At 38.2% G+C, this 144,179-nt stretch overlaps 1 protein-coding gene across 1 annotated transcript; it reads right to left on the bottom strand.

Annotated features, from left to right (window-relative positions):
- Nucleotides 1-59,510: 59,510 nt before the first annotated feature.
- Nucleotides 59,511-128,899, bottom strand: klhl4 (kelch-like family member 4). Its single transcript, XM_035410490.1, has 11 exons — nt 128,475-128,899; nt 90,697-90,864; nt 89,176-89,312; nt 86,947-87,143; nt 83,772-83,984; nt 82,338-82,524; nt 76,701-76,925; nt 71,488-71,650; nt 68,465-68,677; nt 64,501-64,672; nt 59,511-61,317 (listed from the first exon to the last, which is right to left on the bottom strand). Exons 1-11 carry the CDS (start codon nt 128,897-128,899, stop codon nt 61,258-61,260), a joined length of 2,160 nt encoding a protein of 719 aa, XP_035266381.1. The 3' UTR covers nt 59,511-61,257.
- Nucleotides 128,900-144,179: the final 15,280 nt, after the last annotated feature.

The following is a 144,179-nucleotide window of genomic DNA, read 5'->3' as shown; positions in this document are numbered from 1 at the left end:
AATTGGAATCCAGAATTTGACTTCCTAGCTAAATAGCTGGTTTACTTTAATACCCTTGATTTTGTAATGAGATGTTCAACAAGTACATACGGGCGTGATGTTCAGGTGTCCACATACTTTCGGAAATGTAGTATATCTCAATATAGCTTTTATCACCAGGGAGTAGAGAAGCTAAATTCAACCAAGGCACACATCTGGGAAGAAACAGGCCCTCCTTCCAATCCCCAGCAGGTGTTTCAAATCCCAGGGCCAGCTAACATTCATGAATTCAGTGCATATGTTATTTTTTACTTCCCTTTCTAAATATAATAATAGCGTTACTATGCTGTTCTACTTTAGATGCTCAGCTTTACATTTACAAACCTTCAAAAGACCCTCAGTTTGACATTGCCAGTTCCAGCAGGTGAAGCAAAGTACTGCTATTATTAAAATTGTTATTAATAAAAAATACTAAAATTGCTATTCTGAACAGCAGTATCCAACTACTGTCATCCCTAAAGTGTTTCCCCAGTGGGGGTGCTACTTTATGTCTGGTTAGGAGGTCACCCATTAGACATTTTGTATCAAACCATGCCATATCTAGCCAATGCCATTGCAAATGGAAAAATACTGTTGCAAGCGATGATCTGGTGAAGCTTCAACACAGGACTCCCAGGTAAGTGGAAGCCGCACTAACAACTATGCTAAAGATGCATTCACCTTTAGCACTGGGAGTCCCACTAGCAGATCATTACACTATGCCTTCTCTTCCCCAGAGCGTACGCTCATGAGGCACCACCCTTCCCATCAAAGCCACGCCTACTCAAATCCAACTCTGAGACCAGTGGAGCAATTTCAGTGAAGGACAGACCATTTGGATCATTTATTTGAGCCACTGCGATTGTTTATTAACAGAGTAAAACACAGCTTTGGAACAGGCACAGGATTAAGATTACTGGCGGGAGCACAAGCTCTGCTCTTTTTATACACTAATTGCGAATCATATTCATATCTGCCATACACATTACAGCCAAAGCCTAACTGGCTATCTCATGGTCCAATCCCAGAATAACTGCAAAAACAGGAAGTATTACACATACACACAGACTATATACAAGACAAGCCACCTCTATAACATATTGAGAGATATCAAACAACAGATTTTGGATAAAACTTTAACCGCGCACAACAGTTTTCTTGGGCGTAGAAAATGAACTGCATATAATAACAAGAATTATGGCACACAGGTGTTATAATCAAAGGTGGGAAGTACCTGTTGGGTGGACAACATGAATGGAATGTGAAGAAATGGAAATCTCATTAAAACACACAGTGAATATAAAGCAGTTATATTTTGGGTTAATAGTAGTGAATATCATCACCAGCCCTGTTTTCTCCCTGGAAAAAGTGAATAATTCATTGCCACTTCATATCCATTCTCCCAAAATATTGTGACATTGATCTAAGCGTGTTGATTCATTGTGGTAAATATCTAATTTTTTTTTTCACACTACATCCACATTATTAACATGTTCTGATCCAAGCCATAGTGTTGTCTCACTTTTAACTGTCCTGTTGAAAGCCACTAACCAACCAAATACATAGTCAAACTGGTGTGTCTCCACCTGCTCTGAAGCCACACATTAACTCAGGTCTCTCCACTGTCTGTATCTCACAGTTTAAAGTACATTATCCTCAAATTCCTAGCACAGGCGCATTGGAACCTCAACCATAATATACCAGTCTCATTTTGTTTGATGGATGAATGCCAGAGTAGTAGGAGGTTCAGATCTGGAGCATACAAGGTTAGATTCCACACTCTCCATTCTGGATGTATCATATTTTTCTGCAACTTCCCCTTTAATATGTGCAATTCCAACACAGACAGACACAGACGCATGCACGCTCACATACAAGCTATGTGCTATTGAATGTTTTCTTCCGAGACAGAATGTCCTGCTCTTCTGCTGCAATGGTCAAGCATAATTTGCCCCCCTTTTATAATTGTGTTTTCAAATGGATGTGGAATGCCACATACAATTTGATCATTCTTATGGCTTTTCCAAAAGCTTTAAGAATATTAAACAATATTAAGCAACAACACCCAAATTTTTTGGAATTCTCTATTTTTACCTGACCCATAAAGAGATTTACTTGTTTGCAAACCTACATGTACAAATAATATACATGAGGTAGGTGTGATCTTTTAAATGTCTGCCTTTCTCTTGTAAGGCATTCAGTACAGAACTTTAATCTCTGAGGTTTAGCTGCCAAAAATATACTTCAACACTGCACTGTTGACTCTCTCAGGACTGAAGATGTGTCAAAGACTCAGGAGTCCAAAAACAGGATTTAAATAACAAATTTGACACACTCACATCGAATGTGAGAATTCATAAAAACCTGTTAGTTGTTTTGTCAGAGTATTGTTGGTCCTATGCAATACTTAATCTATTTTGATCACGCTTCTTTCATGTTTTAGTTCTCTCATTTGGTCTTCCTCATGAATTCTTTAATATAAACAAGAAAAATTACAATTTCTGTGGCTGAATTTATTTAAATATATAGCTTCCAAATTTCATGTCCTGAAATGAAGCATGAGCACATGGACATGCAGGCAATAGTGCTGTTAGTTCTACTTTTAGTTAGTTCTACTTTTAATATCACAGCCACTATTGATTAAAAGTACAAGTAAAAAACACGTTGAAATTAACGGAAAACATAATATAATATAGGAAATCATTCTGGAAAAACTGAGTACTGACTTTGGCAAACAAATGTTAAACAATACATTAGAAATTAGTAAAATTAAAGTTTTCCTAATTACAAACAGGCTCAGTTTTATAAAACACATTCCTTATTTGTTTTGGCATCATCACAGTGAATAGAATGTGCTGTGGATTTTGTGAAAATCACAAATTTGCTTTCTTTGGACAGTGTCATATTAAGGTACTAAAACAATAAATAAAAACTATCTGAAGAAAAAAATATGTATTAGTATATTTATATAGTATTTAATCAACTAATTCTAATGAACAGCACCAAGGTTACCGCATATATTAAAATTTCTCCACATACGGCTGTGTGAAGAGTGCACCGGTATATTTATATATTTGAATCAGTTTATTAAAAATTAAAATAAATAATTACAGCAAATGGAATGTAGTTGAGTGTATGAATCATGTTCCTCTAAGGAATTCTTCACACAGACTGTAATGGGGGCAATGGCTTCAGAGATAGCAGAATCAATCATTGGACTACCAACCCACAAAGTGAAGATAAAAATTAACACCTAAACAAGGCCCCCAGACTGTCCAGCTTTTAGTTCATAATTAAATAAAATAAATAAATAATACATTACACAAAATCCTGCAATAGTAAAAAAATTTTAAAAGTTGGACACCTGTGTCAGCATGAACCCTGATGGACATCTAACAGCTACTTAGGAATGTGAATCTCTATTTTTTAGCTTTAGGGTAGGCTTTATTTGGAATCTGAAACATAGCTGATTGCTCTGTTATCTGCCTTTGCGGTAATGAAAAGCATGTCCTGAATCTGCCAAGGGAGATTAGGTGAATGTGATTACTGTCCTATTGCAAATGTAGATTTATGCCCACAGGGATTCCCGTGTAACAATCCAGATGTGCATTTCTTTTTAATCGACTGGGGGTGGGGGGGGGTGTAACATTCATTTTTACAAAAGTGTAATTATCACACTAAAGACACAGAACCACCAATCAGTTGCTTTGTTTTTGTGCATACATGAATGACTGCTAGTAAACTATTTATTTTATAATACTTAAGCCTGGGTCAGGTTACTGGTGTTCTATTTATTTTAATACTTATTTATCCATTATTTGCCCAAGGAAAATTTAAGTGATTTTTTATTTTAAATTTACAGTGAAAGAAAATTACATTGAAATTATGTTCCTATTTTTTATTTAATACTTTATTCTTTCATATTTTTTTTGGTTTGATCTCTGATGTATGAATCTGCTATCTAAGCATTTGTGGAAAAAAATCAAATTTCATTTGAAATGAGTAAATCTGACAACAGTTTCTGAATTCACTAAAGGTGTAAATTTCATTGTTGAAGTGTACATTATTTAGTACATATGTGTAGTCATTGATTGGCACAGTCTATGCTCCATGCAAAGTTTACTGTAGAAAAGTACTGCTCCGGCTCTGTATTCCAATTTTGTAATTAACAATAGTTTTGTATGGCAACAGTCCCATGATACTATGCTCCTCCACACTGACAAAAATATAGTTTCTTTAAATAGACTTTATTAGTCTTTATTAGTATTATTAGTCATTATAATTCTTTGGTCATCAGCTGTAGAGGTCTTCCTTAGCCCTATGCGATTACTGAGCTCACCCGTGATCTACGACAGATTTGGCCTATGTCTCTGATTGTTTTTTCTTCTTATTTCTCAGACTCAAAATGGCTTCCTTGACTTTCATTGTCACAACTCTGGTCCTTATACTGACCAACGCCAATAACTGACTCCAGAGGCAATCAAAAGTCAAGACTGGAAAGAATCTAGAAAGAAGATTAGATACTGAAAGCTCTCTTGCCGTAAATAAGCAATTCACCAGACTAATCACAAAACCACTTGTGAAGCCATTTGACCCAAACATTATGGCTCCCTGAAATGGGGTGCTATGTATGAAAAGTGCTGTTATTTCGAAATGGTGAAACCAAAATGTACAAAAATAACACTTAATGAAAGTTTAATAAAATTATAGGCCAGCACTGTGGCAAGCCTAGTTGCTAGCTAGGCTACTTGTGCATTTGCATGTTAGCCTACGCTGATTTACCCCCAAAGTTCATTGCAATGTGGAACACAAATTAAGTTAATGCTTAAGCAGCTGTTTAATAATTAGATGTTTCACATTCATTTATATTGATGAGAAAAATATGTATGGCGAGGAAAATAAATACCTATATATGATGCTATTGAATTATGAGTGGTTGTGCAGACTATAAATAGCCTAAACAAGAGAAAACCTTACCTTTAACACCAACCCTAGTGACGCCACTGATATTTACGATTACAGATAAGAAGGATATATAAATGTTTCGACCCCCCTGACTTGTTATTTTTTACCTCTTTTGGGGGGGGGGGGTCCAGGTCTTAATTAGGGGGGTCAGACCCCGCCAATTCCCCCTGTAATTCGAACCCTGCATTGGATTTGAAATGGAACAGTTAATATGAGGTTAAAGTGTAGACTGTCAGCTTTAATGTGAGAGTATTTACAAGCATGTGGGAATTACAGCCCTTTTTATACATAGTCCCCCCCCCTCCCCCATTTTAGGGGAACTAAAGTCATTTGTTCATTGTAATTGACGGTGAAGTTTGAATATTTGAAGCTTCTACCCATTTCTTAATAAAAATAATTAACTATTTCTTCAGCAACAGTAAACAAGAAGTGGTATTTACTAAATCAAAGGGACATATGAAGTGGGTCTAAATAGAATAGATAGATACAAAATAAAATATAGAAATAAAAATAAAATGAAATAAGGAAGGATCACATTAATGTGTAAAAAAGAACTGAATGATCAGCTGGATCAAAGGCTTTTCTAAGATCGATGAACATTGCGACGAAAGTTTATATATTATTTACACCAAAATATTTAATCAGGGATGCGTGCTGAGATGAATCATGTGGCTTAAAAATGTGAGCCAGGTGGAGCCATTTGATGAATAACCTGATGAAATATTCATACAAAACACTCATTAAAGCCATATTCAGTGCATAAAATTGACGGCTTGGCGGGAAAGGGAGAAAGTCAAAGGGGTCCTTTGTTCGAGCCAAGGAAGGTGTCACGTGTTCTTAGGCCCTGGTCTGCCGTGAAGGTAGTCTGGGAGTGACTCTGCAAATGTCAGTGTTTGGTGGAGAGGGGTAAAGTATGTTTACTTAATTAGATGCATCTGAATAATTATTGAGCTGTAACAGAATCGTGTGATTCATCTCTTCCCCCAGCATCTGCTCCTGTAGAAGTGCTCCTCTGGTGCTGATTGCTGTCCCTGGTTCTGTGTCGTGTTAATAGGCTGTTCAAACGCTTGCCGTTACATCTACAGCTGCACGGAGGAGGGGCAGGGGCAGCTGTGGCTTTGTCTGCCACCTGCTGCCTGTCAAGGCGTCCCACACACTGCAGAGGTGTGTGCTGACTCTCCAGTGATTTATGCAGGTACACCGAAATCATAGCAACTGCCATTGGTAATGATCGTAGTGCCTAGAGGAAAATGGCTAGGGACAATAGGTCAGATTAGTGACCCTTGTGAAGCTAGTCATGCCATACCAAAGTGATAGAAATGCAAATGATTTGGAGGTCAGAGTGCCCTCATTTTATCACAATGCAGTAAAATTAGTAATAACACTTTATTTTATCCTCATGTGAATATACTGTAATATTAAGCTCTTTCAAGAAAATTGATGCACATGAGTAATGAAATAATAGATTTAAATTTATGTAATGCACATGTGTCAGTTTAGTGCAGTGGGTAAATACACCGAACAGCCATAACATTAAAACCACCTACCTAATATTGTGTAGGTCCCCCTCGTGCCACCAAAACAGCTCTGACCCATCGAGGCATGTACTCCACCTCTGAAGGTGTCCTCTGGTGTATTTGGATTTCTGTATATATTTGTATCTACTGTATAATTGTATCTGATATTTTGTATCTACTGTAAATTTGTATCTGATTGTTTTACTTTGTTGTCTTTGATGCTGCAACAGTGCAAATTCCCCCCGGGGATCAATAAAGTACACTACTACTACTACTACTACTACTACTACTACTATACTACCATTATTGGTTTTTATTACATAAAAAATTTGAAATGGATTACATTATTTGGAGTTATTACACTGTTCTTAGTTTATTAGATTATTAGTTGCTACAGGGCTATAAAAAGCTAAGATATTATTAGAGGGTGAATTATTTTCACATGATTTTAAAAACTCTCGACGAGTCAGAGCTGTTTTGGTGGCACGAGGGGGACCTACACATTATTAGGCAGGTGGTTTTAATGTTATGGCTGATCGGTGTTTAGCGATTCAGCCTCATGGACCTTGTATGTGATCCTCTGAAATAAAAAATCAATCACTACCCTGAATACTTGAAGACACATTCACATGTAGGCCTTGTGATATGTATATACATATATACAGTATATGTGTGTGTGTGTGTGTGTGTGTGTGTGGGTGAAAACTGAGACCATTATTTCAAATCAGATTGGTTTTGCATATAATAATTGACAGTGTTGTCATAAAGTCAGACCATGAAACTCCATCTAGCATAATCCACAGACCATTGTTCTTAATGTCTATTCCCCGAAACCTTTCATAACACGAAGCCGGGATATAGAAGTGTCAATTTATCAGACCTCAGAATAATTACGGACACAGAACATCAGTAGGGTGGCGATGCATGGCTGTGGCCTTCTCCCTCTTTGACATTAAATCTCAAATTTTCCAAATTACATGACGTGCGGTTCTGGAGGGAAAACAAATTAGCCAGAACCATATTCTTTTCCCTTAAACTCCTGATGCATGGAGTACATTGCCCTCTGATTTCAATTCAAGAGTCCCAATTAAAATTGCACGGGGCTTGCACTTCATTACCTGAGCCCCAGGCAATTTGCAGGCCATTAAGCTGCTACCTGTATCGGCGGACACATTTTAAAGGTGAGCATCTGGAGGTTATGAGGCAGAGCGTGAGATGAAATGCCCCTAGTTCTGGTCACAGCCCTATACCTAGAGACCCTGCAGTGCAGAAATGCTATATTATATTTTGAGATAAAGCTACTGGAGAGTCCAGGCTATCTAATATGAGTGCAGTGCACTACCCTGTCTTAAGCAGCAATAACCTATAGGTTTGGGCAGGGGTGTGAACCTCAATAAGAAGAGGTTACACGGTATAGTCTAACAATGTATAGACAACAGTTAGTACCAATTTTCCTATCAGATAAATAATTATTTTGAGCTCTCTATTCAATTAACTGGTTTCATTATAGTTGCATAATGGAGGTTCAATAGGATACTACAAAACAAACTGTAAAATAAATTATTGTTGTTGTTTTGCTGTTGTTGTTGTTGTTGTTGTTGTCTATCAGTCACCGGCAGGATCAGGTTCAAATTCCTGACCATAGCCTACCCTGCCGCCAACAAGACAGCCCACGCCTAACTACAGGACATAATTAAATCCTACGCTCTGCTGCAGCAGGGCAACTTGCACTTCTTGCCATCCGGGTGAATGGTTATCGCCCAACCCAACCACAAACTTTCTCCATCTTTGCTCCCCAGTGGTGGAATGAACTCCCCATTCCTCTATGGACCACTCGGTCACTGCCCATTTTCTGCCATTCAGTCTAAAGATGCATCTCTTCAGACTGTACCTTGACAAACTCTAACACTACTCCTCTGCAGGGTTACTCCCAAACTCGGGTCACTCTTATATTAGAGATGGTGCCGAATACAAATTCTGCACCACTGGAATAATTTGTTCTCTCCAAATGGTTTCTCCTCTCGAATTTGGCCAATATTATTCAGATTCTGATCTTTTTTTCCCACCTCTTTGATGTGATTCGCTCAGAAGTGAGCAATTACACACACACACTCACACATACACCTGCGGAGAGACAGTGAGTGAGAGTTTCCCTTAACACTAGATGGACCGAAGCGAGCCATGGGGCTTTGAGGACTTTAAAATTAAAATAGCTTCAACAACGTAAATGCCACATCTTTTTCCTCCCACATCTTTCCTAAATATTTGGGCATAAAATATTTAAAATTAAAACATTTAAAATCGACTCAGTACAGAAATACAGGCAGTTGTACCATTTTCACTATCCCATCGACCAAAGCACCAGCACCACCCAGTGCTCTCTCTAGCAGTGCCGAAGGTGCAAGCTGACACAGCACAATTTCACATTGCACATGGACCTACACCCAGATGCGCAAAGAACAAAATGTAGTGGACCTTGTTTCTTCCGAGATATTTTCAGGGAGATATGAATGATAGTCACACAAGCACTGTTTCCTGGGGATGGGGGGAGCAGGAGTGGGATTGTGGAAGGAACAGCCTGGCTGCTCCTTTTGACATGAGCTGGAAAAACACACTTCTAAGGGCATTTACAACCACTAATTAGTACATTTTACTTTAACTTACTCTTCAGATTTTTCACCATAGCTTGAAGGGCAGCATAAGCTGGATTCACTAATTCATCATTGTATGAATTATTTAGGTTATATATCTATGTTATACTGTATGTCCCCTTTAGCAGGAACCTCCCAGCCTGGCTGAGAGTCAGCCTTGGGCTTGTTAGTAGTCTGGCCTAATCAATATTTTTAAAAGGTCCAAGCTAAATATTTTATGAATTATTAACCTAGAATTTAAAAATATCCCATCAGCACAACTGGCAGCTACAAATGCACGATTAATTAATATTTAATTAAACCAGAGTTTTAAAAATTGTTGCAGGGTGATGCTCCCTGTTCCTAATAGGCAATTTAGTCCTTGAAAACAAGACAAGTGCAATGTGTGTAAACAAATATTGCTGCATACTTTCGATGGGGTTTCCTCTTAATATTCTTCCCTCATAATCACCCTCTCCTATCGTTTAGCTGACACACATTAACAAATTCCCTGCACTATTGTTACAGAATATTAGCCAGTTATTCCAATGAACTGTATGCATTTGCACAGTGCCATTCATCATGTAGATGGCCTCCACACAAGCATTCATGCTGTGATGTTTACCACACAGCATGATACGGACAGCGAAACATGGTTGTCATAATAATGCCTACTTTGTGTATCGATGCTTGATTGGGATTAGTTGATTATAGAAATTCAAGATTTCACAGGTGAAGCCAAAACTCACACCCTTACACCACTTAGCCCTTGGTTTTCCTTTGTTTTTGTTTCATTGTTTTACAGATTCCCACCAAGCCTGCAAAGCCCCAGGACATGTACATTAATGCAATACATTTAGACCATTCACAATATGCATTATACATGGTCACCCAGTGGTCTGCTTAAGTCCACAACTGCCGGAGTGGATTATCCCACATGGATCACAGAGTGGCCTTGAAAGAAAGCATACACCCAAACACCCACAGTAGTTAACACAAGTAAAATAGCGCGAAGATGGCATAAAACCCACATGCAAACATACACCCACCTAATTAGTTAAGTTCTCCCCTTCATACCCAAGATTCACTAAATCTAGCTGAAGGAAAAGGAAAGCTGGACACTGGCGATGCACATTTAACCATCCACCGCACCCGCCACACCCACTCCTTTAGCCAGACCAACTCCATCTGTGAGCCAAGAGCTTCAAAAGGTTGGAATTCTTTATTTATGTAAGCCTACATATTGAACTATTCCGCTTTATTGCTTTATTGAATTTTATTTTATTTAAAAAGGACCAAGGATTTTGAGCATATGTAAATGCACTAGTTATGCACTATTTTTTTTTTTACCTCAAAAGATGTAGCCTATTTTTTTATTCAAATGTGCCCAAGATATTGATCCTGTGTTAATGCACTTGTTCTTCCCTATTGGATTTTTCTATCTCATTGTGTTTTGCACTGTAGAAAATTACTTTTGTTATATTTTTGCACTTGAGAATAAACATTGATGTTTTAAACGTTACACTGTTTACATATTCATGTATATATTATAGAAGAAAATGACAGCCGGTAATTTCAAAATGTATTTTTTTAATGCTGTAAAGGTAGTAATAGTTAAATTATGAACATGAAGAATTAAAAAAAATGAAGAGAATGATCTCAATGCAGATCCATCAGTATAGATCATGCAGTATATTGTGATCCAGTTTCCACAATCATGGTAGAACACTTCTATCGTCATAAACAGACACAACCTAATTTCAAAAATTTCACAAGGAAAAAACACACTCTGAACTGCCCATTTATTTTACAATGCATTAACAATATGAATTAATGTCAATACATTGCATAAATTGGATTAGATCGTTGCCTTTGAATCAATGTATTGATCCAAATCCATGTATTGCTACACCCCAACAGAGCTATGAGCACTACTATTACTACTAGTATTTTTCTCTCTTGTATCTTTGCATACTGTGACTTGGAACCTTTTCACTGCCCAACCCTAAGCCTAAAGTCATTCGCGTGGTTCCACTGTGTTGCATGCTCCTCACCTCCACCCTGACAAGTCTCTCCAACCCATCCAAAAACAGCATTTCCATCATAAAAATATTCATTGTGTAGCTCACAAAAATTATGAAGCACACAACAGGCCTTTATTTTTCTGTTGACAAAAGTGATTAGGGTCTCATTTCTTTTGAGGAAGCTCCTCAATCAACCATTGAGCCTCCTAAATGGCCTCTCCACTGTTATCTGTGCCTGCCTGAGTTAGTGGTTGAACTGCACTTATTCTTCTGTAATGCTTCTTCCTTCAGGAAAGGATTTCACGAGCCATGGGATGAGAGGGTATCCAGACTGCCCCCAGGAGAAGTAGAGGCACATCCACTCCCGTCAAATGTCTCTGTCCATCCAGGCAACAGGGTTCCATCTTGGTCTCGGCAGTAAAATGAGGAGTCATGGATCTTACTCGAGTAGCTGATGTTATTTGTGAAAACATCATGTGGTGATCCACCACACCTTGTTGCAGCACAGAGAAGAAGCCACTGAAGTAGTCAATAGCGGTATCACTTGGGGCCTGGATCCCAATGTGAGTACCATCGATTGCTCCAGCAACCTGTGGGAAGAGCCATTCATCCCAGTAGGCGTGCGCGATGGCTCTCAGCTCAGCTGCAGATGGAGGCCTGATGTACTTCAGCTCGATGGTGTTATTAATGGGAGTGACTGCCTCTAGGGTAATCATGCAGGCTGTTGGCAATCCTACCCCAAATAGGTGGGAGAGGTGCCGGAACTCCAGGTTGATGGCCAGCCTCCACGCACAAATGGCAACCCGCAGCTCCACAGGGACAGGTTGGCAGTACTGGCTGTTGTTCCTGATGAGAACTGGCTGCAAGAGGACACATAAGCGCAGGAAGGCGCCCCTTTTCATGCAGAAATTTTGCAGCCATTGCCTGTCAGTCCAGGTCTCCCACAGGCTCCTGTGGCAAGGGGAGAACGATAACATTTTTATGTGTTTTATATTTATATTTATTAAATAAAATTATAATTGTCTGTCTTAATATCTGATTACTAAAAACAACAAAATAACGTTTGGATAGATGTTGATCAAGCAGTATGCAAGGATATTTCTACATGAGACCTTCCATTCCTCAATACTACAATAAAACTGCTTTGCAAACACAATAATTTCCACAATTCTGACAGCCTGGTGGAAAATAATCAAATTCAAAACTGCTCTCTGACATGAGAGAAGACTGACACGACTATATCACGTCCAACAGCAAGATGGGAACAAGATCTGCAAAATTCTTCCACCACCAACTTTTGGACTCAGATATGCAGGACAACTTTCATCATGACTAACAACACCAACTTACAACTAATTCATCATAGAGCAAATATTATACAGCACAGGATGTATAAAATTGGATTAACAGATTCGGACACATGCACGCACTACACCCGAGACAACTATTTTCACGCCATCTGGCTCTGCCCTCCCACCCAACGTTTCTGGCACACTGAAACAATATCCCTCTCTTTGGGCTGCAGCATTCCACTATCTCCCTCTCTCTGCCTACTTGGAGACCTCACACCAATCGAGCCAAAAATTCAGAGCACCAAGGCCATACTCATCACATTAACTATAGCCAAAAAAATATTCTTCTCAACTGGACAATTAAAACACTTTAAATATTTAATTGGATCAACCTTCTCATAGAACAAATATCATTGGAAAAAATAACTTCCTCTATCAACAGTCAAATCCTACAATTTAAAAAAACTGAGAACTACATATTAAGACTTTAAATCAGAATAAATCGGTGAGCTAGTTTTACCTTTAAAATGGGTCTGTCTTGAAGTAGATCTAATGATTTTGTCATTGTTAGTAGTAAACTTGATAATGTGTTTTGTGAAGAACACTGATAACACTAGGCTGGTAAATGTTCAATGGCGATGGCTGGATAGCTGGCTGCCTGCCAAAGAGAAAATCTCATTACATCCAGAGCCAATTGTGTACAAAGGAGATAAATTATTAAGTTAAGAAATGATAAAAAAGAAACACATGAAATTCATATATAATTTTAAAGACCAGAGAGATATTTTATGCAAGTGACTTGCTGTAATATGCAGCCACAATATTAGAGCCTTTGACAATAAAACATTTAAAAAAGTTAGTGTTTAACATTTCAGAAAACATTTCAGAAGAATTTAAATTGTTATTATTTTATGGTGAATTCATATTTCCCAAAAAAACAAGAAAAATCTAAATTGAAAACTGTGATTATTTTCCAAAACCAAAATTAAACCAAACTCAAAAACACTAAACACTATTGGAGACCCTTTTCTGCAATTTATATATTTTTTACCCATTCCAGAAAACAACACCATCCTTTATTGATTAACTAGCGGATAATCTTCTGTTGCACTACCTCTCTCGTCACTGTTCATTTTGCTTGCACAAGAAGGGGATGTATATATTCACACATGCTCTGCACAGTTGCCAAGTCCACTTTCATTGTGTGACTTCGGGCTTGTTTTTTCAGAGGTCACTTGAAAAAAAGGTTAATATAGTTCAGGAACACTAGTTAGCTTTTTGATTTAGCTCAGCTATTAATTTAGCTAATTTACCTATTAATTTTCCTTTGTGGTTGGAGTTGTGAAGTATTACAATATGAAATTAAGGAAATATAGAAAACAGTAAATATGTATTAAAGATGACACATAGACTATTTGGTATTTGTCATGTTTAATATATGTAAAATATTTAATATATAGATTTTCATTTTATTTTAGTTTATTATAAAATATGTGATAGCGCATTTTTATGCTGATGGGTCAGAGACTGCATTCATTTTTTTGTTTACAAAGAACAAAACAAATGCTGTTGTGCGCTACCTGCTATACATTTAACTAGGTTAGTTGTCCTCATTCATCTGTACACAGATTTTCCAGAGATTGTGCCCTCAAGAAGCATGGTGTGAAATGATTATTGATGGATATTCTGTTTTTTGGGGGAATGATGAAAATAAGAATTATGCTTTTTTTTAAGAGGCTGGTTCTGTGCTTGCATTAGGGAAAAACATTTCAGCATTTTTCACGTTTATAGTAGTCATTTAACCCACCCGGCACCACACCATGCATGGTTCATTGACAACTGCTCTGACTTTAGTTCTTATGCCACCAACTATCACTTTAATTGAGCAGTGTAACATTCAGGAAGTTACTGGAAAGTTATCCCAGAAAAAATGTAAATGAGCACAGATAATCACCTCGATAATGAGCTGCAATTTTCCTTGTTATGACTTTGAAAGCGTTGCCAGTAAGTTTGAGTAAGTGTTCCTTGCATATGCTTCAATAACAAAGAAAACTGTGGTCAGAGGTAGGAATGCATGATATGGAAATTCTGTGGCAAAAATCAATAAGGAATATTTGTCTGGCCATATTGATTTATTCTGACAACACCCTGTTTTACATTACTTCAAAAATGCAAGCCACAAGTTCCCACATTCGTGGAACTAATCGATGAGTATAGATATCAAGCCTGGTGGTCTGGGGCCACATCTATGGGTTGAGTTGTCACACACACCTGGGTTGCACAGGTGTATCAGCCCAGGGTGTCCACTCTCCACAGTGGGAGCTTTCTACGGTTGACTCAACTGGAAGTCATTAATTTCAAAGGAGAGTACTGTAGCAACGCAGCCTGTTGGCAAATGGTACTTGATAATTTATTTCAACATTGTTATTGTTTTGGGATTGTGATGGAATGAAATTTATTAGTTTTTTTATGTAAATGCTATGTGGATAGTTTTTATGGGTCTAAGTAAATTTTAATCTAATGAAACAAAAATTGCTTTCTGTGTTTATTACTGCATTAAAATTTGATTAGTGATTGAATAGCCCATTTAAAAAACATATTGGCATACTGAAATTTCTCTCCAGAATTTTGGCGGCCTATGGAGTTCTATAGAAGGAAACTTGACATTACTATCTACTCTCTCCACACTGACACACTTGAGTCATGCTGCTTTATAGGAGTCATAAAAAGAGCCAGTAGAAGATAGAGATGTGTGTGGGTTCAGGAGTACTGCCAAGGTGTCTCTGGGGGCTGGTTTGATGTCATCCCCCTCATTTTACATTACATTTATTTGGCAGATGCTTTTATCCAAAGCTACATACAATATAATTAGTTAGAAAATTGGAAGATCAGAGAATAATTTTCAGGAGTTCATTACTACACATACTCAGTGTCATACAGTTTCAGTTTCTCCCCACCTGTGTAGAATGACTGAATGAGGGATACTTTTGACATACTATTCCACACCTAATAAAAAAAGAGATTTTAGCAGAGGGTTTAAATGGGGAGCAACTGCAAATCAATTGACTGCTAATTTCAATCCTGTGCACTAGCAAGCAATGATTCACAGTGATCTCCCATTTTTTGCCATTTCTTTCCTGCTGGGAGAAGTGTCTTACAAGATGACAATGCCCATATCCGCAGAGCATGTGCAGTCGCCCAGTGGTGTGACATGCAGGACAAAGATGTTGTACATATGCCTTGACTCCTCAGTCACCAGATCTGAACTCAAATGTGCATGGGCGGGTCTAGGCTTAGATGACAATGGGGAGTGAGCTCACCAAAAATAAAATGAAACAATGGAGAATTGCAATCGCTACTTGCAATACAACCCCCCCCCCCCCCCCCCCCCCTTTGTGTCCACACTATCTCTCCAAGGACGACACAAAAGCCCTGCAAATGAGCATTTATGGAAGATTCTGGAAAGACACCTGAGACAGCATTTTCCTCCTACAGTAAGGCATGAGTTGACTTCCTCTTGGAAGAATGATGAAGCTGCATCCCTCCTACAAAATTTGAGAAGCTGGTAGATTTGTGAAGCTGTGCCTGAGTGAAAGGACCGGTGGTAATTGGTACTGTGCAAGGAATGGGAGCTAGTATAAACTCATAATTTTCACCTAAACTGAAGCAGAAAAAATTATTACTGGCCATATGAAGTGAATGCGTGGAGCTTTTTTTCTTTCTGTTTAAGACTGTCGCAATAAATTTCACTGTTAAAATATAATTTGCATGTCAAAAAACGAATTCAGGTGGAAAAATTATTAAATGTAAACAGTGCTGCCTTCTCCTTTACTCTGCCATTATTGAACCCGTCCTGTTCTGTGGCTCAATCTGTTATTTTTTTCTTATTACTCCTTGTCACCAACAAGAACACCTTCCTCAATATCTCTCACACAGCTTTAAAAATAATCTGACTCCCCAAACTCAACATCCCCCTTTCGTACAACAGCAGTCAAATGAAAGACCACCATCATCTCCTCTGACCTGTTCCACCACTACTTTGCCCTGCTGCCCTATGGTCAGAGATACTGCAGTGAGAAGGGCACACTTTGGTAATAGCTTTGTGCAGTATGCTGTCAAAACTCTCTGTAGATCCTGCACCTAATTATTGATTATTCCTCCATTTTGCCCTCACACTGACTGGACACTAATTGTACCACATACCATTTACCTTGACTCTTTATACTGTGGGCATGTGCCCTGTTGAAGTATTGTACTATCTACAGTTCTATTGTGATATATGAGGTCCAGTATTTCTTGTGTGTCTACTAATATATGTCTGTTGACTTGTCTTCATAATGATGGACCAGCTGGGGAAACAAATTTCCACATTGAGGTTTTTAAATCTCTATTCCCTTTCTCTGTTTATTTATACAGCATGTCCCTAATTGCTATTTTTGCCTAATTCTTAGTTGTATTTGAACATCTAAGTCTTTTTCTTTTACTTTTCTTTTCTACTCTGCCAGTAATATGACAGTAACATATGCATCTCGTTCATAGCTTGATAATGATTTTTTAATATATATATATATATATATATATTTGTAGTTAATATTTATTTGGGATAAATTGCCATGGTTCGTGTTGTCACTAAGGAAATTCCAGGAGACCCCAACCAGTCTGGTTAATTTGTCCAATGACTTTTGGTCCCCTAAATTGGGGAGAACTAAGTATAAAAAGGATTGTAATTACTACACAAATTACCTGATATGGATGTGTTTATCCTCAAATTAACAGTCTGGACTTTAACCTCATATTCAATGTTTCAAATCAAATCCAATGGGCTGGAGTGCAGAGAAAGAAAAAAAAACATTCAGTCACTCACTTAGGGTTTTAAGTCGCAGCTACCACAGTTCTAGTGACTTCAGGAAAGCTTGAATTGTTTGCAGTGTCTGAAAAGATTGCTGTCCCTTCCCTGTAGCTTTAGATTCGGTTTGTATAGAATATAAAAAGTGTCTGCAAGATAAGACAGTTAAAAGCCATTTCTCTTACCTAAATGAATTTGCGAGAGGTGACTGTTTCTCATTGAAGAAAGCATGTATTTCATCCCTCATTCATATACTCAGCTGACCACACTACCCTTTGACAACCATCTCTACATCTGCAGTAAATTTGAGTGCTTGGCTCCCACTTCAGAACACAGGGCCTAAAAAAGTCAGCTATTAAGAGCACTGCCTTTAATGAAGTTGATAACTTTAACAATGTCTTTCACCACCACTACAAGCTGTGGTGGGAATCCTTCTAATTCCAGTGCTTCACAATGAATAAAACAATGATTCCAAGCAATGTTCTGTCCTGCTGTGTCCTTTATCATTCTGGCAACTCCACAGTTTTTTCCAGTGATGTTAGCTGAGCCCGTACCTGGTAATGCCGTTGCAATTAGCACAGTTCAGTTCATACTTTATTATGCAGGTATGAAACTTATGACTTTAACGTTAACATTTTCAGCAGCTTCATTTTGAGGGGTCGCTGTCTCAGGCCCTCTTTTTCATGTAATGAACTGATTGATGATACCACTTGTCTTTGGCCTGTTCTTTTTTTTCATTTTAAAGGCATGCAATGTAGAATTTTTTTAGCTTTGCTGTGGTCCTGTTTACAATCATAGAAGTCTCCTCCTCCATTTTTAAACCCGCCCACTCATCCTAGAGTTCCCGACCGAGTCACAGGCATGCAAATTATCAGTAAATTTCTCCCAGCAATTACTCAGCCTGGACATTACATTGTCCGTTTGGGACCACAAACTAGACTAATGTACTAATAATCTGAAAACTGAACATTCCAGTCTAATAACTGGCAACCTTAACTGGATAGCTACAGGTAATGTTACTCACAGGTCGAACAGAAAATAAGCGACCTACGCGTTGCTTTTTATCCCCTTGACGAACTTCAGCTGACGCCAACAAGAAAAAGCAATTCCAAGGTTAGCTCCAGTTTGTGAACGAGCCCTGTTGGCTAAAAGAAACTCATTGTCGCCTCATTATCAGATTTGAATTTGGCGTCCTGAGACTTGTCAGCTGATGCTTCTGCCCCTTCTCTTTTCCTGCCTTTGTTGCCTTAGTTCGTAAGTCACTCAAGATCATATTCAGGCGTTGACTGTTGGAACTGCTGGATTCAGAAAGCACAGACACATAACCTCCTGGTTCATAAACTATACCAGTTACCAGGGAAACCATATCCCAAGGCAACACATATAGCAGGACAAACATTTGAAGAATATGCACTAACTGTGTGTGCTCCAATTCCTATAGGGGAGAGCAAGGAAATAAGTAATTATTCTTGTATTTGGCTTAATTCTGAAAATATTATGAGAGCTATATTAATAACTTTTTTAATACAAACAACCTACATCCCTTGGCTATGATTACACACCACACTGAAATTTGTGGGACATATCATATATTAGCAATCCGAACTAAAGTACTGAGAGTGAAATGTTACATTTAACTTGAAGTTGGGGTAAAAACTAACACAGCGCGGGGTATACCTAACAATTTTAAAAGCTCTTACATTTAACACAAAGTAAGGCAATTCAATACAATTCCATGTCACATGGTACAAACAGTCTTTAATTAATTTTTTTATTACATGTATGTGTTTTTCGTGGCCTATCTATATCAATGAATATCTACCACAAGACTGTACATTATTCTCCGGTTCCCATCTAATATCTAATATCTAATGTTCTCGGATTACTTTTGAAGAGAAAAGGATTATTATTGCAAGAGGACATCCAACTCCCGAACGTGGCATCATAAAAACAACAAAGAATTTCCTCCGTCATGGGCAGTCATTCGTTCGTGCATGTGTGCCGGGGAGGGGGGGACGGGGACGAGGTAGCATGCCCAGCTTCAAAGGTCACCACTCGCCACTGTCTCCCACCATTCGTTGGAGACACAGAGATGGTAATTCTGTGTGTTTAACCTGAAATACGTTGTTAATGCTCAATGCATCTACCTAAAAATTCTGTGTTACATTTTGACCTATGTTGGACTTGTGATTTTTGTGGCTCTGCCATTGTACCAGTTAAACAAAATACAGGATACAGGGTCTGAACCTGTCAACTTTCCAATCCACTGTTTTTTGTTTTTTTTACTCTGAAGGTGATAGACATGGCCTTGATGGGATTTAATAGGTTACATCAAAGTTCAAGCTAGGGGGCTATAGGTATTTTTTAAAGGTGTGTGTGTGCGTGTGTGTCTGTGTGTTTCTGTGTGTATTTGTGAGCGCTGAATTGAGTTTCCATCTGAAATGCAGGCCTTTCTGTGAATATCAACTTGTCTTTCTCACATCTCCTGGATGCCTGCCCATCTTCTGGCTTGACCTGTCCATGTCAGACATGCTGCATATCTTGGCTCAGCCTTCTTTGATCCAGGACAATATCACTGTTTTAAAGCATCAGCACATATTGCAAAGTGACCTACACTGCGGTATTGCACTGCAAGGCTTACCTATGGTTACCCCAGAGAAAGACAGGGATATTAACTAGACAATCCTTGCAAAAATTGTGAAGTGTGGTTGCCGCCAATGAAAAGTTGACTTTGTGCTAAACAGAGTGAACAGAGTCTATAGTATGAGCAGAAACAGAGTATTGTATATGTGCTATAATATCACGGCAACGAGTTGATTTGCAGCACATATATACAGAGCTAAATTAACTCTTCATCAAAATTAGATGTGTGCTATGGTGTTCAAGGTGGTTGCAAGGGTGTTGCTAGGTGGTTGCTATGGTGTTGTATGCAGTTGCTAGGGTGTTCTAGGTGGTTGCTAGGGTGTTGCTATGTAGTTGCTAAGGTATTTTACGTGGTTGTTAGGGTGTTGCTAGGTACTTGCTATGGAGTTGTAGGCGGTTGCTATGGAGTTCTAGACAGTTGCTAGGGTGTTGCTAGGTGGTTGCTATGGAGTTTTAGGTGGTTGCTAGGGTGTTGCTAGGTGGTTGCTATGGAGTTCTAGACGGTTGCTAAAGTGTTGCTAGGTCATTGACATGGAGATCTAGGCGGTTGCTAGGGTGTTGCTAGGTAGTTGATATGGAAATCTAGGCGTTTGCTAGGGTGTTGCTAGGTGGTTGCTGGAGTGTTGTATGCAGCTGCTAATGTGTTCTAGGAGGTTAGGGTAATGGTTACAGCTAGGCTTAGGGTAAAGGTTAGGGTTACAACTAGGGTTAGGGTTTGGGTTATGGCTGGGGTTAGGGTTAGGTTTACAGCTAGGCTTAGAGTTATGGTTTCAGCTAGGCTTACGGTTCGGGTTAGGGTTAGGGTTAGGGTTAGGGTAACAACTAGGGTTAGGGTTACAGCAAGGGTTAGGGTTAGTGTTAGGGTTACAGCTATGGTTAGTGTTAGGATGAGGGTTACAGCAAGGGTTAGTGTTAGAGTTAGGGTTACAGCTAGGGTTAGATTTATGATTACTGCTAGTGTTAGTGTTAGGATTAGGGCTTGGCTTAGGGTTACAGCTAGGGTTAGGGTTATGGTTACAGCTAGGGTTAGGGTAAGGGTTACAGCTAGGGTTAAGGTAAGTGTTAGGGGTACAGCTAGGGTGAGTGTTTTGGTTACAGCTAGGGTTAGGTTTAGGGTTAAAGCTAGGGTTAGGATTATGGTTACAGCTAGGTTTAGGTTTAGGGTTACAGCTAGGGTTAGGGTTACAGCAAGGGATAGGGTTAGAGTTAGGGTTACAGCTAAAGTTAGGGTTACAGCTAGGGTCAAGGCTAGATTTACAGCTAGGGTTAGAGTTGTGGATACAGACAGGGTTAGGGTAAGGGTTTCAGCTAGGGTTAGGGTTACAGCTAAGGTCAGGGTTAGGGTTAGGGTTACAGCTAGGGTTAGGGTTATGGCTAGTGTTAGGGTTACGGCTAGCATTAGGATTACGGCTAGGGTTAGGGTTAAGGTTACAGCTATGGCTAGGTTTAGGGTTACAGCTAGGGTTAGGGTTAGAGTTAGGGTTAGGGTTACAACTAGGGTTAGGGTTAGGTTTACAGCTAGGGTTATTGTTACAGCTAGGGTTAGGGTTAGGGTTACAGCTAAAGTTAGGGTTACAGCTAGGGTTAGGGCTAGGTTTACAGCTAGGGTTAGAGTTATGGTTGTAGATAGGGTTAGGGTTACAGCTAGGGTTAGGGTTACGGTTACAGCTAGGGTTAGGGTTACAACTAGGGTTAGGTTTAGGCTTACAGCTAGGGTTAGTGTTAGGTCTAGGATTACGGTTAGGGTTACAGCTAGGGTTAGGGTTACAGCTAGGGTTAGGGTTATGGCTAGCTTTAGGGTTACAGCTAGCGTTAGGGTTGCAGCTAGGGTTAGGGCTAGGGTTAGGGTTCAGCTAAGGAAAATAAACAATGTTTTTTAGGGTGCTTTCATATTCAATGTATTGTTTGTTCCTTCCAAACTTTTTGCAAAATTCAAATATTTTTGACTGGTGTGAACACACTATATGGAGACTTGTCCAGACCAAAAATTGCAAAAGTTTCACAAAAAATAGGTGGTTTTGGTCCTCTTCATTTGAACCGAGGTGAGGATAATTTCTGGTGTGAAAACAATTTATATAAAGTCCTAACCAAATGGAGGAATATGAAGATATGTGTGCAGTGTATTATTTGTTCACAGCGGGTTGTTTTGAACGTTTTAGCCAAATAACAGCAAGAGCAAAGTTTACAGCTTGCTAGCTACAAATTAGTTTCTTTTTTTTCGTCATGACAATCTGCCCAAAAGGTCTGCTTCACATTGGTTATGTGAAATTAACTGTACTATTACAACATAACAATTGAGCAAACTCTGACTTTAAAAGCACTATTATATGTCAAAACACCCCTATTGTTTTTTTGTTTTTTTGGAATATTAGTAAAAGAGTTTTCTGAAATATCAATGTGGAATTTCTGGATAGGCAGAAAAAGATAGTTTAGTGAAAAGCCTCTTGAAATTTTTATCAGAAGCAATGATGTCCATAGTCAAAGAGGACAGAGAGTGAGAGAACAAGACTGACAGTAGAGCATAACCACTCAGAACTCAGAATACATCATGCAACACAACACAGTCTTAATGAATGCTGAGGGAAATCTGCTTGTATTATATAGACCATTAAACATATTTAAGTTGGACAATAAAACAGTTAAGTGAACAAACAAACAGACAGATGGAAAAAATTGAGATTATGTAAAACACCCTGAAAAAAATCTAAATGTAATGTGAGCAATCATATCATTTGGAATTAAAATGAGTTTGCTTTGAAGTGGCATGGAGATTACTTGGAATGTATTCTCATAGTGACCTGTTAGACACTACGTTTACAGCAAAACTGTCAATGTTTTTTTTTTGTTTGTTTTTTTTTTCATTTTACATTTATATTTACAGAGTAACATTTTGGCTGAAGTCACTGCTGAGGCTTGACTAGGGAATGTTATATTTTTAATCACCAAAATTCTTTATTTTACCAATTTTGTTCCAATACAATATGATCATTGTTCTTTATTTTTGAAAATCACTTTTTTTCATATTTTGAACACGAAAGATATGCGAAACAATGGATCATCTTCAGTTTGAGGGCACAGCATGCAAGATGGCCAGTGTGTTTTCTAGGCTGATGTACTCTTATGGAAAGACTGAACCCCTTTCCTGTTTTTGTGGAAATAAATTATGCCTGAAACTGAGAGTTCTCCACAGAATTGTGTGAGTTGTCTGCTCATCAGGGTCTGCTTGCAGCACTGGTGGTCACCCTGATCCATTTTAACAGTTAGACTCATGAGGACGCTGCGCTATGCCACGCGCTTTGCTCTCCATCCTGAAAAGCTCATTGCACCCAAACTAAGACCAATGGCTTGCCGCGGCCTATTGCTACGGCAACGGTGGTTATTAGCGGACTCTTGCCCTGCGGTTCGGCCCTGCCATAAATGGGATTGGACAGATTACTGTGTGCCAGCGTGATGCTACTTCATTTAAGGCAGCTCCCTCGTCAAACCCAGGAAGTTTTCCCACCATTTTCAGACCGTTCGGATGAGCAGGGCTCTTGTTTTGGGGAGAGCCAAGTAAACCTCCGGAGGGACATGCGCAAGGCAGCCAGACCACATGAGCTGAGACCAAAGAATGGACAATATATTGTATATGCATGAAGCCAATGTTGTCAAGTCAATCTAAATTGGAAGGGGAATACATTTATTGATTTTTTTTCCTGCCCTGATAATACAATTACAGATGCTGTGGAAACCACGTTGGGATGCAGACCAGCCCTTATTCCAACCTACGGTCACCCCTCCTCTTGGCTTTGAGCTAGGCTGTAAAAATGGAGGAGGGCTTCTCTCTCAATCTGTCTCAGCCTGCTACCTCTGCAGTGACCTTGACTGATTACAGGAGGCCTGTTGTGGAGCCTTGGCTCGAGAATGAAAGAGATGTAGATTCCTGGAAGGTGGTCAGAGAGAAGAGTTCTTTGGACTGTGAAAGAGGGGGAGGTAGGGACTATATTTCCCAAGACTGCAGAAACAAAAAAAACTGTTGTCACTCCCTCTATTCCTCTATTCTTGTGTCTATATCAAAACAGTGTCATAAGATGTATTATTTCTTGTGCTTGCCAACTCGAGAACTGTTAAATAAGAAAAGTAGCCATAGTATGTATTCTTTTACAGTTTAGATGTGGTCTATCACAGTTGCTTTTGAAGTCAACATTTTACCATGTAGGTCAGGTTGTCAGAAATCTTGTTCCTGCCACTTTTATTTCTTAATTTTTAAACTTCCAAAGCCAGTTATTAGACATTTTACTTCCTCCCTCTCCAGGTAAATACACAATGGCTTTTCAGTAATAATGAAAATTCAGTGCTGAATTAACTAAAAGACTCTTTCTGAAAAATATTGTTAACTGTACATGGCTGCATGGCTGAAAGACAGAAACAAGAGTTTGATATCGGGGCGACATTCAGTGGTCAAAGTAACAAACAGCCTCTCAGATTTCTTTTTCTCACCAACACAGAATCCTGTGAATAAAAGTGAGAGGAGAAATGGAGGGTATGTACCCGAGGGAGCTTGATACATCAACAAACTGTTTGCATCAGAATATAAGAGGTTCTTTGGGTCAAAAAGGCACATAGGCAATCCAGAAATGCTGTCTTGGGGAGTCTGTGCTTGTTTCATGCACACAACAATGTATGTTTTCAATCCCACTTTCTTCAATTCCATTGCTTTTGACACAGTTGTAAATGTGAACCTGAGGAAGTAATTAATGACCCAAAAACATCTATTATATTGTCACAGGCCGCATAAAGAAACACCTGACATGTATTTCGCTTTGTCTGACGGGATGCCTGCAGTTGGGAACAAACATTGTTAGTGAGGTAGAGAATAAAATCGAGACAAAGCCCGGAGTGTGGAAATGAGACTAACACTCCTTCCATTTTAAATATCAATAATTAAATAACAAGGAGACACATTCCCTCTGAAGTAATAGACACATTGTTATATGATGCTGGAGAAACACAATTTAAAAGAATGAAGTCCTGAGACAAGTAAATCAATCTCAGAACAAACAGTACATGTTTAGAGATCCAATTATGGCACTGTAACAGAACTGTCTAGCATGCATTCATCAGAATGCGAATAAAAATGAGTGAGGCTCTGCACTGTCATTTCTCACACTTCTTAAACATTGTATCAGAAATTTTTCTGAAGGCTCAGCTTTATAGTATCACACACTTAAACCTAAGAAATGTGTAAAAATAGGAGCCCAGTCGATAACATGTGCCTGTGATGATTCACTCCATGTAATTTATCAAACTTGAATATATTATGAGTAAAGCATGTCGCATCCATTCAAAGGTTTTTGAACAAGCTGTTTGCATTGATTAACATTTACCCGTACATTGCTCTAATTGAAGATTATGCTCTTGACGGATGTTGCAGACTGCTTGGAGAAAAGCAATTTCACAAAAGGAAAGGAATAAGACACAAATCAAGAGTGGCAGGAACTCAGAGGGCAATGAAGAGAACACAGTCTAGTACATAGCAAATGTGTCTATATTTAGTACCTTGACATTCCTCCTTTTTTTCCTTGAGATTGTGAATCATCACATCTCCACCACTCAAAGAATATTGTAGTTCACCTAACCAGTTTTCTTTCATAGACCATTATTAAAACCTGATTTTCTAAATTTAGTGAGGGAGAAAGAAACATGGCTAGAATCTACCACTTCTTTCCCTTGTATTTAAGATGAGAGATGAATGTAGTGACAAAAACTTTTCAAAAAAGAGACTAACAAAATTTGATTCAATGTTGCCATCTTGTGGTCAATAAAAATGAAATATATAAATAACTGGAAGCTCAGGACATTTCCATGGGGGGTATTGGTGCCAGGTAAGAGGTTGAATCTGAGAAAACTGCTGTAATAGATGGAATAGCAGCTATGCAATATGCATGCTTACATCACAACTCCCTAAACACTTCACGCTCAGTTCAGTATTGAATGGTAATAGAGAACCATTAGCTGAGGGAAACGTAATCTACCACCACCAGTCTGTTCTTAAATGAAGATCAGCAGATACTATTTTGTTCTTAACTATGGAGCACTGAGGGACCTTACTTTGATTAATGAAAGTAGAGGGGGTTGTTCTAATTTAGCACTGAGATCATTACAGTTCCTATTCCATATGGCAAAAGTACTTAAGGTACATCAGAGTGCTCTCTGAGTAAGTCAGCAAGAAGCCAGAACCAATGTGGCCAACTAAGTCTACCTCTCCAAAAGGATTGTGATTTACTTTATCATGGAGTAGAATACATTCCTTTCAAAATAATCTCATTTATGTTTTTTTGCCTCATCAATTTCTCAGACCATGTCAAGAGTGCATAGTTTAAATGAAAAGCTATTCTTAATTTGGAGGTTTTGTGAGACCCATGACCCTCGTGTAGGTGTCTGCGCCATGTCATGTTTCTGTAACGCACAAAATCATTATTTTCAGCAGTAAGTGCAATGGGTTACTGCCCAAGGACACGATTTGATGTTTTGCTTTTGTTTTTTGTTTTGTTTCGTTGCCCACCCCAGCCCACATTGTCAGCCCTTCTCAGAATTTGCTCTCCTTCTTTTTAATAAGTGGAGAGTTGCTGCCTTGAGCCGGCATAGAAATTCCACTATCACTTTGTTGCTTTTGTGAGCACAACTGTGCTGGGAGTCTATAAACCTCTTCTCGCTTCTGTTATCATAGTCAAACAGGATTTGGAATCTCACCGGAGAATTGGGTGGTACATGTTGTATTCTGGATGATATGCAGTAATCGGCCTCTTTGAGTGCCTCCTTTTAAGCTGCCGCATAACTTGATGTGTCTTTATGTTACATCATTCTCCACACAGCACATTATTAAGCTTTGAGGATCTGGCTGGAAGAAAGCCGCATCTTCAGATTTGTCATTTGCATAGAGCTGAAGTTGTTACAAAAACAGATTAGTCATTTGTCTACCACTGTAGTGCATGCAGGAATAAAAATTATTTATGTTGAGTTTTGGATCGCAAGGCACGTTCTTCACTTTTTCATAGCACACAAATGGTTCTGGTAGCTACTCTTTGGGTATTTCATTAAACACAAATGAAATGTTCTTTGTTTTATGCATCAAAAAAAGGTGATATGGTCAGTGAACTGGGTAAAATGGGGAGGCTTGGTGTTTTCTATTGTTTTTTGTTTCATTTTTTGTTTTATTTCCCGGCCTTTACAAGTCTTACGTGATGGCCATTGGAAATTCATTGCGATGATGCTCGGGAGTACAGCACCACTGATTATCTGCACTGCAGCAGATCGCCATTGTTTGACACATGCTTGAGGCTCCCTGCCCGGCTGTCTTTTGTACCGGTGAATCAGTAATTCTGGTCGCGTTTGATCCAAGGGGTCAGCCCCTGTTAAACCTGCTTACCAGACAAACAGTGTGAAGGGCAGGGTGGGGGAGGGCTTTACAGCTTTAAAAACAATGACAGGGACTGTCACTCTGCTCAGCCAGTCGAAACAGCCTTTGCAGAGGCTATGCACCATGTGTGACAGATGTACAGCAGTAAGGCATGTACTGTGTTGAATTATGAAGAACATGCTAACAAATCTTAAAGGGCAACCCTTTCAGTTAACATTTCCTTTTACACGGCCTTTCATTCCATTGATGAAACCCTTGCTAAGAGCTGTTATTCCATTTTATTTTGAGATTGTACCATGTCGATGTTTTTCTTTTCTTTCCATTTTCTTTATTTTTTTTTCCGCAATAATTTTTGGTTTAAACTAATGCTATTAAAAGTACTAAGAAACACAAAGATAGAGGAAGTAAGTAAATAATAAAATTGAATTTGTTGACTGCATGGATTATAAGCGGGTGTGTGGCACTTGTTTCATTATGTGATTATGATTATTGATGTTTGCTTTTTTCTGAAAATTAAACACACAAGGCATACATTAATTAGATTTGTAAATGATTTTCAGCAAGTGCCGGCTGTCCTGATATTAAGATTATAGACTTTTATATGGCCCTTTACATGCCGAATATATCTGACATCACCTTAGGACAAACTCTTCTAATCAATGTTTATCACACCTAGATTCACTTAAAGTGGATTTTCAGCAGTTACATGTCATTTTATTAGATGTATTTCAAAATTTTTCATCATTAACTAAATTATTGGTGCATAAAATGTATTTATTAAAGTGGAAAGTGTTTAATTGGATATTTCAAGGACATATTAGACTGATTTTTTTTTAATGATCTGGATGTCCAAGCAAACACTCTTCTGATTTATATCTGTATATACTGTAGGCATTGCTGGCATTCACATGCTGACATGCTCTGGGGTATTTGTCCTTGAGCATTTTATTATTTGCAGATTTCCCCCAAAAGCTAAAAAGGTCGCTTGGGATACAAGTGCTTTTTTTTTTTTTTTTTTTGCAAATCAAGAAGATACAACTTACTCAAAATTATTGGAAATGGAAATGTTGAATCACCAAAATCTGTTGGTCATTTGTACAATTGGTTAAAAAAAAAAAAAAAAATACATTTTAAAAAAGCAGTAAAGGAAAAAAAAATAACACCTGAAGAAAAAATATGCAATATCAGTTTTCAAAGTGACAGTTTAATCCCAGTGTGTGTATATATCAGCAGCTTTTCATTAATAGCGTATGTTCGCTCGCTGACTACCAATGATTCAGACCTACAGCAGGGTCAGGGTACAATTTCACCTGGAGCAATGCTGCATACCGCTGTATCCACTCTGTGTCTCCAGCTCTGCTCACGATGTCACATCCCTTAGGCTCTTGTTTATCCACAAACTCCAAACCTGGCTTCATGTCTTTTCTGAAATGAAGGATTAAATCAGCAAGCGCTAGTCATTACATGGGCATTCAGCATCTTTTCCCCCTGAAAACAAAAGGCCAGTTCCTGTCGGTGCACACAAGGCTGCCACTTACTGTCCCCTTCAGAATGACAACATCATGTTGTTTCCTGCTTTAACTGACGCCTGGAGCCTCTCAAGCAAATTGGCAATTATTTCCATTTACCTGCCGTCCTGGGCCATTTTACAAAATACTCTTCCAGGTCAGTTGAGACAGACTGTATTTGTCACTCTCCAGGCAAATCTCCAGATACATTATTGTAATTCCAATGGGCCTCTCATGATGTTTTTCTTTCTTTATTTTTCTATCTTTCTTTCTTTCTTTCTTTTGCTTTTTCTCTCTTAATTTTTAAAGTTGGACACGTTTGGCATATTGATTATGTAGGACTACATACCAAACTGATACAGAGAGTAACTAATCCTACAATGAAACAGTGACACTTTTTACTGTATAAGTTCATTCTTATTTAAGTGCACTTGAAAGGAAACAACTGAACAAAAGAACTGTTACAGAAGAGTTTTGACTGAAAGGACAGTAAAGTCAACTCCTGTGAAATTACTGGCCAATTAAGAACAAAAAGTCTTCACTTGTTCTCCCTGCATGGTACCCTGTCTTTATTAGCATATTTAACTTTGCCCAAAAAAATCCTTGGCTGTAATGCAGGCAATTGTCTTTTGTTGTTAAATGATGTGGAGCTTGTTAAAGCGAAAAAAGGGGCCGAGTGGTGAACTTTAAGGCTACATTTAAGGAGAGAAATGCCAAGCAAAGCCAAAGGCAAAGCAGGGCGTCGGCCTCCGCCGGGCAGCCGGACTTGCTTGTAAAATGTAAAGTGAGATCAAATTAATCCTTCAAGTTGTTAGCCAGAATAGGGCGGACTGCCAGGATGAGAGAGGTTCAGCCTCTGCAGCCGTGGGCAGGCCTCTGGGCATGGCTTGTCTGTGACTGGGTTCATCTTTGTGTGTGTGTGTGGGGGGGGGGGGCATGCATATTGTGACTGTGTGTGTATGTGTGCTATGCACCAATGGATATGTGTGTGATATTTTGTGTGCTCTTGTGTGAACATTTACATGTAGTTTCAAGGTCAAAGACATCACTGATTTTAAATATTTGGGTGCCCTTGGTTATATGTTCAGCCACAGTTTCAAATAAAGAATTAAAATGTGTGTGTGCGTGCGTGCGTGTGTTCATGCATGCGTGTGTGTGTGAGAGAAAGAAAGAGAGAGAGAGAGAGAGAGAGAGAGAGAGAGGGAGAGAGGGAGAGAGAGAGAGAGATGTGCAGCCCAAGAAAAAATGAACAAACAAATTTATTTATTAAATAAATAAAATGTCCTAATATTGATAACATCAGCTTTGTGCACTGACTGGATTCAAATCTGTAAGCTATTTAAAGCCATATCCTGAGGCTGGAGAACCATCACTTTCCTTTCCAAATATATATATATATATATATATATATATATATATATATATATATATAGTATTACAGATACTTCCTGTCAGACAGCAGTACAAAAAATCATGGAAAACATCCTAGAATTAATTCACAATAACTGTCTGTGCCCCATAGCTGCAGGAATGCTGCTCCAAAACCCCATTGTGTGACCAGTGTTCACCCTCCATATTATACAGGGTCAAATGGGGCTCCCGTTTATTGGCAAACATGATTACAACTTTTTTTCTTATTGTCCATTTGTATAGGTGTTAATGTTCATGGATTTCAGATGGCATTAATAATTCACCAAGTTACTCCATCTTAAGGATGTCAATGTTGACCAGGCATAAATGATGGCAGCTGCTTATAGTAGCTTGTTGGTGGTTTTTTTTTTTTTTTCCGCTTTTTCAGTTTGTTCATTTTTTGCCACTGATCTCCATACCTGTGAGATTAATGTGGCAAAATTCCCTGAGAAGTAGTAAAAAAAAAAAAAAAAGGGAATACATAATTCAAGAGACTGAAACAACAGGCTTTAAATTACATTACAGAGACACGATCTTGATCTGAGTGAGAAGACTGTCACACCAAAGTAAGATTATGCGCACCCTGTGCCTGTTCTCTTGTTTTCAATTATTAATTAGGTGAGGGCAACAGAGGCAATTTGCGCTTGTGTTCTATCTCTCTAAGGTCAGATCTAAGGCGTTCTCCCAGGGCATAGTTCCTGAGATGTTCTGCACCGTGTGGTATTTATGAGGATACAATGAGTCACACTGACCGCTTCTTCAGGGACCATCGTTTTATTGAGTGATTTTTACGATGCACCGGTGTGCATGGCGTTATCAACTCTGATTTTAAAGCACCACATTAATCCTGGCAGTTGGCTGTATTTTCTCTTGTGTTGTAAAAGGCTTCTTCTTTTGGATCTGTCTCCGCTTCAGCAAAGAAGCAACAAAAGAAGCAGCAAAAAAACCTTCATGTACCATGTTTTACTGCTGCGCAGTTTGATCTGCCCACATCTACTTTGTGCCAAGATGGAAGTAGAACACAAGATCCTAGAACACAAACCTGTGGTATACAGATATATTACTGATTTGCTAACATGACATAACCCAGGAATGAGCATCCAGAAGGACAGACTTATCAGACATAATGCATGCAACTTTTTAATTGTTTCTGACCTCTTGTGGCAGCTCCCCCTTTGAGGTATAGTAGTTGACATTTTACATTTGTGCAAGTTTTAATTTCATGTGGAGCCCAAAGACAATTACACGAATATACGAGTGCAAATTGAATACTTTATAGGTCAATTGTCCCATTAATGATCCCCAGGGAATCTCTTCACAAAATAAGCATCAGATTCAATTTCCTTAATAGCCTCTCTGGGTTTACAGATCCAATGCTGTAATACTTGTTATTATTATTATTATTATTATTATTATTATTATTATTATTATTATTATTATTATTATTATCAGTATTATTATTCATATTATTATTATTATTATTCCCTTACATGGGGGAAGGAGGTGCATTTATTTCAGATACCCCTTCCCTCTAACGTGACAAATGCTTTGTTAACACGTAAAAAAACACACTTGAGATAAAGCTGTCTGAAAGCCCAATCCCATTTACTCACTTGCCCAGTAAGCCATTGTTTCAGTGGACAGAGTAAATCTCATTAATATTCCTTTGTGCAGATGATACAATGGTTTGTAAGGTGCCTGGCCTTTGTTCAATTAGCAATATTCATTTTGGAAAACTGCAGGATGTATGAATATACCTGTACCCAAGTCTTATTTTATCCAGAGTCTGTCCTGTTGAAGGCATTTCTGCTAAGAGTGCACAAGATTGCTAATGTTGTAAAGACGGCAAACACAGAAAGAGTTCTCCCTTTGACAATTTAGCATGGAAAGTAGCCTTCCTTTCAAGGCAAGGTAATGACCTGGAACTCTAACTGTCACAGGTAGTTCCTCTTTAGTAACAATACCTGTCAAGACTAACCTCTCCTAACAAAGCATAGCTTTTCTTCAATATAACAGTGATTAAGCTCTCTTGGAGGTGTGAGGAAGAAAGCACTACTGTTGTGGAAACTGAAGAGAGAACGAATACTTTTATTTGGTTAGAATGGCAAATGCAAAACACTATGTGCGTCTTTTATATTGTTAGTGGCGGAAACAGAGTAATGTGGTCCAATCCAGACATTGGACTGCAGTCAGTACAAGCCTTTTATTTAGCATAAACTGTTTGATTTTGTTGTCTTTAGTTCCTGTGCATCCTGTTTCATTGCAACTTACAAAGTATATTGTACGAATGAATATGAATACAGCTGCAGAAACGGCGACCCTAAAAATTTAGTTTCCCACTCACACAATGCACTCTTTTCATTTACAAATATTGCATGGAACAGGAAACTATGAACATTTAAACATGCTCCATCAGCGACAATATAGTGCCTCATAAAAGTATTCAAACCCTTTTGGTGTCCACGTGTTGATTCAGCTAGAAATAAATAAGAATGCATATTTTTGGTTTGAAAATAAAGTAGAATTTCAGAGTCATTGTATTAATTTTCTAATTATTGCAATGAAATGGAACATCACAGGAGAGCCAGTAGTTTTATCTACTAGGAAGTCATTAAAAATTGAAGCTTGACTGAGCGGATGTTTGTAGAAAACACAATAATAATACTGACATGCTTCCTTGTTCAGTGAAAAACTTCACTTACAATATCGCAGACACAGGAATTTCTGCCATTTCTGATTTTTCTTTTTTTTCACAGTGTCAAGATGATCATGATTGTCACCACTTCAATAGAAATTCTAGCGTTTTCCCAGTATTTTTGAATCACTTGACAGTATCAAATATTTGAGGCTGAATTTAACCGCTGGAAGCTCAATCTAGCACCTATTTACCTTTTACAAATGAACCCCAGTAAGGCCTAACTGGGAAAAATCGCTAACACACCCAAGGTTGGTTGATTTACCAGCTGTGTCATTTCCTGCTTGAATTAAATTGCTCCCACTGGGTACTCCAGCTTTTCCAACATGAAAATATGTATAATATACATAAATAATATACATATTATACATAGGTATAATATACATAAATAATTCATTAACTTCTTAATTTTACTTAATATTTTTAATATTTCAGAGTTGCACTGATGAAACCAAGGGGGCGTCAAACCACTCCAGGTTCTGACTATGGACCTCACCACCCACCAGCAGCATCACTGAATAATAGTCAATGCCAGTAACGGCTTCTGGGTGAGTGATTCTGGGGTTCTTTTCAAAATGTAACCACAGGGCCTCCATGTCCTGCCAGGCTTTTTCTCGCTCATGATTTTAAACACAGTAGCCCTACCAAGTCAATGCCCATGCATCTCTCATTAGTCTCATATGAACTGGTAGGTGAAAAAGAGAGGACGATTATTCTGGTAGGTCTGTTGAGCTGTGATACTCAAGTGCTTTCACAAAATGTGTGTCATGCCAGTTCAAAGAATATTGAATTGAGTCGAACTGATCTTACAGAGAGATAAGATTGTGGTACTGTGCTGACTGTGCTGGACTAATCGACCAGAATACAGACAAAGTGAGCGAGACTATTTATCTTTGATTATCCGGATTATAAATTAAATAGACACAATCAACTTTAATACTAATTTCCAACAAGAAGTATGCTTCGGTAGAACAGGATGCTTCTCTTCTAATAACCCATGTCATGTACACATATCAACAAAGGAAGCCAGCTGTACTTGATTTATTTAGCAGAATCAAACATGGTAAGCCTCTTCCCTCTTGCAGGAGAGATAACCTATGCTGCCTAAACTGGGAGTTGGAGGAGATAGCATTCATCAATGTACACAACAAAAACAGAGAGAGAGAGAGAGAGCTTCAATCCAAGTTGTGCTTTGACCAAGGAAGCTGAAATGCTATTTGAACAGAGAAAAGAGAAGAGTGCCCCTCCAGATGGATCAAAGTCAGAATCTGAACCATCTGTCCCACACCTAGACATTATTGCCAAAAATGATTTCACCCAACTTGAATTCAAACTCTGCTTTTAATACCATATTTGGGAACAGCCAATGAAAAACACTCTTATTCAGTATCATGTGAAAGATACAATCAGACAATGAAAACTTTAAAGAAATACTCAAAAACATTAATAACACTTACAAATCAAATAATATTAAATATCAACCACAGAAACCAGGAGAGCTGAAGAGCTATTGTATTTGTTAGGCTCTTATATTTTTAACTGAAAATATAATATCCTTGGGTGTACACTTTTAAAATTTTCTTTTAGATGTATGTTCACTGTACACAGTTTATAACTGGACAATTTAAGTAAAAGGTTTAACCAGAACCCAGCATACATGTCACATAGCCTTTCAGGATTTCTTATTTATATAGATTAATTTAAAAACATTGATCCATGTTTCTTTCCCAGTATATTGTGTGTGTATGTGTGTTTGTATATGTGTGTGCGTGCACCTACGGGTGTGCATGTGTGTGTGCCTTTGTATGTGCATATATGTACAGCATATGTGTGTTGTGTGTGTGTGTGTGTGTGTGTGTGTGCATTTTAAACTGCACTTGTGCACATTTCTATTTATTCTATTGTATTTTTTTTTTTTTCCTTTTTCAGCTTTAAGCAATTATAATAAAGGTATGTCTTATCTTTAAATTGTCATCCAGGCAAATAAATTCCTGACACAGTACAATGTCTAATTATCAAATCACAAATGCGGGATAAAATATGCAAAGAAACATTAGGAATATCTCCCTGAGGCATTCCCAGTTTCTTGAAAAATAGGCAAGGTGGTGCACTGCATAAATTCCACTGGCTCCACACAATTATGGCAAAATTGAGACAAACAATAAGAAGCCATCTGTGGTGATGCCCTGAGTCAGGTCTCCAGCGCAACTTCTCAGGTCATACAGAGGTCACCTGCAGCCTGTATAGTGTCTTCTTTCGATAAACCAAAACAAAGATATAAATATAGTTTACCCTATGGTGAAATACAGATTGATCGAGAAAGTAGTTCACCAAATATTTTAAGGAAATATTTTTATTTTTACATTCAGTCTAACCTGATGAACTTACAAGGTTTATGTCCTTGACAAAAAAATATTTACTTTCAGTCCAGATAAAACAAAGTACAAGTAGCCAGCAAAAAAAAGACTAGTCCTGTTTCTTTGTTCAGTTTTACTGAGGGAAGTGAAGAGTCTGGTAACCTATATCCTATCAAGAACCTGCCAAAAATTGATGAACAAACATCTCAGGGCAGTCTAGCAAACGTCATGCTGTATGGAAAAGGATTGGACCAAGGGATGACTAGAGGTTGTTTGAAATGGAAGCCCTGGCTTCTCCTTCACAGATGTCCATTACTGCTCATCAGACTTGGGTTTCTCTGGGATAGGAACCTCATGAGAACTCCCATCACAAGTGCAATTATCTTCTTTTCTATGGCAGGCTATTATTTCTTTTCGCTATGTGCTTGTCTAATAACTGACTCAGTTTCTGGGATTTCATTTATTTCATCATGTTTCACAAGCTGAATACCATTTCATAGGTTTTAAATGTCCTGACACCTACACCCAATACTTCTAAATTGTAGAGGTAAATACATGCTGAATACACCTTCTGAATACAGAAAAAGGTATAAAGACCTTTTTTAATAACTAAAAGGAATTTTTCTATCCAAAAAGCAGCTTGTTATTTGAAGTTACTGTTCTCCCATACTTCAAAGATTAAGTTAAAAGCATTTTAAATGCCCTGAGATAAATTGACTACAGAATGGGTAGATTGCGGAAATGACAATGCATAATTACAAAAGAAATTCAAACGTCAGAAAAGGTATTTACATGTTTTTCCTGTTTGTGCAACATTTACCTCCAACTGCAAGTTCCCAAATGGAATCAATTGTTTGGTGGTAAAACAATGCTCCAAAACCTTTTTGTACTATGCTATTATGCTATGTTTCGACAACAATATGGTTAAATAAAACTTCTTAAAAGATTTGTATGCACTGTACTATATGACTGTCAACCATTGAATTAAGTTGTGAAAAGGTCCAGCTTCAATGAATTGAATGCAGTCGATTGAAAGGTAACCTTTGTCGTACTCCAAAAGAAAGAATGTGCCAAGGCCGAACAATAAAGGTAAAAGCAAAGCACAGAAATTGTAGGTAAGTCTACACTTTTCCGTTTAGCTCTTTGTGTTTCCATAGAAGCCCTTTTAAGCCCTGTTCTGATCCCACTGGAAGAGCTGCATTAGTGGTAAGCCATTACACAGGAGTAGATCATCCAACACATAGCATCCTTTATTGACGTAACTCACAATTAACTTTCACATCACATTGAAGCTCTCAGACCACAATGAATATTCTTTGTGAGTCTTTGTGCATTGTGAGTTTTAAAAATGTCAAATTCTGTACAAAGTTTAATACAAAGTCAGATAAACAAGTCTATTTAACTGCAGAATCAGACCACCATATTTGTAGTGATAATAAACATTGATGATTGGATTATAACCCTGAATACTTCTTCTACTATAATACTACTTCTTAAAATTTCTCTGTTTGACATTGTGCTGATACTTTCAAACGGTCCTGAATCAGTTGAGTTGTAACAGTCACACAGTAATTGGTAAAATGGATAACAATAGAGCAATGTTGTGTGATATACACTCAAAAATCTTTGACTTACTTAAATAAATAGGACGTTTTTGAGTAGTTAACTTAAAATTGGTGCCTTGACTAAATAAATAAGGAAACTGTTTATTCACTATTTGAGTTAGTTAACTTGATTTGTTTAAGTGAACTGTTTACTACCCAATCCCTCAATATTCTACAACATCATTGCAGCAGTTAAATGTGATTCAGACCAGAATTGGTCAACTGAGAATCTGCAACCACATGAGAATTGTTGGATACAAATGTAAAATTGTGGAATACAAAGCTAAATCAAGAGAAAAATGTGTCTTTGTCCCAGATATTCTGGAGCTCACTGTATATTATGTATATCAAGTTAGTTTTGCTAAAATAAATCAATGTAAACCCCCGAAAGACATTGATAAATGTAAACCAAAAAAGTTGCATTTCTAGGGGCATATATCATGAAATGTACACATGCCAATGCTTTGCAGTGGCTGTAGCCTAGCTATTTCTCTGCTCCATTTAATGAGGGCAGATTAAAGGGGAATTACACTTTATAACACTTCTGCTTCTCATGACTGATATCGTCCTTCTAATTAATGTGCCGCCCTTCATTTTTTGATTAGTTATTTCATTTTAACTGTCTAATGTTAGAAACAAAGACATAATTTTTTTTTTTTTTTTTTTTTTTAAGCGCAAGTCCACATAGTAGTACAGTTTCCGGTTTTTTCTTCTTCTTCGTTTTCGTTTCCCGGCAAAATTGAGAAGAAGCGAAGCAAAACATTCCGTTAACTTAGGGTTTAAATCGAACAAACTAATGTCTGCTAGCTTTTGTTTGATGCAATATCAGTGTAATAATGAGGTGCATTGTACCTGGTTGTTATAATGCCCCCGTTAAACTTGCCTTGAAAGCACATTTTCATAGTTTTCCACGCAATGTAACTTCGTGCCAGACATGGCTGGATTTAATCAGACACCCCAACATAATAGCCGAAGAAGTTCGCAAACGAGGACTTAGGGTATGCAGCGACTACTTTGAAGGCACCGACTACCAAGGCAACCATCTGAAACTTGGAGCTGTACTCACCGTTTTCCCATCGTTGGTCGAACCACTTGAGGTAGGTACTATGCGGGCTGGCCAACGCTATCGCGTCTGTCTGTGATACATAGGATGTCTACCACCAGTTGCCATTTGTCCTGGGAATAGCCTGTGGTTCCTCAATCTCGGCCCGCTCCTGACTCGCTCTCGCTCTCGCACGATCAACTTGCAAATTAGCCAGCTCTTCTTCCGTGTATTCCGGCTCGAATCGATAGGACACAACAATCCCTTGATCAAAAACAAAATCTCCTTCATCCTCAGACATTTTCAGTTACAACACTATTTGTACGATCAACCTAATGTTATTGTCTGCAGGTACGCCCACATCAGAAGTCGCACAATGATATGCATCCTCGAGTTTGACACTAAACTGCCTGTGTCTACTTCCTGCATTTGTAAAGGAAAACAAGAAAACAGCGTAAAATATTAATATCATGAAGTAACTAATCGAAAAATGAAGAGCGACACATTCATTAGAAGGACAATATCAGTCGTGAGAAGCAGAAGTGAATAGAGCAAATTCTGCTCAATTCGGCAATTTGTTAAGCAATTCAATTATTTTTATTTGCATTGCAACTTTTTATTCAATGTTTAAAGTATACTTATTAATTAAAAATTATTTTTCTAAATTGAATTCATTGTCTAATCCCCCTAACATTGTGAAGAACTAAGCAGCCATTTCTGTGGTAGTCCTCTTTAGCTACATGCTCGGTAAAGAAGGATTATTAGATAATTAGACAGGCTAGCTGATATCTGGTTACCTAGCATTGCTGCCACAATGCTAAGTCAGGCTGTGGTAGCCTCAAACTGCAATTTACAATTCAGTGACTATGGAGTGGTTCATCTTCTGAGTCGTCCTCCCATTCAGGGTCTGACTCCAGCTCGTACATGTATGGCCATGGGCCATAGTTCAGTTGAAATTGGCTAGCCAGCATTGCAGTGGGAAAGACATCGGCATGTTTACATTGTGAGCATCTGCGCGGGCTGCTCTGCCATCAGTTGCCCATAGCCAATCAGGTAAGTCTCTCAGCTATGAAGTAGTGAGTTCATGAATATTAATATATGTGACTTAAATGGCCTATTCTCTATGAGCAGTGAGAGAAGGGATGGGAAGGTTCAAATAACCTTCACACTTTTTATCTAAAAATTAAATTAAAATAAAATAAAAATAAAAAATAAAAAATAAAAAACTTCAACTACAAACAATTTACCAAAATTGATTAAGTCACATATGGTCTACACTTTGAAGGCAACAACAGCCTCAAGAGAATTTGAGTGAGAAATGGCACATGATAATATGATTACATACTCTTACACCCTAAAATTAATCCCCATCTTAGCATTAGACCAGTGGTTCTCTCACCATAACACCTAATACTTTCTGGTTTACCCTCCCCAAAGGTCAGGTGAGAACAGTGTGACCCAGGAATAGGTGTTTTCATGCTCAGGAAAATGTCAGAAGATCTGGGGGAAAATACAGGAGAAGGAACCAACTCAAAACATTCAAGCTTTAAAGGCCTAAAAAGAATAGCACCACATAAATCCACCTTGACGATGCCATGTGCTTCCACAGAAATAATACACAAAGATCTTCAGGAAATTTCCAATTAAATATGAAAACTGGATGCCATGATTTCATATAGTTCAGCTGAGTTGGCTTTTTTTTTCTTCATTTTTCCATATTAGAATATTTGCACATTTGTTTTTGTGTGCCTTTTAAAATGCCAGTGTTCCAAATATTAAAGGATGGATTGATTAACTGGGTAATTGATAATCTTGGTTGGATGGATAACCTGGTTTCAATAACTGTAGAAATTTATTCAAGATTGAAATTTGTGAGGTTCTGCAGATTTTTTGTAACATTCATTGGTTTGTTTAGCAAATGTGCTGTCTTGATTTAGTTTTCATTGAATGGCTTTAGCAAGTTTCAAATCAGTGTGTTTTCCTTCACTGATTTCACCTTCCTCTATATACAGAAGGAGCACCGACCATCCACTGAGTAAAAGGCCCCTTGTGATGAGTTAAAATCAATCAATCAGACAAGTGTGCAGTGAATGTGAAGAGAGAAGTGCCATCACCATTGAACTGGCCTGTTTATGCCGACATTCATAAACAAACTAGAATTAAAGGGAAGTCTCAATTGGGTAATTGCCCGACCTATTTCATTTTCAGCGCACTTATTGCTGTGCCATTATAGAATCTTTATTCAGTGGTCCACAAAGAATAAAGGAGAACCAAGATATTATGGGCAAGAAGCGTGAATTGGAATGGCATTGCAGTAAAAGCTATTAGATATCAGCTCCTCCACAAAAGATGATAAAACCTGATATTATAAAATTCATTTTAAATAGACTGAAATGAAAATGACATTGGCAGTATGATACAAAACGGTCATATCCTAAGAAATAAATAACAGGGACCCAGGTGGTTACAGCTTTTAAAACAAGGGGAGCTGATTTTGGGCTCAAATTAGCTTATCTCATTTGATGTGACATTGGCATTGTGTGATGGTTTAGCATGAGACCCAAACCAGGAAAAATCATCAGCTGATTTATATATTATACTGTGCCCTTCTGGAATTGTTGGCATCCTTGGTCTTTTCTCCACTATTGTATGTTATTCTGGATAAGTCTGCCAAGTGATTTTAATGCAATGTATGTAATGATAAAGATAAACAAAAAAAGCTGAGAAAAATGCCATTGTTGTTTATCAGCTTGATCTTGCATTCAGTATGAAAGAAGCCTAACCTTTAATTGAGGTAAAATTTTGTAAAGCAATGGCCTCAGATCTCTTGCTATACGTATGTCTTTCCATCAAACATTATAGTAGAAGTGCAGTTTTACTGGCAAAGGGAGGGTATACAAAGGACTAAATGCAGGGTGCCAATAATTGTGCCACACATCTCTTTCAGTAAAAAAATCCTTGTGTTAATTTTTTTTTAAAAATTGTCTTAAGCAATGATATTGCAATAATATTGTATAATACTTCTCATTTTTCTGAGCTTTTACGAGCAACATTTGATAAACAATAAAGTAGATTTAATCTAGCATTTATTGCTCATGCTAATTGAGAGTGCCAGTAATTCCACAGAGCACAGTGCACAGTGTGTGTGTGTGTGTGTGTGCGTGCGTGCACGCATGAATGTGTCTGTGTGTAACAAATTCATTAGATTTTATGTCTGGCAGTGATGACAGATTTGAAATGTGTGGAGTATGCAGCATCTGACATATTTAAAAGAGCCCAGACACAAAGAAGCTTTTAAGGAGAGTGTGACAGAGTTCTAGCCCATGGTGTGCTGACAGGAGAATGATATTAGCCAGTAAATGATTTTGAAAGGGACATAGGGTTATGGAAATGTGCAACTGACTGAGTAAGCCGTGACTGTCTGACTGTGGAGTGTGGGAGGAGGGTGCTCTTTAATTAACAATACAATTTCATGACCAGCAGCGTGACACACATTTAAATGATGATCATGTTGTTAAAATGTATTCATTTTTAAAGGAATATTGAGTCTGTTACAGCAGAAAAATACCAAGTATGATTTTTCTAAAAATTAAGTTGGTATGTTTGCTAACCTGGCCCATATTCAGATTGTTTGTATTAAATATGGCCCATTTTAATTATGTTCAGATTGCCTTTGTTTAATATGGTCTGGTCATGCATCATGATTTTTTTCTTGCATACATCTTGGGGTGATATCATTTCAGCATGCACTGGCACTTGACATTCATTTGAGGTAGAACTGCAGGGACTGCAGTAATGATCAAGGTCAAACAACAGATGTCTAGCCCGTTACAGGTGTTGTACCGCCAAAAACCTCCATACCTTTCATTTTCCTACAGTTATCCATTCCACAAATGGTCACAATGGAAGCTATTTCTCCCTCGGGGTCTTTTGAAAAAGGTGAAAAAAGAAAAGACAAGGGACCAATAATGCTATAGTGTAACCCGCACCTATTCAGAATAGTAAAGAAGAGGATTTGTCTTCATTAACAGACAAATGGCCTTTTTAATTAAACTCAACATTGATGTATCACAAACTCTGCCTCTCATTAAAATAGTCTTTACATGGAAAGAAAGATGAATTACTTGCACTAACATCAATATGGACATGCCACCTCTCCTTTCTATCTTTTTCTTTATGTCTTCTGTGATCTCTCAGAGCCCGGGGTGGGGGGGGGGGGGGTGTATGTGTGTGCGTGTCTGTACAACATCCAAAGACAGATAAGGTAGTTCGATAAGCAAATGGTAGTGTTATAAGTATGCTCTTGCACATTTTTGAAGGGAACCAAAAGCTTATGTAGGTGTTGATAACACAAAAAACACAACACATACAAACAATCATTCAGCGCCAATTTCCTTTGCAGCCTACCTGGTTACAGCACAGACACATTGCCTTAGCAAGTGATATTTTTATTGTCATTGTTTCTATATAAATTTTAAAAAGAACTTTTGTTATTATTATTATTATTATTATTATTATTGTTGTTGTTATTGTTATTGTTATTGTTATTGTTATTATTATTATTATTATTATTATTATTATTATTATTATATGCAGAAAGTCCAGAAAATTTAACTAAATGTTGCAATGCATTTTTATCCATTTTTTTTTTTGGGGGGGGGGGGGGGGGGGGACTTCATAAGAAATGCACTGAATTTCTCCATTTCCCCATTTTCATTCCCTTAAGAATACTTAGGAATACTACCCTTGTTTTTGTTAGAAAGGGAGTGCAGCCAAACTATGACTGCAATACAACTGAATGGGTTTTCCCTGCAGCCTTTGCTTCAATCGCTGACCTGTGATTGGATCACATCAGCTTGGTTGTGTTTCAGTCACAGTTGTTCCAGGAAATCCCATAGACACACTGAGCATGAAATCATATTATTTTTCAGAAGGCCCCTTGTGATACACAGTGTGGCAGTTTATAGGGGTAATTTTACATTAGAACTCTGGTCAGAGTAAACCTGGTGCCTTAATGACTTGGCTCCCGAGTGCACTGTTATACATTATGACTTGGCTGTCAGATTAAACTTTGCCTGGCTTACTATCCCAGAATTTTATCACAGCTATGTATAATATCCCAGTGATATCTATTGTTTGTTACAATATTAAGATACCTGATATGCAACTTTCTTTTAACTAGGAAAAGAATTATGCAAGCAAGCAGTGATGAAATTCTTAGCTAAAACAATTATGAAAAATCAATTAAAACTTATTGTATTGTTGACACCATTATGGGTATTGATTGTTCTTGTTCTTCAACTAATTTAATAGTACTATAAAGCTACTTTATGAACAGGGTTGAAAACAAATGAAAACTAATTAGGTAGAAATAATCAATACAACAGTCATAATATGACTCTAGGGGGAAGGTGTTTTTTGGCAAATTATGCAATAGACAAATGATATCAGTCTCTTTATAGTCCTGAATTGGCCATTAAGGACACATTGGGTTTGAATGTTGTACAATTTACCCCTTTAATGCTGATAATGGAAAGAAGAAGGCTTGTCCTCATGAGAAATTAAGGCTAATTAACTAAAAACATTAATTTATTCATGGGTCAGCTGTCTTTGCTCAGAAAAGTGTTTTTCTTTGAATTCATCAATCTGGGCATTTATTTGTTCTGTTTAGCCCCCTCCCCCTCCCCCTCCCCCTCCCCCCGCCCCCCAGTCTTCTTGGAATGGAACATTTACTGAGACATTTTGTTTGCAAGAGCAGCACAGATAGGACAGATTATAATTTGACTTTGACAGATAAAATAGAACGTAAATACGGGCAATGAATTAAAGACTCTCAGAGGGTAGCTGGGCCCATTAAAATGATAGATTGAGCAGCGTCATGGTTTATGCAGAGGGAGACTTTGCACGCACAAAGCAGTCTAATTGTATTCATGCCTCAGACAGGTCCACAAATGTTGCGTTTTGGCTCTCAGGCGAGTTGTCGGCTTGCCGCTTGACAGCAGCTGACAGGCTTTGAAGGAATAGAAAGGAAAATATACATTTCGATGAATGAAAAAGCAAGTGTCCAAATCAACTGTCGGCTTGACAGGCCTGCCATGCATCATTTCAAAGCCAGGGAAAGCAAGCAATGGGCATGCTCCTCTTCATCCAACAGTCCTTTTGTTGATCCCTCCTTTCATCTCATCATATCTTGTTTAAAATGTTTGGCAATCAGTTCACAGTTTGAGTTGTCCAGATTCAATCAACTGCCAGCGCATTTGCTAGTCAAATGCACATCAGAGGCTGTTTGAATACACTCTGCCTCAGATACTCTGTTGTAGGGTCATGTTTGCGGATATAATAACTAATTTGATATTATAAATTTATTTCAAAATGTTGAATATGGACCTATATGAATATATAGGGACTATGGGTGTCCAATATTGCCACTATTTGTATCTGTAGCTGCATTTATTCAACTGATAAGTGTATTTGTATTCATATTTGTATTTGGATACAAACCAGAAGTAAGCATGGTTTAAACCAGAAGTAACACAAAAGTAAGGGCTACATATTTTTTGCTTTATATCCACAGAACAGTTCTGTCTTTATATTCACTGTGATTGATATTCATCATATACTAAGATATTAAATACTGTACAACTTCTTGCAACAAATTATGGCAATTATATATAGCTTGCTTGTCTGCTAACGGGGAGTGACTTTTACAGTTATGTCCCAAGTAGGCTATTACTGAATAGTGCACATACAGTACATGAAGGATATTTAATATTTCAAAAATAGTATTGTATCTCTATCTTCATGGTACTCTTAGCAGGTTTGTTTAGATTTTGGTGATGAAGTAGAGAGGCGTGTGAACGCTACATGCGCTATCCTACACTGTCTCTGGGTCACCTACAGGCCATTTAGGTGACAGCTAGCAGAGGAGGGGCTGCTTGAAACCTTCATGCTGACTTGCTAACTCCCCCATCGATAAAGAAATGCATGACTTCTGTTGTTGGACAAATGTTTGAATAACAATCTGCTTGCATTAACTTGATCTTGTTAATCAGGCTAAAGCTTAAATGACAGGAGTTATATACAGTATAACAACCATTTGGGCTATAACAACATGTGCAAAGGGGCTCCAGCCAAAACTGCATTATTGAAACCATTTTAACAATATCCCATTGCATGTTTTTTTTTTTTGGGGGGGGGGGGGGGTTGCCAGACCCTGAGGGCGGGCCAAGAACGGTGAATGGTCTCTTACTCGGGGACTTGCTGAGTTGCTGACTCCCCATTTTTGAAATGTGTGTGAGAGTCAGTGTCAGTGGTGCGCAGTCAATGGTGGTATTAATCTTAAATGACTAGCAACAGCAGGTGAGTACAATAACTTTGAAGGCTAGTTACAAGTGGCTAACATTTAATGGTGTGCTGAATGCTTACTGATGGCAAACTAGCTCCTTAGCTAACGCCCATTTAATAGTGAACCTAGCTTAGTTGAAGCCAGAGACATTGTTTCGGTATGGCAAGGTTTTGCGCTCACCATACTTGGGATCCATAGACTTTTTTATTATTTATTTAAAATAATGAATAAAAAGTGATATAACTCTTTTACTTGAAATAAAAAGAAGTATCATCTGAAACTTATGTGAAAAGAGGGGATGCATTTTACAATATTTTGAGTTACTAATGCTGGTTGCATTAATAATGATAATGATTAAAGACGGTTTTTGTCATCAGTTCCTCAGTTTTTAGAAATATTTTTAGATGTGCAACATTAACATATTCCTAATCATGAAACAGTGGTGTGTAATGTGACTTCAAAGGTGAATGTATATGCATGCTAATTAATTCTATTAATTTATAGCACTGCATTTGTTACTCATGTCATGAAACTGGTGAATTTTCTAGGATGGATATAATAAAGACTGACTCATGTCATGACGTCTAGCACCAAAAAAAGTGGAGAGTTCTATATCAATATAGTGGAGAAATCCATTACCATTGTTTGAAATATCATCACAGCAAATCAAAGGTTTTCAAAGAAAGTAACACTGGTTAGCATTCCTGGAGTTTCTTTAAATACATTTTTGAAGGCTGAATTCTGTGGTTTACATGAAAAGGTGTATCATGGCTGAAATTGTACCAGTATAAGACTATTGTCCACCCTTAATGAGCTCTTTAGGCTATTTTTCATTTGTGCTGTTGTATTGCTTGCAGTAACCAGTAATCAGGTTATGTTACTGTCATCCTTTTAAACTGCATTCCCTTTAACTAATATAACTGCTTTAACTGCTGCATGATTTCCCATTTCTTAATATCCATAGACCAGAGTCAGAGACAATGTGTTGCCACATTTGGTTTTGCCTTGTAACATATCCAATTGTGTTATTTTGTGTATCTGATCAGAATGGAAATTAAGTAATTCATAAAAAAGGGTTTAACTATTCGTAATTTAACTAGCACTGCTATTCATTCACTTGTGAGTTTTCCCAATGAATTTGCCAGGAATTGTTTTGTTTTTTTGTTTTTTGGGGCGGGGGGGGGGGGGAATTCAAAATTGAACCAATAAAAACTTTGGACAGCTGCGTCTGTGCATTGACTTGTCATTTCTTTCTCAGCATCATGTCATTCCATATATGGTACATAAAGTATCTGACAGTGTTCCATCATTACAATGGTGGGTTTTGGGGCAGTACATTTCAGATAACTTCAAAGTCGCCTGTACAGTGATGCTATGCCTCCAGATATTGTACAGTATGTGTGTGTATTATTCTTCAAATTTCTATTTCTTATTTTCCATTGGAAATTTCCATTGGAATTTCCTATAGGACATAAATACTGAGACTGCAACACTCAAAGAAAATGTACCACCAAATTAAAAACAGATATTTATGTTTATAATTGTGAATAAACACAATTACTTTTGTCTGTTTGTTGCCTCTGGACACATAATTTTGCTATACACACTGCTTTGGAATTTCTTAAATTTCATTTCCTTGCACACTTCAGAGCATTTATACGCATGTTGTATGTTTGTCTGATTTTTTTTAAATTATATATATATATATATATATATATATACATATATATATATATATATATATATATATGGACCTGTGAACTGCCGCAGTACTTAATGCACATCTTTGCATTTTACCGTAGGTATCTCTGTTGTTGAAAAAAATCTCAATTGCCTGACCCTTCTTGTGACTAATTCAGCCATTTCGCAGCCTCGTGACACTCAGAAATTGCAGATGTGCAAACAACAGGTACAAATAAAGAAATAATCTTTATTTCATGTTGAATAGAGTCACAAAATAGCACAATTCCTTATTTTGAAATTTCACAATTAACAGTTCATGATGAACACTCCTCTGACTACAATGACAAAGTATATCAACAAAAGGAATTGCAGTCATTGTTGAGCATTACATATTGACTAAATCTATTTATGTATTGATTAAATCACAAAAGAAGACAATGCAATTAGAGGTATTTATTTAAGGGAACTACAGGCTCTCTTTATTCTTTTTTTTTAAGCCAGACCTTTTACTCTGCTGAACAATGGCTATTTCAATGTGAATTCATGCCCAATTGCTTCCTTGATTGTCCACAAGACTTTTCAATGGCCAATTTCAAAGGGCTTAGACTTCAAAGGCTGCATATCACAAAAATAGAGGAGAAAAAGCAAATTCCCTAGAGAAAAGACAAAAACAAATTGATCAGTTCCACATCCAGTAAGTTACGAATGAAAAAAACAGCATTCAAGAACCTGCCCTGGTCATATTTCAGATTTCCCAATACTACTGCCAGGTTTATCAAGTGCACAAGGTTTATATTGACTTAATCAGGCTAGCAAATGTTGCCAGTAATGCATTATGATATATATGTCAAATGCGTTAATACTTCCAGAAAACCAAATGGTATTGAGTGCATCTCTAATTTATTTAGGCTTTTCTTATATATTTCTTTTTCTTCTTCTTATATTTATAGTCATTGTTTCTACAGTGTATAAATCTTGACTAGAGATTTATGCACTGTAACGTCAGTACAGGTAAATTGATCCCTCTGATCTCCTTCATCTGTGACTGCATCTATCATCTCTTCAGCTTGGATTTTGGGTCACAGGCAGGAGTATGTTGGGGTCCATCTGCTGTGCAGTCTGGACTCCAGATGTTTGCGCATAATACCCCTCTCTCACTTTGATTTCTCTTCTTCACCTTCCTTCCTTCTTACTTTGATTCTTAATCCATTCCCTTATCGTCTGTTGTTATCTGCCCACTGTCAGTAGCATCCCAAGCATCAGCCCAGACGTTTTTTTTTATTTTAATTTATTTTTATTCTGCCTGGTCATCCGAATTCAGCAACTCTACAGACTTCAGAAATATCTGCGCTCTTTTTCTCTTACTCCAGCAGTGTCATAAACAGGAGGACTGCCTGGGGATGAAGCAATTTACCTGCATTTTAAACATGAGTTGGAGCCATGTTGGCTCTGGAACCTGTCTTGAGCCAAGATTCCTTTCCCATGCAAGCTGAAGCCTTAAACTAGAAAAGGATTTATACAGTGAATGTATTACCCTGTAACAGCCAGCTGGAGAGAACTCCACTAAGGGATCCATTTGATAGCATCGTTCTTGTTGTGTCCTAGAGCTATAAATGTAAAAGTGAATCTCCATGACGTACACCAGGCTATTTGGTCCATAATGGGGTGTGTAAAAATCCCCTGGGAAAATAATCGTGCCTCCACAATGCCAGTGTTTCTTGATGCTGAACACCTTAAAGGTAATTCAATCTTAATCTTCTGTGACGGTCTTTAAACACAAACATTATACATTTATGGTCTCTGCCATCTTAGTGCTGGGAATTCAGCAATTTTTCCTCCCATTTACAAGCTTGTCATTTTTATTTTATTTCAGGAGCTAGTTTTACATTTCTGTTTTTACATGTTCACTATGCATTAAAAGCAGAATTTACATTCAGGGATTGCATCTTTTCTTTATGGCTGTCAGGCACTGTAACCAAGCTGTTGAATCATTGTATCTCAAGCAAATATAATGTAACCTAGATGAGGAAACTTGACATTTATTTAGTATATATTTAACCACTTTTTTTGATGATGACGCAGGAACATTATCACAATTAATTGTCCTTGACCTCTAAATGAAACTCTAAATGAACAAGGTGTTCCTCCTTTACAACATATATTGTCATCTACTCGCTTAGTCTTCCTACACATGTTGTGCGTGGGTGGTGTGTTATACAATGTAACAGTGCCATCTGCAGGATACATTGGTTATTATCAGAATCCACCGAAAACGAGAAAAGGGAAGGTCCGTGAAGTTTAAAAGACGGCAATTGTGATATTATAATAATATCATTGAGTATAATGGGCATAAGCTCATAAAACATCATATGTAAAATCATAAAATCAGGCATGTATTTTATACAGGAGTCTTTCTCCTGTCTAATTTGCAGAAATAACTTTTAAAATACAATTTATTTAATTTGGGCTGTTTTGTAACAGGTTTGTTGTTATCATTCTGTGATGTGTATTGAATGAATGATACTATTTTCACTTTGTATGCCGCTCTGGGTGGGATAATTTGTTATTTCTATACTCAAAATATGAAAAAGAATACAAAGATGTCTCACACATAAAATTGGCATCATTACATTTATTTAGCAGATGCTTTCATCCAAAGCAATGTACAATAAAATCATAAAATACAATATGTGCCATGGGTTCAAATGCAGATGCGTCAGCCAGACACTACCCTTGTAAGGGAATGTTAATCCATGCACAGTTAGTTGATAATAATTGGAAAACACTTTCTTAGTCATTGTTACAGAATGTGAATGCTTGATTGTATTCAGATCTGGTGACTGTTGGGTGACTACTGACGTTCCATGAACTTTCATATTGAAAGGCGCCCTTCTCTGCAGGGAAAATGCTCAACATGGGGCTAGTTTCGCTACATAATGACAATAATGATAATAACTGACAATAATCTTGCCGTCTAAGGGCATGCATACTCAAACCATGCCAGGAACATGCATCGCGTGCCATTATGGAACTACCTGATCTCTCCACTGTTATAGCACTGCTGCACTTCCATTTTATGTTCATTATCAATACTGACCTCAGTCTAATATGCATTTCTGTCTCATGTAAAGTCAATGGCACAAAAAACAACAAAGAATGCATTTAAACTCATGTGATTACTGTACATTCATTGGCATAATTGTTATCCCAATATGGATATAATTTGAGATTCCTTCAGGTTTAAATCTTAAATATATCATAATCTAGTCAGATGTTTGGTCTGCATGTTTTTGTTTGTTTTTTGTTCAGATCATACTTTGTTAGGCAAGCATTATTCAGTTGATTGTGATTTTCAAAGTGCAATGCCTTGCACTGGTCAGATGTGCTCATTCTCAATGTGTGACATAAAACATTTTTTGAGTGGCCAGGTTTAGGTTTCTTCATTAGTGTTGTGTGTGGTAGGCTTTGGGTACTTGGTATTGTCTCTGGTTCAGGGTTGATTTGAAAGGAATACTGGTGTACTGAATAGCTGACTGAATGCAGACTTTCATACAAGTGTGTGGACAAATGTTTTGTAATGTGCTGCCATATATCAGCCTGATTTGTATCAGAGCCTATCAGAATTTCTTTTTTTTGCCTCTCATGTTTAATGTTTAAATGTTCTGTGGAATGAGAGGCAGTTATTATATATAAATTGGTCGCAATTGATATTCCCAATAGGACAATAGTCACCTATCAGTGATGAAAGAGATGAATTTGTTCTTTTTTTATGCTCAGAAATAGTTTTTAGGTTGAAGACTCTGGTACATTTAATCAGGCCATACAGAATTACTTTAAGGTTTTTAATAGAACAATACATTATTCTTATTTGGTAATTAAATAAATTCATTAACAATTAATTAATTAATTAATCCACTAAGTATTAATTAATTATTTTTGTCCAGAAACCAACATTGCAGCTACTGAGTCGCCAGTCAGCTGTAACAGAAATGATCGGGTAGTCAGATTTAAAAAACCTTGGGAGGGCAAGGATTTGCCCATGAGGATGGAACTCATCTTTCTATATGTGCCACGTTAACATCAAGATGAGGTAAAGGCTTTGGTTTAATGGCTTATCCAAAGACAGCACTTCTAATCTATAGTACAATGCTTTGCGCACCGCAGTAGTGCATTACGTTTCACAATCATTGCAGGAATGGTCTCAGCTATCCCGCATGAATGGGTGACACAGCTGAAGGCTTTACATACCATATAGAGGACCTTTTTAAGAAAACTGGATTTATCCCTCCCAGGTTGAGAACATACAACCGCCTGTTATCCATTTGTCCCCCAAAATGCTGCCAGATATTAATTTCAGTTGACCCCATGTTGCATGCTTGTGTGTTTTCAGTGCTTGATCATGTGTTGATTAATGTGTTGTGGGATTCACTGCTTCAATAAATTATGAGATTTTGGAAAAACCCATGTGTGTGTTTTTTTTTTTCTAAACAAACTTATGCTTATTTGAAACTGGTCTAGTCCTCCATCGAGGGCTCATGTTGAATGCATCTTATGTTTGGGATTTTGCATATTGTTGCAGAAACAGTGCCAGATGTACCTTTGAATATAACCTGATTTTGTTTGTATTGGGATGAATGTTCCATTGACTCCAAATACAAAAGCAAAACATAGATTCCTTAGATAACAAAGAAAAAAACTTGAATGCATTGATATGAAGTGTTGTTACAGTTTTTCACAGATTTTATAAATGTATGCTTATCATGGGGGCAGGATGGAAACAGATTATATATACCAAGAAGTGATGCATAAACAATGAATTATAGCAGTATTTTTTTAAGCAGTAAGCTTTTCTTTCTTCCCCTTGTTTTTCAAATGTCAGTAAGCAATAATGCTTTTACAGATAGTTCCAAGTGTAGTTCAAATGGATGTAATTCACCACTTATATTCAAAGTGAGTAAATAATTTCATGTTAATTCATTTAATTATAGGTAATCACCTTTATGTCACACATTAGCATTAATGTTCCTACATACTCTGCTGTCAAGGGTTAGCTTCTCATCTCACCACAGCTGTCTATATCGTTGGAGCTCATGATAATAATTCTTTGCAATGGTGTCACAATGCTAAATAAATATATAAAAATTTGTGAATATCTGGTTCAGTTTACCTATAATTAAGTAGGCCTAATAATGAAATATTCTACATAGCTACATTTCTTTGTGTTCAAATACATCCACATAATTTTCTTTTAAAAAAAAAGAAAGAATAATTCTATTAATGTCTGTTTTGTTTTTTCATCGTAATTTGAATTCTAAAGATACGCAGCACTGAGTTCGTCTGACAAATAAACAAACCAACTTGTTTTTATCTTCAAGGTGAATATCCTTAGGGTTTACAGTTGTATGAGGAATAAACATGGAAGTCCAGGCAGGAAAGAGGTGGAGAAACAACTATCAAAAGTGACTATATCTGGTTAATATTCTGGGCTCCTCTGCATTCACTGAGCAGTGTTTACCCTGTGCTTTGTGTGTCTTGGGCGCCCGAGGCCAGACTGGAGGAGACATCAGGCTCCCATGTGGGGTTCATTAATTGCACCACAGTAAAACAGGCATAAATTCACATAAAGGTGTCCTCTAACAAGAAAAAGCAGGGCGCATTTCTTCTGGTAATGTTTAAGGGTGCTTACTGCAGGAAGCTTACCATTGGCCATCAAAAACACAGGAGAAATTATCTGTGAAAAATAAGCATTTTGTGCGCATCTATGCCCATGTGTATAGTGATGTGGGCGTGTGAGTAAAGGGATGTGTGTAGCCCCATAACTTAAATATTAACGTAAAAATAATGCCGTCATCACATTTCCCTCCTCCACTTAATCTTGAAGCTTAAACCCGCTTACGGCACATTTCAGAGGCATTGATTAAACTTCTTTGTTAACACATGCATTTATAATATAATAACTCTTTTTGAGGTGTTTCTCTAAGTTCAGGTCACACTAAACATTCCACATTTTATCATATTGTACTGGAAATTATCACCTTTGAACAAAATGCAAAGATCTGTGAACTGATTTAGCCCTTTTTTTCACTGTGAATGCATATTGCTAATTTGAAATCCCAGTCTCAAAAATACCAAAATAGAAAAGGGTGTACAGCATGCAGTATGCGATATTGCATGTGGAAAGCAATGAACAGAGCTTTTCACCATCCTTTGTGTGTTTACAGGGCTGGCTGAAGGCATTATCAGAATTTCTGGCTGCTTAAGGCATTGCCATTGGAAATTCCTCCCCCACCCCCATCCCCCCAAAAGACTCCAATGATCTCTTCATTTATATTCAGTCCTATTCACCATACTCACATTCTGATTGGTTAGAGATTAGAATTAAGCCTTGCTGCACATGGCCCCCTTGTGGTCTTTTCATCTAAATCATTGAACTTTATCATTACAGTATGTAGTCAATATTATTTGTTCTTCGCATTCATATTATTCAGCCTACAGATTGTTTTCAAAACAGGGTCAAAAAAGTGCCTTTGGGGCACAACCTGTTTAAACCATTGATATGCATCATAGTTTTGTTCCCCAGTTGGCTAATATAGCCAAATATCTACAATAATCTGCAAAACAGAAGTAGGTCAGAGTTACAAAAACTGATCTTATTATCTATCCTTCATGGGTGTAAAAGAGAATGCAAAAGCTATTACATTAGATTATGTAACTTGACCTGTGGCAGTGCCTTGAGAATATTAACAGTGAAGGAGGCACATAGTTGTGTTAGCCAGCTACCAGCATTCTAATTTCCAAACATCTAACAAAGCAATTGCTGAACACTATATAAGGAAAAACAAGCAGTTGGAAGAGTTAATGAACTGGTACAGGAACTAGCTAAATATATTTTCAAAGAGCCTATGTTAATTTATCTCTAATTAATCCACAGAGAATGTGATCTTCTCAAACTTTTTTGTAATGCTGCAGCAAAATATTTTAACTGTATTTCATTTCACAGCAGCTTTATTCACACACAGTTCTGTGACATTATACTTCCGTTGAAACTCAGGCATATTGCAATATATCCAGACAAACACCACATTACCAAGTGGCCCAACAGCCTGAAAGCAGGTAGACGAAGGAGGAGGCTACTGTGAAAAGAGGCTATTTTTGCCTCTGTCTGCTCTTGCCAAGTCTCTATGGAATAAGCAATTCTGGTCTTTTGAGTGTGGATAGGGAACCAAATGCCTGCATGGAAACACCAGCCAAAATGTCATTCAGTTCCACTGCTGTTCTGATTAAAATATCCAAGCACCTTTTGTATTGTGGTCATGTTCTGCGTGTGTAATGAGTCTCTCAGGCTGATGGAAAACATTTTACTCTTTTGCCTTTCATGTTCTCTGGGAATTCTCACAGCTTCAGAATAGTTTTTTAAATGCCAAATCTCTGAGGCACCCTTGGCCTGGAAAGAAAAAAAATTCAAACTGGTTCACTAATTTATAGAGAGCATTCCTGTGACTCCAGAAGGATGTCATTTTGTACTTGAGAAATATTGCAAGAGAAAAAGAACTGCAAACCTTAAGCCAAATAATTCATTATGAGTGACACAACCTCCTTGTGTCTTAATAAAGCAGTGTGCATGTAGAAATTTTGGTTTTGAGAAATTCTATATAAAGGTAGTTCAAAAAGGTTTATGATCAGGCAATTATAAGTATTTCCTTGGTCACTGGGTTTAAGTTACTTGCAATTCATAGTTGTTTCCATAGTTACTTGCACAGTTTAAGACTAACAGAGCTGCATATTGTTTCATATATCAATTATTAAAATATATATACGTAAGTGGATTCATTTCAGTTCCCCTGTCCCCGGTCCCATTCAGTATACTACATGGCTAATGTTCTTTTTCTATATGAATGTCCTATCCATGTTGTTTAAAAAAATAAATAAATGAATAAAAAAACACACAATCACAATATTCCATTGTTTGCATTGAATTATGCAGGTCCACCACATATTAAAACAATGTAGTTACCCATTCAGATGGCAGACTGAGTGGATGGCAAAATCTGGGACAGATAGGGAACTTAAACATAATAATTCCCCAGGTCTTTGTGATGACATGGTCTATAATGATCAGTGTTAACAATACATTCAGCAGCAACCTGGTTTTCTGAGTACACCTATCCAAGTACATACTTTTCCCTGCTTCGGCAACGAAAGCCATTAAGCAAGTAAATAAAATAATATAGCGGTAACATTTTGGTAGTTTGAGTGACAATACAAATGACAAATGTCTGTAGATCAGCTTGCCCATAGATGTAAAATTGTTGCATCACTGTACAATATAGTGTACAATGTACACACAACTGAAATATTTTGATATGTTCACCATTATTGATTATTTTATTTATTTATAAGAACTCTACTATATATATATATAATACTCTACATACTAAATTTACTGTACAGTGCATTTGGTACCTACTCAGTTTTGATAGTGAGGGCAAATATCCTGTTTCTATCAACATACATTGGTAACTACTCCTGAGCAACACTGACAATTTGTTTCAGAAGAACCTTCAGCAGTTTTGCTCATCCTTTCACTCTGGTGAATATATGCTGCTGCAGTCAGGTGGAATTACTGCAAAGGCTTTCTAAATTTATCATTAACTGCATGAGCAAATTTATGGCTTCAGTGTTTAATTACTGGGAGTCTTCAATAATTTCCAAACATCAGTCCTTGGAGGAGGACGAACAGTCAGCCTCCCAGCCCCAAATGGGATTCAGGAGAACAAAGGAGGTTAATAAATTTGAGAAGAAATAAAAAAGCTAACTATACAGCTAGATACAGCACATCATGTCTCCAAAGTGCTGGCTGTAGCATGTCACCAACCTCCGTGGCCAAACAGAATGCCCACCGCTCCAATTCTCCACATTAGGTTACACTCAATTAACACATAGTCTGAATATTGAAAAGATCATACCCTTTCCCTCTGAAATATTCTACCAAAGCTTATTTAATGGAAAAGAAAGCAGGAGCTTCTTTAGAGCAGCACCAACCCCCCTCCCCACCCTCACTCTGTCTGTCTCTCTGTGTTTCTCTCTTCATAGGTCTGTTCATCTTGTGAGTGATCTTGCCTTCATCTCTTGACATTTGGAAATATGAACCAATAAGTGTCTGTGAATTTTCAAAAGGTTAGGGTACAATCTGACACTTGCAACTATACATTTTTCACTCTTGTGACGCAGGAACGAAGCACCCTTTGATGTTGCTGCATTCAGGTTGGCTAAGTAAAACTATGACACTTACTATGTGTTGGGACTCACAGGAAATACAATGCTTTGGGGGGGGGGGGGGTTATGCTGGCGGGTAGTGTGGTAAAGACTACAACTCAGCAGGATGATACATCACAGACTCCTTTATATGCTGTCAATTTATTTCCCTGCACTTTTCATCATCTCCAAACGGCAAAATAAATTGCTTGATCAAACATTATGGAGTCCCTTCATCAGTTGGCCGAATCACAAAAACAAATTACAGATAGCAGCTAGCTCCCAGGGCCTAACTCCCAAGCCTGGGGTTACAGACAGGGGAAATTGCTGTAATAAAAGTGGCAATAAGTTATCATCTTAGCTTTATTGTTTCCCATTTAGGGTTGTCTTTATAATGCTGTGCCATTATAACACACACATGTACTGTGTAGCGCAATCATTTTCAATAAAATCATAATCACAATGTTGACAATGGTTATAAAACCCAACACTTAAAAAAAACAAAGAAATTATGTAACAAGGAACTCAGGTTAAATAAATAAATAGGGAATACACATGACTGTACTCAGTACCAAGTACTCGATACTCTTTCGGTAGGTTTATAGAAGGTAGTATGTTTCCCTGAGTGATAGTACAAGTTAGAAGAAGGCAAAGCTGGGAATGAGTTCAGACCTGGTTTAATCCCTATTCAGAACAAATCATTTGGATTATCGGAGCTGGTGAAAAATAACTCCTAGGACTGCAATCTGAAGCCATATCTGTGTGAAGAAATCTAATCAAATTAAATCAATTGTATTTGTATAGCTTTTTACAGAAAGCTGTCACAAAGATGCTTTCTGTAAGAGTAGCAGAAAAAGAGCAAAAAACAGGCCTGAACCACATGAGGTATAAACAAAAACTCCCCAGTGAGGAGAAAAATCCTCAAACAGAAAAAACTCCCTGATGGGAAGACATCTCAAGAGGAACCTGGCTATAGAGGAGGAGCCCATCCTCCAATGGCCGTCCTGGTGTAAAGTAGCAGAAGAATGGGTGAAACAGAAATGAAAGGATTGAATATAGCAAATACATTGGGTTGAGCAGGTTACATTTGAGGTAACTAGCTGGAATAGTAGAAGTCCAAAGGAAGGGACATACAGTGCAGTTTAGAGGGGCAGGGTGATACATCTGGACCAGGCTGCATCAAGGTGCGGGCATGAACCAGGGAAGGAAGTGATCCATGACCACAGAGCAAGGGACAGGGCTGGAGCGATCCCGTGAACTCAGGGTGAGGAACAAGACTGGAGCGGTCCGTGAACTTAGGGCAAGAGAGGGGCTGGAGACCTGGAGAATTAACTAAAGGTAGTTAATAAAAAACCCCAAGTTTTTCATCTCTTGAGATAAACTGTTCCAGGGGTAAGAAGGGGCAATCCAAGAAAGCAGCAATATTCAGAAAGGAGAAAAATTAAGCTTTTATAAATCAAGTGGCACAATGCATGCAGCTGTCAGTGAAAGTTATTTTTAAATCTTTCTTTCTCAGTAGATGTATTCAAGAAGAGTTTTAGTGAAGAAACTAGGTATTCTCTTGTTGTAGATTTTTTCACTTTTGTAACATTGTGTTCAGGTGTATTATTATGTGCATTTTGGTCAAGAAAAGGAATTTGATTCACACAAATGGAACTTTCTAAAAAGGCTGACAAGCACAGCGCTGCTATTGCTTTGAATGCCACAGAGTGCTCAGTAGACCTTACAAACACAATGTACTTGCTTTTCCACTCAGTGACTGCATTGTGCAGCTTATTTCATTTTTAATGGCTGACTTTATAAGCAGAGGCAAAGTGTGGTTCTAAGGAAGACCCCTTACATTCACATGACAACAGTGCCCTCAAGTGGAATCTCTGTTGCAAAACTCATTTTTCAGCATTGATTCAAGGGTCTTTTTGTCACTATTTATCAAGGGTGTGAATAATTTTGGCGGGTGCTGGATCACATAAATCTTATGTTACAGAATAGATATGCATAACCACATAAGTTGTTTTAACTAGGCTTCATTTTGCTTCAAGTTTGGTGGGCAATATGCTTTGTATGTAAAAAAAACTACTGACAATTTTACATTGAAAACTTGATCACTGATAATATACATCTTCTAAGCTGACATAATAGATGTCCTTGTGATGCAACTGCTTGAATCATGTCAGTGCCAAGCTGCTTTTATACTAAGGAAATGTAGCGCATTATGCTATTTACCTACATCATTTAGACAGCTTTCCAATGTAGCGCCAGCAAGTTGCCCTTGACACTAGCAGTCATCCTTGAGAATGGTGTTCTTGTGTCTGTGTGTCTTAACTGGAATATAAAGAAATGCTTGCCTGTTTTTTCTGGATGAGTACATGATAAAGGATCAGGTTATGAAACTGTTGGAATTTTCTAACTGGAATTTGTGTTTCCCAGCTTTCAGTTGGATGAAATGGCTTTAAGTAAGGAAACTGCATAGCACAAAAATATATGTTCAGAGCTGTTCATTCTAATTCTTATTTCCATGTGCATTTATAACGGAAACATTACAACTAGCCAAAAATATATTTTGATATTTCATCTTTTGCTGAAATGCCATTAGTGCTTGCTTGTATTTGATAAAGGTGGCAACAGTCAATAAGAGCTATCAGTTATTTCCCTACAGTTACTGCCAAATTTAATATTATTTAATTTAATTTAATATTTAAATATTTGAGTACAATAGAACCTCTGAGATATGTATGGCAGAAAGTAAATTAGAAAGTGATTTTAAAATACACTACTGTTAAGAATTCAAGATCTTTATTGATTGTAGCTGTATATTTATATTAGACAAGGCTCTCTTTTTTCTGCATCAGCTTTTAAAATAGGTTGACATCTTTTCAGTGATGAACTAAGTTCTTTGAGCAGTTTGATATTGTTCCATAGCTGTTTTTATATAAATCTAAAATGATCACCTAATGACACAAAATTAACACCTATATTATGTCTGCATTAGGTTTGATACCTATTGTAAAAGTATGAATGCACTCATGAGGTGGTACCAATGCATATTTTAAAACATTTTGTTTTTCAAAAGAAATATTTATTCCTTAGACATTTTAAGGTGACTATATCTCCCACCATACAAAAAGAAAATGTTTTAAGTTTATACAAATGCAATACAAAAGTTCCATACACTATAAAAATTATCTTATGCTATTATCTTCTCAGCTATACAGGAATCTTAAATAAATCTTGTGTCCAACATGTACGTTTTAAAGAGATTTATCAGAGACACGGAAGATAGAGAACAAAATCAGTTTATTTCTAGATCTGCATGCCATATAAAATACTGAAAAAAATCAAAGTTTTGCCTATAGCATTTTCAGCATTACAAGTATAAATACTTTTATCCTCTTAAAAGGCTATTTCTGGTTGGAATACTGTATATTCAACCTTGAAGGCCTGCTGTTATGCTTGGAAAAGCCATAATACATGTGTGAAATATCTGAACATGATTTAAAAATCCTGCAAGATCCATAACCATGGTCTCAGTACATGGCAGTAAATGATCAAGTTGGCACATTTCATATGTAACACCCAGAGTATGAATATATAACATTGTTAAGTGACAAGCAGTATCATTCAGCTGAACCATTAAAATATAACATACGAGTATACACAAATGTAAACCCAGGTATCATGCCAAAGAAAATCCTCTTATATACTGTACACTTGTTTAAGAATGGAATTATATACATGGCTGCAATCATTGGTGAACTTGCAAAACCTTTACAGTTATGTGAAATATCAATATGATATAACTGTAGATTCACTATTATGTAAACTTTTTATTTGCTCTGACAGACAAGACTTCTGACATTTACGTGCTAATGACTTTGGCATGATTCAGCTAAAAGCTTTGAAAACAGTTTCTTTTCAACTGATATGAAATGTACAGTAATTTATTTTCAGATAAAATACTTTTTTTGAAGTGTTTATTTTTCTTCATTTTATTCCAGTAACAATAAATATCTATTTTCACAAACAGAAACTGTTTTCAAAAGACATGTGCATGAGTGATTTTTTAAAATTCAAATGGCTTTCAGTAAACCTACTGTTTTTGCAGCAAGCACCAACAATAATAATAGTAATAATATTCACAGTGTTCCTTGAGACTGCCTTGTCCAAAAATAAAAATAAAAAATTGTCACAGAAAGCCCAGGAGAAGAAAAGGGTTGTTTTTACCAGTGTAATTATATTCTGTTTTCAAGTGGCTATGAGCAGGTGATACTTTAAATAGTCTACGGTGATGTGGAATAAATCATTTGAATTCATAGTGTTCAATCAGTTTTAATTCAACTATTGCTGAATTAGTTTTAATCTGTTCAGTCCATTGGTTTTTGTAAATTCAGTTTTCATTCAGTTGATTCTAACCTTTCCAATTTGTATATAATTTGTACAGTAACACTTATTTGTATGTGGTTGAAATGTGCTTCCTGCCATTTTAGCCACTGCCATATGTATTCATTTTATTTTAAAATAATTCATTGTTTTTTATCTCTATTCAATCAAAGGCAATGTGCTATTTGAGTCCAAAATTTACGAAGTTTAAAAATTGTGAACACATTTTTCAACAATGTGAAAGTATGATGAATTTCTATCATTTTTGTTTAAATTTGTTAATCAAAGCTGAGGACAAAGCAGGCTGAGGTTTCATGGAATTGAGACCTTTTATATTGCAAAAATGGGAAATATTTTCCCATAACAGTAATAATAAAAATAATCATCATCATCCACAACATCATCGTCATCATAATCAAAATCAGAAAAACTGCAGGTCTAATCCAGATGTCTGCCACTGTAAGTTAATTATCCAACTGAAAAATCCAGGGTCTTTTGAGTTGGCCTGGGCCCCAGTGCACTGAAACAGTGCCTGGTGTGGAATGTGATTCAGATGTAGATCTTGAAAGTGGTGTAGCATTTGTATATTGTTCCAGCGGTCACAGAATCAGCACAAAATACGTATCTGATTCATCAGAATGGAGTCTTCAAGGCAACTTCACAACCACAACGCAGGCACCAGCTCTGCCAATGTTCAGAGGCACCTCCTACAAAAGAAATAGCACAAAGGCTTAATCATCAGACAGCCAGATGAGTTTAACCTCTGTGAATCTGCAGAAACTGCTGGTAAGGTGATATATGCAAGATTTAATCAGCAAAGACTAGGCCTGCTTCACTTGATTTCTCAAGTGCGAGAATGATGCTTTGACAAAATCTGATGCACAAAAAGAGAGCAGGGTACTTTCTATATTAAGTCCTGATAGTAAGCTGTATTTGACAATCTGTTCCTGGCATTATTATTATGTTCCAGAAGCCACTGTCACAACATCCTGGAATAGTTTTCAGATGTTCTGACATTACATTTATGGGATGCCAAAACTGAATATCTGTGTAAGTTCTGTTATTGCTTAAATGTGATGACTACATAAATTCCATAACAATTTATGCTAATGTAATAGAGATTGAGATTAATGACATTCATAATTACGTTATTGATAAGCTAATATAATACATGGCCGGGTAGGTTTGGAAGTAGCAATACAAGTCACAATATGATATAATCTATAATAATATAATACAATAGATTCCATGAGTTAAAAATATTCAGCATGATAAGCCCCACAAGATGACAATACAGTACATTTATTTTTATTCCCAGATTTGCCATTTTTTATTTGCAGGTGATAGAGAAATATGATTTCCTCACTGCAGAGGAAACTTGATAATTACATTGATATTAATGCATAATACTGGTGCTTCCTACGGGGAAGTAAGAATTTGATTGTGCAAGGGGTGCCTTATCCATGAAGTAATGTAATCTGAATAAAGAAGTTGCAGAAGTTTCAGTTCTCTTGAAAAAAAATAAATAAAGCATTTGTAACCAAGCTGACATATCATATATTTGGAGATAAGTTCTCTGTCAGAGCAAAAACTTCTCTGAAACAGGTTCCTCACTACTTCAGTCTTATCTCAAGAATGTGTCAGGTTGGTTACAAATGAACATTTTTCATTTCTGTTCTCATCTTCCTTTATTTGAGAGTGATATTAATTTGCCGTGTAAAAATACGGCAAGTGGTTAGAAATAGATTATTCATTGGTTTTACCTGCATTTAAATGGTAATGTATGCCATTCCTGCAAGCCTATTATACATAAACATAACTATATTTGACTGGCTTGACTCCATTCATTACCATTTAAATGGTAATGTATGGTATTCCTGCAAGCCTATTGTACATAAACATAACTATATTTGACTGGCTCGACTCCCTTCACTAATCTAGTACAATAACACACAGTAGTTTGTATGTGTCAAGCTTTCTTCATCTTTTGTGATATCCAGTCACTAGCTTTTGCAATGCAAGAGCAATATCAAAAGGTATAAATAACAGTCAGGTACATAAATAGCTTATTTAGATGACAAATGCCAAATGCAAAGTAGTACTGGGCATATCTCCTGCATATACAGCACGGGGCACTTTTTTTTATGGATTCCCCCAGGAATAATAATATGACAACAGACTCTCACACCTTACAGTAAAATCATTAACATCTGTAACCTCTGACCTCATATAAGCACACAAAATTCAGATACAGCATCATGCAGCCACAAAATAAATTCATAAACTTCATTATGTGTTCCTTATCTTTTTACTTTTATCGATTTTCTTGTGCTTCTGCTTCTAATTCTCCTTATTTTTCTTGCTTCCCATCCTCAAATATGAATTCTTCTCATTGAACTATATCTATTTCAACCTAAACTAGCACACTTCACCCAATCACCATATCTGTTCATTTTTCATAGTAGCTAATATAGGTTAATGATATCGCTACAGAATATATTAATGTCATGACATTTCAGCCAGTGTTAAAAAAGAACTATCGATTTCAATTATTCCCTTCGGTTGGTACTGTTCGCTTGCTGGGTACAGGTAACTGAAAGATTAATACTGCTCTTTACAGAAAGGATTTCTGTGCTTATCAAAAGAAAGATATTATTTTTAATTTCACATGCATAACTTTACTTATTTATCATTCAACAGATTTCAAGATTGAGCAGAATATACACTTCCTGGTAGAACTGTACATTTATATAATATTGATTTATATCTCCTCTATGAAAGAGCCTGAAGAATTTACCTTCCACAAAAAGTGATCATCCATATGCTGAGATTGTTCTTACGTCTAAATCTTGAGTTACAGCACACACAATTTTTTCCTTCAACTTCTTACAACAATACAAGTTTGGCTCGACATCCATTCCCTTGTCTTTGAATTCTTAATTATCTACCAAATACTTAGTTTTAGTGGCTAGGTATCCATACTTTCAACAATTAGGAGCCTATTCATTCACCTCAGTCTTTCATTTGATCAAAAACCATTTTACCTCTATTTATGTAATCATTTGCAATACAGGACAATAAGTAAAATGTGATTGTGGAACTTTTATTCTTCATGACATACATCTCTAATATGAGTCTTAAGAGAGCAACTAATCCATCAAAATATGAAAAGCTTATAATTAAGAACAAGGGGACAGTGTCATTAATGTGATGCACGATGACTGCTACTGCTCCCCTTTATGGAGAATCTTCAGCCTGCTAAACATGAGTGAGCGTGTGAGTGAGTTACAAGTCAGGTCCCTGAGGTACTTCTCAAATTAATTGTGGTTGCAACAAAAACCAACATACTACACACAGTGGTCCCCAGGACAGAGTCTGAGAACCACTGCTGTTGAGCCACAGTTTAGCAAGCAGCAATCTATGAGATATTCTAGCTGCAGCTAGTTAGTTCACTCGCCAAAATTTTCTCTGGATAGATACTGTACCTAGCTGTTATTCAGGCATGCTTCTGAAAAGCTAGAATATTGCTTGGACAATATTCTTTCACACCGCACATTTTCAACCCAGGTCCAATGCAATAAATTCAACATCCTTGCGCCGCACTTAAGCATCAGAATATATGCCTTATCCTCTGACCATAAAGCACTTGTCATTTTTATTTTGGAGATTATTTTATTTTTAGCAGAACCACAGACGTAGGACACAAGCATTCTTGGCCCTGGTCTCCAGCTGGGTGAAACTCAATCAGGCTGAAAGGCTTAATACAGGGTTGAAAATGTGGCTGGGCATGCATGCCTATTTACCCCCGGTGAAAGTGCCAGTGTGAGATCAGTATATATTACTGATTTGATCAAATGAATACACACTGTGACCAGTTTAAGCCAAGCTACCTCAGTCCACTCATTGTTCTGTGCATCATAAGACTCCACGCTGTTCAGGTACGATTGGCCATCATATCCACCGACAGCATACAGCCTGTCACCCAGAAGGCAGACTCCCACTGCGTCTCGGGGGACACTGAGAGAGGACACAGTGGTCCACGTGTCTGTTTTTGGGTCATACCTGCAATGACATTTCAGGGTTTATTCAATGACCAAATCTATTAACATGAAAACACAGAATTATATACAAATAATAAAATTTCCTTTTGATGAAAAGTGTGCCATTTCTACATATGATAGCTGGAAAACTGCCTTGCCTTTTAAGTTCTGCAAAAATATTCATTGCATGAAAATCACACACCACTGATCGGTTAAAATGCAAGTCTCCATGTTGCTTACATATGCATGGTGGTGTCCAAAAGACTAGTACCAATTCCTAGTGTAGCAGGATAAGATCATTACCGCTTAAAAAATAAATAAATAAATAAATACATAAATAAAGAAATGAAAAATAATTAAAAGTCCCAACTGAATAATAATAATAATAATAATAATAATAATAATAATAATAATAATAATAATAATACTTTGTTTTATTTGGTTGTTTATGTATAACATACCTGTTTAATGGGCAATGTCTGGACATATAACTGGAAAATAATATCTCTGCTTAAAGCCCCATCACTTGCCTTTCATTGAACATGAATTACAACATAATGAGTTAACTGCAAGCTGGAGTTCAGATATTCTTAGCAATGAAAACAGAACTTTGTAACTGTCACTGGGCGTGACTACTGAATGTTGGTATCTTCATGACCAGAGGTGATAATTGCACAGCTCAAAGCACGCTGCAGATGGAAAATGGGCTGGATTAGGCTGAATATATTATCAGTCCATGTGTTGCAGCCAGAATCAGTCATAGACAATCAAATAACCTCTTTCCATTCCCTTTAACTGCCATGCGCTTTGTGTCCCAGTATACTGCCAATTTCTGTGGTCTACCACTGCAATGGAAGACAAGGATATATTACTCAAAAGAAGCTTGCGGAGTTCTTGTGCAGAGGTGTAGAGTAGGGCTGTCACTTTTCCAAAAATTGAGTTCAAACAAATCTCATAAATACAAGCAATTTGCTTGAATTTTCTACCGTCAAAATTTAAATTAAACCAGGCCTAAATGTATGGCCCAGTTTTAATTTCCTTTTAAACCTGTTGGTAAACAGCTTAAACATGCTATGCTACAACTATCATCAGTTTTATTAATGCCAATTATGCTGGTCACAGCAATAAAATGACTTGGTAGATGAACAGTTCCTCAAAGGAAAGTTATAATGCATGGTAGTGTGGCCAACAGGGGACAGGTGGGCATAATATTCGCCTATTCTTTGCTTTTATACGGTCTATGTAACAAGCAAAACCTAACAGGGCAATTATGAAATTAGAAATCCCGCTTGAATGGATATTTTCTGTCCCAAGAAGTTGAAACATCTGTTAAAAAAGAGGTCATCTTCTCTGCCTGCACATGATTAGAGAACATGATTAATTCGCAATCAAAATAAATTAATTCAGACTTTGGAGAATTAGTTGCAGCTTGCATACATTGCAGGCAACTTGCTCCTTGGTTTTATTTTGTCTCTGATGGCACAGAACCCATAATATTTCCAAATGGCACTCAAGAGATGCAGAGTAGTTACAATTTTTGTGGCCCCACCATTTCAAATGTATAGCCAACAGGCTGTGCGGATAACATGACCCACACATGAATTCAATTTTTGGGCTAACTAACGATAATGAATGCAGTTAATGCATGTCGCTTGCACGTACCTATTATTTTAACTACAGTCACATTATTACAATGAAAAGATTGTTCAAGTTCAAGTTGTGTTTGCCATTCTCCTAATTAAAGATGGGTATAAAAAAAACAACAAATTGGACAACATATGATCCACAAAAAACATTGATTGGCTTTTGAATAGGCTACAATCATGCACGTATTAGCAATTTGGTGTATACTTGGCTGTGACTTGCACAGTAGATCTGGGCTGAGCAGGTGAGCCGGCACAAAATCGCAGACTAAGCTGATGCCAAAATTGCAACGAGCTGCAGCAAAATTGCAGTGTGCTGCTTTATCTAGGCTGACACACCCCCAACAGCAGCTCTCTTCCCACTATAGTGCATGGCGAGTCACAAAATTACTACATTACTCACATCAAAATATATGAAGAATACACCACTTCGCCAGCACCATGCACTAAGAATTACGAGATCTGTATTGTTTAGGAATCCAGCTAAGAATAAAATTCCTAAGATTTAAAAACCTAAGAAATTAAAAATAAAGAGCTCCAATAAACTCCTAACCCAACTTTCCACATCAAAAATCTTATTTTATCCTCATACTTTATGGTCAAAATCAGTACCTGTAGTTACATAAGGTTTTTATTGTAATTCCTTCCTTTAACATAAATCTGAAAATGGTGGTATAAGCTACGTAAATATTTCATAGTTTTTCTTACATGACAAATTTTTTCAGTCTTGTTGAATATGCACTATAAATTGAATAAAAAACTGACCATAAAGAGTAGTTTAACTAAACTGCAATCTACTGTATTCAATAGAAATATGATCTGTGTTCTATGTTTCAGTCCAGTACCAAAGTAAAAAAAGAATAAATGTGACACACAACAGCAAATCAGAAGTAGCAAGAAAATATATTTCACTTTTCTAGGTTTTTTTGGTTTTTTGTTGCAAGAATCATTTAAAATATTCTGGGCCATTTGTGAATGCAAAAATAGTATTAAAGCAACACATCAGCAAGGAATTCACAGATTTCAGTTTCCTGGACCTTTAACGTATTCATTGGCCTTTTCATAACCATCCAGTGTGTGTTATTATGTGAATTTTATGAAAAACAAAAGCTATAAATGAATGTTTGAAAATTTAAAGTATAAAATTTAATTACTGATGTGAAATACGTAAAATAAATTTAATAAAGATGTTCTCCCCTTCTGTATGTCGCTCTGAATTGTGATGAAAGTGATTGTAATGCAATGTAGTTTACATATAAGTGTGTATGGAATTTATTTCCTTTTACTTGAGGTGTTATACATTAATGTGTCTGATTTCTTTCAAGAATTTCAAATAGCACCATACTGAATTTACAATCACAACATTCAGGGGATTTCAATATATTAAAAATATATATATATATATTCTTATCAACGTTACTTCGTGTTTATGCCTGTTTTCATGGTGAGATAGTTGTTGCTCTAAACTTTGCCAGCAGGGGGTGCCTGAAACCAAAGAATAATATTCCATCGAGCAAGTGGAATTTGCTCTACCAGAGGAGGGTAGCCGAACACAAGGAATGAATGAAAAACATTTAGAGCATCTGTGTATTTCAGTAACAGGCTTTCAGTATTTCAGTACCATATTTCAGTTTTGCACAAATGTGCATGATGACTCAATAAAGCATGCCATAGGCCTATTGAATAACTTTTTTATCAGTACATTGCATTAGATAGTATTTCAATTGTGACTGCCTGCTACTCCAATGTTTATAAATTACATCACAGAATATGATGGAACCACCTAGAAAAAATGTGAGAAAAGTACTTTTTGGCACTACCCTGCACAAGTTTCTCTTCCACGTGTCTGTTCTTATTTCAATCACCTGGTCAGTCAAAATAATAGATGATAAACAGAAGATGTGTGATAAAATCTCACATTGCAACTGATAAAATTGTCTCTTTATAGGGAAAATGCAAAAATAATATTGAGCGTGATTCCAAAAAGCAGGCTAAGAGAAAGATGTAATTCATCTAAATAGTCGAAGTGGAAGGATGGTAGAGATAGTTCGGAGAGTTTAATAAAATAGAAATGTATAATTTTTCTCTTTCTTTTAGATTTTCTCTTTTTTTCATTTATGGCCATCAGTTGTTGTACTCTTATATTTTATTCAAAAAGTATCACTGCTCACCTCTCTACACAGTCAGAGAGCCGCGAGCAGTGGTTGGAGGCTGGGGCATCGTGACCGCCCACCGCATAGAGGAAGCTGTTGTATGTGGCAACACCCACTCCACCTCGCCTTTTGGTCATGGGGGCACACATGCTCCACTTGTTTGTGTGAGGATCGAAGCATTCCATCGACCGCAGGCATGAGCTTCCATCTCGACCTCCAACTGCAAACAATCTGGAAAACAACGGCCAGGTTAGGGGTCGTAAATCTTTTGCTGTAGCAGTAGTGTGTATCCTTTAGGTTAAACACATTTCTAACACATTAAAGACCCTGAGCAATTTAATTGTTGTGCAACATAATTTTTTGATGATATGTTGGATGTAAGGCGTCCACATACTTTAGGCCATGTAGTGTATATACCCACACATAGTATACATGTATAATGTATATAGTAATTGATTGTAATCTCTATTAAAAACAAATGTTACTAAAAAAAATTACTAAACATTTACTAAAAACCACGGTAGCAGAAATTGCTTCATTTGGTCAAAGGGACATTACATGATCAAGTTCAAATACCTGAACAATACATGGTCTTACTAGATTACAACCACTGTTTCCTATGCATTTCAAGCTGTTTTCTTTTAAAAATGAAATACTGTTTTCCCATGCCTTTGAAATACAGTTCCCTGAGGCTTCAAAAGGAAGCAGGCCAGGAGGAAACACCTTGGTTGTGGTTTTTTTGACCTGGATGCAGAGAGGCTCCCAGGCCTGTCAGTCAACACCAATATCTTTCACAACCCGACATCTCTGCTGCCAACTTAGTTCCAAGACAAAAGCAACCCCCCTACCCCCCTCCCACCAGCCCCTGAATCAACAATGGAGACTAGCCCTTCAAAGTCATTTGTTTGGTGAAAGGCACTGGTGTCAGGGTCTCCTAACCCATTTCCTTTCAAGACAGGAATCTCGAGGAAGAGGAATGAATGTAGCACTTAATTCAGAAGTTGCTATGGTGAGAGGCCACAGAGACAGAAGCAATAAAGAGCCGTAGCATGGAGCCGGGGTGCATCACACTGTCAAATGCAGCTCACTGGCGCATGGAAATGACCTTGTCTCAACTGCAGACATTTACTTTCTTTCTTTCTTCATAAGACATTTTGTGGGCCTACAAGAATAACCCAGGAACACAGGGAACATGGCCTTGGTGAACACAGCCCTGTGTCTTTGCTTCGCCGTGTTTCCCCAGCAGTGTGATGGTTTGAACGATCAAGCTATTATTGGCTGATTCATTTCTTGCCGCTTTAGTGCCACTGATTGCCATGATTCCTCATGCAGGTGAAAGATATGCATTGGCAATTGGGGCCCGTTTCAAAATCACAAGACCTTCTCCTCTCCTTTTATCACTGCCCCACCAGCAACTTACCTACAGAACACTGAGCTGACAAAGCACAGGAATTTCAACACCACTGAAAGCTTAAGAGGTAAACAATGAACCTAATTTGTTCTTTCAAGCATGCACAACTGGAATTGCGAAAAGCTGTATATATTTGCACCACCAAAGTGGGCAAGGCAAGTGCAGGTCTTGCTTCAGAGGTAGAATACAAAATTTGGTCATAATTGTTGCATGCTGCTTGGACCCTGTTAATTACAGGCTTGCGGTTATATTTGTTTATTGTGTTTTTGTTTATTAACGTTTTTGTGGACCTTTAAAACATTGGATTTATTATTAACTCATAAACCACTGATCAGTGAGGGGTGTCTGATGGTAGTTACCATGCAATGTATATTTAGAGTACAGTAATGTCACGTGGATTTAAAGGTCCAGGAAACTGAAATCTGTGAATTCTTTGCTGATGTGTTGTTTTAATACTTTTTTGTATTCACCAATGGCCCAGAATATTTTTTAATGATTCTTTCAAAAAAACGTATAAAAGCCTGTGGAAAAATTGGCTGAACACCCAAGTTTTCAGTGGGCAGGGTTAACTGGGTGATAGTTATAATACAAAAAATGCTAAGCCCAGTGAAATCCTTTCAACATGTAATATGCAAATTAGGCTCTTGCCACTGTTTTGTGCGGGCAAGACAAGCTAAGTGGAAAATGCCTAAACCATGCCACTTATCTGGATTCAGAGAAAGCAACAGGCTTTTTTCTTTTCCAAAAAATGAAGGGACCCGCAAGAAATGTGTTTAACTGCTGGAGCCCACGGCTAGTATTTTCAGTGCCAATTTTAGCCCGGAACTTGTCACAGAACAGAGTGGATTGGTAAGTAGGCCTACTGTTAGCTACCAACAAAAATAGCTTTCAAGCTTAGACATGTGGAATCAAAGCCTGTCTTTATTTGGGTGTAATGTCTGGAGTTTCAGATGTAATTTAATGTTAGTGTACACAATGAATAATCTTCAGGTTTAACTATAATATGGTAAAGCCTAGTTTATGTTGCATTCTTTTCATTTTGTCTTTTATTTGTCTTTTGTAATGTTACTGCATGGGGCAATCTGCACTAACTGACTCTAATCTAGCAACAAGAAAGTTTTCAGAGGTCTGTCAATGCTATGTTTGTATCACAGACTAATCTAAAAATTGAGTGCCTTCCTATAGTAGTAGCTACATCACAATATTGCAATGTTCAGTTAATTTACTTTCAGGAAGCCTCCGGCTTGATAGCCACAACAGATGGATATAAACAGAACTTAACTGTAAGTTTGAATTGGGTGTCAAAAGCAGGTCCTGAAAAGGTCAAAATTCAGGAAAGTACCCCAATGTGCCTCGATGTAGCTATGAATGGCATGGCAAATGCATGGCTGTCTTTCAGAGAACAATAAAACATTGAAATTTAAATCTTACTATTAGCAAATTTCACAAATTCTTGTGGGCATTTCATTTAAAACTGCTGAAACTGCCAAGGAATTCCTCTGACTTTACAGCGACAACTGACTTTACTTTGGGAAAATAAACGTTTCACAAAATTTCAGAAATAAAAATGCGTTAGGGTGAAGTGAGAGCTTGGTGAACAACCTACAGAAAAAAGAACATATGCACTTACTTTCCGTTAAGCGATGTGACGCCCACCGTGCTCCGAGGAGTGGACATGCTGGCCACGTAGTTCCACTGTCGTGCCTGGGGGTCCCACCTCTCCACCGTGTTCAGATAGCTCCATCCATCATGGCCCCCGACAGCATACATGGGTCCTTCCAGCACAGCGATCCCTGCTCAAAATGAAAATGGAGAGCGCAGTGGTTCAGTGTCAGAAATCTTGGGACACTCACCAAAAGTGGTTCACTGTGGTAAGTACCATATCATTTTATTGGACTGATCTCTCAATTATGAATCTGGATTTGGTACAATTTTAGAACAAATTGAGATTGGAACTCGAGGGAAGGAAAAATCCACCCAGATTCCAGTAAGAGCCACACATGTATGCAGAATATTCTTAATTCAGGTTTACTTATTATCTCCGCTGGGCGTGAGCCTGGAGGGGATTATGCGTCCGGTTGTGTGTGTGTTTGTGCGTGTGTGTCTCTGTCCACAGCTAATCTTGCATACTACTCGGCCGATCAGCCTAATATTGCATGCTGACAGCAGGCCAAGGACCTGAATTCTGGAATATTTAGCAAATCGGTCAAAGACAAGTATTTTATTTGAATTAATTTCCATCATTGTCCATTGAAATACATTGAGTGCTAACTCCTCACTCCTCCCAACCGGCGGGTAGGGGCCACAAGTGATCAACAACTGCTTCCAAATAGACAGACACGCCTGGCGGAGATCTGCACTCTACTGAGTGCACTCTGCTAGTTGCAACTGTACAAGCAGCCTAGTTTTTTTGTGCATCTTAAATATTCTGCAAAATACTCTTACAACTGCACTGCAAGAGCAAATGTGGTCTAGCTCAAGTACAGTATAACAGCCTGCTGAAATTCAATTATATACGGCTTTTTATATGAATCAAACATATTTGACACTAATGTTTGAACCGCAAAAAATCTAATTCCACTTGATACGTGTTATATAAACACAAGGGCAAACTACTGTATAACAGGACGCATGCGGAAATCAAAACGATGCTTCCTCCTAGAGGAAGCTGGCCCCTGGGCCCAAACTCGATTTCAGCACGAGGCCTCAGAGTCGCTCTAGAACAGCCATTACACATTCATGCTGCATCCTTCCTCTGCCTCTGTCGCAGGGCTGCACTGAAACGATCCCTTCTCTTTCTGTGGAAGTGCAATAAATCTTTGAACGATGATACTTTTTGACAGACTCTCGACATTTAAATTGCCATTTGAGAGGCCTGCGTTTGGAGCGGCCCCGGCTCTCAGATAAATGCAATACACCCCTCAGGACGTGAGGGAACTCACAGAGGTATGCTTTGTAGCCCTAAATCAAGTGAAACATCACAGTGCTATGATTTCCTTTTTTTCTGTGCCTAAATTAAATGCTCATGCATTCATATATTTTGCGGCTCTGATATGAGTTTGCCAGCTCATTGATTCCATTTTATTTTATTTTTTGGATGAGAGATCAGATGGCTTGGTTTTTTAAAACTGCTCAAGAAATCTTTAATTAAAACACAACTAGAGCATGACTCAAGATCATAGTTTCATCCTCCCACAATGATGAGACACACCCAGAGATAGCTTGCTTCAAGGAACAGAAGCGCAATTTTGAATTAAGGGATATTGTGAGACATAACGATATGGCAGCCATGTGTTCAGTGTTTATGCCCCATGAGGCAAATTGTGTCAGTGCCACCCCAAGCAGCATAATATCCATGCATCATCAACTGGCATATAATCTCCACAGAAACAAGCATCTTCATCACCAGGACAACTGCACTGCTATCTCACACACACGACTGCTCCATCAGTGGTGCAGACCTCCTCCACTACTACTCTCTCTCACACACACACACACACACACACGCACACACACACACACACACACACACACACACACACGCACACGCACACAACCACACACAGTCCATCTTAGTCATTACTCAGCTGTGTTAATGTAGTATCATAGCAAGTTCAAATCACATAACAGAGCGCCGTAATTAAATTTTAAAACAAGCTCATTTTCAAAAACACAGCGGAAAAAATACAATTCCAGGAAAACACACGCACCCCATTTCCGCAGCACAGCTGAAACACATTTGCATGAAGCAATTGTCCAATTGTTTTCTTTTTGTCTTCAATAATATCTGTTTCTCCTTCCTCAGAATGCACAATTTGAGGTACTTTTAACAGAACGGTGACTATTACAGGGGCAATAATATTCAGTCAAAATGCACAACTTGCTCTTGCTGCCGGGCCTGATTATTGAGGCACAGTACAGGTGACTCACCACTCTGTTGTTGTGCAAACACATTCTGCAAACAGGAAGAGCCAGTAATGTTGTGCTGTTGCGGGTGCCAGGAGGTCAGAGTGAGGTGGACAGCGTATTTTTCTCCATCGTTCTCTCTGAAGTAGAAGGCACATCCCAGAGGAGGCTAACTGCATATTGCTTTTTTTTTCAGATGGAGCTGGGTGAAACTTAAAGGAACATCTGTCTTCACAAGCTTGCAATTCTCAACTCTTCGCACCCTTGCGCAGTGTAATAATTAAAGAAGAAATTTTGGTACCATGACTCCTGCCAAAGCATTCCATGCTGTTTAGTGTCCTAGTGGCTGCCTCGAGCATCTTGAGGCTCACAGCATGTTGTCCCCTTTTATTTTTCCTACCAACATTGTTTATGCATTTATGGGTTGGGAGCCATTGTTACACCTCCAGGGGGGAATTGCAATCACTGTCTGTCTGTAACAGCCATAGTGCCTACAGTTTAGCTGAAATTTGGATGAAATGTAGCACATAGGTTGGCAGGTGGCCAGGATAATTATTTTTTTATTATTATTATTATTTTTCACTAATGTCTATTGACAACAAGGATTAGGATGAACGTCACACCCTTTGAACGCACAGGAGAGATACTACACTTCTTGATTGCACGTTGGCAAGTAGGGCTACACACTACATAGATGGACAAGATGACTTTGCCAACACATTCCAAAATGTCATTCTTCAGAAGCGGAGGTTATCTAGGAGAAGTCTGAGCTTTGAATGTAAGTAGGGAGCTGAACATGACATTAAGCTTGTCCGGTCGCTGCAGGCAAGTCATTTTGCGTATGTGCAAGTCTACAAAAGGGAAAACTAGCCCGTTTAGCTAATGAGATTTTATTACGAGTATGCCACTTATTCATACAACCGCACATCATAGCAAACATAAAAAGGAATCTACGTATAAACTAATATAAAAATCCATAAACAAGTCCTTGACAAGTATTTTAAAATGGTTGAGTGGCACCAGCATTTCCAGCTGAAGGGATAATTGAATGTTATTCCACAACAGAGATGCATAATAATGAGAAGCAGACTTCAGTGAATTAATAGTTTTAAAAGGTACATCAAGAGTTTTTTTACTACATGTGGAATAATTAGAACACAGGCTTCTTTTCAGCAGACAGCAGAGATATTGTGGCAGTTTCTGAAGTGGACTGTTCAATATAAAAGCAGGCAATGTTGGTTTCACCTAGCAGACTTTCTGATATAATTGACAATGATGCATGCAAAATCTGCCACCTGTACGATAAAAATCCAGATACCGTAAATCCTCAAATAAAAGGCAGGTGTTTTCGCAAAATGCCAAGCTGTAGCTAAAATCTGCAAGATTCATACACACCAAACTAGAAATATATACTGAAAAAGCTAGCTAGCAAACACCCACACGCTTTAAAAGCTTGCTACCAACAGATGGTAACTAACTCTGATTGCAGCTAACGTTAGCCTAGATACTGTAATGTCACATAAAGAAATTAGAGAAAAGATTTTTATATAGTCTTGGGGCATATGTTAGGCCGTCCTTATATCCACATAACCATTTACTTTATTTGAAATTTAAGTATCTTAACCTTACAAAACTAGCAAACTGGGTCAGCTATCTAGCCAACAAGCTAACACAGCTTACACAGTTACAATTAACATGTAAGGGTCCCGTTTCAGAGTGAAATTCTCCACTTTAGGCCTATTTTTTTATTTATTTTTTCATTTATTAATTAGCACAAAGTAAATGATAAATACAAAAGTATATAAAAGCAAACATAGCAGGAATTGTGCAGGAGAGGTAAGAAACCCCAAAGGGCTTATAGTAATACCTTCCCTCTAGGATTTACAATTTATCCTAATACTATGGATATAGAAAGAAAGAGAAGGAAAAATACAAATTAATAGTAATAGTTACTATGTTACTGTAATACAGTATGTTTAATGCTCATTGTTTTTGGTTTTTACCGATTTTCACCTAAAATACCCAGACTGATCGGTTTAAACTGATTTTCACTTTGATTTTATGTTACTTTCCACACATCAAAAAAGTTGTATCTGCTTGCATGAGATTGTGTCGACTTGGGGCGAAATTTACCCTTTGTCAAGTCACGCTCACTTTAGTTAGTTGGTTAATTCCCTTAAGTTAGAAAACTATAGAAAACCCATTGAGGAGACCCGAGAGTTGTATTTTTATGGACATTTTCAGATTGAACACAGACTACTGACTTGTTAATGAAGTCACTCCCGAATACATTGCAGTGCACCGCACTTAATTCATTTCACAGTCATCTTGAAAAAACTATTTTTTTTTCGGACTAAGTACCCTAAACCATTGCTTGAATATGATAACTGAAGCCTCCATTGCTTGAAATAGCATCTAAGGCAACACGTTGCAAGCAACAAAAGTTGCATTGAAATTGTTTTGTGTTGCAAGACCCTTACTGTAGCTACTTGCTGTGTTCGACCAGTTGTCTCTGTATGCTTGTAACTAGCTAAATTCTTCCAGGTAATGAAATCAAATAAGTTGTCATGTCATGTCATTTTTATGATGAAGTTTTCAACCCAAGATTTTTGCATTAGGCTATTTTTAAACCGTTTATCACCAGTTTTTTTTAATATTCAAAATAAACAATAAAAATCAATGAAAAAAACGACTCTTAGGTATGTTATAGTATTTGCACATGGGTTTGGTAGGCATCTCTCTGAGTGTTATTGTAGTTGTTATTGTTGTATTCATAATTGCATTGTGGGCATCCTAAAACACCATGACAAATCAATCACATTTAATATCTGCCATTTGTTAGTATCCAGATAACAGAAAATGAATGTAACATTGTTACTGTTCAAGAGGATGCTGAAGATTACACTTTATAGCTGGAAAAAGCCATAAAGACCTTACCTAGTCCATGTCTGTGGGTTGACATGGGGGGCATTGTTGACCACACTTTGGTTATTGGGTTGTAGCACTCCACCATGTTCGATGTCTTTAGCCCGTCCCTGCCTCCCACCACGTAAAGCTTGTTGTCAATCACCGCCACTCCAAACTGTAGCCGCCGCCCATTCATGATGCCAACCTGTATCCACCTGTTTGTGCGCAGGTCATACTTTTCAATCGTAGTTGAACCTGCAATATAAGCGAGAGAAAGAAGTGGTATGCTTTATCCAGTTGGTTTGACCTCACAATATACATGGCCCACACTTTAGGCCTGGCATACAATTAAATAAAGGCATGTTTGGCTGAAGCCATGAATTGGCCTTTTTTATGTCTAACAATGTTTTACCTGAGGTTCATTTTTTAATTTTAATTTTTATTTAAATTTAAAAAAGATTTTAAGTTCATTTTTTGCACAACTTCCGCTCAAATTATAGATGAATACATATATATGTGGCTATATCTACAGACATGATACATACAGTACATGTCCAAGCTAACAGAAAGTCCAAAATGTTGAAATACAGTAACAGCTGTTTACATCAGTGGTGTTCAGAAGGGTATCGCTGAATGCACAAAATGTGTCGAACCTTGAAGTGGATAGGCTACAGTAACAGAAGGCCACCTCGGGTTCCACTCGGGCCTGCTAAGAGCAGGAAGATGAGGCTACAGTGGGCAAGTGATCACCAAAACTGGAAAACTGAACATCACCAAGTCTGATGAATCTCAATTTCTGTAGTGACATGCAGATGGTAGAGTCAGAATTTGGCGTAAACAGCATAATTCCATGGATCCATCCTGCGTTGTGTCAACAGTGCAGCTGGTGGTGTTGGTGTAATGGTGTGGGAAATGTTTTCTTGGCACACATTAGGCACATTAATACTAAGTGAGCATCATTTGAATGTCACAGCATACCAAAGCATTGCTGCTGAACATGTGCATTACTTTATGGCTATAGTCTACCTTTTTTCAAATTGATTTTTCAAGAAGCATATATATAAATATAATGTGCCATGTCTCAAAGCATGCACCTTCTCAAGCTGGCTCCCGAAACATGACAGTGACTTCAGTTTAAGCAGATAACTCACAAATGAATTGAATTAAGCAATACTGTATTTATGGCGGTTTAATGTGAATACAGCTTTGGTGTCAAGGCTTTGCTTCTTATCACTCCATGTTTGCATAAGGCAGCCAAAATGGCAACAGGGAGTGACCACTGCAAACGTCCTCCATCGGGATCAGGTGAGAAGCAGAGCCCACATATGGATGCTGGGGTGGTGGGGGCAGTGCGATAAAACATTTCTGAAAGGCATAAATACAGGAGTAAGTTGGGCACGCCAAACATTGGTAGCAGCAGAAGCAGGGGCTGCAAGGAGCGAAGGCATGAGCATGTAAGTGTGGTGATTTAAATAGCCCTCCTATGAAAGTGTAAGCGTCATGTGAGCTGACAGTAATTAGGCGCTTCTCAAGTTGTCTACCCGAACTAGCTCCGCATCATTTTAATCCAATGGGTTGGAATGTGTGGCAGAAATATCAGCAGGAACTGAGTGATGCTATTGAGTCAGCACCAAAATCAAAAAGGACTGTTTCCAGCATTTTGTTGAATGCATGCTGCAAATAATTCAGGCTGTTGTGGAGGCAAAAGGGGGTCCTACCTCGTAGTAGATAGGCGTACCTATCTAGTACCTAAGTGGCCACATACATACTTGGTACCTAAAAGAGCCTGGAGTGTTCTGGAAAAAGGATGTGTGGACAGATGAGACCAAGATTCACTTGTATCAGAGCAAAGTGTGTGTGTGTGTGTGTGTGTGTGTGTGTGTGTGTGTGTGTTGAGAGAAAGAAAGCCTTTCTTTCATTTTTACAATGACGAATACTTTATATAACAGGCCTTTTTGGGCACACGTGAGATTTCCCCACAGGTCTCACCTTTTGTATGCCATGGTTTTCTCTCGCTCTCTCATAGGAGCTCAAGTGGAAAAGCCAGGAGCCTCTATTACCTATGGAGCCGGTGCTTTTCACTGGCAGCCTTTAATTACTGTTATAGGCCATGCAGCAGCAACTGTTCAAATGTTTGACAGCTGAAATGTCACTGGAAGCAGAGTTTTTCTCCGATTAATTCCTTGGCAGGTTGAATGTTATAATTTCAGCAAACCCTAAACAGAGTCGGTAATGCCTCATGTTTCATTAATGCAGTGTTTTCCTGTTACGGCAGTGTGTGCAGCTCTGTGTGTGGAATGACTCCAGGGGAGGGACGGCTAGGGATGGAAACAGCCTTGGCTGAAACATAATTAGCTAATTTGTATAATATTCCAAAGGAAAAGAGGGTCAGAGCTAATTGCTCTATTAAATTTTTGTTCCAACTTGATGATGTAAAATACTGCTTAATAATATTTAACCTGCAATTAACAGTACATTTGCATTGGTATGGATTTAGCCAAACTACAAGCAACCTGTTAACAAATCAAAAAACCAAACACTGAATTGTCAAATACATTTCTCATTGGGTGTCCTTCATAGCATCAATAGTTTCATGTCTTGAAACGCATGCAGCCCAAATTTCATATTCTTAATGAAAACATAAATAGAGTGCCATTGTATAACACTTACAGTATTTGTATTGGAGGATATTCATTAGAGATAATGGCAATAATGCCCTTATTGCGATTATCTATAAACATTATGCACCAAGGCTTTTTAATATAACCCATTTTAGCATTAGGCCACTAGTATTACTGTCAGCCTTATTCGCATTTGTCTGTTTTAAGGCAATCCTTAAAATAAAAATGCAATGATAAAAATTCCATGAAGTCCTCTGAGACAGGTTGGAAATGACAGTAATTTTCTGAAATGCGTACTTTTATGTAGCTGGATTGAAATTTAATTAATAGGTTGCAGTGTGCTTTATAATTTTGAGTAACTGCGTGCTGCTTTCAAATACCTGCACATAGAAAGCAAATTTCTCATGGCAAGCAAATATAACAATTCACACTGAAATTGCAATATGTAATGCAGTTATAAAATTTGTAAATTGATATGGAACACTTTTTTATGAATAAAAAAATCTACTCTACTATATATATTCCATCTCTTAAGTTTGGAGAATTTTTTGATTGGATTTCCATCATCCATTATACCAGCACTCCCACTCTGCTGTAAAGTGAAAAGTCTTTTTTCATACAAGGTTCAGATGGTACTTCTTACCTGCAAGTTAATGTACCATGAAGGAAAGGGCGAAGATAGTCCTATAAGGCAGCTGTCGATGTTGCAATATCATACAAGCGTCTTTGGTAAAAACGAAAATAAGTGGGCTCAAAACAGCATTAATATTTTCAGTGCTCTTTCCAAATATTATTTCAGTTCAAACACAGAGCCACAGTATCACATTCACATAGCAGCTCCTTAAAATAGAGATACTATTAATATAGTAGAATAGTTAACATGGTGTTAATTGCAATGCTTGGTTGCGCTGTGACTAATTAAGTCACACTGTGACACAATTCCTTGCCTTGGTGAATTTCTGCGGCTCATATGCACTCTGGCACTCCTCTGAATAATAGTTTGACAGTGAGTCACAACTTATTGTGCTTGCCTAGTGATGACTAACAGTTTTGTGTATTTGTTGTGGCAGCACCTGGGATGCAGGACTGAATATTTTGGTGACCCTAAATTCTGTATTCAATGTTGGTATTTGTGGTCCACAGTATTGGCACAGTAATTAATCAGTGCATTTACCAAAAGCTCACCAGACAGTAACAACAGAAAAAGGTCTGTAGCAGGCTGAAAAATTGAATTTGAAAAACATAGAGGACAGCATACCTCTTGATGGTTTTAAAGATAAGAGGATATAAAACTGTGATTACTACAGAAATAAAGCCCTCAGTTCATACATCTTTTTCAGGGCTTTTTTGCCAGTAGCTAGGTCAAAACCTTTGTAGCACAGAGAAAAAAACTAACCCAAACGTTAAGGATAACTACTTTAAAAACCTTTAAACATAGTGAGAAATTACATGGCATGCTTTATTATAAAAAAAGATATATGAATACATCTATGTACAAATCATACTGTAACTGCCTGACAATTTTTCAGTTATAACAGTTTGCACTGTATCATTGCATCTAGCTATGTCTGGGCCATCAGTGTCCAAGCATATGGGAAAATAGGCTATATGTGCGGCCGTCTTTGGTAGAATTTAAACATGTAGAAACTATGCTGGCCACTCTATAATTGGGCCTCCTGCTACTTCGTACATGTTCAGTACTAGTACAGTACAGTAGGATTTTAAGAGAAGTATTAGTTTAGATTTTAGGAGAGGTCCAATACCAACTTTTGGCAGATACATTTTGGCAGCATTTTCACGATATATGCCCATGCTTAATGCCCATCTGAATTATAGAAAAAAAATTCCACTAAATTATTTTCTCAAAATTAAAAACGTGGGGAGTCATGTTCGACATATTAAACATAGCTGTATGCAGATGCAGCCATAAATAAAAATTTAAGAAGTGAACAGATGGTTTCTATTGTAGAAAATAATTAAATTCCTATATTTATTCTTTCACTGCAAAGAACAAGAGTAGCTACTAACAGAATGTCTGGACCTTGATGTCCTCACATGTGGCTATGGCACTGATCACAACCATTTTAGGCTAATACTGTATGATGAAACACTTTTGACATAGGGCGTATTTTTAAAATCACTGTTATGATAATTATCTTGAGATTTATTGCGAAAATAACAAACTTAATTTCAAAATTACGATTTAAATACATCTCCTATAATGGAGGCAATTGTCCGTCTGAGGAGAGAAATTGTCTTCTTTGAGTCCTGCAGATGTAACATTAATAATGATAAAACTCAATTGAACAAAACAACTTGTTGCATGTGTGATAGGAATATTTCCTTGCTCACACAGTACATTTGTTATCAGAAAAGCAACAGTACTGTTGCACTTCATAGCCTTGCTATTTGCATATGACAGTGAAGTGATTTTGTTCATCATTTTGAAAAGCCTTCTTATTCCTATCGTTATTCCTATCATTTAAGCCGTACATGTTTTATGATTTTCACTTTGCCCATGTGGAGCTTTGATATCAGATGTCACTTTGTCCTTCAGGATTCCTTTACATAACTCTCTTTCTCTGACAAAGAAACAACCACTGTTATGTCAATCCTTATTACTGAGAGATTGAATCCCCGCTACGGCCAAGATAAATCAAAACCATCAGCCAGAAGAAAGAACAAACCAATTACAAATAGATTTATTAGGTTGGCCTTCTGAAAAACAGAAGATTCACCAAGTTTGTAGACAGCATGTGAGCTGTTCTCTCTTTACTTAGCAGATTCTCTTATCAAGGGTACCTGTCATGGCTTAACACTGGCTTGCTTTATGCATCTGCAGTTTGATATTTGCCAAATATCACCATACAAGAGTAAAAAAGCTTTTCCTTACTGGAATATGGACCTATAGGGTTAGCAGCATGGCCAGCTCCCAAAACACAGCCCCACTAAGGATCAAAGTCTTGCTTTAATTCCATTTCAGCAATTCTGCGCTGAGGTTGATTTGCATCCGTCAACATTTTCGCCTGGAGTCCTATGGGCTCACCTTTGGTGGCATCCATACCACCCACGGCGTAGAGCGCACCCACGGTGGACTTCCGGGGTTTGGTCCTGGGGCTTTGGAGCATGGGACGGCGCTCTGGCAACAGGTGGTACTTCATGGCTTCCATAAGAAGCTTCTGACACTCCAGGTCATCGGAAAACATCTTATTGTTTTCAAGATCAGCAAGAAGCTAAAACATAGAAAGAAAATATAATTATCAGAACGGGTTTACATATATTTAATCCATAGGACATCTACTTATTTGGATTTAAAATGCATTTATTCATTTGGTTAAATTACGCATGCAAGATGTAGAAAAATTTAAAATTATTTCTGCAGCTGATTGGTATTCACAAACTTCAATCCCAGAGATATAGAAATCATACTGTACATTCCACTATGTGTGCAACGTAGAATCCTACCCAATGATTTAGTACAGAAAATAGAGTGCCATGTTTTGTCAATACAGTTTCATGACTGACAAGTAGGTTGAAGTTGAACATATAGTCATATTCCTGTGCTAAAATGTACAGAATGCCCTGAATATATGAAAGGGAGTGATTCCACATGATAGAGGCAAGCTTTTATGTCATCATTGAGTCTTTCAAAACCCGCATTTCATTAACACCCACATTCAAGATTGGAGCGACAGGGAGGCTGCGGGCAATGCAATTACTGTATGCTTGCAGTTTACTGCTGGGTACTGACGTCCACCCACAACCTGAATTACACAACTCCTTGTCAAGCTGTTGGATTTCTATGTGCTGTGGAGGGCCCTATAATAACTTGTTCTTTCGGTTTATTTATTTCTTTATTTTACTGGTCTGCGCAAAGCATCTAAAATTTATGACCACACATGAGCCAATGCCTCAGGTCAGAGCTCTGACAAAGGTAGACAGGGGCCATGGAACACTCTGACCCCCTCTCCACTATTCTCAGTTTTGTATAGCATTATCATTACTTAAAATATTTCATTAGATACTTTTTATTCAGTCATTTACCCTGGGGACAAATAATGCAATTGTTATCATCAGACATGAGGTCTGTATAGCACAGACAGTTCATGTTCCAAATCAAATTACCATTATCACTAATAAGTATGCCCTCAACCAAACTGAACATAACATGTTCAAGAGTAATAGAATTTTCGCCAAAACCTGAAATAAAGAAGATTGAAATAAAGCTCCATTCTTGTTATTATTAATAACGGTGGTTGAGTCTCTCCCTGAGTAACTGTACCTTGAGGGTGTGGTTTTTTTGATAGGCATTATCCAGCCAAACCCTTTAATGAACAAAACATTTTAAAAAATATGTTTTCATTGAAAACTTAAACAATCTTCCTCAAAGTATATTATTTATAGTTTATATTTCTTCTACAGTATATCTTTCTACTGTGGAAAAATGGAACAGTGATTGCAGACAGTCTCCTTGGCACACCTGTGGAGGCAGGAGGGGCAGACGAATGTAGGCCAGCAGGATTCCCAGATCTTGCTGCCGGTGCTGGACATCGTGCCGCACCCACATCATCAACGCCTGAAAAATGGTCTCCTCATCTGGCACATTGATGTCGTCACTGGCCAGCAGCTTCACAATCTCAGCAGTGGGAAGAAGCAGGAACTCCTGGTTCTGGATGACTTCAAGGAAGTGCTCCTGCAACAGAGGTGGTGTCCTGGGGACTTAATGAGTTAAGAAACAGCAGCATATCTGTGATATATCAGGATTCACATTCTCGCTGTTATAAGCTATCCTTCATTTTATTGTATGTCAAATAGTCACTCCTTGTTATAAATTCAATGTTGATTAAGAATCTAAATTTGATATTCATTTAAATTCCGAGGCTACAGATTCAGTTCCCCTAAAATTCTGCCTGTCCTTCCTGGATTTAAGCAACCGACATGCGTAACCTGTCAGGTCATCCACTATTGGAATTAAATGTACAAAGACTAATGATTCCTTACAACAGAAAGGAAACAGCACATTGTGATTAGATTTAATATGGACCTGAATTTTAAAAAGCAGTGATCATTTATAATATCAACCAGTCAACATGTATCACTCATGCTTCCATTCTTCTCCAGAAAATAATTGCCTTGACACTGATGGTCACTGAAGAACTGCTCTGTAATGTTCTAAATGAAAGGAAAATGTTGAGACAGCAAAATCTTTCACATTGTCCCTTTCACACAGGCTTATTTACAGCATAGGAGCGACCTCTGTGATGCATATAATGTATCAGTGTCCAAATGCTAGAACACAGCACCAAGCTTCAAATTATTGATCATTTCAATCTGTTCTAAATGACTTTGCCTCTGCCAAATATATTATGAGCTCAGGCTTTTAGAGCTTAGCATGGACGTTTTAATGAAATGGGTTCCATTCATCGATCTAATTGGGTTTCACTTAATGCAGATCCACATCCTACAACTACAGTTGTACATTGATACAGATTCATTATGGCCAATTACCATCACACACGACAGCAGCAGATAATTGAATTACATACATTTCACTGTACTACTTCAGAGGGCCATTTTGTGAGATAAATTATCAATTAGTGTTGTTTCCTTAACTTTTTTTAAACCATACTCAGCATGTTAAGTAAGAAAAACACAGGCACAGCAAAAGGTCAAATGAATCTTGTGTTTCAGCTCAAATGCATCTGTTACTAACTGGAACACAGTGCTGTTTGTTCATTAAAAGATAAAGTCAGCTGTATAAACTCATCTGCAAAAACCCATTTTGAAAGAATAATATTTTTCTCGTTAAAACATGAGATACAGATACAGAATTGACATTGACATTACCATAAATTACTTGGAAAATGTAGTTCTAAAAATCCAAATTTGACTTAAGTTTCATATTTACAGAGATGGGTAGATTTTGCAATACTAGGGTCATTAACAGACTCGACTTGAAGCAGCACTGTTTTGGTAATCAGCGTGTCAACACTCACATAAAGGAATAGGATGTCACGATCACACTGTGGAAAGAAAGGGGGGAAAAACACAGGGCTTTCAAAATAGAACTGTTAATATGAGCCCTGGAGATAGCGAAACAGGAAGCTGTGCAGTCCATGTGTTCATTATTGAAGTGAGTGGACAGGAAGTTGTCCTGTTTGTGTCTTCTGGTTGGATGAACCTCTCTACTCAGAACAGCCCAGTGTAAACAGTCAGACCAGATGTCCTTTAGGAGATAACAACCCATCTCCTGAGTTATTTCCGCTTCTGATCAGGCATTTTGTCCGCCAGATGTGTGCTCTGGATCTAGACTGTCACCTCACCCCCAGCCCTTCTACTCTCTCACTGCTGTCCTGGGCATCACTGACATGAGAATGCTATGACCTATTGCCTGAGTTTTTGGAATGGTGGAAAGGGGGGGTAGGGGGGACTGCTCTTGTGACAAAAACCTGGAAATGTCAGTGTCCTCAAAACAATTCCAAAAAGCGGATGGAAGAATCATACTTTTCTCTGTGTTCACATTCTATTGTCAACATTAAATGGGTTTGTAGACTATGGAGTTATGAAGTAGGAAGGTCTTTTTTGACTCAGAAGATGTAGCCAAAGAGTAGGATGTAGTTATACTTTACTCCTGGTAGTTGTTTATTTTGTTGTCTTTTTGTTTCAACCCAGAAAATACTGAAAATAACTGATCACTAACTGTATACCAAAAAATTGCATCTTGTTTAAAGTATCATTTAGTATCATCAGTAGTTACATACTTTTGATGATCAGATGGTTACAAAAAAAAAGAAAAAATTGAACTGGGGCTGTCATGCTATGAATCACTATTTTAATTCACTGACTCCAATCAGTGACTCCAATACTCTAGTGTGAATTAAAGCAGTCTCGCTGGGTCAGGAGTGTGTGAGCCAGGTCTTATCGACAGTCTTCTTTGTTATTCCAGTGATGACCGGTGTCCTCAGGGTGGCTTTGCAAAGATCTGAATGGCCATCACTATGAGCTGGCTCACAAAGCAGATGGCCCCCGTGATACTGAAGCAGAACCAGGACAGCACGTCTCCTAGCCCCGAGAGCTAGATTAATGCTGTTCTCTGGCATTCTGGGTCTCAGTTTATTACAGGTGGACATGGGGTCAGTTCCTGACACTCTATACCCACCTCTCGAATAATAAACTGTAACATATTACCATCACTGCAGGCTTCAAGCCATTGTGCTGTTAAAAATATTTACCTTTTTTACACTGATTGTAACCCTGTTCTTAACTCATTTTATTCTCTCCTCTCTTCTCGCAGAGATAGTTGGTTCATATGAGGTCCTTCATCAACAGTGCAATTAGTTATGCCACACGTCCGGATTTCAAATGGAATGTCCAGTTTTCAAATTATTTGTACAGGTCTGGTTTGTGGTCCCGACTGGACAATGTAATTGATGGAAGAAATTGATGAATTGGTATGTCAGTGGCTCCCCGGTCTGATAGAATGGCTTGTCAGTCCGATGTCAGCCCCCCGACAGCAGCCGACCTCGTTAGCGATTACGCCTCCACGCAACAATGTACACTTTTGTGCATGTTGTCTGGTTTTGACAAATTCTAAATCTGGCATCCCTAAGTGTAACACACATTTTGTCGAGAGCAAAGAAGTGTGGTGAAGTTACCATAGTGTAGCTGTGGGCCACGTTCAGCAGGTCCATGCACCCTTGGGCGTCAGCAAAGGAACGGATTCCCAGGCAGTTGGACGGGTGGAGTTGCTTCATGAGGAAGTTGCAGCACACCTCAATGACCTGGGAGAGCTGGAGAAGGCAGGCAGCTGCCAGCAGACTCTCGATCGTCTCCTCCTTTAGTTCCAGTACACCTTTGAATTAATGGAGAGACCGCAAGTGAACCGGCTTACCCCAAAGAACCCCCTGCTAACCCAACAGAGACAGCAGTAAACCTATGCGGCCATCCAGAGTCAACAGGGCACCTGCGCCTGTACAACCACCCAAGAGCAAAAAACAGTCAGAGAGCCAATTAGGTTCCATGATGCTTTCACAACCAACCAGAGACAATGTATACATGTGCAAGCAAACAGAGACAACACAACAGCTGGGAAAGCAACTAGGGTGGCATTTGTAACACCAGCACAGCCGAATAGTTGAAAAATCTCCTGTGAAGCTAGCACATAGTATCCATTTTCAACATAACTATATCATATCTCTAGTTAAAACAGAAACTAATGTAGGTTTCACTGGCCAAATGAGAAATGTTAAATAAATATAAAGTTATTTTATGACTGCGGGCCAAATTTATTACATCACATAAAAAGGCTAAACCAGACTGGATCTCCCCTGTTTCAGGGAGAACCATGTTTTCATGGATGGAAACAGCCTTAGCTTCAACTCCAGTGTTTTTCACTGGAGTTGATGCAGTGTCTTACAAGATCCATTCTGCACAACAGCAGAGATTGGGTTGTTGTGTTTCCAAGTGATTAATGACTGAGGCTCAATTGGATACATCACATCATTGTTATTTGCAGTACGTGAATCAAAGCACATGAGAAGGGAAGTGTCTTCTACAGTAGGTACTTGTGCCAGCCCCTGAGTATCCAGCTTTGCTATGCCGATAAAGCAGGGTTGCATCTTTGGGCCCTAGGTGTGACACTGCCATAGGAACCTTGAGGAATGCACTCCACCTGGGAGTAAACAGTGCGACCACCCAGGATAAGTGCATCATTCAACAACAAATCATTACTTTAGGGCCCAAGAGACTGTGTCTGAGACCAGATTGCAGGACTGCGATCTGCAACTGCAGCACATAGTGGTTTCACGTAAGCTGTTAAAGCAATGAACAGCCCCCCTGGTGACTTTGCCGATGGAGATGGAGAGAGGGATGGAGTAATGTGTTTTTAATATTGCCGCACAGCTGCCCAAAAGAACAACTGCAATCTAAATCATTTTGAAAGCAGCAGGCTCTGCTAACAAGGCCCATTGATTTGATCCACTGATACACGTGTGAGGGGATTCCCAACAGCGCAATTGAAAAGCCTCGTAAATCCAAAGCCATTTTGTACATTCTGGTAGTTTTACTGGGTGGGAAATACTAAAGCTAATTACTTTCAATGCTATTGAGAAATAGAGAGATAATTCTGTAATATTTAACAAATATCAATACACAATTACATTAATAATGGAGAAGAATGTCTGATCTTCTGTTCTGTCCTGATTAGAAACAACAGAGCCAGGCTAGAAATTCAGATATAGATGTATATATACATAAAGCACATTAAATTCTGTATTGTGTTTCCAAAATCTTTAGATTTCCCTTCCAAGTATTTTAGGCCTCTGGATTTCTATGGTGCGCTAATAGTCTTTAGCCAGATATGAGAAATTCCCTTCCTTGGCCTACAGTATGTATGAGGTTTTCTAAATCAAGGACTACTCTGTTGGCCTGTATGTGCCTGTTATACCTACAGTATCCTCTTTGGGGCAATTTTTCAGCTTTCTTTTCAAGCAATACAATCTCATGATATTGATTGCAAAACAAATGGCTGTCAATGTGTCTTTTTGTGGAATTGTAAATTGCAGTACGGCAAGCATGAAGAGCATTTGGGGCGTGCTCCAAAAAAGTGAATTGCAAGTACTGCACAAGCCAGTCAAGTCTGTTAACGTCAGCGTCTGTTTTTTTTTTCACAGAACAGAGATTTAGCGCTCAAACACTCTTCCACATAAATCTGCCTTATTAGCAGTGGAGGGCAGCAAGCCCCTTCCCCACCAATAAAAGCGTCAACATGTACAGCTGCTTCTAGCTGTTTAAATTACATGGACATATAAACACTACTTTGCCATATTACTCTTGCTTAACTGTATGGAGGGGGGTGTCGCGCGTGCTTTAGGAGAAGCACTTACCAGTGTACGCATAATGAACCAGCGATCTTAGCGCCTCAGGATCCACACCTTCCATCTTGATCTCCTCTTGCTTGGCCTCCCGCACGTCATTGGTGAACATTGCAGCAAAGTAGTCTGAGACCGCACTTAGCACAAGCCTGCAATTTGCAAGGGAGACATACGTCAACCTCTCCAATATCTGTCCCACCGGAACCACAAGACACGTGCCCTCAGAACAGTAAGCCAGTGGAGGTTCCTCTGTCGCACTGTGACTAATTGAATAGCGAGACAAGGTTTCTCAGCTACAAATCTTACCCTGAGACAGCCATTTGTGGTACAAAAGTATGTTTGGGAAGTACTGTACAAAAAAAAAAGATATTATTTATTTTTCAGTCATCAATTCACACATACTGTAGCAGTCCAAAACTTTTCAAAATAGGCTTCACTGTGATCTTTATTTATTTATTTAGCTATTTTGTAGAGTGGCAGAAACCAACAGCTGTTTGATGCCTGTGTTTGGCGGCTGTGTAGAGAAATTACAGACAGAAGGATGAAAGGGAAAAATTGCATGGGTGGGGTAAAGGTCAGCCTTTTTCTTTTAAGTGCGTAAGGCCTAGCCATGGGAGACCAGGACAGCTGGAAAGCTCTGGTATTAAATGAATGAATTCACTTTGCTCAGAACTCACTCATCATAGGGACCAAAAAACTGCCTCCCTCTTTGATGCTTACCTTTCATTTTTTCATACTTACTGTACTCTAATGCACTGCAACAAAGCAGTGCCCAACTCCTCTAGGAAAGCAGCATTATGCATTTCACAGGTCACATATCAGAAACAAACATTAGACAATGCACCTGTGTCGGTGGATAAACTAATAATACTGTAAAACGCTCATACATAACAGACAGACAACAAATACTGTAGATGTGAGAGATATCTAGCTTTATCAGCTTCCATATTTTTGCGATGAACAATGTAGAAAATGTTGGTAAAGCAAAGCTATCCTTTTTAATTAATCATGCCTAATGTGGTGCAATTAGCTCTGACTCTGTGCACTTCACATGAAAACATAATTATCAGAACAATACCATATTGTATTATTTTGAATTTACTTGTTTGGCTCAAAAGGATCAGCTTTAAACACACATACGCACACACACACACACGTATGACAAGTGCACACTGGCAGAGTACCATATTAGAAGCAAACAAATAAGGAATCAGCTAGTGCGTGGTGTTTTTAGACTGATTTTTTTGGTATTTAAGCAAGTTAATTAAAAAGCACATTTAGATGGAAGTGTTTAATTTCAGTGGTCTGATTCCTATTTGTAGATCAGCTTGTGAGTGTCTGATTGAACTTGCAAATGAGCTGCCACTAGTTTGGTATTGTAAGAGTTGCTGGCAGGGAACAAGTGTAATGAATGTGACTGTGTTGTTACTCGCCTGCTGGCAGGGACTGAGACAGTCTGATTGGACAATGTGTTATTACTCACCCACTGGCAGGGACTGAGAGAGTCTATTTGGAGAACTCGCTGTTGCTCACCTGTGGGCAGGTATCTTGTGGTCCCCAGCAATCAGTAGCACGTCGCACAGCTGCTTGTGCTGGAGATAGTTTTCCATCTTGCGGAAGGTCTGCTCTGCATGGTTAATAGCCTGGAAAAACTCGTCCGAGCAATGGGAGTTCATCCTAGAATAGGTACTTAGAGACAACCTGGAGAGAACAAAAAGAAGAAATGTGTAAGGCGTGAGTCATGCGAGCTATGAAAAGGGCCCTTGGCTAAGAAACGCGAGGCATCATGGGTAAATGTGAAGGCTCTGCTAAGAAATATGATGACTGATTTTGATTTACAGTTCATGTTGACTTATTATATACACCTTGTTTCCACAATGTCGGACTGTGCAAATGTGTAATTCAACTTGAGGCCCTTGTTTCAAGGATTTATGGCAGTGCATCAATGCTGTATAGAACCACAGCACTGATCAGAAATGTCTAAGAATACATATCAGGCCTGGGAATACACATGGGTGTTCAAATACATTACTAGGCCTGTAAAATCAGCTAATGATTTGATGGGATGAAAAATGTGTGTTCTTGTGACTGAATCAGACCAAGCAGCTTGAACTCATATGATAAAAGCTTACTGAAAGTGATAAAATAACTTCAGCACTGTAAAATTCAAAAGTCACACATAAATGGATACAGAAACAAAATATTCCAATGGGGCAGCACACAGTCTGGGCAGCACTTGCCATTTAATTAAAATGCCCTTCTATTCATGAGCATGAACTTTCAATGGGATCTGCGTCTTCTCAGGATCAGAATTGTGAAAGTGCAAATGCTGATCTCCTCTCCCAGCAGACTGCTAGATTACACGCTGTTGTACAGCATCTAAATAATCCTTCAAACTCCTGGCTCTACCCTGCTTGCTGTATACTTTAGTGTCCTTCATGGATAAAATGCACTTGCTGCTTTTAAATTAGCATTTTAGACCATGCAAACAGCCCAGATTGTTTGGTGAAAGCTGAGGAAACAACTTATTCTATTTTAAGACATTCAAAAAAAAAAATACTGGGTGTTTCTATGCAGAAAATTGAGTCTTTTGTTTGGTCACAGGGCCCTCAGATTTCATGGCTTTAGGGTAAAGGAGGAATGTAGTATGCAGTGGTCTACATCATGTTCTATAAAATAAATATTTTCACATCATTAATGTATGACAAATGCTTATTATTATTATTATTATTATTAGTGTGGTTGCCTTTGGCAATCACACTACTATTATCTCACATATTATTCTTCTTTATTCCACCCATTTTTTGGAACGCTACTCCTCCCGTAGTTTTAGCACCACATACACGTGCAATATGTCAAATTGAGCGAATTCATTGGGAAAGGTGTGCTATCAATTTGTGGAAAGTTTTGGGGCACAGTTTCTGAAAAATTCGACTTTTGTGGGCAATTTTGCCCCATAGAGAATGAATGGTGTAATGTTGACCCCCGTGACATCACAATTCCCTCTAGCAGCTGAAGACAGAGCATTGTGACATCATGAGGGTGAACATTCCACCATGCATTTAAATTGCCAACGTTTATTATTTGAGAGCTCTTTAACAGCTTGTAATAGAGAGTTGTGCGATGCCTCATTGGACTTTGTAGAGTCCTTTGTTCAATGGTGAACCCTAACCCTAACCCCAACTGTAAACCCAACCCTAACCTTAATCCTAGCTGTAACCCTAACCCTAACCCTAGCTGTAACCCAAACTTTAACCCGAGCTGTAACTCTAACCCTAACCCTAACCCAAGCCCTAACTGTAAACCTAACCTTAACCCTAACCCTAACCCTAGTTGTAAGCCTAACCCTGACACTAGCTGTAACCCTAATGCTAACCCTAACTGGAACCCTAACCATAACCCTAGCTGTAACCCTAACCCTAACCCTAGCTGTAACACTAACCCTTACCCTAGCTGTAACAGTAACCGTAAGCCTAATCTTAACCCTAGCTGTAACCCTAAGCCTAACCCGAGCTGTAACCCTAACCTTAACCCTAAGCCTAGCTGAAATCCTAACCCTAGCTGTAAAACTAACCCTAACCTTAACCCAAGCCCTAGCTGTAACCCTAACCTAACACTAACTCTAACCCTAGCTTTAACTCTAACCCAAATCTAAACCCTAGCTGTAACCGTAACCCTGACCCTAACCCTAACGCTAGCTGTAACCCTAACACTAACCCTAACCCTAGCTGTAACCCTAACCCTAAGCCTAACCCTAGTTGTAAGCCTAACCCTAACCCTAACTGTAACCCTAACCCTAAGCCTAACCCTAGCTGTAACCCTAACCTAACCCTAACCCTAACTGTAATCCTAACCCTAGCTGTAACCCTAATCCTAACCCTAACCCTAGATGTAACCCTAAACGTAACCCTAACCCTAGCTTTAACCCTAACCCTAACCCTAGCTGTAACCATAACCATAACCCTAGCTGTAACCCTAACCCTAACCCCAGCTGTAACCCTAGCCCTAACTGTAACAGTAACACGAACCCTAACACTAGCTGTAACCCTAATCCTAACCCTAACCCTAGATGTAACCCTAAACGTAACCCTAACCCTAACTTTAACCCTAACCCTAACCCTAGATGTAACCCTAACCCTAACCCTAGTTGTAACCCTAACCTTAACCTCAGCTGTAACCCTAACCCTAACCCAGGCTGCAACCCTAACCCTAACTGTAACAGTAACACTAACCCTAACACTAGCTGTAACCCTAACCCTAACCCCAGCTGAAACCCTAAACCTAAACCTAGCTGTAATTCTAACCCTAACCCTGGTTGTAACCCTAACCCTAAACCTGGCTGTAACCCTGACCCTAACCATAACCCTAGCTGTAACAATAATCATAACCCTAACCGTAACTGGAAACCTAACCCTAACCCTAACTGTAACCCTAAACCTAACCTTAACCCTAGCTGTAACCCTAACCCTAACCCTAATCGTAACCATAAGCTTAACCCTAACCCCAGCTGTAACCCTAACCCTAACCCTAGCTGTAACCCTAACATTAACCCTGACATTAACCCTAACCCAAGCTGTAACCCTAACCCTAACCCAAGCTGTAACCCAAACCCTAACCCTAGCTGTAACCCTAACCATAACCCTAACACCAGATGTAACCGTAACCCTAACCCAAGCTGTAACCATAACCCTAACCCTAGCTGTAACCCAAACTCTAACCCCAGCTCTAACCCTAACCCTAACCCTGGCTTTAACCCTAACCCAAGCTGTAACCCTAACCCTAGCTGTAACCCAACCCCTAACCCTAGCTGTAACCCTAACCCTAACGCTAACCCTACCTGTAACCCTAAACCTAACCGTAGCTGTTACTGTAACCCTAACCCTAACCTCCTAGAACATCCTAGCAACCACATACAACACCATAGCAACCACATAGAACACCACAGCAACCTCATAGAACTCCATAGCAACCACCTAGCAACACCCTAACAACCACCTTGAACGCCCTATCAACTGCCTTGAACACCATATCATCTACCTAGCAACATCCTAGCAACTGCCTAGAGCCCCTTAGCAACCACCTAGCAACACCCTAGCAACCACCTAGAACACCCTAGCAACCGCCAAAACTTTATAGCAACCACCTAGCAACACCCTAGCAACCACCTAGAACACCATATCAACTTCCTAGCTACACCCTAGCAACTGCCAAAAACTCCATAGCAACCACCTAGCAACATCCTAGCAACTACCTAGAACTCCATAGAAACCACCTAGTAACACCCTAGCAACTGTCTAGAACTCCGTAGCAACCACCTAGCAACACCCTAGCAACCACCTAGAACTCCATTGCAACCGCCTAGCAACACCCTAGCAACCACCTAGAATATCTTAGCAACACCTAGAAACCACCTAGAACACCTTAGCAACTGCCTAGAACTCCATAGCAACCACCAAGCAACACCCTATCTACCACCTAGAATACCCTAGCAACCACATAAAACACAATAGCTACTACCTAGCAACACCATAACAACTGCTTATAACACCATAGCAACTACCTAGCAACACACTTGCAACCACCTAGAACACCCTAGTTACCACATACAACACCATAGCAACCATCTAACAACACCCTAGCAACCACCCTGAACACCATTGCACACTTCAAGTTTTGATGAAGAGTTAATTTAGCTCTGTATACATGTGTCGCAAATCAACTCGTTGCCGTGATGTTATAGCACATACACAATATTCTGTTTCTGCTCATACTACAGACACTGTTCACTCTGTTCAGCACAAAGTCGACTTTGCATTGGCGGCAACCACACTTCACACTTCACAATTTCTGCAGGAATTGTCTAGTTATTATTATTATTATTATTATTATTACTACTACTAATATTAATACTACTTCTACTACTATGTCAGTTAATCTAATGTAAAAATATCAATGTCTAATGCTAAGGGAAGAAAAGACATTTTAAAAAGAATAAATTATTTCTAGACGTGATCAGCCATTGGCCAGCTGCATAATTCACTTCAAGAACACGAGAAAATTTAAACTGACCAAAATGATGTCACTTTCCAACAGTGTGCATTCTAGCTAATGAGTTCAGATGCACAATGTTGTCTTAAGTTAAATTCAAAACTAATTTAGTCCAAAATCAATCCTGATCTAATCCTAGTTTTAGGAGCAGAGACTAGTTGAAAAAAGAGAAATGTTTTGTACATTTTTAAAGCAATCATTAATTTTGTGAAGGTACTGTAGAGCTCCACGCAGAGGTGGTGATTCAAACCAGAAAATCCACTGATACAATTTTCTATCTTAAAACATATATGCAGTCTAACCCTGTGTTCCTTAATCGTTCCATCACAAAACAATGTGGTCTTTAAATTGGTATTTATCACATCAAAGATTCAAATCCCTAATGATCCCATTGTAATCAAGAAACTTTATATGACTTTCTGCACTTAAAAATGCACATTCAACAAAGCATATTTCAAACCGTCATATGAAACTGCTTAAGTCCTAAATGCTAACATACAATAAATACTGACTGATTGACTTGTAGTTTCTACAGTATGCCTGCGAGACCCTGGCAAAGTTGCATGTCCAATGACTGAGACACCATTGTGGGAGCAGCTTAGAAAAGTTGTAAACACGGTTCACAAGGTAAATTAAAAAGCTTCCAGTTAATTACATGCCTCAGCAATCAAGTTGTAATAACCAGCTGGGTTGGCCGAATTGATGGTTTCTGCCTGTTCTGACACAATCTGGGAAACAAAACATTTAGTTTAATTCAGCACTCTCCAAAAAAGCCTAAGCGCAGAAACACAGAGCAAGCTAAGAGAATGAAGACTTAGTTAATGAGACCTGTGTGTATTTTCAGTTACAGATTGAAATGGAAAAAAAACTCTTTTTGGCAGGCAATATACTTATGCGTGTGATCTTCTTGAGTATCTTCATTTCACTTCCAAAAACAAAGAAAATAAAACAGAGGTACTGGAGCCATTGCTGTTTCATAGATTCATTGCTTTTTATTCCTTGAGTCCATTACTCTGGAGTGCAGCAATTACATTAATGTGTGTGACCTGGGGACAGTTTGTATGCCGTCTCCTGCCAGCCTACCAAAGATTCAGAGGACTGTTCTGATGTGTTGCCATAAAGACTGCCTCAGTTCTAATCATCAGCTGATTTGATCAAAGAGGAACGCATTGCGTCTCCTCCAGGGCAAGGCAAATGATGCACTGAAAATGGCATGTCTATGGCTAGATCTTTTTATTTCGCTGTAATTAAAGCTGTTTGGGTGAGCAAGAGGTGTGTGAGGACTAGAGAGGGTTCAGGAGGTTACACCATGTCCATCACCGGCCTCCATATGAATAACTGCCAACACAACCTTGCATGCTTGAGACTGCTTAGATGTGTAAAGCATTACCAATAGCTTGGGATATCTGCATCACACACCACTAGGCAGCCAGTTGATGATGATAAGATTGTGCACCCAAGTGTACATGACTGGAATTGCTAATACAGGGCAGAGCATGCAATATCAATTCATAATCTTTATGCAAGACATAAATCAGTGCAAGGGATGGAATTTGTATCATTAGCCACATATGTGATATGTGAATTGTAGCAATGGCAGTGATTCTTAATTTTCAGAGGTCTGGAGTCTTTGTAAGGAAGAAAATCGACAGAACCTCCTCTGTAATCCAACCATGAAATCAGGTGGCTGGACCACAGCTTTAAGTGAATCTGGCCCACAGACCAGTAATAATCTGACAGACATTGTATGTGCCCATCTGCTGTATGGACACACGGCTTATAACATGTTTTCATTTGTGGAAAATTTTTTTTATTTTTTAAGACATTTACCCAAAGTTACAGTACTACTACTATTTTCCTCATTGAAAACGAACTGTAGTTTGATCGTAATTTGAAATTACCTGCCACACTTTGCTCAGACAAATTTATAGTAGCTCAAATTGAGTTGAGGAATTTTACGAGAGCCCATAAAAAATAATTAAGTCCCAAAGCGCTTGCCAAGGGCTGCTGAATTACACTGATCAGACACAAATCTCTTCTGAAACTCATGAAAGTGCTCTTTTTCCACACTTTCACCTTCATGGGTTTCACTGCAGACAACACAAGTATCTTAGTATTTGCAGTGAGACGCAATGATGCACAGTCAGCCTGCGCCAGAAAAAAAGTTTTCTCCATTGAATTCAAATGTATTGATGTCAATACATCTTGCAGGTTCTTGTATCATGCCAATAAGTTAATTGTTCTCCTGTCAAATGTTTAATTGCCAGGTGAATGGGCTTTGATCTCTAATGACATTAGAGAAGGTTCTCTGCATTTCTGAATTCTATAGTATAGATCCACCTGAAAATACAGAATTCAATTAGGTTCAAGTCCTAGATATTAACTCCAAGGTGCAGCAATTTAATGTTCTCCCTGCATAATGCGTACATTCCCACAATCAATGTTTATGTGAATAGACAACAGCTGAATCTACAATTGCCTGTTTAATATCATCAACCATCATGAAAGCAACTGATAGGAACTTGCATTATTTTCAAGTGGCTGTGCGGATACAGCTGCTGTGCCACATGGGAAATTGCGTTCTGCATTAAGCCAGCACATCTATTTCAGTGCTCAACATTTATTGGACTTGCACAGTGGTACCATATTGACTGAATCAATACCTTGCAGGTGGCTGTTATTGTACCTTTAGCGTATTGCGGCATAAGAAATGCATGCTATGAACTTCATGTGATTCTCTTGACATTTTCCTCTCCGTTATCCATTTTACAGCCAATCAGTGTCATGCTTAAAGGTTTAAGTCTTGATTTTATATTTATGACGTATTGAAAATTGATGTTTCCTACAATTCCATGAATCAGATACAACAGCCTCAGAAATAAAGAAACAAGTTTCATAGCAAATCATAATTGAAAGGCAGTGAGAGACAGTGAGTTGGTAAGTCTTGAAAACCATTATAAGTGGCCTTCTTTTTAAACCCAGCACTCTGATAAAGATTATCCTCTGTGGCAAAACTGGCCTCATGGGGCTCATCAGCATAAATGGTTTCGTCTTGGATTAAGGGCTGAACGCATGTTAATGCAGATCAATCCTCTGATGCTCAAGGGTTAAATTATCCTCCAATTGATGTCTGCTGTCCTGGGGTTCATCACAGATTCAGCTCTATTTATGCACAAATGCCTAGTACTGTTTATACCCTTACCAAAATAATGATTTATGGGCTGCATTTTTTCTTCTTCTTTGATCTAGAGAGAATTAAGAACTGGGATGGGAGTGGCACTTAGAGAAGATAATAATGAGTTGCATACTGTCGGGTCCCCAGATAGCTATAAGCAAGAAAGTTTGAAACTATTCATATGAAGTCCATGTCCTCTTTATTTATCTGTTTATTTATTTATTGTTAATCTATCTGGTATAGAAACACTCCCCCCTCTGAAAAAGATGAAGGAATTAGGTTGTCACTTGCGGTTGGGTTGGCTCTATGTGTATTACCCCTCTAATTAGGGCTAGCTGCCAATGTAGTGTGCTGCTCTGCCAACCAGCTGATTAACTTCTGAATGAGCTTTATCTCAAGTCAATGTTCAACCAGCTGTTTCCTCACTTCAAAGGAGTCAGCAGTATAGTTATAAATGCTATTTGTTTTGCTCTTCTAAGATAAAAAGCTGAGCAGTTATTCGAAAGCTAAATCTTCTGAGCCTACATAACTTAGATACTAAGTATTCGATTCCCGAGTGTTAACAAAATAGAGAAAACAATTCCAGCAATGCTGGGATGGATCATCTCTGGGTCTAAGACTGGATGCATCCTTATCATACCTACCTTGCAAATGCATCCCACAGTCAACTTTGTCATTTTAAGTGTGTTCAGATTTCAATGTCACTTCTAATCCATTCCATAGTCTAAATATCTAAACTGAATGAAGTACAAAGCACTTGGAATGAACTCTCCAAACATGACGCTTGTGGAACATTGACTGGACTCTGCATCTTGTAGTCATTTATAAGTATCAGTGTATGAGAGTACTTGAGAATTACTAGAATTCCCTTCTTTCATAAAAATGTGTTTCTTTAAACCCAACCGTTGCCTTTTTTATAAAGATAATTGGTAAGGAATTACACAAACATTACATCCCCACAAGTATTTGCATAAATCGCCACAAGTGGTGCTCACCTTGATTAAATTCTGTAAAACTGAATATAGAATAAACCCTTTTCAGATTAAGTTTCGCCTGGCCCTCATCTCTGAAACAGCACACAAGAGTCTAATGCATTTGTAGCCAACTGCTGGAGTGTTCTTCCATTATGATTTCCTCAGAGGAAGACAGCTGAGGGTAAACATTTACAGGTCTTGTTTTATAGCGAGGTTTAATTCTGGACTATACAATTCGGCGTGACAAGTCAACTTTGATAGCATCAGTCGGGGTAAGCAGGTCATTAGAGGAGGCTATTTTCATTGTGGATGTCAGCATTTTGGATTCATCTCTGCAGATATAAAGGGCCCATGACTGCTTTTCAAGGCTAAATGTCACTGGTTTACAATGAATCCTAAAACGTGCCTGAGAGATCAGTAGCAGAGAGACAGAGGGACATATTCCTACTAGCGAGGGGAAGTCTGATCCCAGAGGATACCTTTAAATTGACATTTGAGCTCTGGCTTATTGGAGTACATTTATGTGTCAGCAGTTGATGTTACTGAGTTACTGAATCAAAAATGAAGGTCTGCATTCAGGATGCGTGCATGTACATTATAATAAAATTACCTGGAAAACCTTCTCAATATTAGGAATTGTTTTATCTGATTAGTCACATTTATCACTTGAAATGATTCTGATAGCAGCAAGATTTTTATAAATTAAACATATTGGGCCTCATTCACAAAACTTTCCTTAAATTATTCTTACTTTTATTCTTTAAAATGTTCCAATGAAAAAACTATATGAGATTCATGACATGTGCAGACCTTTGTTTTTGTGCATATCCCAGGTGTGTGAGATGATGAATGCTGACTTAGTAAATTTTATGCGCAATGCTGTACATGTCATTTGCATAAGGAAACAGCCATGAACAAATACAGATAAGACAATAATGATGATCGTACACATGTTTTGTGAATGAGGCCCATTGTGTTGAAATGTTTCCTTTTTTTATCTGACAGGAGAAAACAAGAAATTTTACTGTTGAGCATGTGCTTACAATAGGCTTATGGTTTCATGCTGATAAGTCATTTTCAGCTCAATGTGAATATGATTCTATTGTTATGGTATGACATGTATTCAGTCACATAAAGCTTGCCTTAGAATATGAATGCACTCTCAGCCTAATTTGCAGAAGCAGTAAGTGCCATATAGTGATATGGATGGATAACACAGACATGGAATCAGAAATTATGTTTCTCCAGGAATAGGGTGGGTTGACCATGGGTCACCTCTACATGTGTTCCGTCAAACTACAAGTCAGGTGCCCACAGGTTGCCAGTCAGATTTTCCTCTCATCCCAGGTCTTTCCTGTAGTATTGTGAGACTTGTGTGGTGTAAAGCACTTGCTCTCAGGTGTCTGTGTCAGATATGTGGATGAGGGTGGCAGAGTACTACTACTACTAATAATAATAATAATAATAATAATTACAGATGGCACGGTGTGGAATTGTGAATATAACAATATATAATGTGTAAAGGATTAGCACAGTTCTTTTTGTTTTGTTTTTTTGGTTTTCAGTAAGGAAAGATCTCTAAGAGAAGTTGCAGTCAGCACTTTCAGAATTGCTTTTAATGCGACTGCAGGCATCTCTCCACCCACACAAAGGGCCTGTAAATATATAGGTCTATATAACTTCTCCAATGAAATTACATTCTGTGTTTTTATTGTTCTCCGTGTAGCAGTGATATACACTTTTAATGGGAACCCAGCAATCCTGGTAGGTTTAGTAGATACACATCAATCTTCTCGCTGTTCTTGGCAGGAAAATGGCTCTGTTGTTCGGTACGCCCCAACAGTAAATCAGCTCAGAATTACTTTGTTTAAAATGCATTAATGCAAGTGATTAAATCATTCCTTCGGGGTATGTTACCGGAGGATACAAAAAATAAAAAAGTGCTCGAGGATAATTAGCTAAGCATTTATGTGTTTCATTTTTTGCCTAAAGAAAGGCCTTTGGTTTAAATATAAAACACGGCAATCTGCTATGATGTAGAATTAATCTATTATGCTAAATATAACATAGATACTTTGAGTTCTATAGTGACTAAATCCCATGAGCCTTTGCACCATGGCCTTTTTCAATGCTTGTGGGGTTATTTTTTCTGAAGCAATTTGTTGCTTGTGATTGGCAGGATGATGCATTTTGCCATTGTTGAGCACCCTCACCCACATGCATTAACCAGTGTGTGTCCATATCTTCCTCTTAGAACAACTTCTGAATTTGAATGGCCTATTTCGTTCTCTTGCAGCATGTATCACGTAGGTGATTCCACAAAGTCTTAGTAAGCAAATGCACAATTCCCACGAATTCCCAAGAGCATGGAGTATTCAAGAAAATGCATTTGCTTGCTTATTATTATATATTGCAAGCAATACATTTTAGTTTATTTATTGCTTGCTTTAGTGAACAATACCACAATATTATATATTATATGAAAAGAAACATACTACACTGATGTAAAAATAACAGAAATTTAATACTGTGCAAGTGAAATGCATGAAGAAGTGAAACAGCAATATAATGTAAAAAGCACAGTCATTTATTTGATACCATAAGGATTACATGACTGTATTGTTGAATTAAAATTCTATGAGATGTAAAATATACAATAGCTAAATGGCAACATTGTTGCTAATACTTCAATATCAATTTTCTATTCAAGGTTACCTATTATCAGCATTTAGTTGTAGTAAGTATACTATCCCTTCATAAGAACAAAATCAATGTTTGCATTGTGCTGTGTTTTTCATCTTTACATGCATTATTAAAACAAGCTACACTGCTGTGTAAGATAATGATTTACTGAAAAACAGTACACATGCATGCACGTCTCTCTCTCTTTCCCCCCCCCTTTCTCTCTCTCACACACACACACACACGCACACACAAATGCATACACATACACACAAGCTTGCACATGAATGCAACCATATTTTCCACCTCATAAAGTACTCATTTCAGAACACTGTCAGAAATTGAGCAGCATATGGTACCATTCTAAGTGTGTGTTGCCCTGTGGTGGCTATATCAAACAGTCATGTATATTTCTATAGATCAATCAATGTCCTTGTGCTGATAATGTGCTACTCAGTGAAATTGTGAAATATCCAAACTCCAAATAAGAATATCACTTGTGTTTGGTGCTTTCTAATTACATAGGATGTTCCAAATAATTTCATTGCATGTTCTGTATCTGAGAGCATTGTGTACTGAAATATAAATGTCAGCATAATTTGAGCACCACAAAGCTTCTAATATGTCAATATTTACTATTTATTTAACTGGTGGCTACTTCTCACATCCTACATTGCCCGTATTTTTTTCATATAAATGCACATTAGTTATAGGAAAAGCATTTTCAGGAAACATGCTTACACACACCTCAATCACATACTGTATTTCTTTAATAATTTTCTATAAGCCTATATTATCAAAGCAAAAGCAGTGTACTGGAATAACCTTTGTCTCCAGAGTTGAGATACATTTTTGTGTGGGCTATTGGCACTCATTTTTACTGAGCATATTTACTCCAGCGTAAAATCTAGAGAACTCCTTTGGAGAAGTAACATCTCTGCAGCTTCATCTGTTATATCAAGTTTGGAATACTCACAACAGCATGTAGTTATCCACTTCTTAACCCCTAGCTTTTACACTGAACACTTGGCTTGACCTACTGAAATTTGGCCTTGGGTAACCACAAGCAATTTTCTTTGGCATGATACTTTCTTTTACCTGAAATAATGATAATTTCCTAAGCTGGGGTGTCATGTTTCAGCTCTGCACAGTGACACAGAATGACCAGTAGTACAGACGGAATACCATTGTCCACTAAATTTTTAGAGTAGTTCTAAGATAAGTTGATACCTTTCACTCATTTGTGGAAAGGGAAAAAGATATCGAGCGCGCATGACTGTGGCCAAGGATTCGATTGTCACCTCACCGCAGGTTCCATATTTCATGGAAAATGAACAGAGACATGAGACAGAGCCACTAAATATAATTTTGTTCCTGTCACTATCAATCTGTCAATCTCAATGTTTACTCTCATCTCACGTTTCTGTTCAGTGAGCACTCATACCCCCTCAACAAGTAAATTTGTGTTCATTTATTGCGGATTTAAGTCAACCTGGAACAAGCCTGTCAGGTAACAGCAACTGACTCCATATCACGAACAGAAAGAAAATCTGTACCTTGTACCCACTGTAGGGTGGAAATGACAACCTCATTCAAGATGTATGAATTCTTGCAGAAGCATCGTACATCCCACATCCACCCTAGTTTTCTACACCTACACCATGCAGCCTACACAAAGTAAGCTAAGAATGTCGCTGAAATTATACTTCACTGCTACTGTTTGAGCTGGAGATTATAGACAAAAACATTTGTTGATTTTAAGAATAGGAATAAGACAATGCATTTGCCACAAAGGGGTGCTGGAGTATATTGACCAACTGTAGATAAGTAACAGAAGTTCTGAAGAGGATGCTTCTCATATTTTAGGTAGGACAGAAGAAGTGTCATTGCATATAGTAATGTCAGTTACAAACAAATCTTTGGATGGGTAAAATTGCCTTCTTATAAGGACCACTACTATTCACTTTATGCAGTGACAATGTAGTTACAGCAGCTATAAAACTAAATACTGGACTACACTGAGAATATTACAAATACAAATAATATTTTTACCAAAAATAATCTACTACAGATTCATCAGTGAAAACAACACTGAAGAGCATGGTTTAAAAATGAACTACCTGAAGATCTGCAAACTTCTTAGACTGCAGTCTCCACTTTACTGCATTACAAATTCAGTGATGGATCGTCTTAACTGTAATTACTTTCCTCATGAATAGTTTTAATTAGTCCAGACATTTGTGCAATATTCTGGGATGGCACATACTATGGACTGATTTGCCTAGTAACTGAGCTCTATAAATAATTTACACCTACGCATCATGCCCGTAGTTCAATCGCTCAATAATCAGCCTGCATTCCTGGAAACATATTAAACTTTGATTCCTATAGCCCTGAATTCAAAGTGCCAGAGGACAATCATTAAACGAGCAGGTGGCCACATCTAATGATACACAGAGAAATAGCAAAATGCTTACTCACATTTTTTATTTATTTATTTATGTCTCACTCATTACAGATACAAGGGTGGCATGGTGGTGCAGGGGGTAGCACTGGGTTAGAATCTTGGCCTGGGCCTCCGGGTTTCGTCCCACAGCCCAAAGACATGCAGGTAGGCTAATTGGAGACTCTTAAGCTGCACATAGTTATGAGTGTGTGAGTGAATGGTGCGATAGATTGGTGGCCTCAATGCATGGTGGGATGAGCTCCAACACCCCCTGCGACCCTTTCCAGAAATACTTTGGTATAGATAATGGAAGGATGGATAACAGAGACACTTGGCTCTCCCCGAATTCACTACCAAGAATTTGGACTAATTTCAGTATGTTTTCCCAGGGCAGGTAACAGGGTAGATGCATACACCAGCACTGTGATAAATATGATAGGAACAGCAATCTTCACCAATCCAATATTTTGACCAAGCACGACATTGACCCTATTTTAAAGTTGTTCTACATGGCAATCCTGACCTAAACCCTGTGATATTTTAAGCCCAACGCTGCGCAGTTGCTGACAGCAAAGCCAGTGAGCTTTTATCCACACATTTTCCTTTTATCCATTTTTAAGTCTATACCTACTCCGTCTTTATCTGTGACCACTGACCCCGCTGTCCCACAGACCAAACCCCAGCATGTTTATCCCTTTGGGGCTGAGACTGGTAAATTGATGGCTGAGCAAAGAAGGTCAACGATTTACCCATCTTGACATGAGTTTTATGCCTTTTATATGCTGTCCGCTTTAATTTTAACATGTTATATCCCTAAGTTTTAATTTATACTGTTTCCCCAACATGCCCATTTTATTTTCATCTTTTTACATATTTTATCTATTTATTTCTTCATATTATTTATTCTTTAGTTTTGTCATTTTATTTTCATGGTTTCCCCTAAGTGGACATTTTATTTTTTTAAATTGTATTTATCTTTTTCATTTAATTCTTAAATGGAGACAAATACCAGTTCTATGGAGGATTCTGAACCCCATTGAATGCTGAGCTGGAGTTGTTGGAGCGAAAGATCCACAATTTCATTTAGTGGCAGACACAGCTCATGAAAAGGAAAGCCCGGCTTGAAGCGGTCAGTGGTGTTTTCCTCTTCCCTAGACCTGGGGGTACCATAGGGGGATGTGACCGTATGGGTTCTGATGCCTTGGCCACATCTATGCCACATATGATGTCCCTGATTCAGGAGTCAAAGAAACAGCTGAGACCAGGTGCAGCCTTCTTCACTCCAGCGCCCACGACCGACGCCTGGAAACATCAATGCCGTGAGAGAAAGAGGAGGCAGTCTCCCCTACCGCCCCACCCTGAGCTCACTACCAGCAACAGGTTTGAAGCTCTTAGCTCCCCTTTCTGCCTTTTCAGATGCTCAAACGGACAATCTTTTAGCCATCAGAGACGTCATTGTACAGAATTTTGGACTTTGCCCTGTCAACAGGTAGAATGTATGTTTCTTGCCTTCCTGCCACTCACATTTCGGTCATAATGACAGAAATCCCAAACAGTTTTCAAGAAGCACAAAGATATTGGTGTAGTAATTGTGCATTCCAGAGTTAATGACGTTAGAAATCGTTAGTTTAAAATTCTCAATGCGCAAAACTGTTGAACACTATTAAAGAAAAAGCAATCCCAAGAATTATCATATCGAGCCCATTACTCATGTTCGGGAGAGGAAATGAACCCTACAGTCTGCTTTCGCTCTCCATTGGCTTAAAACCTGGTGTGCTCAAATCAAGATGGACTATATCAATAACTGGAATTTATTATTTATATGTGGTGGCCGTGTAGCATAATGGCTAAGGAGTTGGTCTTGTAACCTAAAGGTCGCAGGTTCGATTCCCCGGTAGGACACTGCCGTTGTACCCTTGAGCAAGGTACTTAATCTGCACTGCTCCAGTATATGTCCAGCTGTATAAATGGATACAATGTAAGTTGCTCTGGATTAGAGCATCTGCTAATGTAATTTAATTCTGGAAAAGACAGCGTTGCTATCACAGAGTCGGCAAGGTTGCATGGTTCAAACAATTTCCGAAAGAAAACCCACAGCCGGAGTGATAAACTAAATTAACTACTATTACTAATCCTACTATTGACTATTCTCTTCTTCTGACCATCTTTCCTATTCCAACTGTAATTCCTGCCCACCGAAAATTTTAAAGTGGAGACACTGACTGCAAATTTAGAAATCTTAACAGTGCTGTCCCTCCCACTAGACAGATCAGGCACTGTGCTTAGGGCCCCACCTTCTGACATTGGTTTCCAAGAAGAAGAATCAGAAGGTGCCAATGTTTTGGAGGGGCCCCCAAAAGTCTAGGGGTGGCTCTGTTCATTAGTATTCCTGCTGTAACTCTGCACACTTCACCGCAGTTAGATTGGCCTAGAACTAATATGGCTCTATTCAATGTAAGATCTCACACCAATAAGACCTTTATAATCAATAAACTTGCCACTGAAAAGAAATTACAGTTTTTGTTTCTAGTTGAGACCTGGCTCAGCTCCGACAGGGCAGCTGCACCATTCCATTTTCCATTCATTTAGGCAGGGTGGAATTGTCGTTATTTCCTCAAACCAATTTTGTTGTACAAAGGTCAGTTTTGGCAACTTTTCTTTGTTTGAGTATCTTGTCATTGTACTGAAAGAACTAGCAGTCCTCAATTAACTGTATACCATCTGCCAAAGCAATCCTCAGTCTTTCTACCTGAATCCTCTGATTGTTATCACAAATAATTCTAAATGATGATATGAACATCCTCGTAAATAATAATATGAATGTTGAAGCTATTGAGTTCCAGAATCTTTTACAGTCTTGAATTAATTCAACATGTCAACAAGACTACCCACAAATGTGGTAACATGCTTGAATGCATTTTCTCAAGTCATTGATCATTTATGTTCCAGAAGAAACAAAACTGAATTCATAATAAATAAGCAGCATTTAGATGTTGCAGCAGAACTATGCTTCGATTACATATGAAATGGTGAATGTTCTCCACAGTTAATTGGGTATCATGCTTGATAAAGTATCTTCTATCAAAATTAAATAAGTCTCCTGATAAAGCGACACCATGGATAAACTATAAAATTTGTAGGCTTATGCAGTCCTGTTGGAAAGCTGAAAGACTATGGCGGAAAACTAAACCGGCAGTTCATCTAGGAATTCCGAAAAGACAAATTTCCAATTATAACAAAGCTGTACGCGAGACAGGCCACTTTTCAAAGATCATTGCTGAGAATTCCAGAAACTCATGGGTAATATTTTCTACCATTGATCGCTTACTAAATATCGCCCCCCTACGGCCTACTCAGCCAAGCCTCAACCCTAATGTGCAAAAAATTAGCAGATTTTTAAATGATAAAATCATGGCAATTTGGAATGGTATTGTCAGAACAGCTGGTAAGCTCCATGTCATAACTCATAATAGGCCTCCAGTTATGCAAAGTTTATCAATATTACAGATACAGAACTAAGATTGTATCACAGGCTAAATCCTCTACATGCGCACTCGATCCAATTCCTATAACATCTATGAAATTCTGTCTTCTCTTCTAAAGATAATTAACACCTCTCTGGTAACTGGAATCTTTCCTACTGTAATGAAACCAGTACAGTAAGAAATCAAATCTAATAATATCCTTAGTAATTACAGGCCTATTTCAAACCTACCATTCATGAGTAAGGTACTCATGAGAAAAGTGGTTTTCCATCCATCTATTATCTATACCTGCTTATTCCTGGTCAGGGTCGCGGGGGTGCTGGAGCCTATCCCAGTCTGCACTGAGAGGCAGGAATACAGGTTGCCAACTTATCGCAGGGCACACGCCACTCACTAACTATTCACTCACACACTCATACCTATGGGCCCAGCTGGTTTTTAATCGACTAAATAAATGTAGAAATAATCGACTAAATACATTTTCCGAACTCTGCATCGTTGAGACAAGTATATCAGACATGATAGAACAACCAGTCGATGTACAGGTTCATGAGGTGATATTAATGGGAAAGTAAGCAACCAACAGATTGGCCACAATGAAACCAAACCTCCACCACATACAGGCAAATTATTTCTATGAAATTAACCTTTTATACTTTTACACTGAAGGTGCACCGCTGCCTTTATTCAGCAGTGCCTTGCAATACCACCTGAGCTTGACAATTACAGCTCTGAATCTGCTGAAGACACACATCATGCCAACTCTCATATATTCAGTTTCATTTTTTCCCCACAGATTCAATTTCATTTGCATATGGGGATTATTTTGGTATTACAGTTCATATATAGAAGAACTGTTTTCATATCCCTAGGGTGTTACATTTGATCATATTGTGCTGGATGACCTGTATTAAAGTGACAATCTCGAAGATTTCAGTTTCGTTCTCTATGGCGGTGCCAATGGCGAGAAGCGGTAATTGCAGGTGTGTTTTTGGACCTCACTTCCCATAGATCCAACCGGATCCAACCAGTGTCGCCTGTGTGATGTCAGTCAGTAGGCACGCCTACTATAACACTTACTATTTACTGAATAAAAAACAGTTGTTATAAAAGTAACGTTATGTACATACTCATTCGTTGTCTAACATTAGACTAACTCAAGATGTCTGTACACTGCCGAGCCGGGTTAAAATGCCGTAGCAAACCTGGGGTAGAATTAGTGATGATCAATTTCTGCAAACGTTCTTTATCCACCTTTTGCATGGTATGAACATCTTTACACGGCAGAGAAGAATTTGCGGGATTCGCTGTGGCTCGTGCAATTATGTATCTCGTGCACAATAAGCAGTCTTTCTCGTGAATGATTGTTGTGTGGTATTTTTGAAACAACTGCCTTGCAAAATGTTACCCCTGGTGTTTCTGGTTTTGATAGCTAAACTGTTCGAGAATAAAGCTGAGCTGGGTGTTAAATTAGCAATCAGAACAAGAAGAATAAAACAAAAACAAAGGAGATTTCATCAAAAAGGGCATAAAGGCTGAAGGAACATATGAGGAAGCGTAATAAAATAATAACAATGCTAATCCATACTGCCGTATTCTTTTATTTAGTTCTCTCCTGCATGACGTCCTCAGAAATCAGACCTGGCTCTGCTCCACATACCCCGGCTTTATTCCGATCATTATAATATATTGATGAACTCGATGGCAATGTAAATAACGGTAACGTTAAGGCCAGTGCAGATCAATGATTCGCAACAAGGCGAAACGGTTTTAGAATGTTGCAGAGAAAATTGCAGCGGTGTGAACTGGCTAGTAGCAGAGCCGTTGCCTGCCCTGAGGTTTTAAAAGACCGTCCTTGTCAAATCTCCAAGTGCAGTTTTAGAACGTTTACAATCAGACGTCTTGGAATTTTGCAAGTTGCACCCAGTCTCGTTGCGAATCATTGATCTGAACTGGCCTTAAGTTAGCTACACTGCAACGTTGCAACAAGGTAGCATTGCATTCGAGAGACGGTTTGCAAGGTCGGTACCGGTCGGTAGCGTTAGCTAGCGTTTTTTCTAATTGTTAGCTGACATTAAATTGTGTTAATTACATTAGCTAGCTAGCTAACGCAACGTTACCTGATATGAGAGATGGATACTGTGTGCAACGTTGTCTAAACTAATGTTGTCTTTCTTGACATGGTCCGGTAGCTAGCGTTGTAGTTTAGTTTAATTTAATAAAGTTACACTGTTATTAAATGTAATACGAAATCTACATCAACAAATAATATGATCTCTCATGTTACACAAAAACTTTTTTGGGTTCCATAACTCCCCCAACCCCCCCTTTCTCTGTTATTGTAACGCATGCAGACACCGGAAAAAACAGTATGCCGCTCACACACACGTGAGTTGAAGAGCGAGCCTGTTGCGTTAGTTCTGCCTACCCTCTCTGGCGGACCAACCACTGATGGGTGATGAAAAACGCATCACTAACTGTGCGCCGCTTGTGATTTTTTCCCGGGAATGTCGCAACAGACACTTATTTATCATGAATTATGATAATGATAATAGTATAAATTAATATAAAAATAGGCTCAATCACCATTGTGTTACCCAATGCAGCGATAGATAGTGACTTAAAAGACATTTATTTTAATGAAAATCTTCGAGATTATTACTTTAATAAAAATGCAAAAGCTATGCATGTGATAAACCAAAAAGCTTTGAATGTAAGAAATCAGTAAAGCTTTGATGTGATACTTTGCAATCATTTAACAATATTATATATATGTGTGTGTGTATATATATATATATATATATATGTGTAATATTTTAAATATTATGTTTTCTTTGAAGCTTTGGGCCACATATATATTGCATGAAATGTACTATATTATTATACAGCTGTTCTATTATTTGCAGTTGGCATAACTGTAAATGCCTTCCAAAGGTTGCAACAACTACTTCAACTGGAAAAAAAACTGCAGGCCACGATCAGCAAAATCAGTTTCATCGCTTTTAATACACTGTCACATATTTTCCAAGGGTTTGGCAACTGCACCCAGATAGAAAGACAAATGGCAGCATGTGAAGATGATACAGAGGAGAGAAGTTGAATGTGGCCCATGCTTAAGATGGATTATCGCAAACTCCAAGCCCCCACAGGCAGTTTGCTGGTTAACAATCCTCTTTGAGGCCGACTGGCCTGCCAAGTTCACATATCCCACAAGACCTGTCCTCTTCTGCCCTTTAGATCCAGCATATCGATGACTGAATTTTTTCAGTTGTTTCTTTTCTTTCAGCCTTATCTATATTCATGCTGGCATTGGGATTTATGCTGAAGGTGTTTTCTGAAACTTCATAAGCTACGGCGATCAAAGCGGTGGTTTGTTAGAGAGATAATTATTTTTCCTATCCTTTATATACAGAAAAGACTGTCCTTAAAGGCATTATTTATTGCTACAATGTATTAAAATGTGTAGAATATGAATGAATAACGGGTCATATAAAAAGCTTTTCAAAATGATCTAACTCCTTCCATCCACTCTTTACTGCCGCTTCAGGCATTCAAGGATTCTATTGGTATTCATCACAGGGGGGATGAAAACTCAATAAATTTAAATTTCAGTTGCTGTCAACTCCTTTTGATTTAAAAACATGGACCAGCCTGTCATGTATCCTACTTGTAATTTGATATGGCATAATGTTAGCAGGTCTAGAGTCCATACAAATTAAACTTGTAGGCTTATCACGAATACCGTTCATGAATAACTCTTCACAGGTACAGTTCGCTTTCACAGTTCACATAAAGATTTCTTATTGTACATGTCTTGTATTAAAGTATGTGCTACAACAGTATTAAAGCAATATTTAATTCACGTCAGGAACAGTTTTCTGAACAGGAATTGAAATCGATATTTGCACCGCGAGAGACTTTTCCACCCCTCACATTTGCAGACACAAATGATGACTTTAATTTCCCTGATTAGCTGTGGACCTTTTGTGTCGCGGTGTGCTCGAGAACCGCTACCGGTAATGGAAATGAGCTATGGCCTCACTGTATCTCCCCACTCTATTCATGAATCTCACCAGTCGTAAAAGCCAAGGCACGTCAGCATAATTTCAGCTTTGGCTGAATAGATAATCGGGGGTATAGCTGCTGAGAAATTGATTCATTTTTAAGTATTAAAAACTCTGTTAGGAAACTGATCCCAACTAAGGATAACATAAAAGCAAGATACATGAAAGTAAAGGGCAAAAGTATGTAGTCATGTTTCTTAAGTGCTGATTTTTATAAAACCGATACAATGTCAATATATTGTTTAACTCTACCTTGAGCACACTGTCACCACTTCTGATTTATACTTTCAGACAAGTACCCTTTGGGCTTTATGTTGCACAAATCCAGGGCATCTTCTGCTTTCCATAGCCAGGGTTTCCTACTGACTGTGCCACAAATTCTGTGTAGCCTCAAAGCACTGTGTCTTCCCACCCCCACCTACATCCACCCACCCAAGAAATCTGCTTATCATGGCTTAAACCAACTGAAATTGAAGAGTGAAGCACATTGCAGGGGATGGAAGCAGATGGGGCTGATGTGACTCATGCTAATCGGCAGGGTTGATCCCTTGGGTCATTCTCAGAAGTTCCTCATCCCAATTTCAGAATGTAACGTGAGCTAGAAAGCAGCCGCGTTGCACTGTAATAGAATGATTTGGGCGATTATCACCGTTGTTCAGTCCCAGGAGTTGTGCCGCAAGGCATTCTGAGGGCTGCACCCCCCACCTGCCTGAGATTTTAACATCCTCATTCAGAGATTACCATGTTACAGCAGGGATCTAATGGCTGGGAATTTCTCAAAGGCAGAATTTCAGTCACAGATGCTGAGTGTGCAGCACTGAACTAGGCGCTGAAATCAGTTTGTCAATGGCACCTAATAGAACCTTGAAACACAGGCTATCATGGACACTTGCACCCATGTTCTCTATGCCGTTTGAGAAATGTGAGTGGGTCCAGACAGCCATGTTGCTTGCCGATGTAATAATGCTGCTCCTCCTTGAGTAGCAGGGGAAGAACATTTCAGTCCTTTTCAAATCATGCACCCTTTTCATGTAACAGGAAAAACTACAAGACGGAAAATTCCATACCTGTATTAATAATGTAATACTAATATTTAATACCTTACTGATTGTTATTAAAAAAAAATTTTTTTTTCAAAAACTGGAAAATAAAATTTGATTTAGCATCATTTAAGCAGGTTATTTTGCTTTTACATTATGACAGCAGCTGTTTATTTACTGGTTCCAGTAAATTGATTATTGATTATAAATAGATTCCTTGAAAGCTTTGAAGGTTGTAATGCCATTGAAGAGGGGAAGGGACACAGATTTTTTTTTTTAACTTCTGCAAAGAGAACTAGGTTGGGTACGTTATTTACATATTTCTGACTAAATAAGGAGGGTCTTAATGTTGACAGTTAACAGTCAACTCTGTCCTGCTTCTTGTAAAACTTATTACAGTATTGCATTCATAAAAAATAGGCTGGTTTGCGTTTATGTAGTCATAGGATTCTAAATGCGTTAATATAATTACTGTATTTCTTTAGATTTTTGTATCATGTTCCCAATGCAGTTATTCTTTAAGTGATCATTAAGGACCCTCGCTGTGGCTTAAATATGGGTCAATCCCATTTATTTTCTTTGTTGCTGTGCAAATAAACACTGCATAAAGTATATATTACATGAGTATGGACATTTTTCTATAGGCTCATGTTTTTATGTTGGTATCCATTTAAGTCGTTTAGGTTTTTCAGTGGTGCATGCCTATCCTCTCTATCTATTACAGTAAACAGATCCCAGTAAAACAAAGAATCATGCAGAAAATCTCTTATTGTTACAAATTTCCGATAAAATCTTGTGAGATCATTAGACACTTATACAATCCACTGTAACTATAGACAGTGCAGAGATATAAGGATGATGTGGATCAGTGGAGAGAGCACAGAGATAGTGATTATTCTGCCACTCTGAGAATAGCCACAGTTTCAAGTACCATTTTTGCAGGTCACGAATGACTGTACATTTTAAAACCCCTCTCTTCATCTCAATTAAACAGCATCACTTTGCAATAACGTCATTGTGATTTTATTTCTTTATTTCATGTGAGAGAAATTAAGAAAAGGTCAACCTGTCTCCACTGGCATTGGCTTTGATTTGCATTTTAAAAATGAATACCGCACAATTTAATGCTGAATACTCCCATAAATAATGCAAAAGAACAGCTCCATTTTACTGTGTAGCATGTACACATTCCAACACTTGCTTGATATTCCAACTGCTTTGTGACAAGGATATATTCAGTGAAGCTTTGTGGGACCTGCCTATTTCAACTGCTGCACAGCAAACCTTTTCATACATAAAATACAGCATAAAATAGCTTGGCTCCACGTGGGAATAATAATAAAAAACATTCAGAAGTGAGACAGTGCTCTAATCACTACTGTCTTCACCATCCCTGCTTTTCAGCCCACTGTTAATAGTGTCAGATGATTACACCTCCACATCTCAGATTAACTGATGTCAGGCATGACTGAGCTGAAGACTTAAACAGATCAAACCCCTTCTCAGTCGCTGTGGCATTTTCATATGATTGCGACAGATGACGGCAGGAGCCTTATTTAGGAGACAGTGATTGTGTTTGTTAAAAAATGGGGAAGGTGAATGTATGCACGTAAAAGCACTCTGCAAGCTGCCCTGTCTGTCATGACTAATGTCTCACATCCAAAAGTAGATTCTTGCCAATTCCTGGAGAACACACTCCATAAAAAGACAGCCCTCAATGTCATCCCAGCACAAGTGTCAATCTTTCACTCTAAGCAAGGAAAGGTAATTAGAGATCAAGCTGACAGCGTGAGAGGATTTTATCTTTTTAAAACAGAGTGACAACGGGAAAACATGCAATCAGATCGCTCAGCCCCGAGAGGTGGTCTTGTGGTTTAGTGGTAAGGGAACAGGGCTTTGTAACCACAAGGTCGTCATGTTGAATCCACAGTATTTTGCTAATGCTGTACCTGTTACTAAGTAACCCAGTGAATAAATGGATAAAAATGCATAAAAAACAAATGTATGTCATTCTGTCAGAATAAGAACATGTGTTCAGAAGATAAACTTTGTCATTCTTAATAATTTTGCATAAGTGAGATTTTCCATGCCTGAAGCATTTACAGTAGACAACCCTTTCTTCTCAATGTTGCACGAGTGGAAAATTTGTCTTGTCCACAGAGAATTCCCAATTCTCTTTATGTGCATGGAACCATGTATTACTTTCCTTGTCCTTGGACTTTCAGCTTTTCCCTGGAGATAACTGGCGGAATACCATCTGGGACACATGTTCAAAACAAAACCAACACTAACAGTCAAGCACAGGCACAAGCTAAATGACCTCTGTGAGGGACTTCAAGCCAAAAGGCTATGCTGGAAGTTGATAAGTTTTACTCAAACTGCATGCTAGAGTCCTATAATGATGGGGCTACAGTTCAGCTAAAGTGTCACCACAGGTACACCACAAGTTAATTAGAGAGGAACTGCCAATCGCAGAATCTATTTCCTGTCAGCCCATTTGTAATTTCCTTGTGGCAGCAAATCTACAGTGATCTGTTGAAAACATAAGGATTTGTTTTTTTTTTGTTTTTGTTTTTTTGTTAAATATAGAACATATTACAAGGGATGTTGATCAATGAAATGGCCAGTGGTTGATGAAATGTGTGGTGGTTAAGAGACAGGGCTTACAACAGGAAGATTACAGGAACATTTCCCAAGCAGGCGGCATGGTCATTGAATCCTTGAGAAAAATATGTAACCATAATAACTTCAGTAAATATCTAACTGTTCAGAACAAGTGGATAAGAGTGAATTCTAAGCTAGGTAAGCTACCTTGAATATGAACCATCTGCTAATGGTATTAATAAAAAAAGAAGATCAGAAGGTACAAAAGTTAACGTTCTTAAGGGCCGAGAGTCTGTGCTCATTGTGATTATTTCTGTAGGAAACCCAGGAAAGAGCCAAACTCTTGGTGCTGTACAGGTATGGGACAAGCACCTCCAGGCTGTAACTTGATACCTGTCATCCCAATCTCAGATATATTACTCCTACAGTTATGAATTTCCTCTATTTCTGCATAGCTCCTGTACATATGTGCATGTGTTCGAATGACCATGTGAAATGCAGTCTTTGTGGCTAGAAGTGAAACTGCCTCACTTTAAAGTATTTTTCTTCACAGATGTGTGACAGAACAGGGGCAATGACAATCCAGTTGTCTATACTCTAGGGTTAGATTGCTTCTTGATCAGATGAGGTTTTAAGAAAACAGCAATTGAGGAGCTGTACTTGGCAGTGGCATTTACCTAGACTGTGTTTCTCCTTTTTCCAAGGCAATCATGAGGAAATTGGGGTATCATTCAAAGCCATGGCTGCTGACTCAACCTTATGCTATGCTCTGCAGTGAAAAGGTAACGAGGAGGGAGAAGAACACAGGAGAAGGCACCATTTCACAGTATTAATCTTCTATGATATTCACCACAAGTGCAGTACTACATGACATACCTCATGTGAGTTTGGGGGAAAATGCTACTAGCAAGGGCAACACAAAGATGTGACTGTAAAGGGTCAAGATAGAACACTAAGTGTGCAGCTTTATCAGTCAAGGATATAAAGTTCTCTCCGAAAGGATGATTATGCTGCAACAACCTCTTGGTTGTTTGGGTAAAACATAAACAAATAAGCAACCATTAATGGTTTTTTTTTTTTTTTTTTTTTGGAGTAACGGTCATTATTGAGAACATTAAAGTATCACGTTTAATATTTCCTTTTACTCGAATGACCTTTGTCCTATTTTCAATGCATAAATCAAGTCATCATTTGTTTGTTTTTGATAGTGTTAAATAATTTATTCTTCATCTTGAATATAGCGCACCTTCCCTGGTGCTACTAATGGTAGCCTGTGGCTTATTTGGACACAATTCATCATGTGACTTGTCAAGAATGTTTTTCACACTGTTTCAGCTAAATAAATAAAAATATTTCACAGACTGGTTTGAGGCTGAGCTACTTTAAGCTGCCTCCATCTAGGCATGCTAAGTGCACAAAAATAGCATTAACAATTCTGCAGGTATATCATCTTTGCACACAACCACAGAACTGCTACCCTTCTGAACAACTGGTGCTTTGGCCACCTACAAAAAAATTTCAGATGCCCAGCAAAAATACTAAAATCATTCTCTATCACTCTGGCTATAGGTTTGCTGTGAATAAATAAAGTGTATGTGATTAACTAAAGTCAAATGGTGATCTAAACCATGTCAGTGTCCTCCAACAGCAAAAACAACAAGATTCACTATTCCTTTGCATCTTATCTAAATATAGGCTTTCTAGATAAATCCATTTGCAGAGCACTTTGTGTGAAACAGAATAGATTCATGGCCTCTGTTTCTGGAGATAAGAACCTATCTGATTATAACAATCCAGTACCTTCCTTTTTGAAGGTCAGTATAATGGGAAATAACTGATGCCACCTCTAGTTGGACATTTAAAGGAGGGTCATACATTTGGAGGTAGTCTTAATGCCAGTTCCTTTTGACATCACAGCAAGAAGTCAGACATAGCTGCAGTTGATACATTTTGACCAGGGGTTAGTGGTCCCAATATAAAAGTAGTATGATAATTGGCTTCACCAATTGAACCTGACACTGGGCCAGCCATATTCAGCATGGTCAGTTTTTTTTATTTATTTATTTTTTTTACCCAAAAAAAAGAAGAAATCAGACCATGCAGAGGTAGTGCTTTTATGTAATGAAGATGCATTACATTACACACTAAATAAAAAGCGCAGGGGGAAAGAAAGTTTATAAAGTTTGCACTATATTGTTAGTTTCTGTTCAGATTTGGTCTGTGGAAAACAGATGTTTCCACATTCACTTACAAACACCAGGCTTCAATACTGCCATATAACACACTGTCCTCTTAATTCCCAATGACCAACCAGGAAACTGAAATGAATCCCATTCATCTTGTATTTTAATTTCCTTTACTTATTAAAGGTGTCTTGCAAAAAACCTTACCCCTGCAATTTAGTCTTCAAAAAGAGCACTGAAGTCATATTTCACCCTGTTCCCATACAATATATTCACTGGATGAAGTTCCTTTTGTATTCACCCCAATATCTAAATCACTTCAAGACACAAATTCATACACACAGACACACATACACATGCGTACTCACACACACACTCACACACACACGCACACACACACGAACACACACACAGAGAGACTAAAAGAATGGATCTAAGATTTACGTAGGAAGTCAATATGATTTTATGGAGCATGAATATGGTGAACAAAACAAAGGAGTAAAAAAGACTGTTTACAATGAGCTTTGAAACTGATGAAATGTTAAATGATTATGCACAAGATCAGCAATGTGTATGGCAGCCTTTCAGACTCAAATTACTTTATATAACAGCAGTAAAACTGCAGCCTTGCATTAAAATTACAATTTTCAATCAACATTACACCTCCCCCAAACCTGGCACAGTATTGCCATTTGGAATAGTGCATTATTCTGTATCATATCCCCACCATATTGTTTGAAAACAGTTTTGTTTTCACACAGCTATCAGCAGCTTGTTGGCTGATGCCCAAAAACAAAATGACTTGCTTACTATTCAAACATCCCTGGAAAGACTGCTTTGTTTATAATTAAGCATAATGGAGTCTTACTTTTCTGGTGGCATAGATTTCTAGCCTATTATGTGACCATTGGATGATTTATTGTTTGTGTGACAGCAACACTGGGTGTTTTTGTACCATGCCATATGCTTCAGGTGCTCTGGACCCAGGGTGTCACTGTAGCCAGTAGCTTGCCGGTGTTGCCAGTCAGAGTTTCACTAAACAAATGACAATGCACAGCACAGAGCCCGCTTAGAAACAAGCTGACCTGTGGGTAAGGGAATGGTGCTGTGGAAAGCTCATTTCCCAAGCCGGTTGCAACTCTTTGAAAAGAAATGCGCAGCGTACACATTATAGCTGCAGTAAGCACATAATCTCTGCATTGCTGTGATGATGTGACATGAAGCTTCTCTAAAACGGGGGATTCAGTGAAAAATTAGAAGTAGAACTATGAAATAAAATGTTCTACACTTGCTAGAAATCATGCACAGGGAGAAACAAGTAAATAATGGACATTGAATGTCAAATAAAAAGGATGTCAACAAATATGTCAATAAATAAATAAATAAATGCTTTACCTGAAATCAATCATAACCATTCCTCACACAATGACAGAATATGGTAATGCTGCTACCTAGCAGGACATCATTTTTTTAGGATGTTTATGCAGCCTGGGGTTTGGGTCCATGAGCTTGTGACAAATTATGCATCCCTGATTTATGATTCAAAACTTAATGGGAACACCCAGCTGGCAGGGAGAGAAAAAAATGGTGAGCAACGCTGTCAGGAGCACATCTGTTTGGCAGCTGAGGGACAGCCTTTCAAGGCTCTATTGCTAGCCACCATTTCTCCATGCGGCAACCAACCAGAACTGTTTACAATTACAGTGAAACCGCATCTCCAGACCCAAGCACCTTAGATTCACACTGATCCTCTCCTGAAACTCTGGGTCACCACTTCCTAGTCCTGACACAGAGTGAGAGGACAGCTGGCAGTGAGATACACAAAGGGAATTTACACGTTGAAACAGTTCCCTGTTTAAATTTTATTAAACCAGGCAGGGAGAAATCTTTAGCAAATAATAAACCCGAATGTCACATTAGATTTTTCTCACTTCAGTCTATTGCCAGCCTGTTTTTAATAAATATTATGTATATGCCAAAAATTAAGTTTTTGAAAAAAAGTGACAGTACGAGTTGAAAATGCCCTCCTTCTCAAAAGACAGATACAATATTATCATCAGGTAGCAGGGGTCTTACTTCACGTCAATAGAATTACAAAGAAACAGCTGGCACAAGGGCACTTTCATATGCTATGAACAGATCACATGGTGTCAGCAATACAATAAAATAACCAGAGGAATATAACTGACGTGAAGCCTGCCATCTGTGCCAGTTGTTACCTTTATTGGTGTACAATAATCTCACAGCAGAATATGGAGAGATTATCCCAATCACAATAAATGTAACACTTTAAATTTCAGGGTGAAATAAAGTAAATGGAAGCAAGGTCATATACACCACAGGGGAACAGAAAAGAACATCACTAGTCTTAACTGAGGACAAAAGTTTAATATATCAAAGCCAACGCATGTATGATTCATAATAAATTATTCCTACAGCTGATAAAATGAAATATATATATATATATATATATATATCAGTGAGCAATATAGAAAAATCGGAGAGAAGACTGACAATGAACTGCTCTTTTATTTTTGACTCCTTTATGAAATGTATCCCCATGGGTGACTAGCAAAAACTTCCACAGAACCTAGCATTCATAATTCATGACATATATAAGATATGCCACAGCCATTGTTTCAATTTTCCAGAAAGAAAAAATCATGGGCAGATGTAAAGAGGGAAAACTGCTGTGGTTCTGCAATGCCTTAAAAGTAAAGGGTTTAAGATGCAATCAGCTAAAATGCAATAAAATGTCCTTTGTAATGTAGTCATATTATACATATCCATTTTGGTACATAATAAATAGACCTGTTACTGATATGGTATTAATAATATAATAATAATATAGGCTACAAATTTTATGAAAAGTCATTACCTTATATGGTACCCTTTTTAGGCAGAGACTGTAATACCTATAATGTATACAATGGATATATATTCTGAAGATGGTGATATGCCGAGCAGACTGTACATATGAACAGACTGCCTGACACTAGTCGCCTGCACTGCTCTAGCATATTTGAGTATGTGAGTCTCCAGAAATGGCTGGGCTGAACCTCAGCCCTAGCTTTGCTCAGCCTGGAGAAACTGGTAAGAGGACATTTCTAAATTAACTTTTAAAATAATTTTGGTTGCATGTCCTGTTCTGTTATTAAAATGTGCTTGTGTATCGTATCGTAGAGTTAATTGCTGTGGGGTCCTGGCATCATTAAGAATGTACAGGTTTGCAAAAGAGGAGTGAGAAAGTAAACAGGATAAAAATGATCTACTACCTGATCCACCCTCTCCACATATTTTTTAAAAACCTCTGTAAAAATACAACAACAAAGTGTTGTATTGTGTAAATTACCTGCATGGTTGTACCTGTTTAAAACCTTAAATCAAATCGTTATGAGCTCGTTACAGATTAGCATTTTTGTTTGGTATAAAAGCGCTTGAGCCTGAGCAGGGCAGAGGAACATCTGCACAAAGAGAATAAATAGGTGAGTTGTCTTTTCCAGTAAGACAATGCTTTCATACTAGTCTGGAGAAACTGCTAGCATGCCGGTCCAACCCCTCACAGTATTAACATATATTAGCACTCTGTTCCCACCCCCACCCCCTCTGTCGCTCACGCTCTCACTCTATTCCAAGAAAAGAAAAATACTGCTGAAAATGGAAACCTGGATATTTAATCAACTAATACTGCATTATGCATGAGGACCATGTCTGACAGTGCACTGTGATACTGTGAGAGATGGGCAGATAGATACTAAACATAGTGCTGCCACTTTTTTTTCTTCTTTACATTGCTATGGTGACGACGTAATAAAGCTAAATCCAAATTAATTTATTTTCAAAAATATTTTATTCATTGCATGGGATGGTCGGCCCTGGCTGCTTTACAGGTTTTTAATGAACCGTCACCATTGGGAAATCAAATCCAATTGGAAAACGTAGAACAGGTGATACACAATCCTAAAAATTAAGCTAAGCATTGAGTGATGCAAACCTAGTAATGAAAGTGATTTCACAAAGCTCGCCATTCAGCCTGGACTGATGCTCATTCCACCACCTCCTGGAACAGTCCTCCTTGTTTAATTGAACAATCTAAATGTAATGTGATGGCACACGGAAGGCAGGGCTGGCGCGCTGGCAATAATGCTTTGGTTTGGATTCCTGATTGCCCAGGGGTACCTACATTTTCATCATAAAGGACATTGAATAATAGCGGTTTGGGAATTGAACTTTGATAACAAGGAGTTTTCGAGTTTTAATCATAGTGGGACTTCCTGGTAGCAGACATTGAGACAGCCATTAAGCTACTGTAATTTAATAATAATAATAATAATAATAATAATAATAATAATAACAATTCATTAAAAATTCATGAATAATGAATTTTATGCACCATTAAATAAAAGATTGTTAAATTAAAAATGTAAACATAAAGCACACAGTGACTCAAAATTCATCATTAATACAAGCAGTAATTCACCTGGCACCTTTAACAAGAGAATGATGTTTCTTAAAAAGCAATGTGTAAAAGATGTGCACTATGCAAAGATGTCACTTGCCCTTAAGCATGTGCAGCCCTAACGTTTTGCATCACATGTTCATCATTTACATTTTTTATTATGTTCAAAGCATCTCTGTAGCTGTCATTGACAGATTGTTTATTCTAGCTTAACCCTTGTCCAACAGTGCCATTCACTGACAAATTTGAATAGAATGGGCTTAATTTCTTTTTACCTTAAATTTACCATGAAGCCCAACTGAAATAAGAAATCCAAGGATGAACTGGCCAAGAGGGCAGGGAACGGAGGGCAATATTAATTAACTTAACCACATAAGGCAAAACAAAATCCTGATTTGGTACCATTTTACCCAGAGGGGATAAAATCCAATAGATTTATAGCAAGGTGACCGTTTCTCCAGAGCTACTGCACAATTGCGGCCCGGAGACAGCAATAAACCACCTTCAAGGAAGTATTAAGGGCAGCACCTAAAAGGCGCCTTTGTGCTACCAGAGTCAGGAGGGGACACCATTCAGCAGAAAACATAATTTAGCCAAAATGTGTATTTTTGTGTAACGGGACAGGAGTTGTTAAGTCTTGTTTGCTGGTAATTGAAAAGCACAAGATGTTTACCAATGAGTAATTGTAGTGAAGCATCGTCAAGTATGGGAATCCTTATCTTTCAGTTAAGGACTATTCATCCGTCATTCGTGTTTACATTTTTATTCTTGTGATCAACATTCAGAGGTATCAAATGATTGTTGTTATTTTTAAATATCTGATTCATTAACTTTCTGTGAAAATGCACCAAAATGTGTAATTTTTATATGAACACTTTGGAATTATGCAAAGCAGACTCCCAGATTTCAAACTTGCAAAGGATTCATTGCATGAATCCTGCTATTGCCTCAAGAACCTGCTATGATTTTTACCTTTCTGACTACTCTGTTCTTCATTCGATTCTTTTTGTCTTACATCAGAACTGACAAAGAAACAAGCAGATTTATTCTGTGCTGACCATAAATATTTAAACCTACGTATGGAAATGAAATATTACATTCAGACCTCTGAGGGGAGTGAAACAAGGTCTTGGTGCTAAAAATTCACCATTCACTAAAGCCATTTTTAACATTGTATATTGTGGTTTTCAGCCTAATTTAATCCGTTGGCTATTTTAGCCTGTGTCCATTTCCCTGTGACATCTTAATCGTTTACTTTTCATTTTATGGGGGGAAAAACCTAATTTTATGGAGGAGAGCAAAAAGAAAAATATTAAAAAGAAGATTTCCAAATCACGTTCATTTTGCTGCGATCATGGGAGAAACTAAGTTAACTCAGGCCTTTGTGTTTAAAACTGGCTTTGTTGAGATAACACAGATTTATCAATGTACTGTAGCTTTGTTCTTCAACCAGCTTTCAGCTGCAAAGGGGAGAAAAATGGCAGGCAGATGCTATAAAATACATGTCACTGTCAGCTTATTGCCTCATACCACCGAATGGATTTTTCCCCTCCCAGATGATAAAACAGTGCATTGTGGGACCTGATGCACATGGTGTGATAAATACATCACACTGTCTGAGGAGAGGTGAAGTCTACAGCTTGACTCGGGAGACGTGTTTAAGTTCTGCCGGGGGTGTGAATGATTTCAATTAAAATTGGACTCCAACAGAGCCTCTATCCAAAGTTGATCAGGCGAGATTAAAAATATCTTCATTTTTCAAAAACCAATTTGAAAGGCAGAGAGATACAAATAAATAGGTTTGTTTTTTTATCAGGATTCCAATGGACCATTGCTAAAGAATTCCAGAGGGCACCTGGTTGAGGGAACTGTTTATTTGCATAATTGACATCCGTAGCGACTGAAGCAGCGCATTTTTAGAGACGATGGAATAATGGCATTATCAACTGATAAAATGTTTAGGAAATGTGATAATTGTAGCTCATAAACAGAAGCGTGCATTCCAGGATTCATGCTGAGCACAGCATCCTTTTCTTTTCCTTATATAAGAACCCTGCTGTATTCCTGCATCAAGTTCACAAGGTAATAACAATCAATAATGTTAATGCCAGCAGCACAACACATAAAGAGCATTGAACCTACTTTGTGCGTTCAGAAACTATAGTATCACATCTGTACTCAAGAGGGTGGACCAAAAGAAACCGTATTGAGTGCCAGGGCTGTCATAAAGGCTTGGGTGTGAGGTCAAAGGTTAAAGACTGCACCTACAGCAGAATATCGAGAAGAGTTACCGCAGGGTTAATGACGTAGGAGGACCTCTGTTTCACACCTCCCTGAAGCCGCAAGCATTAACCATTTTTAGCGTGGGCTGATTTGTAGCCTGTTACATACTGTGTGTATACAGTGGTCTCCAGTCAAAGTGAAAGCTATCGATTCTGAAGGAGAGGGGGAAAAAAACAGGGAGGCTTTTAAAGCTGAAGGGCATACTCGCCAGATCGCCCATGTGACCCTTTCCACAAGAGGACCTGAGAATGTGAAGCCCCCCTCCCCCCAGCAGATGGAGAGAACCACCGTACCTTAAAGAAAATTCAGGTCAAGATCCCCATGAATTATGAATGCCCAGCCCTCTGCTGACAGTGGCAGGTGACCTTAGCGCCATTTTTGCTGCTCAGCAGCTGAGGAAACGAGTCTGTGAGCAGATAATGGGAAAGGTCCTGGTCTGACAGCATGGCAAATTTGCAATGAAAATGTTCAGTTCTGAGACTTTATTAAACCACTGTATCTAGTGTCTGCTTGTGGTAACTTCCACTCCCCAGAGTCTGCACTAATTAGACCATCTTTAAGAGATTTAAAGGTCATAGGTTCACTTAGGTTTGACCCTTTCAAAAAGACTCTTTGGATAAAAAGGCTAAACGTACCCAGTACATATAAAGTCTTCTGTGTTTACTTTTTTCTTTTTTGCAGTTACAAATGTTAGCAGTATTTCTGTTTGTGTTATATTTTTCTGTTTTTGGAAACACGAATGTGTGTACTGTTGAGTAATGTGTACATATTGTACTATGAAAACATGGCAGCAATTCTGTCTTTAACAGATGAAGCTTTCAACTCTCGTCTGCTCTGTGTAGGAGTCGCTGGATGAGCAATAGGGTGGCGTAACGCAGATGGCCTCCACTGAACTCCTACATGTGTTTCATGAAGATTGCTCTTCTTGCTTGGTATCAAACTGTTTCCAAAATCTTAAAGCCTTACAAAACATAGCCATAACAGCTGCCATCTCTTGTTGCACTGATCTAGTGCGTGAGCCGCACAGAATGAACTGCTAGAACAACAAGCCCCTTCAGAGGAAATGGTAAAGGAAAACAGGAAACACACCATATCGCGCATTCACAGGGTTGTTCACATGCAGTTAAATGCAAACATATTGGGATAGTGACACATTCTTAAATTATTTTGGCGTTGTATTCCAGCACATTGATTTTGAAATAAAACAATTAATTTAAGGCAAAAATGCAGACTGTCAAATTTAATTTGAGGGTATTTGCATCCATATCAGGTGATCTGTGTACGAATTACAGCCGTTTTTCATACAATACATAGTCATAGTTCACCGTTTTATTTAAAATCCAATGTGCTGGAGAGCAGAGCCAAAATAACCAAACTTGTGTCACTATAACAATACTTCTACATTTAAGTGTGTGTTAATATCATTTTCTGTCACAACTGGCCCACCTGCTCATGGGTTATTTCAAGAAATACAACCATTGACACTGTTTAATTTGAATTTTAGTATTACTATCAAGGGTGTTTCTATAGAAAGCCAAAAAAAATTGTGATTGGCCAACTTATGCATTTACAAATTACATTATATTTTTGCCTTTTTATTTTGTTCTTGGTGCATATTGACAATTCAAGAATTTGAATTATTGGGTTCTAACTACAAATAGTATAGTTTTGAAATATCAAGCTTTAAAGGTTTCAAATCCCCAAAAATAGCATTGTATTGCATTATATCAGTCTCAGTTTAAACATGGTTTTAGAAGTCATTTCAGGTATTCATTCTGTTATATAGCAAACAGAAGAAGTTTATAATTCAAAGCTTGTTTCTTACCACGGTACACACATTGACGTATTTCAGAAAATATTTATAGTACATAAATGTTATTTTAGTATAATGTAAACCAAAGTCCTTTATATCTTTTCTCTGAATAGCTGTAGGTGTTTCTTTAAGTAACAGCCTGTCCTACTACAGTTTAATTGATCCATTGTGCATTCACTAATGGGGGAAAACAACATTGATCATGTATTGATTAAAGCACAGTTATCTACAACTAAGACCATGAAGAAGAATGTAATTCATAGATTTTTTGATGGAGTGTCTTTCAATGAAGGTGCTTGGAATTGGCACTTAATGCATCACTTTTCCCAACTACTTCATGTTTTTAATATTATCCATCCCATATTAATCTCCTTAGACCCACCCTAAAAAGTTAAGTATTTACATTGTATTGATATAATACAAGGGAGGCCTTGGATGTTAAAAACATGTTGCAGGGAAAGTATTTTGAAAAATATTATTTATATTATTTTCATTGAATGTGTTTTGTTATGTAAGCTTCACCATAGTAGAATACGGTTTTTGAGATTTAGATTAAAGATTCATGCCCCCTACACGGAACAAAAAATAATTGCTGGGTCTCAGGAGGTTAATGTGCAACCTCTTGCTAAAATCCAAGCAATACAGTGAGATAAAATTTATCAAGTCCCTCTTGGGTGGTATTTAATGTTCAAGTGTAAGAGATGTTTATTATGCCTGTTCAATTGCTCCAAGGCACAATAAAGTCAAATGTAAGAGCCCTGAGTTGCACCAATGCTGACATTAACACTTCCAGTGTAAGAGCAGAAAAGACAAAGAGCAAAAGAAAAAAAAACTGTCTTTGCGAATCTGATGACATCACCTCTTTATAAGGCTCTGTCATGGCACTTCCTTCTGAGAGAAAAACTGTTTACTTCCTGCAGAATCCCAGCGTGACATAGTGGCAGACAATGGCACACATATTTCTCCTGCTGACAGTCTGCTATTCCAAATCCCTGAAGAGAACCTGCTCACGAAGAGGCGAAATTGCAGACGCAATTAACCAAACATTTTTTAATTGGCCTCATCTAGCGAGAGAAAGGGCTAGGCTTGAGCTGACGATCAAATGAGGACCATTTCATTCACTTCGACTGCGCTTACAAATGTCAGTCCCACTATAAATAATGAATGTATTTGAATGCCTTCCATCATCTTTTTTTTTTAATGCCTGCACCAAAACACTCGCCTCTCATATAGCAGTGTGCTTCCTACAACATTTATAACACCGTGGAATAATAAATGAATAAGCACCAAAATCTCCCTCCCATGAACAGCAGTCAGGAGGAACAGTCATGGAGGGTGGCGCTGAGGGGGACTGAACCCCGAAAAACAGTAATTAAACAATGGTGTGCATATCACTGGTGCACTAACACAAAGAGTTGTGATTGCAAGCGGGGGTCTGTGGTTTCATGGAGCCTATGGTCAGATTCATCTGCTGAATAATTTCCCAGAGGGTACTTTAAAGGTCTAGCTTTCCGGACCTTCTGTGCCTGTGTCAGAACTGCCCCCAGGTAGGCTTTCAATAACAACAAGATCACTGGAACAAGTACAGTGACTGCACTTGCAATCAATAGCTTCAGAAGTGGTTTACACAAGCTTAGCCATTACACAACCTTATTTAATATTACATACTGCAAAGATGTAATTGGCTATATCATATTCCATTTCCCCATCTGCTGAAATGACTATTCATAATGCAACGAGCTTAAACAAAGGCTCACTTACATGATTCCTTCTTTATAAGACATTTTACGATAGACCACTTAAACCCAATTATGCATAATGGAATACTGATTTGACAGCACCATAATTCAACCTTCAAATTTCATTTTGCCTGTGCATTACACCTTATTTTGCCCACTGTTCACAATCTACAGTAACAATGTTGCAAGAAAGCTTTAAAAAGCGCAAAAATATTATTTGCCTCCTAAAGATATCCAGTTCCCTTACAGTTGCCGGTACTTAATCTGTCTCCCCAGTCTGGGTACGTTTTACGCAGGACGTTCCCAAGCACCGTACCTTTCCCTCGCTTCCACTTCTAAAGGGTCCTCCGGGTGGCTCTTCACATCCTCCTGGCTTCTCTTGGCGTCCTCCTTTCTGGCGCTATCGGGAGAGCCGGATTTAGGCAGCTCCTCACTGGACTGCAGGTGTGGGATGAGGTTCTGCTGGTGCCATGATTGATGGCCGGGTCTGGCGTAGACTGGCGTGGGTCCCGGGGTCGGCGCCAAAATGCTGTGCACAGGGCTGTTGCTCTTGCGAAGCCCACTCCTGTCCCGCGAATGACTCTTTAACCTGTTCTGGGCCGGGTTGCCCCGGTGATCAAAGCCCTCCTGCTGGATGTAGCTTCCGCTGCCGGCCGAACTCTGGGAGGAGTGACTGAACCAGCGCCAGCGAAGCCTGAGGATCTGTTTCACGTCAAACTCCTTTTTCCCCGACACCGACATCCTCTTCTCCTTGTTTAATGAAGGTAATAAAAAGTAGAATTCCTCTCTTTCACGCACTCTCACTGTCCTTCTCTCTTTCTCCCCCTCTCTCTCTTTCTCGCTTCCCTCTCTGTTGTTTATATGCGGAGGAGAAAAGAACAATCTCTGCTGCTCTTGTCTGTGTCTGGGCTTGCGCTCGACACAATTCCACTGCTTCTCGCTCTCTCTGCTGCTCCTGGAGATCAGTTAATGCACATGCATGATGCGTTTTCTCTCTCTCTCTCTCTCTCTCTCTCTACATACACACACACTCACGCAGGCTGAAGGCTGAAAACGAACAGGAGGAAGCAGTGCCTCACAATCCCAGTGCTATTTCCACTCGCTTCAGCTGATGATTTTAGGCTGCTCCCACCACAGGAGGTGGGGGACCATACTGACAGGATGATGAGGTCAGACCTTAAACAAGTAAATCAGCTTAGAAAGGAAAGCAGCAGCCAACAGCACTCTCCTCTAGGCAGCTGTGTCTTCTGTGCTCTCTCTCTCGTGCTCTCTCTCTCTCTCTCTCTCCCCCTCCCTTTACCCCCCTTACTCCCGCTTCTCCTTCTCTCCTCCCTCTCTATTAACTCTCACCCTCTTCTTTTCCCAAGTCTTTCTCTCTTTTTCTGTTATTTCTACATTCTTACACACTTCCATATTAATTTGCTCATGCACACATAAATACACACAAACGATCTCCCCAATGAGCCCATGACCAGCTCCCTCACAGTGAAAAGAACCTTATGAAACCTAGTGACCTGTAATTATACACACACACACACACACACACACACACACAGCTAGTTACACTGGTTTTACAACAATATCCCATGTATAGAAGGTAACCCAGGGCAAGTGGACTCCATTCTCTCTCCATGCAGGAAAAAGCAGAAATACAGTATGACCCCCACCCCCAGTGTCTTAAGGACATCCAGTGAATTAATGAATCTCAAGGAAAGATAGCCTTGATGGACTGCTACTTCTGTAGGAGTCGTAGAACCATATGTGATTCTAATGTGTATGTAATAAGAAATGAGGCACACCATTCATAGAAAACCGTGCGGACCTGGAATTTATAATTCCCATCGCATTTTTGTCAGAGCGATTCAGCCATCAAGCTAAAACTTCAATCAGTGACACGTGACACATACATTGCCGCATTGTTTTTGGCTAACAATGCATCGGCGGCATTTCGAACAGCAAAATATTACCTAATGCTTCAGTAGGGCAGCTCTCCCACAGAAAAGTTACATTTCAATCCTTACCACGGCCTCCTGTGAATGTACAGCTTTTTGACAGCTTTAATATGAGGTGTTCTGATAATTTAGGGAAGGGATCAGAGTACGTATCCTTATGTGTGGGCTCATCTATATTCGTCTATGACAACAGAGGTGGCAGCTACTCCTTGGGGACTGTGTCAGATATAGTGAGTATTCTGATAAGAGCCAGCTCCTTTGCAAGATGTCATTCCTGTGCGGAGATAAAAGTCCTTGCAAGATGGTGCATCATAGGAAATTGTAACTACAGGGGAGGGATGAATCCCATGTACCCATGGGGTTGTTGGAGGCTCCCTGCAAGGTGTAGTCAGATTTATCTTTTGGGAAACCTTCAGCAGAACTGTCATAAAAAGGATTTAAAAGATACAAAAAACAGGACTTCAATGCCAGATATCATGTTCTGGTATTGTCTGACAGGTATGTGGTTGAATGCAGTTTGCACATACAGGGAGTTCTACTGGAGGATAATGTGATTTTATGCATGCTGGCAATGCTACCACGATACGTCTATCTTTGTTTAAACTGCCTGACCAAAGCTCTAAGATCATGTGGCTCCATAGAATTTACTCACTCAGCTGTCTTTTGTATAGATTGTGAAATATGACTGGTGTGTTACTATGAATCACAGGCATTTACACACTATGCTCTTGAATAGAGCTACCTGGGAGCTTCAGTACTTGCCATTCTTTTAAAGCCTGTGGCGTGCTTCCTACTTCCTCAGTCTACATCATAATGACAGGGCTAATGAAAAAAAACAAACATTCCCTCTTTCTCATAGAAATAACATAAATATGAGGGTTACAATCGGGGCTGGAAATGAAGCTCACCCACTCGCCAGAGGCAAGTGGTTTATATTTCGGGCAAGTCCAATTTGAAGCTCACTAGTCCATCAGGCAAGTGAGATTTCTTTACTGGCGATTTAAGGGAGTCTATTGTATAAAATGTGATGTGACTGAACATCATAATCAGTGATTATCAGTCACTAATAGGCAGGAGTTGGGTTAAGGTAGTTAAATGACACCTGCCTAATCCAGTCTCTACCCAAGTAACAAGCTTCTATGGCAACATACATTTTTAAACCTTTGGTATGAAGTCCTGTCAGTTATGAATCCTGCGATTAGTGAAACAAAATCATCATCAATCATTTTTTTCTTGCACTTCCCCCACTCCCACCAAAGAAGATAAGTGAAGTCACTGCTAATTACGAAAAGAACAGAGTGGTCCTTTCAGGAGTGGAGACAGAGAGGGATGAGTGTCTGCTCGATAAGACAGCTGACATAGTATCTACAAATTATAAGTTTGAAAGTATCAAATTGGCCATACAAAACAACAAAATTGTGTAACCTGCTGTCATTTTTAAACTTGTTGGGATACCCAACCTGGCCCCTGGCTCACTCAAGATTTCAATCAATGTAGCCTAGATCATTAATAAACACATATTTTGTTGTGAAGGGATATAATAGAAAACATGTATTTATGGAGTTTAAAAATGGATACTAACATTTCAGCTGGGCTAGTGGAAATTATTGCTGAATTATTGTTGGCTGTCTAGTGCCAAAAATCCATAAGAGCCACCCCTGGTTACAATAATTTGGATATCAGAATCTTAACTGTTGTATTTGAAAAGCTAGGCTCTGTTCTGTTGCCTTGTACAGTTGAATGATAACTTTCACCTCTGAGAATATGAACCATAACAAAAAATATGAGTTCATAAGCAAGTCTGAAAGAATTTACAAAATACAATAATGGGATCCAGATATACTGAAAGTATTCTGCTGGCAGGTTTTACTAGCCCATAACATCATTATTTACAGTGCCCCTTCCAGAATTCCTCGATTATTGCACATTTGTCACACTGAAAGGTTTCAGATCTTTAGACAAAATGTGATATTAGACAAAGAGAACCTGGGTAAACACAGATACATTTTTAAAATTGTTATTTTATTTATTTAATGAAAAAGTTATCAAACACCCGTACCGCCCATTTGAAAAGCTAATTGCCCCCTAAAACTTAACTAGTTGCACCACCTTTAGCAGCACTAACTGCAACCAAATGCTTCCTACAATTTGAAGTTTTTCAAATCACTGTGGATGAATTTTAACCCCCTCTTCTTTGCGGAACTGCTTTAATTCAGACAAACTGGTAGGTTTTCAAGCATGAACTGCTAATTGTAGCTACAGCATCTCTATTGGTTTAAGTAAGGACTTTGACTATGCCACTCCAAAGCTTAAATTTTGTTTATTTTCAGCCATGTCGGCTTGCTTTTGTGTTTCAAACTGTGTTTGGACTGTTGGTATGATGTTCTTACAGTAAAATTCTGTATTTGCTTTACACCAGATACGATGAGACCTGTGTCATCCAAACAGCTCTACTTTGGACTCTTCTGTTCATAAAATATTATCCCAAAAGGCTTGGGGATCACCCAGGTGTTTTTTTTCCGGCAAATGTGAGACAAGAAATGCTGTTTCTCTTGGTTAACAGTGGTTTTCACCTTGCTACTCTCCCATGAATCCTATTTTGGCCCAGTCTCTTATTTTAGAGTCATAAACACTGACCTTATTTGAGGCTAGAGAGGCCTGCAGTTCTTTGGACGCACTTCTGGGAACTTTTGTTACTTCCTGGTTTGGTTGTCACTGCATCCTAGGAAATATTTATGTACAGTATCTCACTCCTGGGAAGATTCACCACTGTCCCAAATGTTCTTCTTTTGAAGGTAATGGCTCTCACTGTGGTTTGGTGGGGTCCCAGAGCCTTATAAATGGCTTTGTAACCCTTTCCAAACTCAGATATTGCAACAACTATGCTCAGCTCTCCCTGATTGTGGCATAGTGTGCTTGTAGAAACTTGGTGGTGTCTACTTCACTCTGATGGTAAGATTCAGTGAAATTTAGATTCAACAGGGCTGGCTGCAATCAAGCCTGCCTGTGTTCATTATCTATAACCGCTTATTCCCAGAATGCACTGGGCAAGAGGCAAGAATACACCCTGGACAGGTCACCGATCTATCGCAGGTGCCTCTGTTCAATCAGCTGAATATAATTATCAATTAAAAAGATGAAATACTTTTTTAATATTGTATTTTGTCTAAATTTCTGAAACAATTCAGTGCAACAAATATACAATAATATCTGAAAGGGGCAAATCATTTTTCATAGCACTAAGTACTCTGCCAGCATTTCCAAATTCTGGTCTGGGACAATAAATGGATTCGTTATCGCTACCCAGCACTCGGCCAGTGTTTGTGCTGTCTGTTTTGATACAATTGTATGTTGAAGCACAGCTGAGAGGAAATTATTACATGAGACTGTGGAAAAGCAGATATCGATGTGTATTTTTATCCATTGTGTTTTGATATATTTGTGGAATTTTCAGCTCAGCTACCACTGATACAGCCAATAATTTATTCATATGGTGTGCCTTCTACCGAGTGTTCAACTGTCAGGCCTGAAAATATGAAACCGTTATACTTTTAAATCAGGCTGCTCTCTGGGTACTGTGATGGTGGTGTGTATGTGAGTGTGGGGGGTTGTGGGGGTAGAGCTCTCTGCCTTATATCCCAATTAAACCTGCAATGAGAGGGGAGGCAGGGGGGAGGGAGGGCAATGGCCCAATGGCAAAATTCATTTTGAATTTTAATGTCCTGGTGGACTCCAATGACAGAGAAGATTTTTTCACACTCCCCAAAATGATTATTTATTCATGTTTTGCATCTTAAAAGCTTGTTTGAATTTATATATTCAGACTAATGTAATGTAATGACTTTCAAATCAAATGTTAAATAAAATCATATGATGCACAAATTTGTCATCTGTAAAAGCCTCTATTATTCGTGCACTAAATCAAGAGAATTAGTCTTCTGACTTTCTTTCCTGTAGTAACTAGCCTTAGGACATTCTCAAAATGAGATTACAGTACAGGGTTCGGAGATCTAAAACCATAGGCTGACACATATTGCATTGTTTGTTCCTTGTTTCGTTTCCTACACACACTTAGTGTTAATCCCCATTTCTAATGCAATTAATCTGTTAAAATTCTAGAAAAATCTGTAAAAAGAACTAGAGGCTGTTTGGTGATAAAGGTTAGAGTGAACCGTTTCTCCTTTTTACTCCACAAACCATCAGACCTGGGGCCTCATTTATAAACAAAATGTTAAAGGGATATTTCACTTAAGCCGCGTTTCCACCGCAGGAACTTTACCCCGGAACTAGGAACCTTTTGAGGAACTCAGTGCGTTTCGACCGCAGGAACTAGGGTCTAAATTTAGTTCCGGGGGCTTTATTTTACCCCCAAAAAAGTTCATGCTCGGGGGGTAGTACTTTCCAAAAGTACCGGAACCTTTGGGGTGGGGCGCAAGCGCTGAAAATTTCTGATTGGTCGACTACTTGCAGTGTTTTATTTCAACCACCATGTTTAAAAATCTGCAGCCGCAAACCGATTTATTTTCATAATAACTTCAAATCAAACTTGTATGTTATGCGGCGCAGTAGCCTACTTTTGGTTATAGCCTGTCAACGTCTTGGAATTATAACGTGTGCTCTTCTGTTCTTTTCTTGCTTTAGTATTCGTTTTATAAAATGCTAAGCATTCGTGCTGGGACAGCATATTACGTAGGCTACCAAAACATTCAAACGGATTAATTCGGTTGCTGAATATTTTCTTCCGGATTTTCTTTGTTAGCCCGTTGTAATTGACTCAAAACGTTTGATACAGTTATGTGAGGTATGCGGTAGTTCTGCATAATTAACATTGGTGATACAGTACAAGCAAACTGGAAATCACCTTCCGCACTTTTTATCCGGGTAAAATAACAGGTTAATTCTAGTAATCTTCCCTTTAGCTTTTTCAGACTGCCGTAATTTTACTCAATTTTACTGCCATTTTTCAATTCCACGAAAAGACCAGGAAGACTATGGACTCATTTATGGTGCATGGTTCGCATCTGGAGGGCACACTTCGCTGCTCGGCTAGCAGTAACTTCGAAGGAAAGCAAACGGTGGCTGTACCACTACTAATTTACATTTTCACGCAAGTCCGAGTTTTCGTTCTATTCTTGTCATTTTGCGATTAGCCTATATGGAATTGACGACGAGAAAGTAATCAAACAGCAAATTGTTTACAACGTGTGCATGTTTTCTGCTGTTGTTGCCAGTTATATTGGAAATGTGAATGCATTCTGTCGCCTCGGATGTCAAGACATGAAAGTGAATGTTCGCATAAAAACATAATGAATGTGTTTGAGAGGATATATAAAACAGTTACAATCTGACTATTGGCCTGTTATATTCTATTTGTTGCATAACAACTACCAACGACAGTTTTGCTTGACAACGGTAAAATATGCCCAAACGGCTGCAGAAGAATATTTCAATTCCAGGTGATTAAATCGATAAAAAACAATAAATACAAAAGTAACCATATATAGTCATTGTTGGTAACCCATTGTATATAAGTGGAATAAACCCCTCCGGGCTGTCCTGGTTATTAGAAAATAATGTAGGCTACTTCGGTGGTAGTATGGGGTTACAGAAGTAATCATAGGACAGATTGACCAACGACAACGTCGCTTTTTCATACGTCAGTGGGCTAATTTGCCTAATCTTCGCGGGACTTTAGACCGCGGTGGAAACGCAGACAACAATGGGCTGAAGGAACCTTTTAGTTCCTTGAAAAGTAGTTCCTGGGACTAAAAGTTCTGGGTACTTTTGGTGGAAACGCGGCTTTAGATACAACACAAATAATTTTGTGTAGTTTACCCCATTGTATTTGCATAGCATGAATACTAGCAACTACTACCATATCAACTCAAGGTTTTTCAATCTAATAAGCTGTTTTCAGGTTTAGTTTAGCTATAAACTGAGAAACTATTTTCAGATTGGGTACTGGTAGTGAATGGAAACTGGTAAACCGGGAGGAACGGTGCTGCCATTAACAGAAAACAGAAAACACTATGTAAATACAATGGAATAAGCTTCACAAATTTACTAGTGTTGTAACGAAGTGAAATATCCCTTTAAGATAATTTCCAGAGTTGTGTTTATGTTTGATTAATACAAATAAATCAAAATCAAAATAAACCAAAAACATACAGTGCCACCTCAAAATCAGCAGGTAAGTTACCTTTGTCTAGTAAAAACTTTATGTAGAGGTACGATCATATCCACATCAAAGTGGGATTATACATATACCAATTTAGTCATGGCTTTCTGCCAAAGCCACTATTTGAGATACGATTTGATCGTAAGACTGTTTTATATATGAGGCCCTTAGGCTTTGTGAATGAACAGAGAATAAAAATGGACAATGAACAGAAAAACATCCATGGCTCCTGAGACGACAAAACAATTAGGAAACAATGATTTCAAAACAGAGCAGAAAGTATCTTTCCAGAGAATGTCTGAAGTGATACAATTTCAGTTAAATTCCCACCCCGCTCACCTTCAAGAATCAATTTCTTATCTCTTGCACATGGCTAATTTGCTCCCACAAAAATGAGCAAACTTGCAGGTCCAACAAATGAAATGGGTCCAAATTCATTATCAAACCATTCATGAAAATGATAGCAAACACCTCAACCAGAATACTGGGAACAACTGCAAATTGTGCATTCAGACCATGTCCAGTGTTTTTCTCTGACTTGGCAGTTGACATGGGCAAAGCAAATTCCATTTTGTCAGATTGCAGCTATAAAAGGTGAACGGAGGCCACAGACAAGGGGGTAGTTTTGCCGAACCTTTGTGCAGCTGAAGCTTGTAGTGTCAGCTGACCTTTGGTAATATCTCTCTCACAGGCCAGCCCTGTTATGTGCTGGCATCCAGACCTTGGATGGTTAGTAATCTGCCGCTGTAGCCAGTACTCTGTATAGCCCGCAGAGTGTGGAGGTGGATACAGCAAGGCAGGCTACACACTTGTCCCAATTCACTCTTTAATCTTGGATTGGAAAAGGCAAAGAGGATAAACTGCCAAGTGTGTTGTTATTGGAGGAGGAGTGTGAAGAAAAGAGCGTATGTTTACAGTGTGACCAGATGGAACCAGCAAACATAGTTACTGATAATTAAACTGTTTCCAGATTCAGAAAGTAGAAATGCACAGCATACTAAACAGGAGCCCTATAGTGAAAATAATCAATTTTTTTCTTCCACAATATATGGAGTATTAAATATAGACCAATTCTCAGTCACTTACTCACTCAGATACATACTGGTCTAAAGTATATTAAACTGCTTTCATTTTTCATATAAAAAAAGAAGAAATGTATGATTTCATGGGATCTTTTCTGATCTTAGTAATTACTATTTGCAATATTTGAGAGGAGGCCATAATATTTAATTAACCTAAGGTGTAACATTTAACTACAATGTGGCAACAGTTATTTTGTTTAGACTACTCTGACAGACAGACAGACAGACAGACAAGGGAATGAACTGTGGTAACTTTTGCTTCAAAAGGCATGTAAATGACCACACAAAGCAAAGCCTCAATATCAACTCAATAAATCTCATCCAGACCAAGGGGCCATGAGTGTGTCAGTTGGATCCTGCATTGTGCAGTTGAGGGATATAGTTCACCAGCCTTGAGTGGGGCTCAAGAGAGAAAAGAACCAATGTGGATAGTTCTATGTAAATAAAAGCCAGACAGACCTGTGAGATGTTATATGAGACAGGAAGGCATTTATACTGAATCACACTTTTGTAGAAGGGGTTAAGCTAGAAGAGCTCTTGGGTAGATTTATCAGTGGTAGGTAGATTTAGTTGAAGATCTGCTTGCTTTGATGATGGTATAGCATTCAAGAGGACAATGTTGCAGACAGAGCCACCTGGACATCAAGGAATTTGTAGAAATTCAAGAAAAAATACAAATAACTAGACATTTGTAATTAAGCTCGTCAGTACATTGTTGGTGGAAAATAACTAGCTATTCGCAATCAAGCCTTTCCTAGCCGTGTTCCAGTTCACCTTCAAATTACAAATACACATTTACAAGTTTAGAAAGTTCCATTAGTCACTGTAACCTTATTACCTATGTAACTGTAACCTGTAACCAATGTAACCACTGCAGTTATTTCAGCCTTTCTAGTGAGTCAAATGAACACCCAATGCCACATTACTGTATTTGTGTGACATTTACATTGCCTGAGAAAACTAAAAATGTAAGTAATATTCTCAGTAGTGTGATTCAATCCAAGCATTGTGGGACAGAACCCTGAGAAGAGTAACTGTTACCAATTGTATACCAGTTAGAAATTACATTTGTGCTATATTAACGACTGATTCACAAAAGTATTTATGTACATTAAGAAAACATGCAATCATACCTAGCAATAGCTAGCAAGTACAAGTAGTGATGGTACAAAAGCAGGATACATGGAAGTAAGTATAAACAAAATCAGAGGGAAAGAGAAGCAACATGTTTTTAAGTCTTTGTGACATGGATCAATGCAAACTTTCCAAAACTAAAATAAAGAAATTAATCAATAACTCGCACAGATAGGTCTCATATGCGGAACTCAATTGCATACACAGTATTGTTTAAACGAAGCACCAGCCTGATTTAGCACCTTGCCACTGGCTTTCCAGCAGTGTTTATTAGAGCTATCCTACACAGTAAAATACCCAGTGTTAATTAAACTCTAACAGTGTTAATCAAACTCTTACAGATAACATTTGGTCCCACTCTGGACCTGAGTGGGAGCAAATGTTCTGTTAGAGTTCAATTAACACTGGTAATTTTACTGTGTGTTCTTTGTATTCAGCCACTATTCATTTGTTCCCACTATGTTTCTACCAAAGCTCTGACAACAGGTCACAGAGAAGGAATGGATGTGACACTAGCTCACAGGTACCACAGCTTCAGCTGTGAAATTGGACATTTTGGCCAGCAGATCCGTGTTTATGTGATTTATAGGTTTTTGAGTGAGGGTCATGCCAAGTTGCCAAGTACATTGCAGACTGCCCCCTGTCTCAGTAGTCTAACCACAATATTTTTAACTCAAAAATGAATCTTGGTGCCAGATCTCCCAGTGCACACTTAAAGTAATAGATTGGGTTTGCTCAAACTTATTTTTGAATTGTGATCAGTGTCAACAACATTCATTGGAAATCTTTCCTGGATGTATACTGGTGCATGAATAATAATGATTAAATAAAGGAACCATGGAGCCACCAGTGAGACTGAATGAGCAGTACACAACTCTTCAATATTTCTTGGAATAACTTCTGATATTCATAGAATTAGACCATTTACAATGAATTATTTTAAGTGGCATGGTTTAAGGGCAAATGGGAGCAGGTATAAATATATATCTCAGTACAATGAAATAGCCTGCTTAAATTACAGCAGCAAATACAGAGCTGGTGACAGAGTCACTGTCAAATTTTTATTAAGAAATTCTTGTATTTAAAAATTCAGCTTGTAACAACAAATATTTTGTCTTTGTTAATTCTCTGGGATACATTTGCATGGAATATCTGCTCTCTTGCACATTTAGCATGTTAGAAATATAATGTACCAACTATGACAACTACCATAAAAATTGTCAAGTTTACATATAAGCACACATTGTCTGGCTTTCAAATAGACTGTGCCTAATTACAGCCAGGTTTCAGGTTGTCTTTAAATAAATCAGTGCTACTTGCGAGTTGTAATTTGCAATCATCATTGTGAATGAGACATTCCCTGTATTGCATCAAATTTGCATAAAATGTTTGTCATTTTGGCAGTGAAATTTGAGTAAATAACACAATATAAATATGCTTGACCCAGGCAATGCCGTGTGCTAGTATTTTCCTGGTAGTTTAGTTGTGTGCTTCCACTGTGGCTTTGTGAATTACATGTCATTTTTTCCATGACACCTGCTATGGTTTAATGAGCACAAAAGCATTTGCAATCATTGTGGATTCCCCCAGACTATTCTGATGTCCCCAGAATTTCTGTCAACTCACACAGGCCCCAATGCATTATGTTCTTTTATAAAATGCACATAAAGGTTTTGAAAATAGCTACAGTGTAGTATACCGGCCTAGCACTTACACTGCACAAATAACCAAAAGATATTTATTGTATGGTGGCACCATGATATTATTGTATTATCTTGTTTACACACACACACAATGCAGGCCAACACTATTTGGTCACCTGTCATAAAAACATGAATAAATAAATAAAAACTTTAGGTACGGAAGAATTCACTTAATGTATGAATGTTTATTGAATAACAAACCAAAGTACAAACATTTTTTTTTTCCAATTGAGATTACATTGCACTCAATTTAACTACCACTCCACCTCCCTCCCACCCCCATTTGCAAAATTATAGACTTCAAATAATTTAAATGTAATTAAAGGCAAAGGAGGCTATTTTTAGGAAAGCCGTGTCTAAGATTATTTTTAAGTAAAATACATATTTGTGTGTGTAAATATGAAATTGAAAAAACAATTTACACTTTGGTTTGTTATTCAATAAATGTGCATATATTAACTGAATTCTTCTCTACCTAAGGTTTTTTTTAAATTTTTATTATTACTTTTGACTTCTATTGTATATACTATATATACTTTTTTATTTAGCATTGCAAGCTTCACAAAGCTATCGCCACAGAACACTTAATAATGTTGGCTGTTTTCAAAATACTCAATATTCAACAATCTCAAGCAAAGTAACCAAGCAGAAAAATTTGATAGAAGCGCTCAGGAGCTGGCATGACAGTGGCACTCCCTGCGCAGGTCTGCCCACAATGTCTTGTTCCTGTTTAGATGATAACTCAAATAATAGGCGGTGTACTTGGGCAGAAATGCACCGAAGTGTACAGTATCTCGCCCCTGCCTACATTGAGCCATCAGCGGAATTTCCAACCCACTTCTTTGCCAGGGAGCTGTGAGCCATTCAGCAGCATTGGTTTGTGTTTCAAAGCACAGGTCAGGACTACAGCAAAGAAAACAGTAGAGGTGAAGAAAGCACCACTGGGGAATAAAATGCAAGCATATACAGATGCAAAAAGGCAAAGCTATAAAGCTCTCACTGTTAAAACAATAGAATATGTATCCAATATGGTCCTGAAGTGACAGACACACAGGCTTCACCTTTCCACATGTATTTATTTATTTGTAACTGCAGCCTGTCAGTCAAATCCTCTTCAACACGGCTTCCATTAAAATACAGTATGTCCCTCAATGTAGCTGTCAAAATAAAATCATTTTTGTGATTATTAATAGATATAATATGGTAGTTTGTCATTTTAAACTGCATAGGAATAACTTGTTTCCTGGCTTCTATCTTTGGGCTATACTGAAAAAATAAACATTTCTGAATATTAATTTGAATTGCTCACACCCAACTCCTGTAGTAATTTTAGTTTTATCATTATTTCATACTGTTGTTGATACAGTTTTTCCATTATATTTAGCACATACCCTTATCAAAAGCAACATATATTTCATATGTCCATTTTATATCTGGATATTTAGCGACACACATTTCAAACAAAGTACAGTAACTTGTTTAAAGCTACAGAAGCTGTGGTCCTTTCAAGGAATAAAGCTTGCAGCCCTCAAGGACTTTAAGCGCCAGGCTACCCACTGTAAATGGTCATCTCACCCTTTGTCACATCGTCCAGTTTCTAGTGAGCATTCCAGCAGCTTTATCAGGAAGGAAGTTGCTTTGACCTAGATTCAACATTGAGAATCTATGGAGAGCACACATCAATGATGCTACTGTCGGAAAGACACCCGCACTGGAGTATAAAAATGAAACATTTTTGAGGATGGCGGTGGGAGAGGAATAACCATTGCAGCTCCATCAGTGAAGATCTGCCTCTGGCTTCTCGTTTGGTGTTGTCATTAGAATTAGGAGAATCTTGCCAATCTGGAGTGTCTGACGGGATTGGAGTTTTCAGCTGTCAGTCATAATAGGAAAAAAAGGACTGGAAGGACTTTTCTAAATCAGAGCCTGCACTGGCATGTGATAAGAAGCTGTGAGAAGAGAAAATGTTTGTCCCTTGTGATCATTGCAAAATGATTCTAGTCTGAATGCAAAATTGGCCTTCTGAGTAGGGCTGACAAAAATCCACATTTCAATCCATATTTAGCCATGAAAATTCCCTGAGCCGTTTTCACCCTGCCTGTGTGAGTAGAAATTCTTTCTACCGCATCAAAATGAGATGTAGCCAAGGCGTATAATGTGAGCATATTAAAATACATTAATAGACGCCTTAGATAAAGGATTACTAATGTCCTTCAAGGCTGTGGGCCATTTTTTTAAAGGAAATTTGATTCAGTTTTGTGTGACTCCGTATCATCTTTTTGCCCAGTGAAGAGTTGTGGTACGTTTTCCCAGTAGTAAACTGATGCAATGTTCTATTCTGAGATTAAATGGCTTACTTAAACACCACATTCATTCCAATAGCCAACATACAGTATACCTGTTCAATGCAATGCCACATTCACTCCTTTTTTTACAACCATCAACTTTAATGATCATTACTGTCGATTGTAAATATCAATGGATGTAATAATTTACATTTTTTTCTACACATCTAGGGAATGCTTCAAAAGGGTCATATTTCTATGGCGCATGGTAGTGCTTGGTAGTAACAGATTACTTAATTAGATGAAGTAATGAAATGAAGTAACTAATGAGCCCAGGATACTTTTTAAAATATGCATAATCTGATTATTTACTTTTATGAAGATTACATTATTCCATTTTGGATGTACAGATCTTATAGCAGTAATATATTAGCTGTGCTCACTGTATTCTGCCTATAGCAGCAATGTATGAGCTGTGTTCACTATATTCTGAATAACTTTAATTAATATAACCAGGCAGGAAAGACCAGTGTCCACTGTCTTTGAGGATGGCTACAGCTAATCCCCAAACTGCCTATGTTCAGTAAAGGCCAGGAAGTATAACTGAAAATCAGAGGACCCGTGTCACCCAAAATTTTAGTGTTTCTTGCCAGTTATCTCTGACTCATTTGGGCTGGTATTAAAACCTGCACTTACTGTATTCTTGTGCTTGCAGTTCTAATATCTATACAACTACTGTATTTGTTTATCCATACTTGTTATCAAGTGACCAAAATCTGAGCAGATAACTGAGACTTGTTCTTATTGCTTATTTTTATCCATTACAGTATCGCATCACTTAAGTGTAAAGCACTCTGAGGTTACAATTAACAATTTCAAAAGTGCCTTCCAGCTATGCTTGAAATCGTTAGCTTACTGAAAGATCCATTTGTATGGTCAAGTTGAGGAAGTTTGACCAAGTTGATAAAGTTTATTTATTTGTAAATTTGTGTTTTAAGAATTTCATAAAGATTATCAGGACCAAATGGCACCTAAAGGAATGTAACTACAATTAGACATTAATGAGCTTTTATATGTCTAATATGCGAACAAAATGTATATGCTTGAAGGATGAGATGCTTCAGCTTTGAAGGAAAGGGTCACAGAGATGATTACTCCTCAGGACAATGTTTTTTTGAAGCCATGCTATTTGTGGTGGTCTCAGCTGAGTCCGACCAGTTGCCAACAGGAGAAGCTGTCACTTTCAATCTCCTTCCATTTGTCTTCATCAGTCATCACCTTAACCACTTCAGAGAGAATCTAGTGACACAGGATTCCACGAAAAGCAACCATCTGAGGCAGAACTCTCCATGAACCAAATGGCTGGAAGGTTTCATCGGCATTAGTCCTGTATTTCTGCCCAAACAATCATAGAAAATGAAAACATACAGCACTATAACTAGTGTCGGTTTTCATAATTAAGAAAGGGGCTGATGATATATCCCATCTGAGCACCAAATGATTCTCTCACAAATGAGCCCTGACCAGCTCCCTCCCTTACGAACAGGGCCAAATTAAGACCCCAAGGCTACGACAATAATAATAATAATAATAATAATAATAATTAATTTGATAGCACAGAAAAGCAGAGCATGTAGCCGAATCGACAACAGCTCACATCTCTGAATAATTATAGCTATCAGACAAC

Source organism: Anguilla anguilla, chromosome 3 (genome assembly GCF_013347855.1).
Source record: "Anguilla anguilla isolate fAngAng1 chromosome 3, fAngAng1.pri, whole genome shotgun sequence".
NCBI classification, from domain to species: Eukaryota; Metazoa; Chordata; class Actinopteri; order Anguilliformes; family Anguillidae; genus Anguilla; species Anguilla anguilla.
Note: the sequence above shows the minus strand (reverse complement) of the source record. Positions and strands in the feature narration are given on the sequence as shown.

Bases quoted from the DNA above. Each gene is read 5' to 3' on its own strand.
- klhl4 (XM_035410490.1), bottom strand. From the start codon at position 128,899: ATGTCGGTGTCGGGGAAAAAGGAGTTTGACGTGAAACAGATCCTCAGG. The intron at 71,651-76,700 runs GTAAGGTCTTTA...CATTTTGAGCAG, and splicing joins AACCCACAGACATGGACTAG to GGATCGCTGTGCTGGAAGGA. The intron at 61,318-64,500 runs GTAGCTTGGCTT...TTTCTTTTGTAG, and splicing joins AGAACAATGAGTGGACTGAG to GAGGTGCCTCTGAACATTGG.